This window comes from Lichenostomus cassidix, chromosome 19, assembly GCF_008360975.1.
Source record: "Lichenostomus cassidix isolate B80296 chromosome 19, HeHo_3.0, whole genome shotgun sequence".
NCBI classification, from domain to species: Eukaryota; Metazoa; Chordata; class Aves; order Passeriformes; family Meliphagidae; genus Lichenostomus; species Lichenostomus cassidix.
In genome coordinates this window covers 4,016,134-4,118,737 of record NC_139499.1, presented here as the reverse complement: position 1 = coordinate 4,118,737, position 102,604 = coordinate 4,016,134, and the positions used below count along the sequence as shown (strand labels likewise).

At 44.3% G+C, this 102,604-nt stretch overlaps 8 protein-coding genes and 2 long non-coding RNA genes across 13 annotated transcripts; 4 read left to right on the top strand and 6 right to left on the bottom strand.

Annotated features, from left to right (window-relative positions):
- Positions 1–258: 258 nt before the first annotated feature.
- IFT22 (intraflagellar transport 22) lies at positions 259–9,096 on the top strand. 4 transcript variants are annotated; one of them, XR_014855874.1, is made up of 6 exons: positions 259–385; positions 618–697; positions 784–873; positions 1,492–1,694; positions 7,697–7,871; positions 8,967–9,096. XR_014855874.1 is itself a non-coding variant. In XM_085078866.1 (5 exons), exons 1-5 carry the CDS (start codon positions 347–349, stop codon positions 7,714–7,716), a joined length of 432 nt encoding a protein of 143 aa, XP_084934992.1. In that variant the 5' UTR covers positions 259–346; the 3' UTR covers positions 7,717–8,053. The 4 variants fall into 4 exon arrangements, 2 of the variants coding, with proteins under 2 accessions (XP_084934992.1, XP_084934991.1); XR_014855873.1 differs by having other exon boundaries at positions 8,803–9,096; XM_085078866.1 differs by lacking the exon at positions 8,967–9,096 and having other exon boundaries at positions 7,697–8,053.
- A 6,907-nt stretch (positions 9,097–16,003) lies between these two features.
- On the bottom strand, positions 16,004–20,626 carry LOC146429016 (uncharacterized). Its single transcript, XR_014855875.1, has 2 exons — positions 20,499–20,626; positions 16,004–20,097 (listed from the first exon to the last, which is right to left on the bottom strand). It is a non-coding gene; the product is annotated as an uncharacterized LOC146429016 (long non-coding RNA).
- RABEP1 (rabaptin, RAB GTPase binding effector protein 1) lies at positions 20,548–63,543 on the top strand. Its single transcript, XM_085078857.1, has 18 exons — positions 20,548–20,721; positions 38,429–38,557; positions 40,432–40,635; positions 41,831–41,991; positions 47,388–47,501; positions 48,856–48,991; positions 49,666–49,844; positions 50,781–50,906; positions 53,069–53,536; positions 55,155–55,259; positions 55,979–56,095; positions 56,675–56,773; positions 58,183–58,323; positions 58,963–59,152; positions 59,433–59,488; positions 59,925–60,023; positions 60,830–60,946; positions 62,909–63,543. Exons 1-18 carry the CDS (start codon positions 20,688–20,690, stop codon positions 63,008–63,010), a joined length of 2,577 nt encoding a protein of 858 aa, XP_084934983.1. The 5' UTR covers positions 20,548–20,687; the 3' UTR covers positions 63,011–63,543.
- A 1,001-nt stretch (positions 63,544–64,544) lies between these two features.
- On the bottom strand, positions 64,545–66,877 carry LOC146429014 (uncharacterized). The gene is made up of 2 exons (XR_014855876.1): positions 65,234–66,877; positions 64,545–65,186 (listed from the first exon to the last, which is right to left on the bottom strand). It is a non-coding gene; the product is annotated as an uncharacterized LOC146429014 (long non-coding RNA).
- Positions 66,878–67,005: 128 nt separating this feature from the next.
- NUP88 (nucleoporin 88) lies at positions 67,006–76,413 on the bottom strand. Its single transcript, XM_085078860.1, has 17 exons — positions 76,156–76,413; positions 75,443–75,612; positions 74,695–74,820; positions 74,385–74,471; positions 73,543–73,719; positions 72,967–73,150; positions 72,372–72,522; positions 71,625–71,723; positions 71,425–71,515; positions 70,990–71,091; positions 69,906–70,064; positions 69,340–69,465; positions 68,758–68,823; positions 68,447–68,527; positions 68,016–68,142; positions 67,533–67,651; positions 67,006–67,223 (listed from the first exon to the last, which is right to left on the bottom strand). Exons 1-17 carry the CDS (start codon positions 76,387–76,389, stop codon positions 67,160–67,162), a joined length of 2,163 nt encoding a protein of 720 aa, XP_084934986.1. The 5' UTR covers positions 76,390–76,413; the 3' UTR covers positions 67,006–67,159.
- Positions 76,414–76,457: 44 nt separating this feature from the next.
- On the top strand, positions 76,458–79,896 carry RPAIN (RPA interacting protein). Its single transcript, XM_085078863.1, has 7 exons — positions 76,458–76,579; positions 76,978–77,157; positions 77,666–77,729; positions 78,179–78,293; positions 78,711–78,774; positions 78,878–79,012; positions 79,683–79,896. Exons 1-7 carry the CDS (start codon positions 76,502–76,504, stop codon positions 79,710–79,712), a joined length of 666 nt encoding a protein of 221 aa, XP_084934989.1. The 5' UTR covers positions 76,458–76,501; the 3' UTR covers positions 79,713–79,896.
- Positions 79,897–80,196: 300 nt separating this feature from the next.
- Positions 80,197–84,420, bottom strand: C1QBP (complement C1q binding protein). The gene is made up of 6 exons (XM_085078861.1): positions 84,138–84,420; positions 83,388–83,538; positions 82,951–83,038; positions 82,422–82,517; positions 81,640–81,762; positions 80,197–80,625 (listed from the first exon to the last, which is right to left on the bottom strand). The coding sequence occupies exons 1-6, from the start codon at positions 84,367–84,369 to the stop codon at positions 80,476–80,478; spliced, it is 840 nt and encodes a 279-aa protein (XP_084934987.1). The 5' UTR covers positions 84,370–84,420; the 3' UTR covers positions 80,197–80,475.
- Positions 84,421–85,265: 845 nt separating this feature from the next.
- On the bottom strand, positions 85,266–95,191 carry DHX33 (DEAH-box helicase 33). Its single transcript, XM_085078858.1, has 12 exons — positions 94,043–95,191; positions 93,173–93,333; positions 91,771–91,998; positions 90,934–91,104; positions 90,232–90,417; positions 89,454–89,565; positions 88,916–89,075; positions 88,449–88,537; positions 88,037–88,164; positions 87,290–87,493; positions 86,453–86,539; positions 85,266–85,755 (listed from the first exon to the last, which is right to left on the bottom strand). The coding sequence occupies exons 1-12, from the start codon at positions 94,563–94,565 to the stop codon at positions 85,447–85,449; spliced, it is 2,358 nt and encodes a 785-aa protein (XP_084934984.1). The 5' UTR covers positions 94,566–95,191; the 3' UTR covers positions 85,266–85,446.
- A 140-nt stretch (positions 95,192–95,331) lies between these two features.
- On the bottom strand, positions 95,332–99,711 carry DERL2 (derlin 2). The gene is made up of 7 exons (XM_085078862.1): positions 99,561–99,711; positions 99,057–99,122; positions 98,712–98,785; positions 98,193–98,286; positions 97,555–97,750; positions 96,921–97,011; positions 95,332–96,226 (listed from the first exon to the last, which is right to left on the bottom strand). The coding sequence occupies exons 1-7, from the start codon at positions 99,651–99,653 to the stop codon at positions 96,121–96,123; spliced, it is 720 nt and encodes a 239-aa protein (XP_084934988.1). The 5' UTR covers positions 99,654–99,711; the 3' UTR covers positions 95,332–96,120.
- A 216-nt stretch (positions 99,712–99,927) lies between these two features.
- Positions 99,928–101,809, top strand: MIS12 (MIS12 kinetochore complex component). The gene has a single exon (XM_085078864.1). The coding sequence runs from the start codon at positions 100,163–100,165 to the stop codon at positions 100,793–100,795; it is 633 nt and encodes a 210-aa protein (XP_084934990.1). The 5' UTR covers positions 99,928–100,162; the 3' UTR covers positions 100,796–101,809.
- The last annotated feature ends 795 nt before the right edge of the window (positions 101,810–102,604 follow it).

Genomic DNA, 102,604 nt, shown 5'->3' with positions numbered 1-102,604 from the left:
GGGGACAGAGCGGTAAGAGAGCGCGGAAGGAGCGCGAACAGAGCGAGGACACGAAGTGGACACAGCTGCGACGGAGCGGGGACACAGCAAGGACACAGCAAGGACACAGCAAGGACACAGCAAGGACACAGCAAGGACACAGCAAGGACACAGCGGGCCCAGCCCGGCGACACGAAGGGGACGCAGCACGGACAGCCCTGACACACCGCGCCCGCCACAGCCATCGCCTCACGGCTGGGCGCGCCCCGCCCCTCCCGTCACGTGCCGGCGGCGGCGCCAATGGCCGCGCGCCCCCTTCGCCCCGCGCGTTGCCGGGCAACAGCTGTGAGGGGGCGCCGTTCCCGCCATGCTGAGGGCGAAGGTGCTGCTCGTTGGGCCCCGCGAGGTGAGCCGCGACCCCAACAGCCCCGGCACACCCCGGCACACCCCGGGAGCCTCCCACCGCATTCCCCCGAGCCCCGCGGGGCCCCTGTGGCGGGAGGGAGGGAGCGGGGCCAGGCCTGCACGCACCGGGGCTGAGCGGGAGGGACGGCGCGGGGGCCTTGGGTGAGCACCGCCGTTGGTGGCTTTGGCACATTCAATTCCTACGCGTGTCTTTCACCCCCGCGTTCTGCTAGTCTGGAAAGTCGGTGTTGGCAAACTTCGTGTCGGAGAGCACGGAAGGGATCGGCAGCTACAGCCCGACGCAGGGGGTGAGGTGAGCGAGAGCCCCGAGAGCCCCGTGCCGTGCCATGCCGTGCCCTGGGTGCGATCGTATCCCGCTGAGTGTCCATCGTTCCGCAGGATCCTGGAGTATGAGAAACCAAACCTCAGTGCCAGCAGCAAGGGAGCTGCGTGTCGATTCGAGCTGTGGGATTGCAGTGGTGACCAAAAGTAAGGCAGCATTGTTACTTCGTCCAGATTGCTCAATTAATAATAATTCTGTGTACACGAGATGTTCATACTTAAGGCCCAAACCAATGATCTGTTTGGCGTGAGGAGTATTCCTGACTCTTTGCCCCGATATATTTTCATGGTTTCTGCTGTAGAGCATCCAACACTGGGTATTCTCTGCCATGATCACAGCTGAAATTGTTTTGGATAAGGACTGACTAGAATAGTAAAGTCCACAACTCCTGGAATGAAGTTACAGATGCAGGAGACAGAGGCCCACTCTGTCATTGCCTTCATCTCCTTTAAATTATGTCAGTGGACTTCAAACAATGTACATATATGACTGAAACCTAAATTTCCAAAAGATACAATTGAGAACAGGACAGCTCCATTCTTAGAGAAATGTTTACATAAGCATTTGACCAAATACTGCATTGTCAGCGAATCATGGGACCAACTAATGTAATAAGTAACTCACAATAGTTGGAATATGATAGATAACTGGCAAGATTAGTGATGTTACAATTTTTAAAAAGTACTTAATGTGTCCTTGAGGAAGTTTGAGTACATGCTTCTGTTTTCCTGCTGTCAGTCTTGCCATTTTCTGTGTTTTTCAAGGTTTGAAACATGCTGGCCAGCTCTGATGAAGGACTCTCATGGTGTAATAATAATCTTCAACCCCGAGCTGCCCAGTCACCTGAAAGAAATTGAAATGTGGTACTCATGCTTCGTGCAGCAGCAGCCACTGCTTGACAGTCAGTGTCTCTTGGTGGCACATCACAAGCCAGGCAGTGCAGGGGACACGGAAAATCTGTCCTTAGGTAAGGAGATGAAAAAGTCCATCTGTAGCTCAGAGCTTTTCATTGATCTTTTTGCCTTTAAAATTGTTAATACCTTATGGCTTGCATTTTTCGTTTGAATCTGTTGATTAAAGAACACTAAAGTGCTTTGCAAAAACAAAAATAATGGATTTCAAAGGTCATCTAGAAGGTGAGCAGTATTCCTGTTTCACAAAAATAAAAGAAAAGGAAAGGAAAGGAAAGGCAAGAAAAGTTGGAGTGGTTTCTTTAAGGTCACACAGTGAGTATACAGCTGGAATTAGAACTCCTGCCATATTTCCTCATCAGTAGTAGTTTGGTTCTTACATTGCAATTTTTTTTTATAATTGACATTTTTGAAGGCGTTTAAGTCTGTATTTTGTCAATCAAAAGAACACAAGCCCTTTGAAATAAAAGACTAAGGAGCTGCATCTTAAAATTACCAGTAGGTACCTCAGGTACTGCAAAATTATTTGTGGCTGTTTATGGCTATGAAAACACACACTCCCACTGGGCAACCTGTTCCAGTGCTCAAATAAGCACATGTTTATTACAAGCATTAATATGTTCATACATATTTAATATAACATCATTCCACAATTTTGAAGTAATCAAAGAGTATCATATCACTTCAGTTCAGTGCTTAGTTTGTTTTATTCTGCCTAACTGAATGTGAGACCAAAGCCAGACTTTAAGCTTTAATAATAATAAACTTTGAAGGATTTCATCTGGCAATGAGCTGTATTTGTTTGTGACACTGACAAGCTATGCTGCATTTCTTCTTCACCTGCTCTGTGTTATCTGGGTTGTCAAATACTGGGTAGCACTGAATTCCAGCTGACTTCAGCATGAGCTGTCTCATGACCTTGACAGGGAATATTTCTTTTATGAAAGGAAAATACCTAATTATTTTTATTTACTTCATTTACTTTCAAAGCTTACCCACTGAACAAGCTAAAACTGATACATTCCAACTTGGAGGAAGATCCTGAAGACGTTCGGATGGAATTTATCAAGTATTTCAGAAGCATTATCACCATAATAAATGAGAGCAGAGAGAGGGAAGAAATGTCAATTATCTCATAACGTTAAAAAAATACTGAACCAGGGAAAAAAGTTATTTTCTCTTTGTAAGCTATCCTAGCCTGTGAACAGACCTTCCCAAGGAGACTCTGCCAGCCTATAAACACTTTAGCCTATAAACAAGTGCTCACATCAGGTGAACTGTGGTGCCAGGGAGATGGCTGCACATCCAGGAATTTGAGTAACTTTGTAGCTGCACTTTGGCATCAGAGGCACAGGAAGGTGGTGTTTTTTATGTTATTATGGACCAAAATACAAAGGTATGGGTCATGTCTTCAGAATTCCTTTTTGCAGGGGTGCTTGGAGAAGATAGCCTGGCAGAACAAGATTGTGGAGTTCTTCTGAAGCATGTGGGTAAAGTGCTTATGTTAGCTGGGTTCCTGGAGAAGTTTTGCCTTTGGAAGTCAGCACAAACTGATAGGAATAGACATCTGAGAAGCAGTCATGGTGTGGGATCCACTATTTTATGTTCCAAGTTATCTTTCTCTTGAAGATCATGTTGCATAGCCATTGCCTTGGCAGGACAGAGCAGGTTGCAGTCTTTCTCAGGACTAAGTTTTTCTTCTGTGAGGACAATGTTTAGGTCTCTCTGGGAGGAAGGAATTGAAATCTTTGTTTAGTGCAATATTTTTACTTATGTCAGGAGCTCCAATAAGTTCTGCATTCTCCAGAGGAGGAAAAGCTGTTTTGAAACTTTTACTGTTCCCTGTTGCATTGAAATAAGTGGTTTCATAGATAATTTACTTTCTGATTTGTTTGGTTTGCACTCATCCCTGTTCTTAGTGTGTTTTGCTGTGGAAGACATTTTTTTGTAACATGCATTACTAAGGCAATAAAAACATTTTAAAAATGCATCCTTTTTGTTCTCAAAGGGGAAGTTAATTATGGGTTTGTGGAACTCTTAATTTTTAGTAAAGAAAATATTGATAAAGTTGTAGTACATTTCAGCCTGCAACAAGAGACATTTACAAAAACTTGGACCCAAATACCCTAAGAAATGACACCAACTTGACTGTCTTTTAGTAAACATCCTTTAGAAGAAAGTATGTTATAAACCAGGAAGTACTACATATATTTTAGTTCAAGACAACAGGAGTGAGAGATTCTTGGGCTTTTCGGTCATCCAGGTTAATTAATCTTCTGTTTTTCCTATTTTCATAGTTATTTTCTGAGTAGTGAATAGCCTGTCCTTGTGCAAATAGCATGGGAGGTGAAAGTTAAAAGATGTTTGGACAGTTCCAGTTCCTGCTCTGCCATTAAAGCTAAAAGCAACAGTTGGTTCTGGGAGGCAAAGAAGGGGTGGTACTGAAGGCAAACATCAGTGGGAAGAAGGACACCAGGAAAGAAACAAATAAGCAGAAAAAGATGAAAAGAATAGGTTGGAAGTGAATAGTGGGTTGGAGGTTGGAGGTGAATAGTGGGATGTTGGCATTTCAACATCTACATTTTATTTATATGACTTTTGAGCAATCAGGCTTTCTGTGCTTGCAGTCAGTGTCCTAGGGTGGTCTGTTGGAGACAGTTATTGGAAAATTCACAGTCTAAGTAGAGAGCAGTTTTTTACATGCTGCCTTAGATTACTTTTTCCTTGTTGCCAGCTGTGTGGTGCTGGAGCCAATTTTTAAAATATACTGTCTTAATAAATTCAGTTTTTCCCAACAGCAACATTGTGATATTCACTGGTAAGAGACTGGTGTGAAACCTACCAGATATTTTATTTGGAATGTAAAACAGTGTTTGGGTGATTCCAGGGTTGAAAAGTCAATGAATTTTCCTGTTCACCACCTTGCTTCATATAAAATGTTAATCATGGTCTTACTTTAACTCAAAAAAAAAGGTTGTAAATTAGAGGTATCAATAGACTGCAACACACTGTTCATCAGAGAAGAAAAATAGTGTTAGAACCAAAGACAGATGCCTAGACTTGACTTTGTATCATCCAAAAAGGTCATAATACACAATAAATGTGGAACATCATTCATAAAATTTGGCCAGGAGATGAATTTCTGTCACTGCTGAAGAACAGTAAAGGCATAGACTCATGAAAAATTAATCCTTATCCTGGAGAAGGTAACAGAGAATGTATTTATTGAGAAGTATCTTTTATGAATGATTTATGCAGGTGGCCATCAGGGACTCCCAGTTAGGAGAGAGGTGTGAGAATGCCAAGAACACACATTGAGTCTCTGCCTTTTTGTGCTCTCACAGCCTGCAGAGCCCCAAGTGATGCCACATCCTGGTGTTACTCAAGGGGTTGCAGTTGTGTCTCTGTGCCTGAAGCCAGGTGGTTGGTAAGGGGCTGCTCCATGCTCTGTCCAAATTTCTGCTTGGGAGGCCAAGGAAGTGCGAGGCAAGTGTAAAGGAAACTGGGAGCAGCCTCTTACCACCCCCCTGGCTTCAGGCACAGATGCATCCTGATTTTGTTCTTCCACACTGAGGACCTTACCACCATGCTGGGAAGTTTGTAAAGGCTTTTTGGAATGGCCTTTCCAAGAAGAGGAAGGCAGAGAACCAGTGAAGTCTGACAGCTCCTCCAAAATGTAGGTTTCTCTATGTGTCCTCAGTGTCCTAAAGTGAACAGGTCATGTCTCCTTCTCACCATGTCAGCAGCCACAAACTCCAAACCCTGGCTTTGTATCAGCTGTGCACAAATTAGGAGTCTCCAAGTTCCCTGTCCCTTTCTGTGGATCCCTGTCCATACTGGAATTCAGTGGCTATTTCTTCCAGCAGTTTTTATGTCGTGGCTTGGGGACTTGAAGCTGGAATCAGGAGCACAGAACATTTTAAATATTAATGAATTCAAATAAATTCAGCCTCCACAGTGCAGAATCTGAAGTCTCCAGGATATGCCAACTGTGCAGTGAGAAAACAACCTGTCACTTCAACAGAAGTTATTCAGGTGCAACATTATTTTGTCACTTGGCACTGAGTAACGATAATCCTGACAGCTTACATCATTTTATTTATGATGTGCAGAAATTATTTTCAAAGTTTTACTGCTGTATAGCTACAGAACCCTTTATAGCTGTACATGAGCTGTACCCTAGTTCACACACCTCCCTCCAACAAAAGCAGTTGGTGCATCATTGCTTTGGATAGTTGACCTGTCTGGACAGAGTCAGCATGGAAATTTTATAGGGAGCAGTCAGAGTCAGAGGAACTCTGCAGAGCTAAAATGCAGAATTTCCTGACTTCAGGGTTATATCCATAAAGTTAAAGACTGTGGTACTTTACAGACAGGTCATTGAAGATATTTAATCTCTTCGATTATAAGAGTTTGCTCAGGTTACTTCTTACAAGCTGTTTTCTGCACACACAGAGCATTGTGAAGCCAGTAATTCCCGGTGATGATGAAGACAGTTAAAGGCAGTGCAACCCAGATGTGTGACTTGTTTACAACTAAACTCTGGGAGTAGCAGCAAAGCTGAATGAAATACATTTGGACCTTACCAAAAAAAAATGCAGCCTTCTTTTCAAGTCATATATTTTGAAGGCCAGGCCTTTGGTCTCAGTTGCTCTCAGCAGTATTGTTCTAATGGACACAATAGACATAAGAAATCCCACGTTCCTATTTCTATTATTGTGCTGCCAAGTGACTACCAGGAGTCACGTAGGCCCCACATTGAAGAGTGCCCATCCATGCTGGGGTTTTACAGTTTAAAATATGTAGGGTGCTGACACAGAGATGCTTTAGGAAGCAACTTACAGAAGGTATCCAGGACCTCTTAAATCAGATGTTAAACAACTCAGCTTTTCAACAGGAATACATTGCTCTGGAGGTCACTTGTATTTCCTCTTAGCACTTCTCCAGAATTCTTCTCTGGTGGAATACTTGGAGCAGCAAAGATCTCCAAAATACTGATTTACCTTTTTGAGAAGTTGCCTTCCCCAAGATGCTAGAAACACTGCAGCAGTAATTCCCACAGCTTTAGTCAGTGCTCTTCATGCTCACACGGACACCCTGGCAGGGAGGATCAGACACCATGTGCTGCTACTCTGAGCAGTTCAGGGGTTAATTCCTCTGTACAAAGCAAGCCCTTTGTCACTTCAGGTGTACATTTTTGCATTGATCCATACAGGTTATTTACTTAGGACAAGATTCCCCCTTGGGTGACTGAGCTTTGCATAACTAGATACCTTGGAAAGGCACCTGCTTAGAATTTGCTGAGAATTCACCCCATGAAAATCAGTTCTTCACACACTACAGTGGGAACCTCTCACCTCATGCTGGAATCACCGCTATGATGGAACTGGTTTTTGCAAGTGGTGTTCAGGATTGCCCACCCATGCTCAGAAAGATACACTGAATCAGAAAAGGACATTGAATGAGAGAAGAAAGAAACAATTGTATAAGAAGTGTTGGTTTTTTCACTCTAGCAACATAGCAAGGGGATATGCTTGATTTCTGCAAATACATCACAGAGAATTGACTGCATTTACTTGGACACAAGGTAACAGGAGCAATCGGCAGAGCAGGGATGTTGTTGCTAAAGGGCTGGACCCTTGTAACTAAGGTACATAAACCTAAATATGAAGCACTCACTTACCATTTGCTCCTTTTGCTTTTTCCCCCCCTGCCCTTGAATTGTATGCAGAAATAATTTGACCTTAAACACAAGAGGAATTTATATTTAAGCTTTTTTGCTTTTTGTCTGAAAGACACAAAAAGCAGAGGAAACCTAATACATTCTGTTTGTGTATAATAATCTAAACAAAAAGGCAGCTTTGGCACAATACTATATGTGAACAAACTAGTCAACCAATAAGTCTAGTCTGGAAATTGAAGGTTTCTAACAGAGCAGGAAAAACCTGGTTTTATAACAGTGTTTAATTAGCAGTTTGTGACAGATTGTCACTGGACAGGATTCTTCTAGTCTGTCTTTTATGAAAACAAGAGGCTTATTTCTTTTTTGTTCATGCAGGTATTTTTCTGCAGAGGTGACAGTGAACCAGAACATCAGTTCCAAACTTCTTGAACTTTGAGGAACTTGGATTCCGATTCATACTCCCCAGCTGGAGATCAGCTGAAGACACAGGTTGTATTTATACATATGCAGAGGAAATAAAGCAATTTTATCAACTTGTCCAAGAAGAAAGGTAACACAAAATTTCTCACATGAGTCTCACTTTAGAGAATACTGCCTGAAGATGGGCATTGGGTTTTGCTTGTGTAACCCTCAGACAGAAACAAAAAAATGCCACATGTTTTGCTGAGTTCTATTGTCTCTCCCTCCCTTTGTAAGGAAATTAAAGCGTATTTCTCTCCTAGTTCCATGAAATCTATCTGAATCCTGGTAACATGTCTCTGAGAAATTGCTCAGAGGGAATAACAGACAAGGGTACACCCTCCATTGCTATGTTACTGCTCCATGAGTTCCAGACAAAAGCATTTCTTGTGGTTTGGCAGCAAGCATCTACTTCGAAAACCCTGGGATTGCATTGTTCTTTACATGTCAAAAGTTGATTTAGTACCTAGAGGCAGGGATTGCAGGGTCCATCTTTTTAGGAGGGATCTTCAGGTTTTCTAGCCTGCTGGGGTCACCTCTCACAGCCAGTGACACCATTTGGGGGAGTCACACCCAGGTGGACTCTAAACAGCAAGCCCTCAGGTCTGCCCAGCAATGAATATTCCAGGATTTTTATCCTGACCTAGGTTAAATGGTAACACTCCAGAAACTGAGTAACTGACTGCCAGGCCCATAATAACAACCCTGAATCATTAAATAAAGATACATCTTCAGGATAAATTATTGTTAAGGCTCCAAAATAGTTCTGCTGTGCTTGGAATTCTAATAATGGTAGGCAAGCTTGACTGGAACCTCTAATGATACAAAGATCTTGCAGTCTTGCTTATCTGTAGCAAAGTTAATGAGCCTGGGACCCAAACACAGCTATTATGAGGCCCTTCTGCTCAGAATGGTGTATCTTTACTTTTAAAGCAGATCATTAAAAGTAATATCTAATGAAAATTCCATCTGTTTTCCATTGAGCATACACTTGGCTTTTTTTCTTTTTTTTGTTCTCTAAGGCTCCGTGAAGCTTTGCAGCACACAGGGTTGACATTGTCACAACCTAACAGGACAAGCCAGCCCTTGATGCAATTCCTTTGTCCAGGCAAGTTAAATATTGGGTATATCTGGATCTCTTAACACAGAGGTAACCTTTTGGACCTTTAATTTCTTTCATATCCAGGAACTGGAGAGAGATGCACAAATATTAAGTGGTGTAATAAATCTTAAGTCACACAGACCTGCACAGAACTGAATCTACAGACCATAAATGTTATTTTACAAAGTATTAGAAATAAAAGCTGAGGCTTGCCCCTCTGTTCTCGCTCTCCACTACTCAGCTAAATGGGAATTTCTGAGTCCTGCTAAGACAAGGGGTCTATGATACAAAGTTGGGCAGCTGTGATCCCCACAGACACTCTTACAGTTTTCTATCACATGAACCTACAGAAGCCAATCACATGCACATGCAGTTTCCATTACTGAATAATTCATTTGCCAGTCCCAGAAAAACCTGGTAGTATTAGATACACAAACATTTTACCCTAAGTGCTGTTAAAGCCTAGGTTCCAACAGACTTGAGTCTTAAGGATTTACCCAAGTGTAGATTTTCTGTCCTCTGATAAGGGTTTTCCCCCCTTATTCCCTATACAGACATGGCTACCTGCAGTAATGAATTTTTTACGCATTTCACAGAACAAGAAAAACATGCCTAAACTGACCATGGAAATGAAAAGGTTTTTTTCCCATCAAGAGAAGGAAATTCTGGAACAAACACCAGATAAAGTGGGAAACTGGGAGGATAGGAGAGACAACAAGGAGGAAAGAGCATATTTTTGAATAGCACAAGCTGTTTATAAAAAAGATTGGAAACTTGGCTCACTGCAGAAGCAGAAGACTTGACTCAGCAAACCAAACAATAATTTTTAATTCTGCATTTCCTTCACCAAAACTGGTGATGGCTAATTTGAAAGGAAAAATTATCCGTTCTTTCTCTGCACTTGCCTGTGCAAACATGTAAGTTAAAATGCATGTCACCTCTTCCCCATGCTCCAGCAAGGACAATAAAAAGAGAATGTGATCTCTTGTGTGGCCCATAACAAGTATAAATTAATGATGTCTTAATATGCATTCAATGTGGCAAAAAGTCCCACATTTCACGTCTTTATAAATAAAGCATCTCTTCCGTGATTGACCACAAATAGACCAGAACAGAATCAAGCAGGTAATGTGGAAGGACAAAGTAATAAATATTGACTCTTACCTTTTGCTTTTGTAAGAAAATGAGACTCATGTTTATGTTTGTTTATATGAGTTGGCCCCAAATAACATTGGAACTGGTTCATAATTCCCACTCAGTTTTTAAAAACATGTGATATTTAATTCCTGCAAGTTTTATGAAAGTAGACAGCCAAGTAAAGACAGATGATTCATTTCTCATTGAAGAAACAGGCTAAAATGAACTCAATCCCCATTAAACATCAGAGAATCCATGCCTAAACACAATCCAAGATATAAATCCATAGGAAAAAAATATTTCACTGTTTGCAGAACTACTTGTATTGAATGAGATCACAGAGATATAACATCAGTATGACAGAATCTAATCACCACTCAACAAACATTTTGGAAACAAGTCAGCAACCACATCTGCTCCACCAGAACCAGAGACTCATGTGACAGGAAGCTTATTAAAGACCCTGTCTCTCATTATTTTGTTTTTGCTTATAACTTCTCAGCATGAATATTCAATATTGCAAAATCAAGCAGCTTCCTTTACAGACCATCCAGAAAAGAGAAAGAAATTGTGTCAGACATTCCAGATCCTGAAGAAATTGGTGCCTGTGGAGCTATGGATTTCTACCAGTAAAACATCTGGCACAAAACAACATTAAACATGAATAACTTGCTTCTCTTTCCCCTTACCATTGGTGTGAGGCAATAGTAACTCCTCTGAAGTTTTCTTGATGTATCAAGCCTAAAAACAAGACAAAAGAGAAGAAAATCAGCCCTTTAAACATAGCAAGACATCTTAAAGGAATAGAACTCAAAATACCTTATTTTCTCAATAGCATAAACTGTTACATTGTGAGACATTTTTCTGGATTACTGCACATGAAACTGTTACTTCACAATACTCTGAGTGCAATTTAGGGATTTCCATCTGGTGCTCTTTCATGGCTTTGGTCATGACTCCACGAGTCAGAGCCTCTGAGTGATGCCTTAATAATTTCTGATTTTTCACTCCTTCATGTATCTGTAACTTGGTGTAGTTCTGTGCTTCTTACAAAGTGCTAAAACCCTCTGTTCTCAGCACCTTTAGCCGAAACAAACCTCTCTGAATAGGGATTCAAGAACACATTCGTTGCCCTAGGGCCTGAAAATAGTAAACAATGGTGGAAGGGTGGGAGCTGGCCTGGGGTGGTTAACATCATCATCTGAGGGTGTGATTGGAGAATTAGGGACCAATATGCTAACAGGAGAGAACTTAGAAAAGTTGAAGAGCTCCTGACCCAGCATCCATTGTGGGTGTAGCCCAAGGGGACTTTGCTTGCCCAAATGTACCTCGAAGGCCTTGGATAAATTTGTCCTCTTTTTATACTCCTAATTTGCCTTGGCCTCTGTTTTAGGCAGCCTATTTAGGCATCACTATGACACACCAACAGCTCCCATTTTCCCTTCTCCTCAGCTTTGCTGGAGTTTTTCTTGCACATAGGGCAGGACTGGCAGTGGGATTTGGAAGTGCTGAGCAGTGGGATGGCACTCACTTTCCCTGGCAGGGAGGCGTTGCACAGATATATCCCCACTAGGGCCCTGTGGAGGGCAGACACGTTTTAGACAGTCCAAAGCTCTCAAACAGGGTCCCATGCTGCAGACACATCAGACAATATCTTCCCAAAGCCTCTGGATAACCTTTCTTTCTTCTTTCTCCATCACCTTGAGGACAGATAAAAAGCCTTTCAGGGAGATCTTATGTCGGTATTGCCATTTCAACTCCACAGATGTCAAAGTGATTTTTACACTCTTTCTGCTCAACTAATTGCCAAGCCCCAACAAAGGGACTTTAATGGGTTGCACCAGGCAATAAACCATCATCTACTGGCTCTAACAGCAAGGAAGGAAGAGAGGGAATGTAAAGCTGGAACAAAGCACAGACCCAGAGCAGGTCCAAATATTTGCAAAAACTGATTTATCCAAAGATTTGATACCACATGTTCTATTCAGAATACTTGAACAGATCTCCACAGAACATTAAATGCTTCTCATGCCTTCAGTATTCAACCCACTCCACCTAGGCACTTCTGCCACGGGGCACAAGAAAAATACTGCCTAATATTAATCTAAAAAGTGAGTTTTTCTCTGCAAGTTCAATATAAAAAGAGTAAAAGCAAACACATGCTAAACTGTTCCTGGGAACATTGAACACAACAGAGGAGCTGTCTATGATTACAGCATTTCTCAATTATGCCCAAAGTCTTGTTTTAGGGAGGCTATATTAGTGATATGTTACTACAAATATTGTGCTAAACTGGAGCACCCTGCATCTCTGATTAATAAATATCTAGTTCATAATATACCAAACTCATATTTCCTTGCTTACCTAGAGGTTCCATAGATTATTGCACAGCTACTAGTCCATGGAAATGTTGCATGCTTTTTCTTGGACATCTCTTTGGGTATCACTTCTTTACAGGTAACACTAATTTTTGCCTGTGCCCATTTCTAGCCTCACAGACTCCTTGTTCTCCTATTAGTTCCTTTTCTCTAGCCCATTAATAGCCTGTAGCCATATGTAGTAAGAATTACTCTACTTATCACATATATCTGTGCAAAACCTTTTTCCAAATAATTTTAATTCTTGAAATCCAGGACTACCTACATTTGTCAAACAATACCAGGCTGTTGAGATTCAGTCACTGCTCCCTTACTTGCTCAGCTGCCAGTCCTCCTTCCTAGTCCCCTTCTGCTGATTCAGCTCTACAAAGGGAAAGGATTACAGAATAAGTATCTGGCCCAGATTTCTCTCTCTGCAGTAGCTCCTTTCCATCATGGATTTAATTCAACCACTTTTCTCATCCAGCCCCATCTATTGCCACCTCCACTTCCTCCTTCCTTGTGGCTTTTGCTCCCTCAATCAGTAACTCAAACTCAGAATACAGCTCTTCTTTAAAAGATATGACCTTCTACGTTGTCTCCTGGCTGAAAGGCTGACAACTGTCTTACAAGTTCCTTCTATAACTGACTGTAGCGTCTTTCTGTGAACTTCTCAAGGTGTTTTACCCCACAAGGTGCAGCTGGACCGTGGGATGTGCAGAGCTGCCTCTGTCCCATCGCCACCGAGTCCTTGTGTGTTTACTCAGCTCAGGCACTGGATGGTGCTCTTGGCACTTCCATGCCGCAGAAGCGCTCTCCAAGCAATCCCACTTCTCCTGAGAGCTGTAAAAATTCCCCGGGGTCAGATACAGTTGCATGTCTAAGCCTCTAAATCCCAAGAAGAGCATGTTTTGACTACACAGAATGTAGCTGAGGCTGCAGAGGAAGAAGCTCAGCTAGGTAAGGACAAATGCCAAATGAAATGTCACTGCCTATGACACACAAATCCACCGAGCAGTGGCTTTCACACTCGGCTTCAAATATTTTATTTGCTAATTGGTTCCTTATCAATATTCACCATAGCAACAAGGGAGATGTAAGTGGCATAAAGTGGGCTGAGTGACATTATGTCTGCATGTAAATGTGACTGGGATTGTGCATGGAGGGGATGATCTGAGGGAGGTTAATGACATAATGTGAACCCTCCTGTGGTCTCAGAGCAGAAAGGAGCTTCTTAATGCTGCCTGAGTGAGGCAGGAAAGCTACCTCAGCAGCAAACCTTTTTGAGAGAATCAGACTGGGATTCTATAGAAAATGGGTTTATTTGATCTTTTTGCCTGCTAAGAAATATTAATTTTACACCGGGCATTTGTCTTCAGTTATTTTTCATAGAAGGCCAGAAGATTTTTGGTATTTTTAAAGGTGCGATGAATAAGCAAAGGGAGATAAGAGATAAATATTCAGGGTTTTTCCTTTCTTTTGCTGATTTTTGTGTATCCCCAGGCAAATCAGGCTGTCTCTCTGGGTTTGCTCAGCATTGTAAATTGGAGATAATCTCTTATCTCCCAGCTCTACTAAAAGCCTCTTTCTTCAATGAAAAGTGCCACAGAAATACAAAATATTTTGTGTGTCTGCATCTAAGGGACATAGGTCAGGAAAAGGCACTCTAGCAAAATAAAGAAGCAAATAGAGAGACCACTGTAGCACTTAGGAGAAATCAGGGAAAACAGGGAATAAAATTATTCATAAGGATGGGGTGGCATTGATGAGAAACATCTGGACTAGCTGGATGTACCCACTGACCTAAGATGTGGGATTTAAACTTTTATTGGTAAGTATTTGGATTGGACTACCTCTGGTTATATAGACATCAGCAGAGCGCCAGAAATGGATCAGGAATCACTGAAGAATCCCACCTGGAGGAAGGCCTTGAGTCACTTTGGGAGCTTCCAGCAATCATACCTGGACTAAAGAGTTCAGAAGGTGGGCTTGTTCAGCTGAAGGATTTGCACAGATCTGGTGATCTCCTGAAATCCTATGGCATCTCTTCAGCTGCCTGGGCCACTGTTTACACAAAGGCTGCTCAGTCTTCTTGGGTATCATCCTTCTAAATGTCTCCAAAGACAGTTCTGAAAGGGACAACCTGAGGGTTAACAGTGCTTGGATGAATAAAACACTCCAAAATGAGCACTGCTGTTGAAGCCTTAACATGGAAATCTTTTGGCTACACCATTTAATACGACACACGTGGGACAATGAATTTTACGGTACTTGCAACACTCCCTCCTTCTCTTGGCAAGTGGGCATTGCAAACCATTAGAATTTATGGGATAACTGAGCTGCTTGTGCCTCAGAGGAAGAAGATGGGATAAATGGCCCAGTCCTGCAGATCTGCCATGACTCATCTCATCGAGGTTAATGAAGTGGCTGTCTCAAGATTAGGGAGTTGAGTGCATGAGATGCTACTGCTCACACGGGCTGTTGCTTAGAGAAATACCACTGCATGCAATACTCACACGCAAAACAGCATCAAGTCAAGAAGCAGAAGCCCTGTTTTTATTTTAGCTTTTTGAAAGAAAAGTATAATCTCAAGAACTGAGTGAAAAACAAGAGAGTTCTCTCTGAGGTCCCACTGCCCTTGTTGTCCCCTCAGCTGGACCACATTGGGTTTGTTGGGTGAGGTCTGATAAATGTGTGGTGACTGACAGGCCTTGCTGGTGTCTCTCTCCTCTGCTGTGACATCCTGCTGCAGTAACAGAGCTGGCAGGAGGGAGCATTTGTCCAAATCTGCCTTCAGCAGTGATTCAAGAAAAGATGCTAGACTTGGTATTGCAGTAGCTGCAGTGTGTGCAGATAACTCTGTTAATGCAGGTATAGTCAGCCTGAATGGGGTATGGCATATTTTTAGATTTTCCCAGGAAGGAGTGTATAAGCACAAAGCAGAGTTGTGCCTCCCTGCAATGGCAATTCTAATGTACTGCTGAGCAAGGTTACCCAAAAGAATGCTCTTAATGTGTCCTTTGTTACTCACACAGACCGAATTTCTGATTCCTTGGTTGTTTTGCAGTAAGAAAAATTGTTTCGTTTCATGGTATATCACAACATTCAATGAGCTTGTCCCTTGGGAACACAGAGAGCTTTCAGATCTTAATATAGACATCTTTTAAATGAGATCATTAATGTGTATATATCTGGATTTAGGGCCAATGCAAGCACTTCGATTTTTTGCCTGCCAAATTTTCTTTTTTGGCTCCATTTTCTTCCCATATATTCAAAGAACTGCACCACATGGAATCCTTTAAACAATAGATGGGATAACATAATTTTTCAATTGCTCTTGAAAAGGTTTTTAACCACAGAAACTATTCCAGGGTTCGCTAAGAAGTTACCATTGCAAATAATGTAATTGTTCCAGACTGAATTCCTTGCATTCCAGAATAACTTTTGAAGCAAAGAGCATGACTGATTTGGGATTTTTAACCAGCCTCTTTATGGTAATACTTAGATGAATGTAAATTTTCTCCAAAGGCTTTGCACTAGTCAGAAAGGACCAAAGTCTACACTCACAGCAATACTTAATGCTAATGACCCATCCATCTCAACAGAAGGAAAATAAACATTTAAAAATTAGGAAACTGAACACTTTATTTTAAACAATTTTAAAAAGTGAGAAAAACAGTAGACAAAATCTGGCAAACCTAGAAATATATAAAGTGCGAGCAATAAACTCTGGTTTTCCTCTTCTCTTTTGCAAGCAGGACAAGGCTGTTCCTTGCCTTTGGAATGAAGCCAAGGCTCACTGTCCTGCACCACCAACTCCCTCCTTGAAGAGGTGTGTTACTACTGCTTCCCTGGGTTTCACCTGGAGTTAAGAACAAACTTTTTTTTTCTGGTCACATGTTTACTTTTCACATTTGAAACATTCCTGTTGCATTCCCCTAAAGATGATGTCATTTTGTGGTTTGGCCAATGGAGACTGTTACCCAACTCTCCTCTGTGTAACACCTCCAGGTAGAGTAGGTGGGGAGAGATGAAATCTCCTACTTGCTGAGGCAGAGAGACCCCAGTTCTGCAATTCTCTTCCCCTATGGGTGCAGTGGAGTTTAGCCTTAGCAACACACAAAGCAGTTTCCCAAATCCACCTCCTTACTGAGCTCTCTTGGATTAACTGAATTAAGCAGTGGGTGGTTTAAGAGATGAACCTCACTGGGAGCAGGGCCTGTAATTCACTGCAAACTCCCACCATTCAGGGCACAACAGAATCAAACTTCTTCAGGGCCAGTGAGGCAGCAGACATGAGGAACAGCACTTCAGAGGGTCTTTTGGTTCTCTATTTGGATTCTGTGCTACAGGCCAGCTTCTCATTTCCCACACATCAGCCTGTTTCCACTGGATTCACACCAGATGCAGACTTGGCCTTGCAAGTCCAGAAATTTAGTTAATATTTTTAAAGACTCTGGTTTTAGTAGAATTGGCTTAGCTGACATATGAAACAATAGTATCTTGTAGCATTCAAAATAAAAGGAATTACGTCTATATTTTATTAGCCAAACTTCCTGTGAATGCAAAGTTTTTGGGATCATCCTCTGCCTCAGTCTGATCATAGCCCTGTCCTTTTAATGACCCATACCAAGGGACTTGCTGGAGTGTGCAGGGATTCCCCCCAGTACAATGTATGTAACTGGGTCTTGTCCTGACATGGAGCTGGGACATAGCCAGGGTAACTCAACCAGCCCCAGGATCTGGGACTAGTTTCATAGATAAGGAGAGTGATCATTACATTCTTCACAGCCTCATGAAAATAGATGCCTCAGTTGAGGTTAAAGTGCCCCCAGTAAAGGGGGAAAAAAAGGCAAAAGCAAAGACACAGAAAGAGAAAAATCTTTCTACATGAGCAAAAAAATAAGCAAGAAAAGTTTCATTTGGAACTTGATCACCCACATGCACAGAAGTCAATCAACCATAAGACAGATATATTAGGAAAACAGATTTAATAAGCTCTTTCTCCACTTATTTATTTTCCTCAAGTAAAATGAAAATACTTCTTCTCTCCTAGATATGTGAATTATTTCACTGTGCTCTTTGCAACCAAACATCCCCAGCCCCCCCCAGTTTCCTCCTGGTCTCCAGCAACCACTATGTGTTCACACTCACTGCTTGTCCCTGGATCTTACTGTTCAAACAAAACCTACAAACTTCTCTTTTCCAGTGAGGCTGCAGTATTAAATTTCAGGCAGAGTGCAAGGGGACAGCTACTCCTCCGCCTGTACTGACACAGCACACGCTCTCCAGGAAGATGCGTCTCCCATTCACTTGTGTCTGCTGCTTGTGGTGTTGAGGCTGAAAATGCCCATGTTAGGCTTTCAGGCCAAGTAAATTTGATAAAAATTCATGGGATTTTAGAAGTATTATTTCTAGAGAAGCTTATTCCAGAAATAGTCTCTGCTCACCTGCGTCACTGATTCCTTAATACTGCACTTGTCTAACATTTGCACCATGGGGACTGGAATTCAGGACTTCTCATGTCTGCTGCAAGAAGGTTCTGTGCTGCAAGACCTGCTCCTCTGACTGAAAACTGCTGCTAAACCTTTACCTCTTTTAAGATTAAGCTGAGTCATGTTGGGAAATCCATTGAGATCAAGGCTATAAGAACTACAAGTGAGTAGAATTAAATGGGACATTTTGGGAGGCTCAGAGGAAGTTACTCAATTGTTCCAGGTTAGAAGACATTCTGTTAGATACTATATAGACCTTCAGCTCTGTCAAGTCCAATTATTGTCCAGAAAAGAAAGATTAAGTAAGAACCACACCTATAAAGCTAGTATAGCTCTAAATTGAAGAACAAGAAGGGAAAATAAAAGTACAAGCCCCTTGAGAGTTTTTATATTCTTCAGACTACATATAAAACCCGTTTAGAATGTAACCTCAGAGTTCTGATAGAGACTTGGAAATGTTGCAATTCCAATAGTCAGCATTCTGGAAGTGATGAAAGTGAAATTGTATTCATCCCTTAATAAGTACTTGTAGGTACAACAGATATCAAGCTTAGTATTATCTTACTTCCTTTTTGCAGTAGGAGTGATGCTGCACTGAGTTCAATCCTGGACCAACCTAAATGTGTCAGAGTTTTGCCTCAACATGAACAAGATGAAATTAGCAGCTAATATGGGTGCTCTGGGGTACCCATATGAACACACACCAGGGTGGAGTTTCAAGAGCCCAGTTCCTACAGTCAGAACTAGATTTTCAGGGAGATTTATGCACTGAATGCTTGTAACATCCAGCTACTTATAAAAAAGCTTAAGCAGGAGCTAAGAAATTTGTAAATGTACCTCAAGTGATAGATACTTCATCCTTTGATCACCTGTCACTAAGTCAGCAATTCCATGAGCAGCTGGCACTTCTGGGTTCTCCAAACATCCAAGAAGAAAGCCCTACATGTCTCAGTTTGGGAACACTGAAAAGTTAAATCTTTGGTTTTAGCCTGCTTTATACAATGACAAAGACTGAGAGGATCTACCTCAACTGATCAAAAAGGGCAAAATGGAGTAATTTTCCAAGTCTCCCTATTTCAGGTTTCCATTTGGTTTAACTCAGGAAAAAATTAATAAGAAATGCAGAATCCCATGCCTTGCCATACCATGTATTTTGGCAGCAAGGCTTGAAAGACTGTGGCAACAAGCGAGAGTCAGTTTAGAAGTGACTGATTTTAGGGTATGCAAACCATAAGAAAAGTGAGTTGTAACAGATCCTCCTCTTGAAAGGACTTGGTGTTGTAATTTCCACTCCAACTCTGCCTTCTGTGATTTTACATGTGCTCTAATGATGTAGATCTACCATTTTATTGGTAAAACCTGGAGTTCAGGCATGTCCTTCCAGTTAGGTGGAAGGACTAAAACCCTGCTCCATTAACACAGCCCCAGCCATGAGTGCTGGGGAAGGGACCCCTTAGGAGGACAGGCTCCTTCCACTACTGATTCACCCCAATCGAGCCTGGAGACACTTCAGAGACAAAGTCAGAGAAGTGGTATTTGCTTTATTCAGTGCACTGGGTGTGGGGGAATTCTCTCCACCAAACATACACACCTCAGTACCTCCAAAGACACAGTGTTATAGGTAAAATTCATGAATATTCATCACATTTCCCAGGATAGGAGTGGTTATACAAATTATTTCTCGTAAGCCATTAATATTATTCAGCGATTTCTTGTGCTTGGCTTCAAAAGGAATCTTTTGCCCCCTTTTATCTTGGTAAGATTAAGGGAATCCACAAGGCCAGAACTGTTATCAGCCTTCAGCCCTGGATGGGCACCGTGCTGGTGGAAGGGGCAAAAGATCAAAGAAATGAGGATAGTTGAGGTGTAAATAGATTTGGGTTATCTATTTGACCACTCCTTTCTCACTGCCCACCTGGGTCACAAATGCATTATTAGTGTGACAACACGTGTGACAACTAAAAGGAGGCCAGAAACTAGTATACTAATTTCCATGCCAAGTGTGTTAGTTACTAATAAAACTTTGTGATTGTTCGCAGACCCTCTGACCTTTGAGGTTGCATTTGTCCACGAGGATTTATGAATCTTGGGTGTTTCCATCCCTTCAGGGTCGCTCCCCACATCAGGGAACCACTGGATGTGTCACTCTTTGCCATGGTGACAAGGTGGGGATCAGCCTCAGGTTGGACTCGATGACCTCGGAGGTCTTTTCCAACCTCAGTGACTCTGTGATTATAGGGCAGGATTTGTTAGTGTTGCTCAAAGCAATTTCCTCAATAATAAACATTAATTCTGCCTTCAGGCTGTAGGCCCGGGGATTTCTCCCTTGCCCGGCGCTGAGGGGCCGCTTGGGCCAGGGAGCCGGGAGAAACCACCGCCACCCTCACCCTGTCCCCAGTCCTTGCTCCCAGTCCCTGAATCCGGTTCCTTCCCTATCTCTCCCCGCAGTTCAGTGTCTGTGCCCAGCCCTGCTCCCGTTCTCAGCCCTGCTCCCGTTCCCGTTCCCGCTCCCGTTCCCGTTCCCGTTCCCAGCCCCGCTCCCGTTCCCGTTCGCGGCCCCGGCCCCGTTCCCGGTCCCGGTCCCGGTCCCTCCCAGCTCGGCGGCCGCAGCCGGTCCCGTGTCTCACCGTGGGCGCCTGCGCGGCGCTCCTCCTCCTCCTTCTCCTCCTCCTGCCCGTCCTCCCCTCCCGCCGCCGCCGGCCGCTGTCAGGATGAGGCGGAGGAGGCGGCGGCCCGGCCCGGCCGCTCCCGTCTCCCTGCCCGTGGCGTAGCGGTCCCCGCCCGGAGGAGGCCGCGGCGGCGCCGCCCGCCGAGCCATGGCCCAGCCGGGCCCCAGCGCCCAGACCGAAGGTACCGCGGGGGCGGCGGCGCGGCCTGCGCAGCCCCGGGCTCGCCTGAAAGCTCTACCGGCCGCGGGGCGAGGGCGGCGGCCTGGGCGCGATCCGCCGGGCAGGGTCCGGGGGGAGCGGGGACCCGGCGGCAGGGAGCGGGGAGCGCGGCTGGGGAGGCCTCGGGAGGGGGCGGGAAGCATCGCAGGTGGTTTTTTAGGCTGTGAATGTGGAGCAAGGGCGGCTCCCGGCGCGCACGGAGCGGGGTAACGCCGGGAGGACGCGCTGCTGCCGGGGAAAGGGAGCCAAGCTCGATGGGATGAGGCCTCCCCGCCCTGCCCGGGCTGGAGGGAAGGGTGGCGGTGTCCCCAGGTAGACATTGGGACGCCGTCATTGATCTGGCCACGGCAGGGATGTTTGGCTGTGTTCGAAAGGCACCTCGGAGGGTTCAGGTCGGGATGTGCGGTGTGGACAGTGCTCTCCTTTGCTGGAAAAGACAAAGAAAATGACACCTCTCAAGGTGGTATGTACCTGTGGAGAGGGAAGCTAAGCTTTCCCCGAAGGTTGCTGATGTGGAAAGGTTATTTCTTGCTGGTTTGAGAGGAATTGTGAATGTTTTTTGCCTTGGAATAGGTTGCAGAACTGTGTGCATATAAAAAAGCTGTAGATAGTGCTTAGCTTGGGAGGTGAGGTTGAAGGGACAGTGTTTACTGTATGGGATGTGTGGGAAGACGTGGGAAGCAAGAAATTTAAGTTGAGGCTGGTCATAATGTAGATGTAGGAGAACGGGAGAGATGTGCAGAATCCTGCAGGATTGGTCTCACCCAGCCATTGGACTAGGCCAGGGTTCTCCTCCTTTAGACAGCAGTGGAGTTTCCTTGGGAAAGCACTCTGTTAGAAAAGGGCAATGATGTATTCTTAATTATGCATGTCTAGGGAATTGCGTGGGCTTTTTTTTTTTTTTCTTTTTGTGGAGTTTCACGAGAAAGTGCTTATCCTCAGGGATTTCAGGATTTCAGCCTGCCTTTTAAAAGTTTTAATGATGAAGGTGCTTAGGTTGTGGGGTTTTCCCTACATTAAGGTCAGTCATTGCTGTCTTGTCCTTCGAGAGCACGGAGGGGAAGGTGAGTTTCTCTGCTGTCATGCCTGTAAGGTCAGCATTGGTTGGGGTTGTTCTCCTGTACTTTGTGGTGATATCCATTGTTTATTGTTCTTCAGCCTGTTCTTCTGAGAGCTGCAGAACAAACTTCCAACAAATTTTCTTCTTGGCTCTTGCAGACTGTCTCACTGCAGGTGTGCAGGGGAGCTGTGCAGTGCACAAATGTTGGCTGCCTCTTGACCGGGAAAGGTAGCTGTATGTTTGCAGTGTGTTAGAAGATCCACGTTGGAAATGTTGTTGTTTAAAAGGAAGGGGAAAAGGTGCAAGTAAATTTTGTGGTGTGATAAGTTGGTGAAGTCTATCTTGTAGGAGGTACAGATTGCTGCCTTTTTCCTGTTCCCAGCCTATGGGGAGATGAGGATGCTGTAGATAAGGGGACTGGCTGCAAGTTGGATGGATTTTGAGAATGGTTGCTGTGACCTACACTAAAAATTTGGAGCTCCTAAAATGGCTCCTCTCCCCATCCTCCTTTGGCAGCCATAGGACCAGTTTGGGGTTTTTTATCCACTTTGATTACTATACTATTGTTCTCATCTGTGTTGGTTTTGTTTGTAAGTAGTTTGCCAACAGTGTGCCTTGAAACTGTTCTATGTTAATGTGGAGAAAATTCAAAAAATGAATTATTTAATATTTTTAGTTGTCTGCACTGAATTTATTACTTAAAGGAGTAGCATAACCTCTGATTTAAGATTACATGTGACAAAATAGAGCTGGATTAGTATGTTCCCCTAAGGAAAAATAATGGCTTTTTATAATTACTTGTATTGATTATAAATAACTTATGCATTCTTTACTCATGCAAGACACATCAGCTATGATTTGTTCTGTGGAAAACAAGTATAAACGAACTACTTTTTCTACCGTAGTAATAACATACGGAATAATATGAGAGTAGTATAATGTAGAATTTGTCTTCTATTCTAAAGCCTGTACTGAAATGAAAATGGGCCCAAGAATAGGGGAAGGAATAGTGCAGAGAAATAGGAAAAGAATGGGCGTTGTGTCCTACCCTGGGTTTGCACTTTGGATTAGTGGAGACGTTAATAACCCTCTAATCCGGTGTGTGGGGTAACAGAGTTTCTGTACGATAAGAATCACAGAGTGGCCAAGGGCAGCCCTTGGCTGCTGCAGGAGCTTTGTGCTCTGTGCTGTCAAGTGATGTTGACCTGTGCTGCAAGTAGGTATGTGCTGCCTGCTGATCCTGGTCAAGGGGCTTTTTTTGGAGATTTTAATTTATGTGTTGTCTAGATTGCATTATCGCAGCAGTAATGTCTTATTTCCCAAAATATTTTTACTTTGAATATAATATTCAAAATTAAAATCTGTTGGGCTCCCTGAGTTCAGTTTGTATCTGGGCTCTTGCCATCTCTGAATGTAAGGTTACCAAACAACATGGGTTGGCATAGTTTTTCCCTTCCAGAATGCTCAGGATTTAGTATAATTCCTCTTCTCATTTCTGGAAAATGCTTCAGTGTAGGAACTGCAGTAGCATGAGACACTATTTCTTCAATACTGATGTTAGTTAGAATGATATGCCAATTATTAAATTCTTTTTACTGCTCTAAACTTAAGCCATTAGTACAATCAGAATTATCATATCCATTGATATTGTGCAGTGATAAACTGTTAATGGCGCAGTCTATCAGATATTTTAATAAGAATTTGCTGGCAGAAAGAATTGATCCAGTATTGAAGTAACTTTGGCCAGTAAAAAGTGTCTGTCTGTTTGTGGTGGGAGGCTGTGCCAGCTCTCAGTGGAGAGAACTGCTTGGCTGTAGATGGAAGATTGGAAGATATTGCCATATTGATTTTGGTGCCAGCAGCAGGGCCATGATCCACATTGTGTCCCTGTATCAATAATCCAGGATCCTGACAAGAGCTGGGACTTGCTGTCACATACCCCAGGGGCTGACTGATGCTGGTGGAGAGGTCAGGGATGTCACACAGAAAATTAACTAATAAAACCTTAGATATTTTTACATTTCTAGTTATTTTGCTAGTAAGTAAATCAGTTTTAAACAAAGTTGAAGTGTCTAAAAATGCTATTACTCGTCTTCAAGCTAGTTATGGTTTGTAAGGGACTGGCTTTGAGTGCTGATGTTCAGCTCTGTGTCGTTAATCCAAATGTCAAACTCTTATCTCTTGGGGAGTAACTTCAAAATTGTTGGTACTTTCCAAGAGGCAAAAAATTTCTTCCCTCACTTTCATTTTGCTTGGTCCTTGTTTTGTTATTATTCAGTAGTTACTAATATTATTAGGAAATATATTTTAATTAAAACACAAACATTCACACAGTTCTTATTTTTTTAGTCTGTATGCTTTTCTATGTCATTTCAGTGGACAAATGTGGAATTTGGTTTCAAAAACAAAGCAGACACCTAGAACGTCCATGTTTCCACCTCTTAGAGTTTCTAAAGAAGTTTTGATCTGGTCAGCAGGTCAGTTTGCTCTGAAGTTGGAATATCCACATTCAGGGTGTCTGTTTTCCTGTTGAAGTCAAATTGCAAATCTCCTAATTTTGAACAACACAATGACCACGTTCTTTTGCCAGAAGGCACAATGGGTATGCTTTAACCTGTGGGCTGACTCCCTATTGCATTTTGAACACTGGTACATATAAATTCTCTGCCCATTTTATTGCTTCTTGGCCACTTTACCATTGTCACAGAGAAGATGGACTTAGTAATAATGTGTTTTCTTCCCTTCCTGGCCTGATGCCTTGGGATGCTAAGCTGCTTTCCCGTAGCCCTTAGTGGGTGGACTGGATTCCCACTGTGAAACTAGTTTGTATGCACTCCCTTGAAAGTGATTGAAGAAGGAATTTTGTTTTAAAACTTTCAAGAAGCTAAACCAAACAACTTCTGTCAGCATGGGAGTGGACCAAATCCCATGGGCTTCATTATGGATGATGGTTGACTTGCAGACTTTCTGGGCTTTCACTCTAGGCATTTTATTGAAAAATGCTTCTCAGATGTGAAGTTTTCTATCCTAAATTTAGGTATTTCAACTACATAATTTTCTTCTTAGAAAATACCAAATATGTAGTTTAAAAAAAAAAAAAGCCTGAGGTTGAGATTATGGCTTTACTCTGACTGAAGTCTTTCAAGATAAGAACTGGTAACATTGATAAGCAACACTTACTAACCAGAGTGCAACGAAAGCCATTGTGGGTATGTATTTCAGAGGAACATCTTCACACCAAAGGTCTGGTGCTTCTTAGTGGTTCAGCCTTTACTTGGAGAGTTGGTTTTAGTGTCTGATGTAGTGGTGGCTGATTTAATGGTACTACCCTCTGCAAGTTATTCTATAAATAGGGTAAGCATTGTGTCATTTTAGTCATAGTGTAGTCAGTTAAGCATGATGATGAATTATCTCTGGAAAAATTTAAATCATTTGATATTTTTGTGTAAATTGGCATCAGAAGAACAAGTGAGCAGCATACCCTTGATTAATATTTTGGTGTTTTTCAGAAGGAAGAGGGTTGTTTTTTAGCTGGAAGATAGCTGGTGCTTCAGAAAACTTCTGAGTTGTCCTGTTGATCTATTAGCAATGTCTGTAGCACCTTAAAAATGCAGAACTGCAGCATGACTGCTGATATGATGAGGAATTGTGTGTATTTTTATTTCCCATTCATGTCTGCTTCTGTCAGCCGCAACTCCCCATGGCATTCAGCTGACTTGTGGTGGTGCTTCTCTCCTTCCTGTCTATCCTACGCTTCTCTTCCCAGGCCTGACTCCTTCAAATACAACGAAGGGGGAAAATAAAAGCTTTTGAATCACCTTTTATGTCTGTTTCCATCTCCTCTGGCGATTCCTGCTTCACACAGCAAAGCAGCAGAAACGTGGCCTTGCTTGATCTTTGGTCTCAGGTTTTCCCTCACTCTCTGGTCAAACACCCAGTCACTTGACTGTCTTAGGCAACTGTTGCTCTTCAGCAAGTCCTCTGGTTTCCTCAGCCCTCCTTTCCAGCCACCACCTCAGCTTCTTTAATACTTCTCTCCTTGCCTTTTGCAGTGTCCCGTCTGTGGGTGTCCCCTGGACCTTGTCCTTGTTTTGGCTGCTCCAGGCCTTGCTCTGCTCTGTGGGATCATGCCCATCCCTCCATTCTTCCTCTTCCAGAGAGACTTGCATGGCTGTACAAACTTCTGCAGTGAAAAATGTCTTTTCCAAGCAGTATGGCTCCCTAGCTATGCTTAACTGTAGCTTATTTGCTCTTTTTAAAATATATTTTTCTTTATTTAAGAGCTCTCTGGGTTCTTTTACTAAGGAGTTAAGGTCTTGTACTTTACTCTTGGTATAGAGCAGCTGCTCATCTGCTTTCCAGCCCTGCCCTATACATGTTCTGGTTCTGAATGTTTTCTCAGAACAGATTAGAGAATTTTGAGACAGTGAACTTTAGTTACTCACCTAATCATGAGGTTGGCTGACATCTAATACTTTAATACCTTGGTATCTTTATTTATAAGCTGAAGCAGTTAAGATTGTAAAAAATTAATTGCAGGAAGTTGACTTACACCTCTTGGAAACAGAAGCAGAAAATAGAAGTTTTCCATCTTTTGTCTATCAGAGCAGTTCTGAAAGTTGGTATCAGCAGAGAGCAGGACAGGAAACAGCAGTACTGAGATCTGCTAATTTGTTTCTCTGGGTCGTTAAAGGCCCTGTCTTAATGTGTCTGGCTGTGTTAAGAACTGAGAAATAACCAAGATCATGGAGTAAAAGAAAAAAAAGAAAAAGGCAGTCTGATTTTTAGTTATTTTATAAGCCAAAAGCACCTTGCCTTACTGTGGTGAGTCACACCGAAAAGAAATTTAAGTTTGGGTGGGATTTTATTAATATTTATCTTGTTATATTTTGTGGTTTCTGAAAGTGTTTTTTAGTAAAACTGTGGAACGAAAATGCAGTAACAGGTAGAAGTTATACATGGCAAAGTGAATTGGAATCAATAACTGGAAGGCAATGGTTGCATTGACTTTGTGTGTTCCAGGGGGAATGGCCTGGAGGTGAGAGGGAAGGATTACCTGGGGATCAAACCAAACCAGCTTTGTCAGTTATAATGGTGTTCCCATGCCCTTAAGCCAGTGACCTGAATAGACTGTATGGTTTGTATTGCATCTTTTGTCAATACATGTTTTTAGCTTACAGATAATTGGAACAAGATTTGCAATGCTGTTCAAATGGCAACAAAGGAGAGGAATATGCACAACAAAAGGAGAAACGGCTCTCACTGTTTTTGTCGAGTGTTTCCGTGTATAACTGTTTATCCCCCACACCCGTGCCTTGGTAGGGTAACTTTGTATTTGCATGGCTGGTCACCATTAAAATACTCCCCAACAGAAATTATTTATTTTAATCTATGCTACAGCAGTGCTATGCAAAATGAGGAGGCAGCACCATGGTTGGTTGCTTTAAAAAAAGAACAAAGCAGTAACATGCAAACAGTAACGTAGATAAAACCACAGAGTATAATACAATCCTTACATCTGTGTGCTCAGTGTCGTTGCCTTAATCTACACAGGAAGAAACACAGAGCAGTGCTCAGAATTATTGCTCAAGCAATAAGTATTTTAACCATCCACAATAAATTTTCATGTCCAGTACCCTTTAAGAAAATTGTCTTTCCCAAGGCCTACTCGAGTTCACCTTAGACTCCCATTGACTTCAGACACAAGAGTTGGAACATTCATCTTACATTAACAGTAGCCTGTGCCAAAATCCTTCTGATACATTCTATCTGTGGTGTTTCTTGGTTTATTTTGGTGAACTACAAAGCATAAATTTGGCTCTGTTAGTTCAAGTCATCTGACAGGCTGGCATCTTTATGTCATATGCTGCATCTTTTAAATTTTCTTTCAAAGATTGGTTTCAAGTAAGGTTTTCTTAATTGCCATCTTGCAATGTCTGTTTATATCTTCTCCCATGTGAAATTAATAGGAAAGCAATTAGGCAAACCCTGGATTCTGTGCTTGAGTGACGCTTCTAGCTGTGAAGATATTATAGCTGTCTGTCTGGTCTTCACAGCTTCTGTTGGAGTCTTAGATGAAACTGGAAATAAAGACGTTAAACCTCTAAGCGGTGCGTTAACTCCTGATGTTGCAGAGGTTACATTTGTTGGAGGCACTGAGGATTCCACTTAGCTGATGATCCATCAGGAAGGGTTGCAGTGGCTTGTTACAATGTCTAATCTGACAACCTATTTGCTTTCAAGTAAAAGTAAAAGTGAGCCTAGCCTTATTGTGGAATACAAATGTTTCCTGATACATATTTTATCTACAGCTCTAGGTTTTGTTCCAGTCTGAGCACTTCTGTACTGGAGATACTCTTCCAGTTGCAATTGTTCTAAACCTGAGTGTGTACAAGCACTGGTGGGAAACCTGAGCTTTGGAATTTGCTTTCTGATACCGATTAAGTTTGTCAGCTTCCCTTGAAGAGTCTGAATGGAAATCAGGATTTGAGAAAGGTCATTTATCACTTACAAATGTCAGTCATCCAGTCTTGAAAAATAAGTTTTGTTGCCACAAGGGAGAGTGGGGGACAGAAGGAAGGCCAGACTATTTCTTTTGGCAGGCAGCAAGCACTTAGGTTAAACAGATTATCAGACTGTACCCATAGGCTGTGGTTTCATGTTGCAGCTCAGCCAGTCTAGAAGGTTGCAGCTGCTGAAAGAAGTGCTTCTGCTCTCTTCTTCCTGCTCCCACAGGCGTGTTTCCATCATGTCCTTTGTGCCAGCTCTCCACGCTGAGCTAGTTCAGCTCAGTCACCCGGTTGAGAACTACTCGCTGCTGAATTAATTAGTTTAATTAATTTAGTGAAAGGCCTGTGTTAAAACTGGCATAAAGCAAGGCTGGAGACCTCACAGTAGTAATATGAGTGTCCAAGGGTATAGTTCTGGCTTTTTTTCCCCACTTTACTCCGATCTACGTCTTCATTGTCATGTGTGTGTCAGGTCTGGTCTGTGCTGTGCCACGTACTAGGTGTGATACGGTTTGGACCTGGTTTGAGACTCACTCCCCTCCCACCCCAGCTTTTTCCTGTATCACTTCTGATGCTGTCACTGCACAGCCTCAGAGGTTCTCAGAGCATGGTGGGGATAAAAGGCACGTGTGCTCAGGGTGAGGTGGGAGTGCTGAGTTACCCTCTCAGTTGACCACCAGAACATAAATTGATTTAAAGTGATTGTAACTGCAGGCTTAGTCAAGCTTTCCCGTTGTGTATGGCTTATACCCCTGGAATATTTTAAATGTTTCGAAAATTTTGTGCTGGAGGAGGATTTTCTTCCTTTTTAACTGTTCAGGAATTCATGTAGTTGACAAGTGATAACAAAAAATACAAGTATATAGAATCACAGCAGTATTTTCTGTCAAGAAATAAGTTCTAGAGGCTTGGGGGAGTACTAGTCTGTTGTTCTCAGGGAACCTATTAAATTGCTGTAGAAACCTTTCTTCAAATAGTAGGATCTATATCCTGTTCCTTATCAAATAAAGATGTTAATCATCTTTTATTATTTGTCTTACTATATTTATCATCACAGTGTCTCCATAAATATATCTGGCAACAACATTTTCCATGCCATTTTTTAAGATTTATATCCTTTAAGTGGCTACTCTACTGGCACCATTTTTCCATGCCTAAAACCTGCTTTTCTGGCAACTAAAATTTTAAGATTATTATTCCTTGACAGTAAGTTTTTACCTGTTCCTTTCCCTAGTTTGTTCTCTGTATATCAATTTGGGTGGCAAAATTATGTAGCAAGGGATAGAGAACCACTGCAGGAAAGAAATGTGTTGTTAACTCCCTTTTGCAGTGCTTGTTCACATCCCTAACTCTCGAGCTGTGTATGATTTGCTGCTATTTCTGAAGTTTTCCTGGTGCCTTGCAATGACTGTAGTGCTGTCTGGTAGCTGTGTATGTGGAAGTGAGTTTCCATGCTCTTGATGATTATTTCAGCTTTTGAAAATGTCCACAAAGATGCCAATTTGGTTTAAATGGCAGCATCCTCATACCTGTAGCAATGGTAAATCACAGGAGCCATTGCCTTCTAATTTCACAAACATGAACTTCTTTCTTGTTTCCTCCACACCACTTTCTTGATTGAGCCATATTTCACTTTTGTCACCTTCCTTTGAATTTTGGAGTGCGTTAGATCATCATTAATTCATTCTTTCTGCTCAGAAATTGGGAAGCAGTGTACCTGGGGTGGTGTGTAGCCTGAATGCCCTCAAAGCTACACCTCAATTCTTGGCCCCATGACAAATGGCAAGACAGCACGAGATCTCAGACTAGTGGTGTCTGGGGGAATTTTAGAATTAATGAAATGGTTTTCTTTTATATATTAACTTACTTCATCAAAGAGAACAATGCAGTATGGTTGTTTGTGTTGTTTTGTTGGGTTTTTTTTTCCCTGAGAGTTGAGTCATATTTTATTCCCGTTTTTCTCCCTGAAGAGGACAGCCTTTAATAAATCTGTAGGCGAAGTGATAAACATATAATAAGGAGTCACAGGGAGTTTTTTTCCCTCCCACTGCAAATGAGTCAGCAATTAAATTATCTTGAAAGAAAATCAGTCTGTTGTCTGGGTTTAGCAAATGTTTACATTTAAGAGAATAGTTATATTAGTGGTGCTCAGAGTGCAAATTGTGTAGGGGGTCTCCTGTATAATGAAGTGCATATCCCAATCTCTCCCTAAATGACTCTCAGTCTGAAATATTCATCTTTGATCAGAACAGCAGATTCCTGATGGTTTACTAAAAGAGACAATATCCTTGACTTCAATTTTCTTTTACTGGGAAGACACACTGAAAACCTCACTGTCAAGTGGAATTGCCACGTGCAGGCCAGTTCTGGATTTTCTGGTTATATCATACAAACGATGAGACGTGGTAGTGTGGAAAATCTTGGCAGAAATATTCCTGTGTAAATATGAAGGCTCATTCACATTTTCAGTCTTGCTCTGTTCAGGAAGATTTATGCGACTTGACGTTTTTGGGGACTTGTTTTCAAGTGCTTTGGAAGGAAATAGGTGACTATGCTGGAGGTCTGGTTCCAGGCTGAAGGAGCCTCTGTGTCTGCTTAAAACACCTTCTGTTGGTGTTTATCTTGCAGGTAATGAGGTGGGACAGGCTGGTGAAATGAAAGGGGCAGGGACAGTGTGTGTGACACGTTTGACAGCTGCATTGTTTGAGCTCAGATGTGTGAAATGCTCCAAAGCTTTGCCAAGGGGATCAAGTCAGGCTGTGCCTGCGGAGTGTAGAGATCTACCTAGGCTGGCCTAGAGCTGGCAGTGGTGTAATCCAGCTGTGAACCCTCTTGGAGAAATGTGCCCAGTTCTTGGGGACTTCACCTTCCCCAGTTCTGTGCTGCCATCACCGTGTTTGCTCAAGCGATGACTGCTCTGAGTAAATGCCCACAGCCTGTAGAGTAAATAACTCCCTTCATAAACCCAAGGAGACACTGAGCTTTTTTTCTCTTTTCCTCAAGTTTATCCTCCTGAAAAGAGCAGATACAAAAAAAGAAAAATTGTTAAAGCAAGGGGAACAAGATACAAGCACTTAGGGAGCAGGGAGAATGCTGGTGATTGTGATGAGACTGGTAACTCTGTTCTCTCCATTTTGTGCCACTGTAGATGAATTCAAAGTTCACCAGACTGTAGCTTGCTGTTGACTTTTGGAATGCTACGATATGCATTCAAGCTTAGCAACACTGCATTTCTGAGGAGAGTCACTGGTGGTAGCAGCAGGCTACAGCCAGAATGTTTTCCATAGGATTCCATTAATGGTGTTGTCTGCTTGACTTTCCAAACCCTGTGATTCATCCACTGCTGTCCTATTTAAATTATTCAAAAAATTGATAAAGCACAGAGTGTGGTTGATTTTCTTGGAAAAAAAAATGCTAACCAGTAGTGTTTTCTTGAAATTTCATGAGGGACTGTTCTCCTCACCAAAACAACAATGGCAGAATTGAAACAGAGTGAAAACTAGTGGTGGCAAAACTCCTTATGCATCAAGTTGAGACTTCTGTGGAGAAGACTGTGTGCACAGAACTGAGAGTTCTGATGGCAGGCTAGTTAAAAGGAGAGAACCAGCTACTGTGGTGAGAAGGGATATAGGAAAAATCAGGCTGTAATGATGGAGGTAGGGGACTGTCCTTGGGAAGAAATGATGCTTTTGTCAAATGAAAATAAACTGTTGGAAAAATGTTTAAGTGCATTCCTGTGATACTTGATGTGAGTGAGCACTGTTCCATTGCAGTCCAATGTAAATAATGGTTAACTAAGCATAAATTTAAAACTAGACTGAAGTTAACCTGGGGTCAGAATGACTAAGGGTATAGAAGAGCATTACTTGTCACATGAAGTGGGCTTACTAAAACTGGAAGTCAGGTATGATTCCACATTACTGAGTGAAGTGGAGATTTGGACCCCAGAAAGCACCTGCCTGCTTTTGTGTCCAGGAAAGAAGATGGAGGCAATAACAAAGCAAGGAAGTAGTTTAACACATTGTGAGTGCTGTGAAAAGGGAGAAAAAGTGGGAAGTGGAAGTGGAAAAAAAATAGGGAAGGAGAAACTGTGTGTTGGCCTTTTTTTTTTCTTGTAATTATTCATGAAGATGTTTGCTGTATAAACATATTTTGGGGGAAATTCCTTAGGTTTAATTAAGCCATTTAAAGGACCCTTTTTTTCTCTTCCCTTTTTCTTGCTCTTGTGGCTGCCTCATCCCTGGAAGTGCCCAAAGCCAGGCTGCACAGGGCTTGGAGCAACCTCATCTAATGGAAGGTGTCCTTGCCCACAGCAGGGGTTTGTAATGAGATGACCTTTAAGGTCCCTTCCAGCCCCAAACCATTCTGTGATTCTTGTTTGGACAAATGGAAAGACTCTCTTCTATAATACAATCATCTAAATTTCTTCAGATTTTAATTAATTTAGTGATGGCTTTTAATTTTTTCTCTGAGATCCTTAATGTAGGATGTCATACAGTGTTTAGCATAAAAAAGGAAAATAAAGTGTAGGAATGGGCATTACTGAGATTGCAGGTTATAGTGGAAAGGTCTTTGTCATTCAGCTTCAGTTAAAGATAATGTTACTTTCAAAGTTGATATTACAAACTTCCACTTGATGTTAATAGAGTATTTGTAATGTGGTTGGATGTTGGTAACATGCAATGCTCGGCTGAATATTTTTGATGCTGCACTTGCTGATTTGCTGCAATAAATATAAAACTGCTGTAACAGATATGATGCAGCAAGGCTCAGTCTTGCATGGTGATATCTGCATTTGTCAGCAACACCGAGTTTTTATGGATATGGCCTTAAATTGGTACTGGATTGTTTGCCTGTGAATGTTTAGTCAATAGAGAACAAATTGTGGATGTCAAATAACCTTCAGCTGCACAATCAGCCAGAAATGGCTGGATGAATGCAGCAGTGTCTGAAAGCTGCGCTGCCCAAAATGGGGAACTGCCTGAGTTCCTCGTGCAGAGCAGTTCAGTGCTGGTGGCACTGGGGAGCAAGTTGTGTGCCAAGGCACAGCTGTGGGGCAGAACTGCCTGGATTTCCCCTTGCTGGGGCTGGGTGCTCCTTGCTGCACGCAGTGAAATGCTCTGAAAGGGGAGGTGTGGCAAATGAGGAGTCAGGGGTCATTCTCTGTCCTCAAATAAAACAAGGAAAGTGTGTGACCAGTGAGCTTGAGCCTTTTGGGCCAGGAAGTAAAATGCTTGATGTTTCCAAATGCACATTTGAGTAAAGCAATTATTTTCTTCCTGGTTTTTTTTTTTTTTTCCATCAGTTTGGTCTGCTGCTGCTGAATATCTGTGTGTAAGGGCAAATGTTGTTCCTTGAAAACAAAAGAACCCCCATTTCTTAAATCGGGAATCTGTTCTGTTTAACATGCTAGTTCAAGGAACTGTTCCTTAACTCCTGAGTGCCTCATGCAAACAGCTGGATTGGAGTGTACTGTAAGAGTGGGAGGGTTGGTTGTTCTTTTTGCATCAAATCCCATTTGAATAAAATAAAGAAAAGCTTTTTGCAGTCTATATGCACAGTCTGGTGGCAGACTTAGATTAAAAATTTATATAGTAGCATAATTGTGGCTTCAGTATGATGTCACAGTGGATGAAAATTAATGCTCATAGAAAATAGTAGAAACTCATAGTAGAAAACTCATAGAAATAAATATTTTTCCATACTTCTGTCTCAAGCAATCATGACAGGAAAAGAAAGGTAGAAAATGACAGAAACTATTTTTTTATTTTTGTCTCTGAAAAGTTGATTGTACATGTAGGTTTTTTCTGCTCTGTTCTCATATTTCAGCTATGTTGGACTGAACTCTTGATGTCATATTTGACACTTTAAATATCAAGCAGAAAGCTCTGTGGCATTAATTTTATAAATAGGCCTGGTACTCAAAGGTAGTCTTATTGATAATCAGCTTTGTCTGTCTTAGTTCTGGAATGATCGTTACATGTTTGTGTGACTGGAAACTGTCATACATAAAATTTAATCCTTTGTGGAGCTGATCTGTGCAACAGCATATAAATAACTAGTCAATAAGAAATGTGTGTTTGTTCTTGTGTTTTCCTAGAACTGGAATTTTGCTGTGCAGTGGGTTAAGAGCTGTATGTTTTTTATTTGAGTTTCTCTTCATGTATTGCGGCAGTTTCATGGTTCTCCTGTAAATCAATGACTTCACTCTGAAATGGATTTTGCTGCCCTTCTTTTGAGTTCTACCTGGTTAAGGCGCATGGTGACATTCACTGCTTTGCTGTAATGTCAGTGCTCCACAGGAGATGGGGATCCCTGTGTCTGACCTGGAATATGTCTGCAAAATCTGTGCTGTTAGCTAGAAATAAAGCTAGTGGATTTGATTGGCATCTAACTCTGTAGACTATTTGGCTTAATAATCTGTGAAAAAAATGCTCTTTTAAATTGTTGGCCATAATTATTTCTTGTTTGCTTTTTGGTTTTTTTTAGTTTGGCATATCAATTTTAAGTTTTCTCAGTGCTATTTCAGGAGTTAAAAAATTGGGTCTTCAGGGTTTTCGTTTGTTTCTTGATTACTTCAGGCCCTAAATAGGGAATTAGGTCTTCACATCAATACTGTGAGGAAATACAGAGTGTTCTGTGCCTGTGCCGATGCCATGTGTGACACCAGATCCCATTTCAGTCAGGCACAGCTCCACCAGCCCTGCCCATCTCTCGGCTTTGTTTACTCTCTCCTCATCCCTCGTTAAACATTGATAGCTGGCAGTGGGAGCTTGGGAACAGCGCCTGGCAACTCAGGGAATACTGGCACTGCAAAATGGGCATCTTGCTTTTGGGGCTGCTTTTAAGTTGATAGCTTATGATGGCAAATAAGTTTTCTTTTTCAGCTCTGTTACAGGCCTGGGGTGAGTTAGACCTGAATTCAGAGTGAAAATTAAGTGATAAATGACAAAGGCCTAATTGGAAATCTATGAATGAGTCCATTTCCTGCCATTGAGTCCAGTGCATTTCCAGGTGGACTTTCATCTGTGCCATGTAGCCCGAGGGTACCTGTGCCTGGCAGTCTGGGCTTGGGATCACACTTGCCTTTTGGGAAGTGTCTGTATGGCTTTTGTACAAATTGTACCTCTGAAGAAGAAAATAATCTCTTTGTGAACTTACCATTTGCCAGAAAGGTGGTAGTTGTTAGGGTGTCTCAGAAAATAAACTTTCTTCTGCTTTTACATCTTATGCAGGTGCATTTGACAGGATTGATGTTGACCTATATAGCCTATTGTCCTCAAATTTGTGCCTTGTCTCACTGCACTGGGGATGTGCTGAGATCTGTCCTGAGCTGTATATAGTGGTAAAAAGCTGTATAAAGTGGTAAAACCACTTTAAAATTAGGATAGGATCGAAAGAGCGATGTTAATGCACAGTTGCACTGATGGATGACCTGCAGTTGAGATCTTAAACTGCTTGGTTTTTTGAATGCCTGCAGCTGGCTCTGCCAGCTGCCAGAGCTCAGTGGTGGTGGGGGCTGATTATTTAGTTATTTATTTATTACTTTTTAGACATAACTGCCAGGCTGCAGAGACAGGGGAATACTGTAAATATTTAAATTTCATTTCCTTCTTGGTGACTCTGCCGTCCCTCTTTCTGTTTGGGCTGGAGGATTTAAAAAGGATGAGTCTGTTGTTCACCCAGCTTAAAGCACTTGAACATTCTCCTCTTGTGGTGTCCTCTTGCCCTTCCATCCTCAACAGAAGCAACTCACACCTTCAGAAGAAATACAGCTTGGTTGCTTTGCACTGTCTGATGGGAGCAGCAGCACAGCTGCTGCTGTCTCTCTGCTCAAGGAAGATGGAAAGAGAATCAAGTAAACAGGGAGGGCTCGTGTCATCTTTGGGGGCAGGAGGATTGACTGGTGTCTGCAGTTGATTTAACTTGCAGGATTGCTAACTGTAGAATGAAGCAGTTTATTTGTGCAGTCCACAAAAGAGGTGTGCAAGGTGAGTGATGTCCCAATTCCTCCTTGTTTGGCTGCAAGGTGTGTATGTATGTATGGCTCCAGGGTAGCTGTGGATGCAGAGCTGCCTGGCTGGCCCTGGGCAGTGCAGCCACCTGCCCCTGGCACACAGCTCCCTTAGGCTCTGGTGCCTCCAAGAGTTTCTCTGGAGGAGCTGAAGCTGAGCTCAAACCCACTCTCCTTAGGACAGCACGGCTGTTAATGGGGTGTGGAGCAGGAGGTGCCGGGGTGCCTGCAGGCTCTGCAGTGCCCGGCACAGGGCTGGGGGGGAGTAGAAACACAGGCAAACCCTTTCCCTTTGCAAAGCTTCAGCAAGAGATCAAAGGCAACCCTTTAACCTTGGGAGGTGTTTTTCCTACCCGGACCTGGTTCCATGTGTGCTGTTTCATCCCTGGTTTTGATCCAGACACTCTCTGAACTCACTTGAAGTTTTGCTCTCAGTGTGTCTTTGCCGCATGTTCCTTTCATTTTCTGGAGAACACTCCTGTGCAGTTGGCTTTGAACTATCCACATAGGGGTTGCTGGCCAGAAAAACCAATGTGTTTGTGTTTAAGACAATAAAAAAAAACAAAGTTGAATTTTTTGTAAAAAAGCAGCATAAAAATTTTGTCCGTCCTATATCTGCATATATCTTTTATTCAGTACAGAGCTGAACAGATTAAGTGCTGTATTTTGTAACAACATAAGCCCTCATAACCAGCAATCAGTAAAACATACCTCTGGTCTTAAAAGGTCCTTTTGTTTGTGTCTGCTCTTACTCTACGTCATCTGGTACCAAAAATAACTCTCTCCATCTCAGTGGCATTGCCCATCCAGTGTTTTACCACTGCAAGCTGTAGAGCTGATTCCAGCTGTTTGTGAGTCTAAATGTTTGATGCTGAAGTTGTGTAGCCTTTGTATTGTGTTTTCACTGCTTGCTTGTGGTGGGAAGTGTTGGGTGGGATACACAGACACCTCTGATGGATACAAACACTTCTGATGGATCAATATTTTATGTATCTAGACTGTGCTATATAGAGGCTTTAACTGAAGTGATTCAGCTTTGCACAGCAGAGTTGGAAGATGTCCACAAAATGCTTTTGCAGAACACATAGAGACTCATGTAGAGGAACATTTTTTCCCCAGTGCATTGCAGCAGGGAGATGGGTTTTGTTCTGGCTCATCTGTCTTTTATTTCTGTTTCATGTTTGAGTTCTGAGGTGTGCAAGATGAAACTGCCACCTACAGCAGATCTTGAGGTGCAAAGAGGTTCAAATTGCACATGCAGATAGGTCGGTGATTGTTGGGGTCTTTATAGCATCATACAGTAGGGTCGTATGGGTTTTTTTCAGCAATTAGCATGTTGGAACAATCTTTGTAGTCTTCCTACTCTTCCTTCTTTTGTTGTACCACCAGATGAAAGGCTGACGTGGTAAATTCTGGGAAACAGTGTGATGTGTGCCCTTGAGGATTTTTACCTGCTGGAAATGAGGAGAGTTTGAGCTTACAGTCAGTTATTTCTCTGTAGATTGTGATAATCCTCTGGCAAACATCTCCAGATGTAATCTGGTTCATCTTTTGGTTAACATGCAGCACTGAAGACTGAATTGATAATGGCACCTAATTTTTAGCTTCCAGGGTTTCCTGTGCTTTGCCCTTCCATAGCTGTTGGCTGAGCTGTTGTCACTTTGTTTTCTTTGACCTCAGCCTTTGAGAACTTGGTGGTTTATTGCTCAGCCCTCACATACTTCCTGTGCCTCCTGACTAAATTCCCAGGAATAAAACCCCATAACCAGAATTTCTTCTATTTTTTCCTTCAGTGTATATACCAAATTGTGGTTTTCTTTGGAAGATTGTTTTCTGCAGAATTCCCTGCCACATTCCCTCCAGTTCCTCAGAGATGTTTAATTAAAATTTGGTGCTACAGTCTAAGAAAACTTACCTTCCTTTGTTCCTTAAAGGACTGGCAAGTTTTCCTTGATTATCGTAAGGCAGCAGCAGAGCTATTGAGTAAAGATATTTTAAAAAAGAGTAAGCCCCAAACCTGAGCCTTGCAGAATGGGATGTCTGGATAACTGTTAGTGACGTACCTTATCTTCTGCTTTATTTTTAGATGCTCTTCTACAACGGGTAGCAGAATTGGAAAAGGTCAATGCAGAATTTCTGCGCACAAAGCAGCAACTTGAGCAAGAATTTAATCAAAAGAGAGCAAAATTTAAGGAGTTATACCTGGCTAAGGAAGGTAAGTCCTTAGTTCTCAGAATTATTCTAAAGTTTGTTGAAATTCATCTTCAAATAATACCTGTGCGAAGCATAGTCTTTTAAACAGGTATAGTAAGAATGTGAGAGATTCAAAAGGTGGCTATTGAGCTTCCTGGAATGAACTTTTAGAATTAAATTTAAAGATTTGTCGCATGGACAGGAGCCAGAGCAACTTGATGTCTATGCAGAAACACCACCAGTGAGTTTTAATACTAATTTCCTGAATTCAGGGTGTGCTCTCTGAGCAGGAGCTGATCTGGTAAATGGAAAGGCACAGCCTGGATGCTGTGCTGCTTGTGCTCTGTGGCCTTTTTTTTTTTTTCTTTAATGTAGCATTAATTTGTCTTAAATTTCCATCTGAGGTAGGCTTTAAGCAGGCAAACGTTATAAAAGTTTTAATACTGGCCAAGGGCATCTATTTCAATAACACAGTTTATAGGAAAATTTGAACCATATGAGCTCAAATATCTGATGAAGGATTGGAGAGTAGAGATAGCTGTTCTGAGAGCCAGATTGATTTATTTCTAATTCTGATGATTTTCCTGTCTTTAACATACGAAAGCAGAGCCAAAAAATAATGCATTAAGACTGCAGCTGCTGTATAAGCTTATGAGAGCAGAAATACAACAGGCATAATGAAGATCAGATCATACAGCAAGCCTACTTACTTGTATTTCTAAGGCTGGGTGAAAGGAAATTTAAGATACAAGACACTACTGGTGAGATCAGCAATAATTCTCCTGTTTTGGTACAGTCAAAAAATAGAAAATAAATTGTGATGGGAAAGATGAAACACCCCAACTTCTAGGTGTACTGAAGTGAAAGGACACCAGAGAATATACAAGCAATTACTTTTCTTCTGTTTGACCTCCCAAAACCTTTTTTCCTCCCTGTCTCCCCAACCATTTCCTAAATGTTCATTGGGCTTGTTGTGACCCATCTTTAATACTGTCATTTGAAAACTAAGAATATTAATGCTACCGAGTCTTGGGCTTTTCACACAAGGATTAATGTACCTGATTAACTCTGGATTCCAAATTCTCTATCAGGAGGTGAGAGCAGCAGGATTGATTTGGCTTTTTGGCACTGAGGGAAATACATGGAAGTAGCTTGGTGTTTGTTGTGTACTGAAGTGATTGCCATTGAAACAGGCTATGTGGGCATAAACCAGTATTTTGTGTCAGTGCTTTTGGGATTAAATATATAATTTATGTCCTCCAGAGCTGTTTGTTTCAGATTAGCTGAGAACTCAGGAGGATAATATGAAATTAGCTTAATTTCTGTTTATAGTTGCAACAATTAGAGAAGTAGTGGGTGTTCCATTGAATGCATCATTTTGCTTAGTTGAAGCTCCACTTTAGTATGGTAAAGAGCAAATTAGGCTTGCATAGTTGTCTTATGTGGGCTCTCCAAAGTGGTCACAGAGTATTTCTGTTCAAGAAATTTGAAGTATTCCATCCAAATTGAACACCAACTTGGTGCCAGAAATGGGGGAAAAACTATTTTCCAGTCTGTTCTTACCTTTTCCAGATTCATTTACCAGAATGAGTTAAATAATAAGAACTGATGAAAAGCCCAGTTCACTTTCATCAGGTATATTGATCTCAGTTATATCTAGTGTCTGCTTTGTGGCTGCATCCATGAGAAGATACTCCTTTAATAAAAGGCAAGGGCAAGCAAAGTCAAGAAACAGCATTCCCTGAAGATACCTGCCAACATTTATTCAGTCGTTACGGGTAGATGCTTTAATACCAGTGCTCCCTTCACTCCCTTCTGTTCTTTGCCATAGCAACTAGGGCTACACTTCAGTTTGAACTCATTAATCAAGCTAAATGAATCTAATCCTCCTTTCAGAGGACCTCAAGAGGCAGAATGCAGTGCTGCAGGCAGCCCAGGATGACCTGGGCCAGCTGCGGACCCAGCTGATGGAAGCCCATGCTGAAATGGAGAACATCAAAGCCATAGCCACAGTGTCAGAGACCACCAAGCAGGAGGCCATCGATGAGGTGAAGAGACAGTGGCAAGAAGAAGTGGCTTCACTCCAGGCCATCATGAAAGGTAACAACCAGGCAAGCTGCTGGGATCAGCCACCCTGATGTCTTTAGGGATTTGTGCCTGTTCTTCCACTGAATATGGATAATTGTTGTGGATTGGGATTACTACAGAAGGGCTGGATGAAGTGTAGTTCCCAAGGTTGGGAAAAGAGCTTGGTGAGGTTTTTTGTCAACTTGAGGATAGAATTTAGAATTCACGGCCATGGGAACCTCATGTATATGCAAAGCATTTTTGAGGGACTATGTATGTGATACTTTATCCTTCCATGAAGATAAGATAATTTGACAAGCCTGAAAACAGCTTTAGGCTGCCAGCATGATTCTCTTTTTTCCTTCTGTATGAACACATTTCTGCTCTCACACAGTCAGGTGTCTCTCCAGTACTCACATGGGCGTTCCCCCAGGGTAGTGACTGCACATGCTGCTCTCTCAGGCCTGGGTGGTTTTTTTCTTGATAGTTCTGTGTTTGCATATTGCACAGGTGTTGACATTTCTGAGACAAAGTGAATAGAACAAAAGAATATGAACTGGGAACAGACAATGGCCACAACTGTCTGTTTTCTTAAAGGTTCACAGACAGGATCACACTATCCTGAGCCTACAGCCTGTTGGCTGTGGGCAGTTTTTCCATCACCTGATTTTGCTTTTCACCCAGAAGAGACAAACCTTCTTGTATATTGAGTACACGAATGTCTGTTTATTTATGATCTACACAGATACATGAACCTAGATTAGGGCTCAGCTGTGCCAGCTGCTGTCCCTGTGCAAACACAGACAGCTCCTTACCTGAGGGAGATATGTTAATGATAGGGAAGCAAAAGCTGTGTGAGAAGTTTGAATTTCTTTGCATTTTGGAGTAAATAAGTCAGGTTTTGGTCATTTGTTTGGATGATGTACTTGGAGGTACAAAATGTGCTGCTGAATAGGATGTTAGTCATGTACATTACCTTGGAATTGGGAGTTGCACAGTTTTTGGGGCTTGTTTCTTTGTGTTCTAATGATGGTACTAATTGAAATTCAGTTCCTCTGGATTTTTTACTTATGCATTTGTGTTTTGGGGCAAGAGTCCAAGGGAAGGGAGAGTATCCTGCTGTCCTAGTTTTGATTATAGTAAATCATTGTGTGGTTGGAGATGGAGTTCCTAAAGCTCCGTTCTTTAACTTATATTGAAAATAAGCTTTGAAAATGCTGTTTTCTAGAGACTGTTCGTGACTATGAGCTCCAGTATCACCACAGGTTGGAGCAGGAGAGAGCTCAGTGGAACCAATACCGAGAGAACGTGGAACGGGAAATTGCAGAGCTACGGAGGCGACTGTCGGAAGGCCAGGAGGAGGAAAACCTAGAAAATGAAATGAAAAAGGTACATTGGAATGGAGTTGCTCCGTTTCTGTTTGAAGTTAGGCCTGTGGGGTCATGCATGGGTTCATTGCTATGCCTGCTGTAATTCCTCAGCAATTCACACAGCCTGGGCCTGCCAACTGCCAGCCTTTGTTCGTGGAAGTCATCATGACCTGATCCATTGAAGCCTTAAAGGTTTTGTTCCCAGTTATGTGGATTTAGTGACAGAATTGCACCTGGGAAGATGGTAAAGTTTGGCCTTCAGCTTGTAAAAGCAAGCAGCCTTGTAAGGTCACTTGTCATAATATCAAATGAGCTCAAGTAAAACTACCTTTAGATTTCTCTGAATTGACTGCAGCTTTATAAAGTTTCCTTTACACTTCTGTACCTTTATTTATTTTCTCAGGTCTTAAAAATGTAAAGTGCCCATTGAAAACCTCAATATAGCATATCTAAGATGTCTTTCCTCTGGTTTTAAAGTAAAATCATGTTTGTGCATCACACTACTGCTGCCTTCCCAGGAAGTACAGAACCTTGCTGTCACAAAACAGCAGGCTCTGGATGACGGAAAATAATTGCCCTGGAGTATGGACAGATATTGTTGTAGATGTTCAAAGATCTGTGACTAAGAAAAGTTCAGAGAAGTAGATTGACGTGCCTTGTCTTGAGTTTAGATTTTCCTTTTTTTTTTTTTCTGGAGGTTGGAGATTTGGTGTGTTTCCTTTTAGGCAAGAAGGAAATTGAACCTGTCATAATAGATCAGTGATTTATAATCTTTGTTTACATTACTATAATAACTTGCATTTGCATGAATTTGTAGTCTCAGCAGGCTTACCTTAGTCTTCAAGGTGTTCTGAGCCAATTTGAAAGTAGTGAATGAACCTATATTGAATTCAAGGCATAGGCTAACATCTGATAATCTGCCACATCACTGCATGTCCTTGTTCCTGCTTGCTGTCAGCAGAAGAAATGCAGTGTGGAATATCACAAACATTCCACATGAGAAACATTTTAGCTATTTTAGTCTGTTGTAGCAAGCAATCAGTATTAGTGTTGCAAAATGGAATTCTTTTTCTGAGACTTAGAGATTCATGCCTTTTGCTGGTTGTAGTTACATTATTGCTGTTGGTATTCAGTGGGACTGCTCTTCATGTAGCCCTGATTTGAAAGGTAAGAGTGAGGGCAAAGCCTGTTCTAATCCCACTGAAACTGTAAGACATAAACTATTTTTAAGAAAAGGTTTTAATCTCGTTAAGGAACAAAAGACTTTGGTTGAAGCTGAATGGAGGTTCAAAACTGGATCAGTGTGTGGTGAGTCTTGTAGAAGATGCAGAGTTAATGGTGTGAAAGTCCTGGCATTGCACTCCCAACTTACTGCCAATAAGCACTTCCAGAAAACAATCTCTCTCAACTGATTCATATTTTTAATCAGAATTTACTGATAATGTACGTTGGAGTTACAAGTTGCTGACATGGCAGCACAGCTCACATAAACTCAGTGGCCTTAGTAAGAACTTTAGCATAGCAGATAAATAGCATTTTCAACTATAGGCCTTTAAAAGGGAATTAAATATCCCTGGTGATCCTAAAGGAAAAGGTGATCAGTTTATTAATCCCTGGTTAATAGGAGCTTGGAAAGCTTTCTAGGCCTGTAAAGCAGAGGAACATGTACCTTATGTAATAGGAGGGGGAGGGGGAAATCTGGTTTTCAGAGTGCAGCTTGAAATAATTGCTTAAACTGCTTTGCATGGGGTTTTAATCTTCTTTGTTATTATTAAACCTGTGAGGTTTTTCCTCAAGGAGACTAAGACTTAGATCACAATTAGGAAAAGGACATTCAATTTTACCTAAAAACAAGCAAGCAAATCCCAAACGCATAAAAAGGTGTGCTAGGCCAGCCAAATAATGAATATTCATGTGCCAGCAGTCAGTGTGAAAAGAGGAATTTTCTTGATCACTTGGGATGTGCTATTTGAAGACTTATGATCAATTTCCCATGCAAAATGGCATTTGCAGCCAACAATGCTTATACTCCATCTTTATGTGCTCCTCTGTCAGAAGGAGCATGTCTGCTGGAACACATGGTCTTGTCTGGAAGCAGCTGTCTTGCTTTTCCATGTAAATATATGTCAGGTTACAGATTGCTAATTTCTATAGAGAATTTGTGTGTTCTGTGATCTTCATCACAAAGCAACTAAGAAATCTGTGCTGAAAACTTTGTGTTCTTAATCTCCCTTCCCTACTCCAAAAAGGTGGATACCTTGACCTATTGATTAACATGCTTACCTAGTGATGAATCTTTCCAAAAACTTGCTGGGGATTTATATAAATCTATTTTCCTGTTGGGCTGTAATACCAGGTAGGTCTGGGATTTTTTTTTGTTTGCACAGACGCTAAAAGCAATCTCCCACAGCAGCATGTATTTCCCTGCAAGTTCTCTGCTGTGTGATGACTGAGCTCCCTCTGGACAACGACTGGGTGGGGACAAGTTGTGCCCAGATTTTGGCCACTGGCAAAATTTGACTTGGCTTTTTTTTATTTTTCAGTCAGACCTCATTTTCCAGTCAGGAAAGGATGTGTTTTGCTGTTGGAGCTGTGATGAATATAAATACCCTTCTTAGCACAGTTGTGTCAAACTCTGAGTAGCAGAAGTCTGCAGAGCAGGTATTTTGTGTGCAGAGAGAGCAGGAAAAGGACAAACCTCCTGTTAGGAAGTGTGCTTATTAGTCAGGAGAGGGGAAATTGGAAGGGGAGAGTAATCAGATTTCTGTGACAGAGTTTGCCATAAAATCTGATATACACTAAGCTATTTTTGTCGGTAATGATAAAAAACAGTGGAACAAATTTAGAGGACTTTAAAATGGTTTAGTCCTGCTATAAAGAGAAGTCCTTAAATTGTCTGTGTGTTTTCCGCTTGTCTGATTTTTAAGGAACAAACTCAGGTATAATGTTACTTGGGATTTCTCCAGGCAGGTTTTTGTTCCTCTGAAAATGTCTTGGACTTGTTTTTAGCATTCTCTCTCCATGGAGTAATTTTCTTGCTGTGGTTTGCAGGTCCCTCACGGTGGGTTCTGCAGCCCCTGTGCTGGGGGAAGCAGGTTTTGCTGGGGCAGAAGTGGTTTGGGTGCTTGGTTTAGGTTAAGGGATGACTAAAGATGAGCTGATTATGTGTAAAACCATGGTCGTTGACAGCCCAGTTTGACAAAATGTTAGAAGGAAATAAACGTTTTAAGGATCACACCTCTGGAAGAGTCTGAATAACACCTCCTAGCACAGGAAATTTGATGCTGTGGCACCTCTTGCCACATGTGACAGTATCTTTAAGTAGCATTTTTCAACACAACAGATATTCTCATTTTATTAAAAGGTTGAGTTGAGCTTTAACCTCGAGTCTCAGTAATTCTGCTTTACATCCAAGAGCAGCCCCAGGGCCCAGCACTCCTTTTGTTAGCAGAGAGAGGCTGTTCTAAATGTGTGGCTCAGGATCACACTGACCTTTAACAGGGATCCTTACAATATGTTGTAACCACAGTGTCAAACTTCAGCTCTGTTTACCAAGCAGTAAAAGCTGGAGTAATTTTTCTGTATGTGGAATTTGATACGGTTTTGTCTTTGCAGTTGGTTGCTGTTGGCAGTCTGGTTTTGCTTTCAGAGAACTTCTGACTGTTTCTCTGAACTGCTTAGTTCCAGCACAGGCACATTTGTTACTCTGTATTCTGTGCTGAGCCATGTGAAACCAGACTGGCAGTGAAATATTGCTGCAATTACCATGAATAATTAGAAAAGAATACGTTGGGCTATAATTAGTCCATATAAACCAGTTATAGATAGCAGTAAATGAATGGAACTGATAAGATAAATGAAATATAAAGCAATGTCTGAAGTGGAACTCCTGCTCCCATCTGTTTGAAAAATGTGACTGATGAGTTGCTGGCTGCAAGTGGCAGGGTCTGGGCATGTGTGTGACAGTCACATGTCCCTGGTATTGAATTCACTGCCGGGTGATGTCCCTTGCTTTCCTCACGGCTTTTATTGGTACTCCAGCAGTGGCAAAATGCAGCAGAAGTAAATGAAATGTAAAGAAATTTAATTTTGTTTTGTGTTTAGAATTTACTGTAAAGCCTTAAAATTGTAGTGTTTATATAACTGACAGGTATTGCATTAATACTTTATTTTGTCTATTCATTTTACGTTAGAAAACTTAAATGGCTAAAAATATTTTCTATTTCTCTTCCTGAAAGTCTTGCTCAGAATCCAGTTGTCAATAAGAAACTGAAAGTCAGAGTAACCTCTAGAACCTGCATTCTAGTCTAGCTTTGAAACCAGACATGAGTGTTATGTTTTTCTGTCTGTCTTTGCTGACGGGGTTATGAAAAGTGTCATCTTTTGAAACCTCAGCTTTGGGGCACAGATCTCTGCCCTTCCTCCCCTGCTGAGTTCCTCCAGTAGAAGACAGAGAGCAACTGAGCATTCTGAGCCTCATGCACAAAGCCAGCCCAAATTAGAACTCTGGAATTCTCTGTGCTTGAAGAGTTTTACTGCAGCGAGTGTTTGAGTCTCCTGCTGGCTCTTGGGGAGTCTGAGGGAGCTGCTCCTTTCACTTGGAAAATCTGTGATGCATCCATGAAGGAAAGGCAGAGCACTTAAGAAATGAGGATGTCATGGCCACACATTAACATGTACCATCCTGGATTTGAACCCTGAATGCTATTCTCATTTTAATTCTTTCTATTTTTACCTTGCTCTTTCTCTTTTTTTTTCCCTTTCCTTGAATCAGTCCTCTAATTCTGCTGCTCTTTGATCTTCTCAGAACTACTTTTTGAAGAAAAACATGGGATAAATTGTCTATATATGATTTGAAATATTCAGTACTGTAACACCAAAATCTGATGCTGCATCAGTAGTAATTTAAAGAAGAAAAATTATTTTCTGAAAGAGAACTAAGCTACACTAGGCATTACTGTGCAGCTCCATTTGCTTTTAACTTTTTGAATAAGTAACTGCACAGCCAGTATTTCATAATGCACTTATTTTGGGGTTTTTTCCTGTGTGCTATGTGGCAGCAGGTTGTGGGACAGTTAGGTCTTTAATAACAGAAAAGTGCACACTTTTTAAAATGCGTGATCCGTAAATTTTCTCCCAGGTATCAAGAGTGATGTATTCACCAACATTCTATTTTAAAACAGAAATTTGTGGCCTAACCCATACACAGATTTAAAATTTAGTTGCCTTCTGTAAATGGAGTATTGTCACAGAGATGGCTTCTGGACTAAATAAATAGCAGTAAGATGAGCATTGAAAGTGGAAGTTTAGTCAGCTTTTTTTTGTTGACATAGGGATTTTCTCCAAGTGTCTTCAGTAATGGGAACTGTTGTGCAAATTATGATGATGTGTTACAATTTATTGTCTTAACTTCAGGCTCAGGAAGATGCTGAGAAGCTGCGTTCGGTTGTGATGCCCATGGAGAAGGAGATTGCAGCCCTGAAGGAGAAACTGGCAGAAGCTGAAGAAAAAATAAAAGCAGCATCAGAGGTGAGGTGGAGCTCTAACTGGATCCTGATTTATATCTTGCAGTGTGCTAGTTTGATGCAGACAAGTCAAATTTTTTAAGAGAGAAAAAGGTGTATTGGGAAACTCTTCATGCCCTTCTCGTCTCCTGTTGCTCAAATGCCATGTCTGGCCTGTATACATTTTTGCATCTTTCTGTTTTGAGAGCTGCAGTATGTGTGTGGGATCTGCATTTAGAATAAATTGCACAGCTCCAGGTCTTCTAGTAATAGAAAAAGCTCTAGAAAAATACCTGCTTTGCACCTCTCCCAGCCATCTGGCCTCTGGGTTATTGCCACACTTTGAGCCACAGAGAGTCAGACTTTGCCATTTCAAAGGCTTAAAGGCTATCAGATGGAAGATTTGGTATCCTAGGGCAGAAAAGCTGTCCCCACCATCAGTGGCATCACAGCCCAAGGCTGTCCTGAGCCCTGGGCTGGCATTGGCACATCCTGTCTCGTGCTGTGCTGAGGAAGATGAACAGCAGCTCTGTGGAGCCACTTAGGAATTGCCTGAAGGCTTTGGTTTCCTGTAAGATAAAACCTCCTGTGATTTCTGACTCAGCAAACCATAAAACTCGATAGTGCCATAAAGAAATCTTCCAATTTGTTCCTTGTTCCAAGATGGGATCCATTTCTCCAAGCCTCACGTCTGATAGATATTTATGTAACCCTGTCTTAAAAGGTTCCCACTGGACATTCTGCAGGACACTCGTTTCAGTTCTTTGTTAACTTTGCTATTTAAAAAAAAAAAAGCAAGAAGAAAAAATCCAAATGTATTTCTTCAGAATTTCTTGATATGATTGCTCTTTGTTGACAGATTTTCCTTCCCTTTTGCAACAGTCTCTCAAGAGTTAGAAAGTTTCTTTTCTTGTCTGTCCCCAAGTTTTCTGTCTTCTTAGGCTTAGTTCAAGCTTGCCTTGTAGTCATTTTTTCTGACTACTATGATTACAGTATTTTGAACTAAAGACTTCTTGGTTTATCAACATTTATCAGCTATTTAGTTCCTGGCTATCAGCACTGATTAAAGGATCACTTCACTGTCTGCTTTCCTGAGATACTTGCCTTTTTACCATCTCTGTGCTCAGTGCTGCTGCTGCTGTAATCCAGCTGTTTTAACTGTGATACACTGGTAGGTTTTACTTAGCAGAATTTTAATGAGTAACTTACTCAGAAAAAAATACAAGCACTACTTGCACACTGGTAGTTGAAAAGCTGTGATTTCTGGAAATAAACTTGTCCTATACATTACCTGCACAGGCAGCACTGTGACTTCCAACATGAAAGGAATGTCTGAGAGTGTCCTCCCACTGAGCTGGCAATTCCCTCATTTTTTTCAGGTTAAAGAACTGAACCATTATTTGGAAGCTGAGAAGTCGTGTAGGACAGACTTGGAGATGTACGTGGCTGTCCTCAACACACAAAAATCAGTCCTGCAAGAAGATGCAGAGAAGTTGAGGAAGGAGCTGCATGAAGGTACAAACCTAATAATAATCCTTTGACTCTCTTCCACTGAGGATGCAAAACCCAATAGAACTGTTGGGTTCTATTTCTAATTTCTAATTCTTTTCTTATTTCTTATTTGAATTGGATTAACAGAAATTGGGAGGGGGAAGCAGCACTTTTAAATCTGAAAGGCTTTAAAATATTTGCAGAAGAATTGAATGTGAAGTTCCTTTATGACAGAAAAACAACAGAGCTATTCATTCCCCCAAGGCTTGTTGTTGAATATCTGCTAATTTCTTAAAGTATTGCAAGCTTGATTCTTGCCAGAGTGATTTTAGGTGTGTATTGTGGTTGTACATAATTCTGAGCACAATTTCCATAATGTGTTGACCTTCAGACAGTCTTCTGAAACCAGCACTAAAAAAATAATAAACTATTAGAACTCATGAATGAAGTTGAGGTATTATTCTTCTCACTGGGAAATCTTGAACTGTCAGTAATACATCCCTAATCATGAGCCAAGTTTGGAAATTAGGAAAACAGTATTTGAAATAAGACATTATTATCCTAAATAGTTGTTCAACAAAGCCTGACTGTTCTTGATTAGAAAAATAATTACTTTTATTCCCGAAAATGCTTTTTCTTTTGGAAAAGATATTTAAACAATTGTGCCTCAGAAGGATTTTTTTTCTCTGTTTGCATAGTTTGCCATCTCCTAGAGCAAGAGAGGCAGCAGCACAACCAGCTGAAACACACGTGGCAGAAAGCCAATGACCAATTCCTGGAGTCCCAACGTCTACTGATGAGGGACATGCAGAGGATGGAAATCGTTCTCACCTCGGAGCAGCTCCGCCAGGTGGAAGAGCTGAAAAAAAAGGATCAGGTTACTTGCTGCTTTCCTCTTTTTCCTTTTATTTTTTTAGTAATACTGTAGGTTTACTGTGGTGTAACAGGTATGGAAATCACATGTTGGAGGCAAGTGTGGTAATAGCTCAGAAAATGAGAACTGGCAGTTTAAACAGAAATCTGCCCTGTGAATGACAGCTGGCAGTTACAACAAACTCCATTTGGACAAGTATTTTAATGTTGATGTGTAGGAACTTTAATGTTGCCAAAAGGTAATAATATCCAGAAATTTATCTTGGAGAAAGAAACAGTCATCTATGATGCAAAACATCTGAGTTAAAGATGTCAGCAAGTTTCACTTCTTTCTAGGCTTTTTCAGTCTTCCAGTACATATCCTAAGCAAAAATTAAGATTTTAATTTGAAATTACCTTAAACAAGGGATTGTGTACATACTTAATCACTTAATGATCTACTATGTCTTTTTTTTTTTTTTGATTCCTTATATTCCTTATATTCCATCATTTAGTGATTAGGGCACTTCCTGTATCATGTTTTGTTTTAATGTTCATGCATGTATAAAGGCTGTTAATGGGTCCTTTAGGGATGTAAATGTTATATATATTCTATACAATAGCCAGTGTACCAGCTAGTTTTGTCACCTATTTGGTAATCTCTATAATTGAAATTTTGATCTAGGTTATATGGTTTTTGAATAAAATCATTCTAGAACATGAATCAGCCACTAAACTTGAGAAGTAAGTTCTCACTTAAATCAGTTTGGATGCCTTGTGAAATGAACACTATTTATTAACTAAAAGAATATTTATGTGAGAAACACTGGGCTTTTAATCAAAATAATCTTTTTCAGTGTTGTCTTTGTAGCTTAGTTTATCATGAAAGCTGATGTCATGACCACTGTGGCAAAATAGAATCTCATTTTACATCTATTCTCTACTGACCACTGATTTCCAGGAAGAAGATGATCAGCAGAGGCTTAGCAAGAGAAAAGAAGAGAAGCAAAAGGATTCAGATGATGAAACAAAGGCTTCATGTTCTCTGGCCCCTGAAGAAACCCTTACCCAGCTCTCTAATGAAGAGGTAAAATAATTGGATTTTCACTTGTGCATTCCTCAGGGTGTTCATTGCAAATACAAATGCAGAGTTACAGCCCTTTATTCTCTGTAGCTTCTAATCTTGTTAGGCAGTAAAAAATCCTTGGAGCTGCAGTTGAATCTATAAATTCTAATAAAGATTGGAAGACAATACTGCAGCATCCTGGGAGGTGCCATTAAAAATGGTAATTTACATTTTGAATTCTGGAGGTTAACTGCTGGTAGATTCTCTTGGGGTTTCTAAGCACATTCTAACACACCTAAATTGTCCAGGATTAGGCCAATTATAGCTGAGCATTCAGCATGAGTGTTGTAGCTACTTTGCTAACCAAGTTGTTGAATTCTGTACTTGTAATTTCTCAGGTTCCGTTTTAGTTTTGTGAGTCAAATGAAGGAAAAACTAATAAAAAGCCACTAAGTTTTTGTCCTGTAGGAGCTTATTTAACCTTCAAGAGACTTGAGAATTCGCAGAGTGAGACTGTGATTTGCCTGGTTTATCATTTTTGAAGGGAGAAAAAGGTATATCCTTGATATATGTATTCAAGAGTCTGCCCTTTACTTTTATCAGGGATTTATAACAGTTCAGAATGCAGAAAGATGTTCAGAATCATGAGGTTTAAATGCAGCTGAGATCTAGTTCTACCCTTTAGCCTACAGTCAGAACACAGCTTTCTATTTCATATGATGTTTGTATCTTCAGTGTCCAGATATGCAAATGAGACATATTGGTGGTGAACAAAAATTTATTTTCTGGTGTTCTCCTCAATCTCAGTTCATGGGATGTTCTTTAGTCCATCATTCACGACATTTATTTAATTCTAAGATTTATACGTAATGGAAAAAATTGTATTTTGAGAAGGAGCATAATTTTCAGAGTGTTTAGGGTTTGTATGTGTGTTTGGTTTTATTTATGACCTTTCTAGCTGTACAGAATGTGTTTTATATATTGTAATGAATCATATTATCGACCAGTTCTTACAACTTGTCATCATTTGGCTTCTGAGCTCTTCTCTGCTGAGCAGTTTGCAGTACAAACAGATGATTTATTAATATTTTGTTGTTATCATAGAACAGCTGTAGCCTGGAAATGCAGTTTTATATGTCTGTCTTCTCTTGATTTTTTTATGATGATCTTGTGTATATACATGCAAATATAAATACTACACCTAAAAATGATTAAAACAAGGCATTTACAACAGTCATAAACCAGTAGTACATTATATATCTGTATTATAGGTTATAAGCACCAATATGAAGTGTCAGCAGCCTGCTGATCTCTGGACCTATTTCAGAAATTATAATTTTTCTCAAGAGGCTGGTTTCCAGTGTTACTTCCTTCTGTGCCTAATGGCCAAGCAGAAGTGCACAATATTTTGGAAGGTATTTTGAAAGCAGTCATATGCTTTTTAAGTAAGGCGTTACTGCTTTCTTTTCAGTGCTACAGAAAACAAAAATAGATCAAGAGGCTCCATGTGCCTGATCCACGTCACAGGACAGTTTGTGTGGCTTTTGGTGCTGGCATTCCCCAGGATACCTTTCTGTCTGAGCCCAACCTTTTCTCTTCATTTTGTTTCATGGACAAATAATCTTGCAAAGAAAATATTTCGGTATTTTGTCAGACACTCAAAGGAGAGGAAGGAAACAGAGGAACAACATTAACTTGTCATTATAGAGTAGATTTTAAATGCATTTTTCTCTGTTTATTTTTGTGTTAATTCAAAGCTTTTTGTTTTATGAAAGACTTCTGAATTTACTTTTGGGAGAGGAGTATTTGCCTTTCTTGTATAGATTATAGTTGTAGAAGGGATGTTACAAGTACATCTCTTCAGGGAAAGCATCTTGCCTCAAATATTGGAAGATGGAATTTGGCTGTGTCCTTGCTTGTGTGGCAGGAAGGCAGCCTTACAAAAATGCTCTGTTAACAGAAGACTTTTTTTTCCTTGTTTTATTTGTTTTAAAATTGTAGCTGGTTCATTTCAGCTCTGTGTCCCTTCCTCTGCCATCTTCAGCTTAGTGATCAGATGTTCTTCCCAAAGCAAATTCAAATTTAACTTTACCATGTCTGATAATAAATGTCCAGCATTCCTCTTGTACCATACTTCTAAACTGGAGTAAATAATTGTTTTATTGCTTGTTTTTCAATTCCAGGTGCATGTGAATAGCACCCATGGCTCAGTCCATTCCCTGGATGCAGACTTGCTTCTTTCCTCTGGCGAATCCTTCAATAAACCAGATCCTGATATGTTCAAAGATGGACTGCGGAGAGCACAGTCAACAGACAGTCTGGGCACTTCTGGATCCTTACAGTCCAAAGCTTTAGGGTACAACAACAAAGCAAAATCTGCTGGGAACCTGGATGAGTCAGATTTTGGACCACTTGTTGGAGCAGATTCAGTGTCTGAGAACTTTGATACGGCTTCCCTTGGATCCCTGCAAATGCCAAGCGGGTTCATGTTGACCAAAGATCAGGAAAAAGCAATCAAAGCTATGACACCAGAGCAAGAAGAGACTGCTTCCCTGCTCTCCAGTGTCACCCAGGGCATGGAGAGTGCTTATGTGTCTCCCAGTGGGTATCGCCTGGTCAGCGAGACAGAGTGGAACCTGCTGCAGAAGGAGGTGAGTGCTCCTGCCTTGGCAGTGCTGTGGGCAGGGCTCTGCCTCCTTGGCTCCACACAGAGCCTTGTGGGAAAGGAAAAGATCATTTCCTGTTCACTTTTCCCTCTTGGAATGCTGCTGTAGTAAAACACATCCAGTGTCAGGTGTATGAGCTGGCCCTGCTTGTGAGACAGGCAGCTTTATTAAACACTGGATAATTTGGATTTTGAGGAGGGTCTGGCAGAAGAACTCAGAATTGTGTGAGAGGGTGAAAAAAGGTGGGAGAACTTAAAGAATAGGAGAAAATGGGAAGTTGAGGGAAGGGCATTATAGTGGAGCTGGGGAGGGAAGGCAGAGAGGAGCAGGAGCAGAGCTGGTGCTGCTCTGTGTGCCAGGGGTGTTTACTGAGGGCTCTGCACGAGGTGCAGTTTGGAAATGAGCAGCCAAACTGTGCCCAACGCACAGAGGACCACAGAGAGGCTTCAGGAAATCGTTGGGGACTTGCATCATCAGAAACCCATTTCTGAGAGCAGCAAGCAGCAGATAAGACCATGCCCTGGGCCAGTTGCTGTGTGGATGACAAGGAAATTGTTGCTTCTGGGTGTTCTGCCTGTCAGTTTTTCAGCAGCTTTATATGATGCCAATTCAAAGCTTGCGTTTGCTTTCTTGCTGAAAAGGGGAGTATTTTGGGTTTCCTGTGGTTTCTCTTTCAGAGGAAGAGAGGCCAAAGAGTAACACTTTAGGGGGAAGAAAAGGTGGGGAGAGATAACTATCCATACTGATGAACAGGAGGACAAGATAGGGGTAAAAAAAAAAAATAATAATATAAGAATGGAGTGAAGGAGAAGAGGCCCAATAAAGGACAGATGAAGTGAAGAACTAGTGATGTTTTTTTTCTCAATTTGTTGAAATTTAACTTAATACAAATCGTTGCTTAGGAGGTCTCTCCAAACCTGTTGTAAAGTTGCTTTGTTGTTGTTTTTGTTTTCCTCCTAGTTTGCTATATCTGGACAAATTTCAGCATCTTGAGTTCAAAGCTGAGTTAAATCCCTACTCCTTAGTATTTCCTTGCCCTGTTGGCATTTTGATGAGGCTTTGCTTCAGCCCTTTCTTAGAATCCAGAGCAGAAATGCAGCTTCCCACGTGTTTCTGGAGGCAGGAGCACATGCTGGCTGTGAATGCCATTTGCTGGGGGTGGGACATGGAGCAGCAAATACAGATTAACATTCAGCTCAAGCTTGACCTGCAGCTGGAGCTCTGAGAAAACTTCCTTTTGTCCCCTTGGCCAAAACCACTGCAGTTCCAGAATGGTAGCAGGTTTACTCTCTTTCCCTACTGCCCGCCCAACACTATTATTTTCTTCTCTCCTGTTTGGTTTCTATTTGTCAAAAGGACACAATCAGTGACTTGATGAACTCATTGTGTCATGGCTTTTTGTGCCAGTGGTGGGACTCATGGCAGGAAAAGCTGATTTTGAGTTATCCTTCACTTTTAGAGCAGCTCAATCCTGCCATTGCATGATTCTGTCACTTTCACCTGTAATGTTTTGTGGTGACACAACACACCTGAGTGTGTTTAGCATTCCTGCATCCCCTGGAGACTTCCTGGGCTCATGGCAGGTGCTGACTCTGTTCTGCAGGTGCAGAATGCAGGGAACAAGCTGGGCAGGCGCTGTGATATGTGCTCCAATTACGAGAAGCAGTTGCAAGGGATCCAGATCCAGGAGGCTGAGACCAGAGACCAGGTGGGATTTCTCTACTTGCTCTAGCCAGGCTTTTGCAGCTTTTTGAATTGCTGAGGATGCAACAATGAGCCATCTGCTGTTTTATTCATTGATTTTAATTGAGCAATATCAACATACTGGATAAATTGACATGTTACTGACGTGATTTATTATTCATGTGTGGTCATGAGCACCAACATGTACATATTTCTTAAGGATTCCCCATGCAGAACCACTTTGTTTGGTGCTTTAAGACCATGCAGTAAAGGCACTGTTCTATAAAGAGTGTTATGCCCATGCTGAAGTCAGTATCTTTAATAATTTATATTTTAAAATGCTTGTCATGCATTAAATTCTATTATCTATGATACTGTAAGAACTGGTAACAGAAAAGGACCTCATCCTAGCAGCATAAAATGACTTTTAAGTCTTGGAGGATATTTGTTTCCTGCCATATACTAAAGAACAATTTTCAGATGGGTGTGGAAGGCATGAGTCACATTGTGCTTTGAAATGAGTGATTGAAGTCATTACATGGCCATGGTCCAGTGCAGTTTGATGTCCTGTGTTTCCTTAGAGGGATAATCTGTGCTGGAGGCTCTTTCAACAACAAAGCAGCTTCTGGATTGTGTAGGATTTTTGAGAGATTTTATGTTGTGGTTTGAGGAGTGAAAGGGGTTCAGGAATTAAATTCTCCCCAGGAGAATGGAAAATGAATTAATTTTGTCATGACAACACAGGTGAAAAAGCTGCAGGTGATGCTGAGGCAGGCTAATGACCAGCTGGAAAAGACAATGAAAGATAAACAGGAATTGGAGGATTACATGAAACAAAGTGCTGAAGACTCCTCTAATCAGGTACAAGCATTTGGTAATTGTACTGGAGGAATCATTAAATATTCTTCAAAAATACATTACAAGAACTTGTGTTTTGTTAGAAATGGATGGGCTACTGGCTGTAGAGGCAACACAGATGAGAACTTCAGGGTTAGTTATGCTCCACCTGAGTCTGCCACACTTTCTGGATAAATCAATTATGTCTCTAATACTGTGTTACCCAATTTTGGCCTTAAAATAACATCTCTGTTATTTTAAAGCCCTGCAGTTTCCCTTCAGTGTCTCTGAACTGGCTTACATTTAAATTTTATTAGATTTAAGTGATTCAGAGTTTGGTCAATAGAATATAAATAAATAGTTGGTGCAAAAGCATCATCTCTTCTTACAGTCTGGAGCTTCATTCCTGCTTTACTGAGTGAGGAATTACCTAAACTTCAGTCTATTAGTTTGAAATTTCAAAGTATCTTACTAGATACTTTGTAGATACTTAATAGATACTAGTAATGATAACAGGCTAGAGAACTGATGTGGTTATTTCTTTTTCCAAATCTGTCCCATGCTTTATTTCTTACATGTCTGTGTGGTTTTTCTTTCTTTAAGATCTCCTTGCTCATGGCCAAGTGTCAGAAGTCAGAGAACTTCCTCAGTGAGCTGCAGCAGGCGTTTCTGCAAGCAAAGAGAAGTGTCCAGGAGCAAATGGTAAAGAGAGGTTAATCCCAGAAATCCTTGTTTGTGTGACCTTTGGAGCTCAGTGTGTTTGTGAAAGGCTCTATCTGCCCAGCCAGGGTTGTCTGGAGAGGGTTGAGCATCTTCACTTTTAAAGGGTCTGGTCTAGTCCAGCTCTCATGCTGGAGCTGGAGCAGTTTGTGTCAATCTGTGCTGCTGTTCATGTACATTCAGGAGTATGGAGATCACTGATCAACTTCTTTTCACTTGTTTGTTACCTAATTTCATGCTTCTTTAGTATCTTAATTTCACCTCAAGTCTGAAGACAGTAGATCTTCTCAAGACTGTTTTTTTAGGATTCATCACAAGTACCAACATTAGTGAATATTTTCTCGAGTTTTAGAGATGAATGATCAATGCTGTTGCAGGTCAGACTTAAAATATCAGCCCTAACACCCAGGGAGAGAGATGCATGAGAACTTAATTTTTTTAACTATTTTTGAGCATCTTGTTGGAATTAAGCCAGGGAATGGGAAGAGGACTTCATGTTCTAGAACTAACTTTGACTTCCTTAGAGCAATTCATTCCCTTCTATATTAGAATCAAATTTCTTCTTTTTTCCTCTATGGCACAGCATTTTTGGGGCACCAAGAGAATTCATCCTCATGAACCCCATATTGCATTTTTGGGGTCTGGGGTTGTGTGTAGAACATCAGGACGTTGCTGGCAGAGATGTTCTGTCAAATGCTCTGCATGGGAGCATGTCTGGTGGAGGTGCAGGAGAGTCAGAAAATGTGTTGATCTCAGAGAATGTGAGAATTCTGCAGAGAATTCTCCCTAAAACACAGCTCCTGCCATTGCTCAAGTCCCTGGTTCTCCATTTCCATTCTTCTTGGGAAAGTTCACTCTATTTTTTTTCTTTTGTAATGCAAGCAAAGCCAGTTCCTCTTCATCCTTTTTCTTTCCATGGGATCAGCTATTCTGATGTTTTCCTCAGAGGACAGTGGGAGGCAAACACCCACCAAGGAAAGTTTCAGGGTGAATATTTCAGGTTTTTTGGATAACCTGCTCTTGCAGCTGAGTGCTGAGGCTGTGTTAATAAACATCCCTGCCAGCTCCTGAAAGCACATGTGATTCCCCACTCTCCTTCCCCTCCATGAGCCCAGCTAATGGATAAACACAGGAGGAAAGTGGGAGACTGGACAAAGCTGTATTTACCACTTGCTTCCTCCTCTCTGCCTGGACACTTAAAGTTGACCTTGCCTTTATTTCTGGTGCACAGGCAAGAGGGAGCTAGTTGTGTTGATTCACACCATCATTTTGTTTCCTTCTTTACAAAGAGCATCAATTCACCAGCCTTTTGAAAGCAGTGATAGCAAATGGGGCAGAAGAGATCTGAACATGACCCTAAGTGTGCATTTATGCTTTTCTTTGCTTTGGAGGCTGTCCTGACACAGTCAAGGGAGCAGGTTTCTGAAGAGTTGGTGAGACTGCAAAAAGATAATGAAAGTCTTCAAGGAAAGCACAGCTTGCATGTGTCCTTACAGCAGGCTGAAGATTTCATTCTACCAGAAGCAGCAGAGGTAAAACATTTTTAAATGATTAACACCAACTGTGCTTGTGACTTGATCTCACTGGAATATTATTCTTTATCTAAAAATAATATAGCACAAAGAACAGTAATTGGGATTTTAACCCTGTAAGTCTGTGATGGACAAAGCCAGCAGTGTGATCCCCCTGTGCCATGCCTGCTTCAGGGTGTGGCTGGATTGTAAAACCAGTTAGCTGTGGCCTGACAGCTGCTCTGTGCTCAGTGGTGTGTGGGTTTGGCCCAGTCCAGCCACTTCAAGCTGTGTTTTGCTGCTGGGCACACAAATGTTCACTCACCAGGGCCCCTCTGTATTGATTTAATAATTCAAATGAAGTCAATCACTTCTGTCCACTTAAGACCAACAATAATCCAGAGCCTTGAATAATGATAAGCCTTATCATCCCTTTCATGGCAGTTCCCTGCTTTTAAGCCTAAAAGATTTGGTGGGCTGAAGGGCAGGAGGAGCACCAGAAACCTGTGGGGATGTGAATCTTCCCATGCTTTCATTTCCTGTGGCCAAGCAAACTGTGACTTTAGCACCTTGCTGGAAGCACCTTTGTCCTTGTGCAGATACCCCAGTTCTGGGGCTGTGGGACAGAAAAATACTATTTTTTGCTAATCTTTGGTGCAGGAGCTCCGTGAGCTGATCCTGAAGTACAGGGAAGACATCATCAGTGTGAGGACAGCAGCAGATCACCTGGAGGAGAAGCTGAAGGCAGAGATCCTGTTCTTGAAAGAACAGATCCAGGCTGAACAATATTTGAAAGAAAATATAGAAGAAACTCTACAGCTGGAAATAGAGAATTGCAAAGAGGAAATAGGTGAGCAGGGGGGAATAGTCTCAAAGTAGGAATATTGGAATGTAATAAGATGCACAAAGACTGGATTTAGTAGTAGGCTTATCTGAATTCTAAATACTGTCCACTTCTGATAGCAGAGACACCAAAGCTGTTCAACTGAAAACAAAAGTATGATTGTTTGCTTTTGAGGTGCCTTTGATGTAACACAAGCTTAATTCTCTTTTAAATATTAACAGAAGGAAAGAGGGTGTGAACAGTTTCATGTTTCTTGCATTTAAGCTTTAATATTCTTGTTTTTCAGCTTCCATTTCCAGTTTAAAAGCTGAACTGGAAAGAATAAAAGCGGAAAAGGAACAGGTAAGAAGCCTTTTCACTGTGGGATTTTTGGTTTTGGTGTTTTGGGTTTTTTTTTCTTTCCTGTATTGATGCCAGTGTAGGAGTAGGACACATTCATAGTTCTGTTCCTTAAAACAGAACTGTTTTTAACTGTTTTTTTCTGTTTTGATTATCTGTAAACTTAAGTATTGGATTAACTAATTCCTAACTAATACTAGGCTAACACTGACCTAAATGTCAGGTTTGGACATTTCTCTCCGGCTCCAAAAATAAATAAATGCAGAGAAAGAAATGTTATTTAGGTGTTTTCTCTGCCCCCAGAAGAGATTACTGAGGTGTTTTTTCTGAGTCCCAGAAAGATATATAGACTTCCTTCCGGAGGGACTGTGGCAGATGGAAATGTTAGGAAGTTTAGTTAATATTTCTTATTATTATTGTTATTGTTATTATTTTACAGTTGGAAAGTTCTTCCCAGGAAAACCTGCAGCAGCTGGAGAGTCTGCAGGAGGCAAAGAACACCCTAGAAGAACAGCTGAAGAAGGAGACTGCAGCAAAGGTAGCTATGATGTCTGCATGTGAAGTGTATCTGCAGCTTTTGTGATGATCAGCTGTGTCAGAGAATGTGGCACTACATAATGAAAAAAAGAAGCTTTTGAATGTTGGTAAGAAACTGGCAGGGAAATAATTAATGTCCTCTGGATGTGGTTTAAATCCTCAGCCCTGTTGCTTTTCACTGGTATTTGTGATGTGGTGGGTCTGAATTGCTGCTGACTTGAATATCCCTTGGATTGTCATCCTGAGTTAAGCCTCAGTGACATTCCTGCCTAGGGAAATTGTCCTGATAATCAAACTTTGGGGTGATTTGAAGAAATGTTTTGTGCTTGCTGTAGGAAGGAGCTCTACTTCAGCACTCAGATGAATTAATTGTTAGCTGAGCACTTGCTCTCTGCCCTCTCTTGGTGTGGTTTTGGTTTTTATGCCCTTTCCCCAAATACTTTTCTGACTAAAACTCAGGAGACCAAGACAGTTATATTTCCAGCAGCAGATTACTGCCCTTACTCATGATCTTACTTCACTAAAACTCAGAACTCTGCCTCTGGATTTTGAGATCCCTGGCCATGGTGCTGTTAAAAGACTTTAGGCTTTTTCATGCTGTAACAAGTCTATTGACACCTGTTAATGGGTGTTAAGCCCTGATTTTGCACTTAGGAAAACTGAGGTGTCAAAGGACTGGTTTAGTTTATTGCCAAGACCTTGTGAACACTCTGCTGCTTTGCTCTGCTATCATATTTAATCCATTTATACGAGCTGCTAATTTTTATTCAGTTCAAGCATGGCATAAAAGAATCTTTTCCTCCTCAGGCCAACCTTGAGCAGCTGGTGTTTGAAGAGAAGAACAAAGCTCAGCGGTTGCAGACTGAATTAGATGTCAGTGAGCAAGTGCAGAGAGATTTTGTAAAGCTTTCTCAGACACTTCAGGTAAGAGAGTCCAATCAATGTGTAAGGGGCTACTTTAGTTTCATTATTTCTCCAGAGCTGTGTAAAATAAGAAATAGCACTTGTAAATTTTCTTATGTTGGTATTTATGATCTATTTTAGAATTTGTTAGTGTAATAAACTGATCAGGTATCCCCATTATGATATTATTATTGGGATTTTATTCTGATTACTGGGGTTCAGCCAATTTTCAGCAGCAAAGACACACAGTTATTGTACTAAAAGAAACTGTACAGAGCCATGAATGATGGTGCTTCCAGACCTATGGTTTTTCTTGTCCATCTCCTGATGTTTCTAGTGTGATATTTTCATAGCAGGTCATTCAGGTGCAAATATTTGAGGACAAAGTAAGGAACTGGTACTGTTCTATGTGAATATATGAAATGGTTCTTTGTGTTACAGTTACTGCTTTCTGTTTATACATTCTAAAAGTCTTATCCCTGCTATTGTCACTGTTATCCTTGTATTTCCTCCAAGAAGTGGAACTTGTGGTTGATGTGAGATGCCAAGAGGTGGCTGAAGGGAGGAGTTTTGTTAGGGATGTCCCTGAGGCTGATCCTGGTTTGTCAGGCTGTTCTCTCCTGAAGTGGAGAGCAGTTTGTGTGTGGAGAGTGTCTGTCAGTGTCCTGGGGAAGCCAGGCTGGGCTGGGCTCACCTGCAGGGTTTGTGTTCCCAGAGTTGCACCTCCTTTATGTTCCAACTCAGCTCACAGAGGAGGTGCTGAATTTCAGCCCCATCTCCTTGGAGTCCTTGGCCAGGCTGCTCAGTGACATCCAGCAGAACTAAAACTACACATTTTCTGAGTCAGGCATTCAGGTTTATTTGGAAAATGAAAAGTAAAATATGGGAGATTGTTTACTAGGCACAGTTTAGCTGGATGGACAATAGAGATGTGTTCTCTCTGGCTCTGTCTGTGTCTGGAGGAGTTGGTAGGACAAGGGAGACTATTGAGTTGTCCTGCCTAGGGAAGTTGCTTCCTGTTTGTCATCATCCTCTTGTTGGTTTTTGAAGTTCTCCATGCAGTTTATACAGTTCTTAGAGCAGACATAGCCACCACTTTGAAGATGTGTGGTGGACTCTTCCAAAACTTGCAGGCAGTTTAGTAAACCTTCAGTATGAGCTCAGTAAGAGTTTTGTATTTTGTGTTTTCTTTCTGTCCTAGCAGTTATTGCACATCAGTTTGTGCTCCAGTTTAAGCAATGGTTTGCTCCATCTGCACTGTACACAGTGTGAGATGAGCATCAAAGGAGGATTGTGGTTTCTTGGCAGGGTTATTCCCTTCCCTGGCCTTGTCAGGGAGAGCCTGTGCAGGTACCCTTGTGTGAGGGGTGCACTGGCCAAGTTACTCATCAGCAATTAAGAGGAAGGGCTGAAAATCAATTAAATGCTAGTTGAAAATTGATAACTGAAAGCCCAGATCTTATTGCAAAGAATGTGGAAGTTTGAATGTGATAAAGAAATCAGTTGTGCTCCCTTCATTGATGTCACCACAGTTCTGCTGGGCCTTTTTCAGCATATAGGAAATTGCTTAAACTGGATTATCAGCAAAGCAAGGAGTGAGCTTGGAAATGGGATGTTTCCTTCAAGAGCATTTTTGCTGTGATCTTGAGAAGCTCCAAGGCACATGTTGGGCTGCTCCTTTACATTCTTTCTGGGAAGGTTTCCTTTGCACATCTCCAGTTTCTAGTACAGTGTCAGTGACTGAATATTAGACGAAACAGAGAGTGATGGTGATGGCTTGAGCCCCTCAGAAAGTGGGGGTTACTGTAAAACCACAACTGCCTCATGTCTCCCCTCCTCTCATCCTTGGGCTCATATTAAGCTTGTGCTCCTTCACCTTGCATTTCTTCAGCCCCTGGTGGTGTTTGATGCCTCAGGGGCTCCCTTTGGCTCCGAGCTCTCCCCCCTTTTGCTGACTGCAGTGCCTGTGTTGGTTCCCTGCAGGTGCAGCTGGAGAGGATCCGGCAGGCAGATTCCCTGGAGAGAATCCGTGCAATCCTGAACGACACAAAACTGACGGACATTAATCAGCTCCCTGAAACATGACACCCTGATGGGCTCCGAGGCTGCGTCTGGGGTTTTTAACTCATCTTTATAGCAACATTAATTATTATTTAACTCTAACCGAGAGAGCAGAAGACAACAGAGGGGAGCAATGACTTAAGTTTTGTTTCTAGAGGGGAAAAAAGGTTTCGTACTGGGCAGGAAGAGAGCACAAGGGTGACTTGTAGTGTAGGAAGGAGAACTTTCTAATGGAAACACTAATGAGTGCAGTGTTTCGTGTTCCACTGAGTGGGATCAGTCCTTACATTCTGAAAAACTTCCCTCTTTCAGCCGACTTCGTAACCTAATATAGAGTTTTGGAACATATACCCCTGTCTTTCCCTCTGTCCTTTCCCCCACTACTGTGATCAAAGTAGCTGCTGGAAACTGTATTGTCCCTCCAAAACGTTGAAGAGCAAAGTGGTTGAAGTTTTTCTGTTTGAATAGTCAGTAACAGTATTCAGCTAGCAGAGAGAATGAGGTGTAGAGTATGCTGTATGAATATTTTATATTAAAATATGACTTTATTAGCAGGACACTGGATATTGATCTTATTTCATAAGTCAGTACTTTTTTTTTTTAGAAAACCATTGGCTCTGTGAAGAATCTGAATGCTGCTGAAATGTGGATATGAGTGATCTGTGTATCTCCTGAGCAGATAAATGCTAATCCAAAAAAAAAAAAAAGGAAAACTGTACTGAGAATTTAGCTCCTTGCCATTTTTCTGTTGAATTCAGATACTGAAAGAAAAGCACAAGAAATGCACTGTTTTGTAATCTCTTTTCACAAATGTAATTTATAATATGGAGCTACAACCGGTTGTTTCTCATCTCTGAAGCTGAGCAGTGCCTGGAATCCCTTCTCTGTGGGGAAAAAAACCAAAAAACAAGCAAACAAACAAAAATACCCAAACAGTAAAAAGTTGGTAGAAGTCATGTGCATGTCTGAGCATTGGCCTGAGGTGGTGTAGGTGTGCTCTGCTCTGCTCTAGGGGTGACACCAGGTGATGGCAGGAGCTGTCTGGGGAAGGGTCAAGGGCAGGGGCTGAATGAAGCCTCTGCTGGGTCAGCCTCGTGTCAGAAACAAGGAACCACTCCCAGTCCCTCCCAGGCAGGGCACAGACATGCAGGGTGGTGCTGCTGCAGCTTGGAGGGGACAGTGCAGCCCTTTGGGCTCCTGGCACTGCTCACAGGTGCCTCCTGTGCTGTCCCCTGTGCTGTCCCCAGGTTCTGCTCCCAGACAGTTCAATTACACTGAGTGATGTGGCAGCAGAGGCAGGAAATTCTTGTGATCACTCAGTTGCCAGGTTTGGGTTTCTTGTTCTAGAAATGTCCAGGGGTAACATGAGCATTCCTCCTCCTCCTCCTCCTCCTCCTCCACTGCTGCAGTTGATGCACAGCTGGATGGATTCCTGAAAGGTTGCAGGTGTTGATGATCCTGGTGGTGCAAACCCAATTTGTGAACTTACAACTCACTTAAAAGGAGACTGAGGGAGCAGATCCCACTGTCCAAAATGTCTTAGTTTTTCCTCCATTCCTTGCTGGTTTTTTCTTTACATACTTGGCCAGAGATCTGCTTTTCTTCATCACCTTCAAAAGTGTCAGAAAATGCTCCAAACTGCAATGCACATGACTATGTATTTTAAGTGCTTAGATCCTATTTTAGCAGTGTATATCCTGCTACTGACATAAAGTCAGAACCAGTGGTTTTGAAGAGGAATGCCTTAAAAACAGCCAAAAAACCATCATACAAACTCAATTCCTTGCCACTCATTGCAAGAATTAAAGCATTTTATTCACCCTAGCAATTAATTCCCTTCATAATCCTGACACCCAAAAGTAATTTTTCCCACCTTAGTATTGACTAGACTAACAGTTGGCAGAGCTGTCATCTCTGAAGATGACACTTAATTTCACATAAAGGTGACATTGAAGCATGGCTTGGGTCTTTAGTATTTGGCTATTACCAGATTAGGGATTTTTTTTAACCTTTCTCACTATTTGCTGAGCTGGGGGTGACAGCAGCTGGGTCTCAATGCATAAATCCAGGACCAGATGTTTTTCATTCAGTTTTCCAATGGTTGGGTAGACTTTGGAGACAAAACTACATGCCTTTAGCAGGAGCTGCAGAACAGAAAGGAAAGCTTTTTTTCTTTGTTCCCACCCTCTCTTCCCAAGAACTAAGGTGTAACTGGTTACTGAGTTGATTACTGTAACTGGTCACAACTTCACCTGTGCAGGAGGTGTAAGGAAGCCTCTTGTATGGCAAAACTACACCACATCCTGTACCCTCTTCAGCAAGCTGAGCACTTGAGGAGTTGCACCATGAAGTCTTTCCCAGTAAAATATTTTTTAGTTGTGTTTCTGGCTTGTCCCAGTGCAAGAGAGCAGGGGAAGGGGCTGTGCCTGGCTTTCTAGCATCCCTTACTGGTCCCTGTGTCTGGCCTGGTGTCAGCAGCCCTGTCTGCTCTGAACACCCCTGGCTGGGCTTGGCTCAGAGGGTTTCATGTAGCCCAGGGCTGAGTGGCTTTTCCTTGGTGTGTTTTTCTGGCTCTTTGGCACAGCTTTCCCCAGGTGTGGTGGTGTCAGGGTGATGTTGTGGCTGGTTTGGGCTCCTTTGTAGCCCCAACAACATGGCTCTGCAGGGCTGGGGTGTGCACTGTGTGCTTTTCCCTGTTTGTGAACCAGGCACTACACAAGTCCCTGAAGGAACTTCATTGGTTTGGAGAGGACAGGCAGGCAGTTCTTGCATGGTTGTTTTCCTTTTCACCACCCTGTTCCATCATGCACCCCAACACCTGTGCTCCTGTCTCAGTACCAGCTGTGACCATTGTAGTGTTGGAACACGAGTCACCTTTTTCACCAACTGCTGTAATGTCAGACTTTTCAACAATTTAGTTTGAAATTGGAACCCTGGCTGTTCACAGAAGTGGTGGGAGATGTGCTCCCTACAAACTGCTGTCCCTCCTGGGGAAGGACAGCAAAGCTCCAGCAGCAGCAACTGAGCTTCTGCTGAACTCAACTTAAAGGGGCCTTTAAAGCAAAACAAGACAGTGTGTGCCAAATTTGCAGAGCAAATTTACGACTGTAACTGAAGTGTAGGAAAAACTCTTGGTGTAGATACTCACTGGATGATGGATTTTGGTGTTACTGCTCTTGAACATGAGAAAACAAATGCTCTTCCTTCCAGTTCTGGGTGTTGTGGAGCGTGGCTGGGGCCGGGGTGGCTTCTCCTGGCTCAGTGTCACCTGCTCAGCTGTGACACACGGGCTGAGCTGTTGGTGGAGGCTGTAACAGGGCCCAGAGCGAGTTCTGTCTGCATTCCTGTACCTGTATAGTCTTTACCTGTACAAAGTGTTCTTGCAGCATGTCCAGCACCCTGGCTCCCTCTGCTCCCAGCCCTCCCTCCCAGCAGCACCCCTTGCTGTGCCACGTTTTAGCAGTGCAGTAACTCCTGTCCACCCCGAGCTTCACCGTGGCGCCTTTTCTAAGGGGAGGGGGGAGGGACAGCAATTATTTATTGTCCACTAGAGTTTGTCTACAGCAGAGATTGAATTGGCCTTGTCATGGCAAGAGGGACTCCAGAGCCATCTTTTGCAAAAGGCAAACAGTGTTTGGAAGTCAATACTGCATTCCAGTGAGCCAAGCCATTGGTGTCCTGTGCAATCGTGGGTGTAGAATTCTGCTGTCTCCAGGATTCCAGTGTAACCATTTGTTAACTGTACTGAAGGTGTGTCCTTTATGGAGAAAGTGTTCCAAATTAAAAAAAGCTGCTGAAGTGTGTGTGTGCACTGCTCTGGTCTTTCTCCTCTGCCTCCTGCCACAGACCTCCCCCAGGGAACCCATGGAGCAAGGGTGGGAGACTATGCCAGGAAAAGCCCAGGGAGCTTTCTGAAGCAGCAATCCCCCACTCCTCAGCTAGCTGCAAGTATTACCCTGAAACACCCTGAATATGAAACACCTACACCACAAAAAGCAAAAGCCACAGCACGTGAGGAGTCTTATCAAAAGTATTTTATTTCACAATTCTTTACAAAATAATAAGCAAAAAGGTGTATTGTTCAACATACAAATGGTAAATATACAAGGGGGAGTACCAGGGATAGGTAAAGCTCATCCAGCCTCTCAGTGCAGGGTCCTCACCAGGAACATGTCAGAAGTTCACGTGGCTTCTGATGTCGTTGATCTGTTTCACCATCTCCCGGATGTGTTCTCCCCTTCAAGAAAAAATATGTCAAAAGGCTGCAGGTCATGTCTGCTCAGGATAAAGCAGGAAGGGAAACACTTCAGATGGTAGAATCAGGGACTGGGAGCAGTGCCTGTAATCCCAGGCTGGATAGAGACTGCCCTGGGATCCTGGGGCAAGAAGTACTGCAATACATCTGCTTCAAGTGCTGTCAGTGCTGCACATCCTGTGCTTCAGCCCCCTCTCCCCCAGCTGCAGCACAGTTTAAATGACACCTGGGACATCTAACTGACTGTGAGTGCCAGGGCCTGGGGTCAGGAGGTGCCCAGCTTGCACTTACTCCTCTCTCAGGACAGCTTGGATGCACTTGCTCTGGTAGGCACTGAGGCTGATGCTGGGTTTGCGGGGGCTTCGCCCCTTCTCCATCTGCTTCTGCTGGTATTCCTTTTTCATTTTCACCTGGGAGTTGAGGAGAAAAAGGAAAGCCACAATGAGTGCTGGTCCTGCCAGCCACAGTGAAACCTTGTTAGTTACAGACTGCTGTGTTGTACTGCCATGAGCTGGTTCTTTCAGGGTTCTAACTGCCTGTTTTGCACTTCCCATAAGAAGAAATGTCCTTGCCCAGCTGAGGAAGGGGGAGCTCCCTGAGGGTTTACACTGTGTGCAAAGGTTCTGTCTGTATTACCAACAAGGACCCAAAGCTCCTTTAGTACAGTGCTGCTAACTGACTCAAGTACAGCATCACTCTCTTGGCAGGACTCGTCTGTCAGCACCAAGTGAGGAGCTCCCAGTAACCTCCCAGGCAGGTCCTTCCTCCTCTCACCTGTCTGATAGCATTGCTCAGGTGCTGCAGCTGGTCATGTATTGTCTGCAGTTCCTTCTTCATATCTTTTTCAGTGTCAGACAGAACAGGAAGCTGAGAGTGGAAACTCCGAAGGACTTTCTTCATCCTTGATGCACAAAGGAAGGAGTAGCTCTGAGTTAACTTACCTGCTACCCAGATCTGCTCAAACACCTGCAGCCTGGTGCTTTGGGCAAGTCTCAGGGGCTTCACTTTCCTCTTTCAGCTGGTCTCAGGTGGCATTTCCAAGCACAGGGCCAGCTCAGGCTGGGCCTGCAGACAAATCACACTCAGCCACAGAGGGAATTTTGGAACCCCAGCCCTGTGCAGCACCTTCTGCCCACTTTGGTCTACCACACCTGCAAACTTTACCATCAAGTGGTGTGAGGTGAAAGAGTCTTGTGTGCACTGACCTGTTCATGATGTCTTCTTGCTTCTCCTTGGCTTCCTCGTACTTGTCAGCCAAGCGCTCGGCCATTTCCCGCAAACTTTTCCTTAAGGCAAGGGAGAAACAGTTCCTTACTTCAGATTTACACACAGGATGAGCCAGGGGGTGGGGAGAGGACAAGGAAGCTGAAGAAGGCATGTGGAAGAGGGAGTGAACCTACAGGCTTCATTATGGCTGGCAATGCCTTCACTTGTCACCTGTTTCACACAGGGCCTTATCCACCACAGGTGCATCATTCCTGAGGTTTGATTTGGTAACTGAGAAGGTTTTGCTCACCTCTCCTCTCGACAGTAATTCAGATCCTCCAGTTGTTTCTTCTTCTGTCCCCACAACAGCTTCACTCTGAAGTAAACACAAAAAAAAAAAAATCCCACCTGCAATCAGGTGAATTGGGATTTACACCACACACAAAATGCTGGGAGTGGGAAGAACTAAAGACACTGAAAAAGGGGCAGTGGTGGGAAAAAACTCCCATTTTGTCCTAACTGTATAGTGTAAATAACTATGATTTGAAGCAGCAGAGACTTAAGGCAATTTTGTCAGGATTAGTGCTAAGGTCAGAGTTCTTGCCACCCACAGGCCCAGGCAGGCAGACAACACCAAGAGAAAAGTATTTTATGTGTGTGTTTACCTTTTTTCCTTCCCCTGTGAGCCACTTCGGAGATCAAGTATTACACTCACCCCTGCTTTGCCTGGTAAGTCAGTTTTAAGTTTTGGTATTCAATGCTAGTTTTACATTTTAGTACATTTACTCATTCACCAGGATTAGCCCCACAGAGGGTGGTGAGTGCTCAGTACTTAGTGTTGCTGTGTCATAGAGACATTGCCAAGCACATTTTTATGAGAATTCTGCATTACCTTTGCTGAATTTCCTCTTTTGCCAGGTCCTGTTTCAGTATATATTCCTCTCTGAACACCTGTGTGGCTCTGCTGAGCAGCTGAAGGCATTCTTCAGGGGGAGGAGCAGCATCTTTATCTGCAGATCTTAGGATTAAGAGAGAGCTTTTTGCAATCTTACTCTTAACACGTTCCTTTGAAAGGCTAAACCACTTCCAGTGTTTATGGCAAGGGCTTGGGGGTGTCTTATCAAAGTGAAGGATTACAATGAAATCCCTTTGCTAGAAATAATTTTTCTTCTATGAGATATTCCCAAGGTAGCTTAAGATACTCCAAACCCAGTGGGCCAAGCAAGGAGCACCTCATGAGCTAAAGGCAGCTGTGCTTTGAGCAGGAGCCTGGAGCAAGGTGACCCAAGGACACAGGGATCCCATCCTGCACCATCACCAGACTGGATGCCATTCCCACATGGACAGAGCCCCAGCACTGCCATGCCCAAGGCAATGTGCTGTTCAGCCAGGAGCTGCTGAACACCCACTGTTCCCAAGTGTTCCCTCCTGAAGTGCCCCAGGAAAACATTTGCTCACTTGAGATGCAGGGGGTTGGCAGAGCTGCGCTGCAGGATGCTCTGGATGTGCTTCTCAAAGGAATGCTCCGACTCAGCCACGATGCGCAGAGGGGACACAGTCAGGTCCTTGTCCTCCCTGGTGCACAGCAGGGGAGGGGAGGCAGGATGGACAGTGCTTCTACCACACAACAGCAGGAGGGAGAACACAGTTAGACCAGTCAAACTGAAACCAGGGCAGAGCTTAACTGGTACTGAAAGTGAAGAACTCATCCACTGTGGAATGCCTGTGTTACTGCAGGGGGGTTCTAAAAGAAGCTATTTCAGTTATGTGGTAAATCCAGCCCTGGCAGGGTTGGTAAAGTTCACATCTTCACACCTGTTTGGTCATGGCTCAAACTAGCAAGAATCATGAATATTCTTTGGCTTAAGGAAAAGAAAGTTCCAGAACAAGGCAAGCAGGCACTGGAACAACAGCATGACCTCCTTCACAAAGCACCCTGCCTGGTCACTGCCCACCTGTGTGGAAACAGTGAAATAAATGAAAGGTCTGTAGGAGAACCTAATGTTAACACTGGCTCTGCTGATGGTACCTGTCCTACATTAAACAGTGTCCTGCAAAAAATAAACTGAAAATAATGTCCTCCCCCCAGGGTGTTCATTTCATTGTGCAAATGCACATTTACACTACTCTGTATCTTTGCCACTACCTCCAAAGAAAGTACCTGGAAGCACAAACTAAAATCCTACTTCTTTTTTCCCCTTTCATGCAAACATAACCTCAGTGGCCCACTAAGAATATCCACACCACTGTCTGTAAAACCTCAACAACACCATCAAGAACATTTTGATGCAACTCATGTCCTAATACTCACTAAAAGTGACATGATTAATTATATCCCCTACAAACACTTTATCAGTAATAGGTAACTACGGTAATAAGACTTCAGTGCTCAGCCAGGGAGTGTTCAGAAAGCAAAATTTCACACTGTTTATCTTAAGAAGTGCAGAAGCTTGGGGTGAAACAGTCAAAGAGTAACTGAAAGATAGGACTATCCTGAGGTCCTTTCCATGCATGAACTTCAAACCAGCTGAGAACCACGTACAAGAGTGGTCTTGTAATGCACTCATAGGTGTTGGTGATGCAAATCATTGTGGGCCCCAGGATGTCAGAAACAATCCAAAATCCTCTAATTGGAGCAGGCTGCCTGAAGGGAAGAAAACACAAAAATTACCAAGTCAGGAAAGTTCTTCCTGAAGCTGTGCATGTTCACTCTTTTGTAAAAGCTCCACGCTCAGGTAAATGGAAGAGGAAATTTCTGCAGACAGATGGTTTTCACACAGTAACACAAGAATTTAAGCTACTACCCTAACTGTGCACTAAGAATCCTGATACACAAATTGCTTAGTTGTATTATTTGAATTATTTTGAGCTTAGTTTATCACTTTAATGGCAAGAATGCAGCAGATGACATATCATAAATATTTTTCATACAAACTCCCTGATTTGAAAGCAATTGAGAAAGGGTTTGGTTTTTTACCTGCATGGCAGTGGTTTTGTACAAAGAATATGTTCAACAAAGCACTTCTGTTCTGCTCCCAGCTCTTGTAAGCTGTCTTTGTCTTCCTCATCTGCAAAGAGACATGTCAGGATGCATCAGACCCACTTTGCAAGGTGAGGGATTTGGAACTACCTGCATCCACCAGCCTGTCACAGCTGTTCCTCACTGCCCTCACTCACCTGAACCAAGGAATTTGTGCAGTTTATTGATCCATGTCAAGCCCACACTGTGGACACCAGCTTCGTGTGTGCAGTGGTACCTAGAAGGACATTTGGGATCTGAAATTGAAACAGAAAATGTAAGAGAAGGCACTGAACTGAGAAAAACTCATCCTTGACACCTGCACTGCTGAGCTTGTGTATCAGCTTAGTGTCCAGTCAAGTAAGATCTTGGTCAAGCACCAGCCTGTCCCCATCCAGACACAGAGCTACATGTGTGAGCCACATTACTGGAGTCTGAAATACCTGCTGAATTGTTTTGAACTCTTCCTGTTGCACCACATCTGTATCAATCCCTACGTTTTCAAGGGCACATTTTTAAAGCTAGCAGAGCAGTATTCTGACAAGCTGCTTGTTCCCAAAGACCCAAACACTTCCTCCTGCCCACACTTCCAAGGGATAAGCAGGTTCTTCCCTCAGGATCACCCTCCCCACAGCACTCCCTCATACTCACAGGTCAGCACAGATGCAGCAACTTCTACTTTATAACTCTCAGCTGACAGGATTTAGTACTATGTGACCATGTGTAATCTGCCCTTGAGCAAACACTGCAGCTCCTCCCAGGCTTGCTCCTTCCACAGCTTTATTGAGGCCATCAGACAAATCCTTACTCTAATCCCTCTACATGTCTGACACCAATAAGAACATGCAAATAGCTAGATCCTAAATGCCTGGAATAAAAAGCCACAAGCTGAACAACAACCCTACCTCGGTGCAGCTTGATTGGGCAAGAGAAGTCAGACTCCAGAGGATCTTCTTCATCTCCTGTTGCCAGCTTCAGTGCAAGTTCCAGCTCAACACATTCAAAGACGTACAGGGAAGGAATGAGATCAGATCTTGGGTCCCAGGACTTTTCTGACTGTAAAGAGTATTGAATTCTTTTGTGAGACATCATTTAAATAGGAATGCCAGCATAAATAGCATCAAGAAAGAGTTACAAAGCAAGAATATTAATTGTCAAGGAATGTTGTTCAAGTTCCTTCTTTTGTTTTTGTTTTTTTTTAACCTAAAAAAATTTAATTCAAAATCAAGGTTTCTTCTTACAAGATCCTTTTAAAATTAGTTTATTATAAGTTTGATCAAAAACTGATCTACTGTCAGGGTACACAGGACTGAGATTTAAAATAAAAGCATCAGAGAGCCCCAGGGACTAGCTGGAACAGGGGGAAGACCCACTACTTCATCCCAAAAGAATGCAACTTTGTCACTTGGCGTGCACTTCCAGGCATCCTGCCACCTTGCAGCCAGGAACTTGGATGAAAGAAACAATGCCTATAGAAAAATCCCAAACAAGACAAGGTACCTGCTCATCGTCCTCTTCCCCATCCAGCACCACGCAGTGGTAGAGCATTCCCGACTCGGTGGCAATGACCAGGATGTTTGGGACACAGGGCAGGCACAGCACAGCACAGGCATCATAGCCATAGTTGTCCTCTGCAGCTGGGTGCATGGGCAGGGGGCCCAGCAGCTTCCCGAGGCTGCCAGCGCTGCAAGGAAGATGTGTTAGTTCCCAACACCAGCTGTGCAAGGGGACTTCCCATGGCTGTCAAATAACTCAGGGCCTTGGAGACCTAAATCCCACTAGACCCAATGATCTTTTCACATCCCTGTGTCTTTGTGTCAGAGTTTTCATGGTAAAAAATACCCAGGGGATTCTCAGTGGTAGAAACTGCACCCACATGGCTGCATGAAAAAGGATGACATGCTGGTTTTGGATTTCAGTCTATTAGCACTGCCAGAGAGACAGAAGAGGCTGCAATACAATAGAACCCAGCCCAGCATCCCTCAGAGTCCCAGCCAAGCTGAGAGGTGGCTCTCCCACCCTACCACTGTACAAACACCAAGCACCCCATGAGCCCTGAGGTGAGTGTGCCCCTACCTCTGGAGCAGGCTGATGTAGGTGAGGAAGGTCTCTCCATTCTCATACAGGATGTACAGAGGGTAGCCCAGCACCTCCTCGCTGCCACGCTGGCCCAGGATGTGCTTTGGCACCGGGACCTGCGGCCCGAAGTCGAAGGCCACGGCTGTCTCCCCCAGGGATGCTGTGTAGGCTCTCCTGGCACAGGGGAGAACAGGAGCTGTGGTTAGCAAGGACTGAGAGCACAGTGTTCAACATGATCCTGATGGCTGTGCTGCCAAATTCCTGCCAAACCCCCATCCAGCAGCGCCCTGCCACACGCCACTGCCAGCAACAAAAGGGTGTAAGTGACAGCCTTCTCATGGCACATCAGTTCTGCAGTGCCCCCAAAGCTTCAGAGGATACAAGAGGAGGTGGTACTCATACTTCCTCTGAGGCACATCACTTTGTGGTGCAAGATTTTCCTTCCCAGCTGGGCCAAGAGAGAAATAAAAAGATTATCTATTTTCTACATTCCTCACTTAAAAACCCCTTCTAAACTCCATCTTAAAGGCAACATGTGTTTTTCTGACAAACACTTTATAGTACAGTTTGTCACCACTTTGTTTTAGAAGGATGGGGGAGAGAAGAGAGAGAGGAAAGGAGAAAGGGAAAGGAAAAGAGAAAAAGAAGAGAGAGAAAGAAAGAGAAGGAGAGAGAAGGAGAGAGAAAAGGAAAAGTGCAGATACTGTGCTATCAAGAAGTGCTAGCACTAAAGAATTCATATCAGATTTTCAGGCAGATTTATCACTCATTAAAAACACAACTGCAAATCCTGAGCTTATTCTGCAAAAGCATTTCAAAATACAAGAAGCCACACCAACCCTTTTTTGATTGTCAGAGTCTCCTCCTCGGTGTCTGAAAGCGCAATCACTTTGATGGGTGTCTGAGGCACCTTCAGACTGTAAAACCTGGAGCAAAGAAACAGCAGCCATGTTCACTCATGGGCACTGCTGCACATTCCCCACTGATGAAGGAACATCAGCTGCTCTCAGTCTGAAATTCCTCCCATCCTATTTTTTAATCGCTAACTCTGGTAAGAATGGCAGGATAAAAATATATAGTGACAAATCAAGACTGGACGTGACAAAAAAAAAAATCCACTTAAGATAATCAGCCACAAAGGGGTTTTACCTTATGGTGTTATCTGAGGTCAAGAGCACAATGTGGGGCTCCAAGGTGTCACAGGGATACCAGGCTGCATGCTTTAAAGTCAGGGATGTCGAGCTGGTGAAGAACCGTTCCGCAATAGGAATGGTGCTGGAATACAGAGCAGAAACTTGCACTGTGACCAGGAACACATGAGCTACTTCTAAAGGGAAGTGGGGGCAAGAGGAGCTAGAGACACAGTGAAAAGGTTTAAAAGTCTTTATCTGTACTACTCTGAAAATTGGACAGCCAGCTTCAACTTGAAGGCCTTTGTTATTTCCCCCTGGATATCTGCTTTTAGCTGCCACAGCTGAAAGACTCAGAGAAGCTGCCCCATCCCTGGAAGTGTCCAAGGCCAGGTTGGACAGGGCTTGGAGCAACCTGGGATAGAGAAAGGTGTCCCTGCCCATGGCAGGGGGTTGGAACTTGCTGGCCTTTAAGATCTCTCCCAACCCAAACTATTCCATGACTCTGTGAAACGCCAGAGAATGCTACAGAGGAGCATCTTGCTCCTCAGCAATTGCAACAAGTTTAGAAGGTCATTAATTTGGGTCACTTGACAATCAGCAAGTACTTGAGTGAAAATAACTTCATTTGTGACTACCTCCACAACTCCAATACAACTTGTACCTTCCCCCAGTGTCTCCTGTATCTGTCCAACCCCAAGAAAGGGAAGCTGTGGAGGAACAGTGGCAGGATAAGGATGTCAGTAACCACCTGAGGTCTCACCCACCTACAGTTCACCGTGGATTTCCCACCTTCAAACTCGGAATTCTTGCCCCAGCGCTTGGGCAGCTCCAGCACCATGAGCCCCTTGGTCCCAATGAGCGCCACATGGTGCTGGGCGGGGCTCAGCAGCGTCTGGTGCACCTCGAAAAGGGGCGGGTTTATGCACAGAAGGGTCTGAAAATGCAAATGTTACAGGGAAGCACAAGCCGCTCAAAGCACTCGCGGAAGTACAGCTCATCTTTATTTTGGATGGTGATTTACACGGCACGGAATGAGGCACAGCCCGGCTCCGTGGCACAAAGCAGGGTTCCTTGGGGAAACACCCCGCAGGGCGGGCTGAGGGGCGATGAACCAGCCAGGGGCCTTCAGGGAACAGATCCCCTCAGCGCCGTGCCCACCATGGCCCTCATCCCCTCACATCCCCCCTGCCCTCTCCACACAGCCCCCCATCCCCTCACGGCACCAACCCTCTCACACCCAGCTCCTCCCTACACGACCCCTCATCCCCTCACACCCCCGACGCCCCCACCCCTGTCCCGCTGCTCACAACGCCGCCTCATTCCTACCCCCTCACACCTCCCCATCCCCTCACACCGCCCGCCCAGCCTCTCCTGCCCTCAACTCTCACCCTCCCCGGCCCCCCATCCCCTCACCCCACACCATCCCCTCACACGCCCCCCTCCCCGCCCTCCCGCCGCCCCTCGGCGCGGGCCCCACCTGGTACCGGCCGAGCGCGGCGGGGTCGGTGCCTCCGAGGCGGCGCAGGCCGATGGCGAGCAGGGCGGCGGCGGGCTCGTCCCAGAGCAGCAGGTCAGCGCCCAGCCCGCACAGCAGGTCGCGGAGCCGCGGCGGCCGGGGGGCGGCGGGCGCGCGCTCGCGGAGGCGGCCGAACAGCGCGTGCTGCGGCAGCGCCGCGCGCCACTGCTCCGCCGGGCCGCACTCGGCCGCCATCGCCCCGCGCCGCCGCCCTGACGTCACCGCCCGCGCGGCCAATCCGCGCCGCCTCCCGCGGACTACATTTCCCGGCGTGCCCCGCGGCCCGGCGCGCTGCGGGCCCGGCGCGATGGAGGCGCCGCTGCAGCGGCACCGGGCGCGGTACAAGAGCCCCGGCGGGCCGCCCTGGAGGGAGACGTACCGCAGGGTGAGCGGGGGCGGGACGTGGGCTTTCTCTTCCTTTGGGCCCGCTCCGGCTCCTCCAGGGCCGGCCGATCTGGTCCCGCTGGGCCGGGTGAACCGCGCGTCGACCCAGACTTCTATCCCAACAGCGTCCCTAGCCCCCTTTGCGAGCGCCCAGCGTGCCGCGAACCCCGGTGGGAGCTGTCATCCAACTCCCCTGCAGCCCCTCCGGCACAGGGCTGGCCCCGCTCCATCCCCCACCCCCGTGTCTTTCCCCCGGTGCCTCCCCCGTCCCGCCCTGTCCCCCTCAGGGATGCCCCGTGTCGCCCCGTGACACACTCCCGCCGTGTCTCCCCATTCCCCTCGATCCCCCGTGTCCCTCCCGCCTCTGCGCTGACAGCCCCGGCTCTGCTCTCTCCGCAGCGCTGCCTGGAGCGGCTGAGGAGCAGCCGGGCCAAGCTGCTGGAGCGGTACCGCCAGGCCGGGGATGGGCCGAGCGGGGCTGCGCCGGGAGCGCTGCTGGTGCGGGAGGTGATGGAGCAGGAGTGGCAGCAGCTGCGGGACAGCCTGCCCGGCCTGCGCCCAGAGGAGCCCATGGAGCAGGTCAGTGCCTGGAGCCCTGTGACACAGGAGTGTCAAACACAGCTCCCTGCCGGCCTGATTTCAGCCTCTTGCTAGAGCTGACAGAACTCAAGAGCTTCAGGGTTTCTACAGCTCAGGCAGGGTGTTGAGCTGTGAAAGTGCCCTTAGGCCCAACAGTGGGGAACTTCCTTATTTCCTTCACAAACAGCCTGTGGATCACAGCGAAGGGTTGGTTTCCTCATCTGTGGTTTTTATAGCTGGGCTGTCACTTCCCTCTCCTGAGAATGGGAATGAAAGCTGAATGTCTTAAAAAGCAAGTTCTTGGCTGTGCTTGGATCCATTCTGGCTGGCTTTGAATGTGTGATTAGAGTACAGATTGCTTCCCACAGTGAGTGCTTAGGTTTGCAAATACAGAGATTTACTAGACAGGAGAGTAAGAGTGAATTTATGTTGCAGTGACAGCTCAGTCAGGTGCTGAAAGTGAGAAAATGGCTGGAATGGGAGGATCACTGATTGATTCACCTTTCAGATGCCAGAGGACCCTGATGAATTGGCAGTGCTGGAAGAGATCCAACAAGAATTGATCTTGCAACGTAAGATCTTTACAAATTTTCTCACTTGTATTTGATGTGTAATATTCCTGACTTCCTAGTAATGCAGAATAGCTGAGGCTGCACTCCTTGGTTCTTGCAAACCATATGATACAGGGGAAGAGCCTCCTTAGAAACCTTCAGGCTCTGAGAAAGAGCCAGAGAAACAGGATTGAGGTGACTGGGAGCTATGGGAACCTTTATAAATCAATTCAGAATGTTTCTAAAGTGCTGGCTGCAAAATGGAAAGACTTTGAAAGAAGTTACAAGGCTGGCTGAGCCATAAGAAAAACTGGATTAGCGGGAATGACTTCACCAAGTGTAGAAATCTGGCTCAAAGGAATAAAAGTTCTTAGAAACTCATACCCACCCCAGCCTACATCTGCCCAGCAGCTTGGCCTGTGCTGCCCAGGCAATCCCTGAGGGTGTTTTGCTGTGCTGTGTTGTTGCAGAGCAGTTGGTTATCGAGGAGTACGAGCGGAGCCTGCGCTTCGATGAGGAATGTCTCAACGCCATGCTCGAGGGCCTGGATGCCACTGACAGGGTCATCTGCCCAGTGTGTAGGAAGTAAGAAAGCTCTTGGCATTGGAATCAGATTCCCTGATCCCCTACAGCAGTTTGGGCTTAGAGATGTGCAGAGAGAGGCTGCTGTTCATTGCAACAAAATGAAAACGTCTGAGTAATAATCCAAATCTAAAGGGGGATGGGGGGTTGTTTGTGGTTTTTTGGTTTGGGTTTTTTGGTTGGTTTTCTTTGTTTTTGTTTGGTTTTTTTAGGGTTTGGTTTTTTTTTTTTTGGTTGGTTGGTTTTAGGTTTTGAGGGTGGGTTTTTTTGTTGTTTTTGTTTTGGTGGTTTGTTTTTTTTTTTCTTCTTTTGGTGGTTTGTTTTTTGGATTTTTTTTATTTTTTGTTTGTTTTTTGGGTTTTGTTTGGCTAAAATTTACCCTTGTTCTGGTTGTCATGATGCTCCGTCTGCTCTTCCCAGGAATAACCTGACTGTGAAGGCTCACTTGGTTTGTTGCCAGTGTGGATTATACATCAGCACCCAGGTAAGCTGTGCTGTGGCACCCTATGTGTGGCATCTCTGCTGCTGCAGATGCAGCTTTAAGCTCCAGCCAGGAATGTAGCTGATTCTTCCTCAATTATCCTCAGGATATGACAGAAGGGAAGCTCCGGTCACTTCTGGAGAGCACCTTGACAGAGCACAGCCAGAGGTGTTTGCACAGCCCTGAGTTCACAGTCACCAGTGGCATGGAGGAGGAAACCAGTCTGCTCATGAGCTGCTCGGTGAGTGTAAATGTCACGTTCCTGGAAAGGATCCCTGCTTGGATCCATGTCTCAATTACAGAGGCAGAAACCACAAGCTCATTGACATCAGGGGTTTGTGTGGCTGTTTTTTCCACAAAATTCCTGGGAAATGGCTTTACCTTTGACCACCAGTAACCATAAAAGAGAAGAGCCAAACACCTTTAGCTGCTAGATTAGGGAATTTTCAAGGACCTGTCAAATTTAGTGCCTTACCTTTGTCAGAGACCTTAGCCAACAAGTTCCAAGTCTTGTGTGCAGCATCTGTTCAGATAAGTGGTTCATAAAAAAAAAGTTTTAAAAATAACTCAAAATACGTCTCAGAGAACACACAGCAGCCCTCTGGCTCAAGCTAGAGCTGGCATGTGTTTTGCTCTGCAAAAGCCATGTGAGGGCAGTGATAAGGGCAGAGCATTTCATATAGAGTTTCATTGGAAAAGACGAAGTTCAAGTTTGTTTTTATTTTTTTTGTTTAAGTTGGAAAAGACCCCCTAAGATCAAGTCCAACCATTCCCTCAGCACTGCCAAGGCCATGACTAACCTACATCCCCATGTGCCACATCTACATGTCTGTTAAATCAATAATTTTCCTGTTAAATAGTTTTGAACTTTATACATTAACACAGCTTCTCTGTTCAACTTTTTTGTAAAGGTCTGTGACTCCTGGACGATTCTCCTCTAAGCTGATTCAGCTGCTGCTTTACTTCTGGAAGACTTCAATACTAAACTTCACCCAGAGCTGCTAGGACTCTTGTGTACATATTTCTAACTGGTGTGTCAAAAAGACACTTCAGAAGGCAGTTGTATTGCCTTTACCTGCACTTTTAATCACACAGGACATGTTTTGAAATAAATATATTTAGTTTATTTTGGCCTTGGTGTTGTCTTAGTGCATCAGTGATCTCACAGCTCATGCTGGACTTCAGCTTTCTCTTTGAGCTTAAATATAACTTAAAACCTTAAATAAATTAATTGAATAATAAGTTTAAATAAAATTAAACTTAAGACCACTAGGCAACAATTGGAGGCACCAGTTTAAGTAGAAGTGCTTCTGCCATCAGCAACCATCACTGCCACAACCACTGGCACAGCAGCTCTGGCACAGACAAACACTGGCATCACTACCATGGCAGTTCTGGTTCAGCAGGAAGAAGAGGAAACCACCCTTTTCAGTGATATGTTGAACAGTTTTTATTCTTCACATTCATTCTTAATTGTACAAAACCCCCCAAGCAGGGCAAGGCAATTCTGGCCTGTAATGTTGGAGAACTTGATTGGGGCTGCACCATCACTAGACATCCCCAAATCCAAGTGAGAATCCTCATTCTCCACCTTCCTTCCAAGTTACTTACTCTCTGTATCCATTGTGAAGATATATTTGGGTATTGCTGGATGAAGCAGCACTGTGGAATACCCACACTTGAAGATAAGTTTCCTAGCCTGACCTACTGACATTTAACAAAGCTTTTAAGGTCTTCAAGGAATTTAATGTACTCCTGGTGCTCCAGGGCAGTGCTGAGCTCTATTAACTCATCAGCAAAGGTGTTGTCCACTCCTCTGTCAGCCAGGAAATCCATCAAGTGATCATAGAGAGCCTGGAAGCAAGGAACAGGAAACTTCCTTAGTGGAGCACACCTGGGTAGGGTGCATTAAAATGCCCCCTGGCAACTGGAACTTTTTTCCCAGGAAAATCAGGCAGGCCTGACCTTGGGTGGAACATTGGAAGGGAAAGGGCCATGGAACAGGACATATAAACCCAAACCCAACACTACAAATGAGCTTCACCCTGGAGATGATCCCCAGATTGGGGGAGTCAGCAGGGGAAGTCTGTCAAGGATGACAGAGGTCATGCTCTGCCTGCCCCCTGCACACAGGGGTGAACTGTTAAACACCTTGGAAAAGTGCCATCTGATGTAAATGTTTGTTTGAAAGACTTCAATCTTATAGTCATGAACTTTGTTCTTTCCTTTTCATTCACTTTTTAATTAATTTTCTGCCTTAAGGCAGAGAGGGAAAAAAAAAGCCATGTGAGATATTCTAAGCAATTTTAACATGAGTGCTTCCCAAGGGGATACACTCTAGGACTTTCTTCTACTTTCAGTTTTAAACATATGACAGCCTCAAACTAAAAAACAAGCTTTTGAAATCCTGGCTTTGAGCACATAAAGAAGCCAGACTCTTGGGCATATTTTTAGAGTTACAACTGTAACAACAGACCTGGAAAACCAGGACACAATGTATTTTATCAGATATCACACCCAGATGCCTTTATCTACATATGGTATCTGATAAGCTACATTGTTAAACACACAGATCAAAAAGATGTTTAACAAGCCTCAAAGCATTTCCAGAGGCGATTCCCCACTGGGAAATCAGCCTAGAAAACCTGGAATGGAAGAAATTCCACCTGTCTGTCTCTGACTCCTGGTAATGCACTGCACGATTGTGGGAGCAGGAAACACCCTTGGTCTGCAGCAGAACTACCAGCTCAGGGGCAGAGCAGGGGAATCCCTGTCTCAGACATCCTGACAGGTTTCATTTCCAATCCAGGAGCACAGGGACAGCCAGGTGAGGTGAGCTGAGTGCCCTCTGTGGCCTTTAGCACCTACCCAGTCAAGGGAATCCGTGTTGAGGGTGTAGTTGGTGTCCTTCCAGTCAGCTTCCCCAGTGGGCTGGAAGCTGACCTCCCGGATTGTGAAAATATCACTTTCTTCCTCTCCTTCATGTCCAATCTGAGACAGGAAAAGAGATGCAAGACATGCAATTAGCTGCAATTAGTGGGCATGCTCAGCCAGCTCATCCCCAGGCTGGGAATACCTCAGGAAAAGCCCCAAGGCCAGGGAAACTGTGCCTCTCCCCTCTCAGCATGTGCCTGTGAGGACAAGAACAGATATGCAGACATGCAGAGAACACAGGAAATCCCTTAGTCTTGTGCTGCCAGAAGGGACCTGATGTACATCAGCAGCCTGAATTTTACAAATATATAAAAACCTCTTCTGTGTGGTTCTAAATATGCCTTCCCATGTCTGTCTCACCTTTGTCAGCCAGGACTGGGTGTTAAACATCTCTTAACATTTAGAAAATAAACTACAAATACCAGTGTGAACAAAAGCTCTCAATTTTATTTTCTCCCCTCCTTTTTTTAATCCCTATTTCTCTAATGTAATTCGATAAACAGCCCAACAAGCAGCTGATCAGCAATGCCAGGGCAGGATGTGAGGAATGCCATGGGATATTTCCTCCCCAGAGTTCTTGCAAACATAAAGCCTTTATTTTGTGATTTAAAAAATAAAACTAACAGTAATAACAGGAGACTGGATATTGTGCAGATTGAGAAAAGCAAGAGACTACAAAGAGCAATTAAATCCAATGGGAGCACAGTGATACTCACCTCATCTTCAGGGTAATGGCAGTCAAGGACAAGGGTCTGTTTTGTGTCATCTTTTATTACTTCCACAACAAAGTTTGGAGTTGATGTAAGTTCAGGCTAAATAAGAGAACAGTTGCATCAGCACTGGAATCTGAACAGGAGCCAAAGCAGTCACAGCACAGCCCAGCAAGACAGCCCATCCAGCACTGGGTGTTCCTGACACCTTCTACTATCCCAGGTTTCTCCAAGTCCCATCCAAACCTGGCCTTGAACACTTGCAGGGACCCACAGCTTCTCTGGGCACCCTGTGCCAGGGCCACCCCATCCTCTCAGGGAACAATTTCTTCCCAATATCCAATCTAGCCTCACTCCCTGTCAGTTAAAATCCATTCCCTCTTATCCTGTCACTCCATTCCATTGTCCAAAGTTTCCTCTCCCACTCTCCTGTAGCCCCTTTTGGTAATGAAAGGTGCTAAAAAGTCTCAGAATTCCTCTAATTTCTCCTTCCTCCGTGTCCCCAACACTAAAGTGCACATCAAGGCAAAGTTACCTCCTGCTCATCAGGTTTCTGCTGTTCCTGCGTGTCTTCTTCAGCAGAGGGTGGAATGCTGTTGTTGATGTTGAATGTAACTGTTATCCTGCAAAAGAAACAGAAACAATTCGCTTGAACACACCCCAAAAATGCCCATCAAAACGGGTCTTTGAAGCCTTTGTTCAGAATTAACAGAGTATGAACAAAACCAGGTGCTGTAGTTAAAGACACAGAAGAGAGAAGCTGCTCCCTGAACTGTTATTTTTCAAGCAGGGAGACCACGTGAAACTTTGTAACACAAAATACAGTAACAAACTGATGTGAAAAAAGTGCCTTTAGCCCAAAGTGGTAAAATAGCGAGCCTGTGCACTGCTCAGTTTGGGGCATGAGCACCTGGAGAAGCCCGGTCACTGTGACCCACCCACCCTCGGGGGTCCTTCCCAGACCCCACTTACTTCTCCCCAGCAATCTTCCGCACCAGCTTGGCCTCTGTGCCATGGACCTCCAGCTCCCAGCCTCCGGAGACCTTGGGCAGGGATTTGTGCTTCTGGATCTTCTTCTCCTCCTTGATCTCATCTGTCAGGAACTGCGCAAAGGCTTTGTCTCCTGGCAAGGAAAGAAAAGGGCGTTAGGGAAAGGGGTGGTGAGGGAGAGTGGGGGAATTAAGGTGGGATCAGGGAAAGGAGGGGTGGGGAAAGAAGTGTTGGGAAAAGGAGGGTTGGAAAAAAGGATATTAGGGAAAGAAGGGTTGTGGAAAGAGGGAGTTAGGGAAAGGAGGGATAAGGAAAGAGGGGAGTAAGAAAAAGGGAGGGTTAAGGAAAGGCAGGGTGGGGTGAAAGGAAGGAGGGGTAGGGAAAGTGGGTTTGGGAAAACAGGGGTTGAGAAAAGGAGGTTAGGGAAGGGCGAGTAGGGAAAGAGGAGGTAGAGGAGGGCGAGTAGGGAAACAGGAGTGTAGAGAAAAGGCAGAGTTAGGGGATGAGGGAATTTAGGGAAATGTGGGGTCTAAGGAAAACGGGGATTACAGAAAGGGGGAGTTAGGTTAGGCAAAGTGGGGGTTAGGGAAAGAGGGGGGGATAGGGAAAGCTCCCCCAGCCCCACGTGCCTCCCGGGATGGAGGGGGTGCAGCGCACATGTCCTCCCCGTGCCCTCCCAAGGGCAGCCCCGCTCCGTCCCCTCGCCCCGCGCCCCCGCAGCTCCCCGCTCACCCTCGGTGTGCAGACCGCCGCACCCGCACGACACGCGGCCGGCCGAGCCCCGCCGCGGCCGCAGCAGCGCCGTCCGCCCCGCGCCGCCGCCCAGCTGCCACAGCGAGCGCGCCAGGGCCGGAGCGGCGGCGGGCGGCGGCAGGAGGGCGCGGGGGGCCGCGGAGCTGAGCGGGCGGCGCGGCGCGGGGCGCAGCAGGGCGGCGGCGGCGCGCAGGGAGCGGGCGAGCAGCATGGTGCGGACGGAGCGGCGGCGAGCTCTCCCCTCCCCGGAACCGCGCTCCGCTTCCGGCCCCGGCGGGCCCCGCGCGGAACCGGAGACCGCCGGTTCGAGTCCCGCCTCGGCCGAGCCGCCGGTTCGAGTCCCGCCCCCTCTGACACCACGCCTTCCAGTCCCGGCCCTGGAAGGACTCTGGAGATACAGGTTCGAGTCCCGGTCCGGATGAAACCACGGGTTAATGTTCCGGCCCCGGCAGCAGTGAAAGTGTAGCGGTTGGCTCCTAGGGATCCCTGATAATACAATGGGCAGGGATGGCAAGGACAGAGCACCCGTACAGGCCTCTTCTCCAGTGAAGCACAAAGGGAGCTTTAGGGATGTGGGATGAACAGCTTTATCCCACTCCTAATTAGACCCAGCAGTGGGCAGGCCAGAGGGTGGCAGGGTCCTCAGAAAAACAAAAAAGGAATGGTTGGGGTTTTTTTGCTCTCTGAGCAACGACTATGTTAGAGGGAAGACTGACCAAGGCAATAGTTCCTGGCAGCAAGCATTCCCGTTGTCCAAAGGCTGTCACTAGTGCTTGCTATTGAGAAGCACAGAAGCCCCAACTGCTGCTCACTGCAAGGCTGGAGTAGGAGGGCATCAGTACCACCCCATCAGACTGATAACACCCCATCAAAGGACCAGAATTTAACTCCCAACTCCACCCAGGTATCTGGCATTGCACATGCACAGAGTTCATTCTGCAAACGAAGCACAGATTCCCTGCTCCACCTTCACATCTTAAGCCCACACTGCTGACAGCAAACACACTCTCATGAGAACTGAGAACACCAGGCCTGGTCCTTGACTGTCCCATGGTCATTAGCTCTGTGCCTCACAAAACAACACACAGGATTTGGATTTTCACCATGGCTCCTTTATTCTGGGAAAAAAAATATAAATCCATCCTAAATAAATACCCATCCCCTTCCTTAAACACACTTAAATCATCCTGCCTATATAAAACCTGCTATACATATGTTCATTAAAAAAAAAAATTAAAAAATATGTCTTTTAAGGTGAAGCTGAACCAGCTTGAAGGTGAACCTGGGGTCAGTTCCTGGCTGTCCGGAGCTTCCTGCGGAAATACTCGGGCGCAGCCTCGAGCAGCCACTCTGCATCCACCACGCACAGGTCGCGCATGTAGCACTTGTTGGTGCGCAGCAGCCCGTTGTACACCACACAGGCTGGCTTGCACTGGAACAGCACGGAGGAGGGGTGGATGGCCACCACCTGGTGAGAGTCCACGGTGCTGTAGGTGCCGTCAGGCCGCAGCTCGGCCGCGTTCATGAACAGGCTGTGAGCCAGGCAGCGCCGGACGCTCGCCGTGTCCCCGCGGGAGGAGTCGAGTGGCATCGACAGCTGGGAGACAGGAGATGAGCAATGAGTATGTGCACCCTCATGGGGATACAGCCCTCTTTCAGCAGGCTGTGTCAGAAATCCTGGGGGATTTTCCTGCATCAGAACACCTGGGGACCACTGGGAATTCAGCTCGGGTGGCTGCTAGGCTAATCCAGCCTAAGAGCCAACAAAATGGATCGGCACTCTACTTCTGGAAGTGAGTTTTAGGCTAACCACCATTCACAAATGATACCCCAGAGGGTGGCTCCCATGTCACTACAGACCGCCAGAGGTTGAGCAGCAGCTCCCATGCTATGCCCAGCAGAAAGAGCACTGATGGGAGGCTGCTGTCACAGTGAATTCCTGACTCCATGAAGAAACCAGCCAGCACGGGCTGCCGAGGCTGACAGCACTCTGTGGCACACACAGCACAGTTCCACCTGCACTAGATCATTAGTTCTGGAACAATCCTTAGGAAAACCTGTCCTCCCCCTGAGAAGCCTCCTCAGAGGTTCCCATTTCTCCTTGACTCACTAAGCCCTGCAGCTTTAAGATGCTGGAATGCAACTGCATAGTCAGGAATTTTACCCAGCCTCCATATGGGAGACTGAAAGCAACCCCACAATTTTGTCACTCCTGGGACTTGGGGCACAGTGACATCAGTTTGGGAAAATACCAAACAGGTGAAACAGAGAAATAGAATATGGCAGCAAGTTACCTTTACACAAATGTCCCTGAGCTGAGCTCTGACTTCTGCCATCAGCTTCATGTTCCTGCCGTTGATAAAGTTCTCTCTGCACCATCCCTGCAACAGAGACACCAGGAGTTAGAAGGGGACATTTCTTCATCCCAGGGGCATGACAGCCTTTGGATACCATGAAAAGCAAAATCACCCCTACAATCTGCCTCAGAGAAAAGGTGCTGACCCCCTTCCTGGTCCTATTTTTACCCCCCATTAACTCCCCTCTGTCTAGATTCTCTCCCACAGTGCTAAGAAACATGTGGTGGTTCTCTTCCCACTCAGAGCTGCTCTGCAAGGCCACCAAGTGCTGCAAAACAGCAGGTGCCATCCCACAGGTGGTGAAAACAAATTAGGTAAGAATGACAGATGCTGCAAGGAATGGGATAAACAGATCCACAAATCAATCTAAGGGGTTGATAGGGTAGGATAAATCCAAATCTGCTTTTAAATATGCTCAGTATTTTTGCAATAAATCGTGTCACAGAGCACGTCCAGGTATTTATTATCAAGTCTCAAAATTCTTCTACTCCTTCCTGTTTCCAACTGGAACCAGGGAAAGAAGAGACCTGGCTGTGATTACAGAACTGGCCCCACAAAGTTTTGATGAGCAGCTTTACTAGAGCTTCCTGTAGAAACCTTTGTCAGCTAAACTTCCTCCAATTCCCCAGCTGTAAAGGAGGAGCCCTCTCTTCTCCCTGCTTTGGGGGATGCCTGTGGCACCAGCCATGGAGGATGTAGGTGTCATTCTGCTCTCTGCTAAAAACTCCTCACCCCATGAGCCCAGACAGCACTGGCAGCCTCAGCTCATCCCACCTTGTGCCCATTGACATTCTTGTAGGCTCTGTACACGTTGAGCAGGGTCAGATGGTCCCCCTCACTGGAGATGAATTTTTTCCTGACAGCCTGCACCTCGTCCCTCTGGGCAGGGGGGTTGTGGAGGACACTGTCCACTGATAACAGTGACACGATGGTCAGGATCTCCTCTGCACAGTGGAACTTCGGGGACACGAGGATGGCCTGCAAAGACACAACAAAACTCATCTTTGGTCAACCAAACACACTTCAGCTGGGCAGACCTTTCTGCTCCGTGGCAGCCCAGAAACTTGACCAAACATTGCTTAAGACAGTCTCATAAACATCAGTGCTTAGGGACAGCTGAAAATCCTCCTATGGGCCCACCAAGCACTTGCCAGGCTTCTTCCTGAGACTGGCCAGTGCATAAACAGTACAAATACAGAAACTGAAACCAACTGCAGCACTAGACACTTCATGGACCCGCTAAACAATCCTGAAAATGGCAAGGAAATTTGCCTTGTTCACCTTCAGATGTACCAGAGGAAAGAAATTATCTTTTTAAAAGTCCCTCTGAATTAAACAGCAAATGAAAAGCAATCCAGCACAAGGGCTGTAAATTATGTACACTAATGTACAGCAAATATACCAGTACAGCTGCAAACAACCCAAATTTCACACCTTGTTTAAGGAGTTTGAAAGAGAAACACGAATGATAAAGAGATGAGTACATGAGATAAAAAAAGTTAATTTTTCTGCAGTTTTTACCTTGGAGAATTTTGGATCCAGTGGAAAGGCTGCCATTTTCTTTCCCAGGGGGGTCAGGACAAGCTGACCTTCCTTTTGTGTCACAGCTCCCAGCAGGTCCAGCTGATCAATTGCTGCCTGAATAGCATCTGCCAAAACAAGGATGTTGGGCTCTGAGACCTCCTGCCTCCCACTGAGGGATGTGAAGGATCAGCTGGTTCCATCACTGCCTCCCTCCCCTGGCCAGAGGGACAAGTACTTTGCATTTAGAGAAATCAGGGTCCCAAACTGTGGTTTATCCTCCTCTATCCAGGAGAAAAACCTTTTCCAATATACTCTGGCTTCCCTTGGCAGTCAGGGCACACCTTCATGCACTTTATGACTCAAGACTGCTCCCTGCTCTTTTTCCAAGGTTGCCTTTGGAGCCACTTACCAGGAGATGGTTTGGACATGAAGTCAAAGGTGAGCACGTTGGGAATTTTCAGGGCCAGGAGCTGAAGCACCACGCTGGCCAGGTTACACCTGCATAGGCAAAAAAAACCCAACTGAGATAGTTCTAATTTTTTTTTTTTTTTTAATATAAGCTGAGATAGAGTCTCAGGCTGTGCTGCAACTTGACAGAGAATAGTCTGATGCTGCTGGTGAGGCCTTACTTCCTAGGAAGAGGCAAATCCAAGACCTAGAGGGTAGTCAGGAGAACTATAGCCTTATGTGTTTGGAGACTCAGTGCTCAACTGTTCATCCTGAGCAAACATTTTCCAGTTTTTCTGTTTACTCCCCACACTTCCATTTTTCTTAAGTCACCTCATCAGCCCCTAGATCCAGTTTTGCTGCTCAGCTCTTCCCGCAGCTCCAGCTGCAAAAGAGTTGAGGCAAGGAGTGTGATGGTTCTTTCCTCACCTCTGTATCTCAGGTGTTGTCATTTCATCAAACTTCTCAAAGTCCTCCTCTGTGTAGAGCCGATAGCAGATGCCACTCTCCTGTCTCCCTGCTCTCCCTGTGCGCTGCCAGGCCTGGGCCTTGGACACCTGCTGCACTGCCAGCACTTCCAGGCCAGTTTCTGGAAAAGCATGGAAAAGTATCACCTCAGTCAGTGCCTGTGCAAGCCACAGCTTTGGAAACCATGGAGGATTAACAGTAAGAATTCCCAGGGTTTGCCACCCAAACACTGCTCAGAGCTCAGCTGGTTCAGGCACCCTGAAGCACAGTGAACTATGCTGTGTTCATGAGGAGGAGATTCACTTCTGACAGATTTTTAACCCCTCATGGCTGACACTCAAAAAAACCCCATAAAGATACTGCTCCACACCCCAAACCTGGGACATTAATTCAAACAGCACAGAGGATGTTTGAAACCCTCTTTCAGTGGGGCTCATGGCCTCCAGGAGCTTCTACAAGCCCAAACCCAATCTCTGCCCTGCTGCTCAGAATTCCTCACCAGGGCTGTACTTCTTGGCTTTGACCATGCCTGTGTCCACAACGAATTTTATTCCTGCAATGGTGATGGAGGTTTCTGCGATGTTGGTGGAGAGAATCACTTTGCGACAGCCCTGGGAAGAAGGACAAATCAATCCCAGTCCAAAGCCACCTTAGAACAGCTGCAACTCAGAAATTCTGCTGCTTTTGGCCAGTGTGGGCCAAGCCCTGCATCACATTGTGAGCATACGTTGTGCTTGCTATGCCAGCTCTCATAAACTATGGTAATCTCCACTTTCTAATCAGCTTCTAAAATATGTGCCTCCAGTTGCAACAAAATGCACCACCAGAACAGCTGCTCTCAATATATCTTTTAACAATTTTGGTTTCATTTCTGGCACAACATTTGCATTCTTATTTATCTGCTGAGTAGGTACAAAAGAGCCTGAGGCAGCACAAATTGCTTTTCTTATGGCTCTGACAAACATTTCCAGGTTTTCAGCTTTCTTAGTATTTCCCCCATTAGCTGCTGTAGCTTTTTTGTGATATGGACAAAAAATTCTGATGAAATGGGGAAAATTTCAATTCCTCTGCCCTTTTCACTCCCTCTAGTCCTTCCTTCTTTTTATGATCCCACATGACTTACTGGATGCATCTGTTAAAACCATCACAGCTGCAGTGTCTTACACCACAATGGAACCACTCAGCCTAAAGCCAGTGGAGACTTTTGTTTACTATCAGTACAGACTACTTTAACCTCTTAAACTCCCCATGTTTCTTTCAAATTCACATTCCCTCACCTCAGGGGTAGGTTTAAAGGCACGGAGCTGTTGGGAGTGGGGCAGAGAAGCATAAAGGGGCAGCACTGTCATCCGTGGGCAGCCCTCAGGGAGATGCTGGGCAACGTCTCGACAGGTTTTGGTCATTGCTTCAATTTCTTCCTGACCAGTCAGGAACACCAGGATGTCCTGGCATGCAGGGGCTTCCTGGAACCAGAGGAAAAAGCAAGTTAGGAGGGTTTGGATAGGGAAGAAAAACTGAGATGGTAATGAGATGTGGCCCTGGCTGCAAGTCAGTGAAGCAGGAAAAGAAGGAAGAAAAGACACTCATGTGGTACAAGGTATGCAACAGCCTGAATTCCCAATGGGTGCACCAGAGGTGAAGGGTAAGTCACATTTTGAGTGATTAAGTCTTAAGAGGGTGGAGGAATTGCTGTGTCCTTAAATGACTGTCCAGCAACATCCAGGTAGAGAGAACTCAGGTGAGAGGAACATTCAGGTTTTAGGCCTGAGTTGACACCACAGAGCTTTGCAGAGCAGTCTCCTTTCAGCTCCAGCCTGGATACACAGGTCCAAAATCCCAGCAGCAGCAGCAACTTCACAGCACTAAACGCAGTTTTATTGAAATGACACAACGATCCAGGTGTTTGGCAGTCAAACATCCTGGCACAAAACGCCAATCCCTGGCCCCAGAGGGACACAAACCTGGAGAGACCCCCATACCTGGTGGACCTGGAAGATGGAGACCAGAGCTGCCTGCAGGTAATCACTCTGCCGCTCCTTGGTGTAGAAGATCTCAATGGGATGCTGCCGACCTTCCAGATAGATGACAGGAGCTCCATTGAAATACTGGGAGAACAGGTCAACGTCCATCGTGGCTGACATGATGATCACCTTCAACAGGAGCACAGGATGGGTCAGCACTGCAGCTTCCAGCCAGCTGCACACTGGCAAGTCAGGACCAGCCAGCAGTCAGCTTCTGGATCCTGACAACCATGCTCAGAACAGCTAAAAGCTCACAGAGTTTGGGACAGAAGAGAGGGATCTCCCTTGTTAAAACCATCAGCTTTTTAATGCAAGCAGAATATGTTGATGTGGTAAAATAAGCTGGTGTGTGGAACAAGACCATGCAATGACCCTGCCAGGCCCCTCCAGCAAAGCCAGTGAGCTTTCCCGTAAATTCCTGACATGTCCACCCATCCCACATGCAATGCCCTTCCCAGGAATGAGCATGTCCCACAGCTGTCCCAACAGCCAGAGCTCCTGCACCTGGAATGCTCTCAGCAGCAGTGCCAAAACCTCCCCAGCACCACGGGTCTAGTCTAGAGCTCACACCCAGGGGGCTCTTGTGGAAAGAAGATAACATGGAAGTGACCAGACAACTTGTTCAGAGGCTGTTCAGGCCCACACCCTTAACTATTCAGATTTAAAGGGATCTTTTAGGAACAGAAAATTGGTCCAGGCTGAAATTCCAAACACTTTGGAAGCCCCCAGGAGATGCTCAGAGCACTCAGAGCCCAGCCCCACCCTGCCCTTAGCAGCCATCCTAGATGAACACACTTTCAGTGGCCGCAGGCCCCGTTCCTTTCGCTTCTTCTGTGCAGCTTTGACCACCCCAAAGAGCACATCGGTGTGGATGGTCCTCTCGTGGGCCTCGTCCAGGATGACCACGCTGTACTTGTGCAGCAGGGGGTCCCCGATGGCCTCGCGGAGCAGCATGCCGTCGGTCAGGAAGCGGATCCTGGTCTCGGCAGACGAACAGTCGTCAAAGCGCACGGTGTAGCCAACCTGGGGAAGGGATCACAGAGGGATTACAGGGAGCACAAGCACAAAGCCTGGCATTTCTCACTGCCATCGAGCCACAAGGAAGGACTGCAAAGCCCTCTGGTCACTGCATCAGACACAGCCAACCAGAACTCCATGAAAGTGCTGGAAAGCAGAACAGTTTATCTACTGTCTGTGAACAGTTCATCTCCCAAATCTAACAAGCCATCCAAAGGATGCTCTCAACTGGCTTCTTCCTAAGGAGAAGTTCATCACAAATGCCTCCCAAGTTTCCTTTCCTTCCTCCCCCTGCTAGAAATGATTCCGTGCTCTCCAAAGACTTTATGGAGGGTGTCTTTCTCCTCCACTTTTCTCCCACAGACCTGCAAGATTCAGCACTCCACTCTCCTCGACAATGATTTGTAATACAGGGAGCAATGGAAGAGAGCACAATATTTTTTGTTTTATCCATGAATCAGTATTTTTTCAAATGGAAGAACACAGTTAATAATCAAGAAGTAAAATAGCACAGAGACAGACCACATCATTGAGCAGCTAGATGGACATTTTTCTTCATTCACTTAATTATAGAATCACAGAATATCCTGAGCTGGAAGGGACCCACAGGTATCATCCAGTCCCACCCCTGGCCCTGCACAGACACCCCAACAATTCCATCCTGTGCATCCATGAGAGCATTGTCCAGATGCTCCTGGAGCTCTGGCAGCCTTGGGGCTGTGACCATTCTCTGGGGAGCCTGTTCAGTGCCCCACTACCCTCTGGGGGAACAACCTTTTCCTCATACCCAGCATAAACTTCCCCTGACACAGTTCCAGCCATTCCCTGGGTCCTGTCCCTGATCACAGAGAGCAGAAATTGGAGCTGTCCCTCAGGAGGAAGCTGCAGACCTTGGTGAGGTTTGATCAAACTCTCCACTTCTCCAGTTGAACAGACCAAGTGATCTCAGCCACTCCTATTATGGAAGGGTCAGACCCCTCCTGACCATTCACCATCTTAGTATCACTCCTTTGAACACTCTGTAATAGCCTTACATCCTTCTTATATCGTGGAACCCAAAACTAATTACAAAATTAAATCTATCAGCCCTGTGACTGGTTATTATCCTACCCTTTAAAGCCTGATAGGATGCCATCCCCACTGCAGCACTAAACCAAAGTTAATCTGTAGATCAACCTACCAGCTTGCCCAGCTCTGTCCTCTTCTCCTCGGCGACTCTGGCAGCCAGGGTGACAGCTGCCACCCTGCGGGGCTGGGTCACAGCAATGATGCCAGGGTGGCCAATTCCTACTTCATACAGGTACTGAGGGAGCTGGGTGGTCTTCCCTGAGCCCGTTTCTCCTAAGGAACATAAACAGAATTGTTTCTTCCCCTCCCTTTTATAGCATTGTCAAGCTCTTTTTAAAAATGTTAACTTTTAGCCCTGTTGCAGGATGGGGAGGCTGAAGACAGGGAAAGGAAGTCCCACCACAAAGCAGTGGCAGGTCAGAGACAGAACCCAGTGCCCTCCTCTTGCTGCTGAGCGACTTCTCTGCAGAGTTCCCTCCACCCAGGTGCTCTCCAGCCACACTCTGGTTTAGAAACATATTCCAGCCTTTCTGGAGGTGAAGTGTCTGCAGTGTGACACTAATAGGAGTGAGACAGAAAGCTTTTTTTCTAAATTTAATTCCAACAAATGCTGAGTCTTTAGACTACCAGGTGGGAAGTTGTATGTCTTCAGTTCCTGTAAGTCTGACAAAAAGCTTATTACTTTGGACTCACAGAAAGCATCATAAAGTCAGTCAATTTAGCAAAAAGCATCATAAAGTCAGTGAATAAAGTCAGTAGCTGAGGAGACACTTCTGAATAGGAGAGTTTTGCCATCTGCCTTTGACTGAACTCCATGTGGATGGCGAAAGGAGCAGGAAATACTTTTGCTTTCTCCATAAAACGAAGTTCCCGGCTGTCTTAACCAGCCAAAGCACAAAACTCATTACATCCCTTGCTCACCACATTCCAGATTTACACCCAAGCCGTTACTGAGCAGCCTTTCCCAGCCCGCGGCACTCACCGATGAGCACGGCGCTGTCGAGGCGGCGGAGCCGAGCCAGCAGCGGCCCGCGGGCACCGGAGATGGGCAGCGAGCGGCGCTGCACGTGTGCGGGCGGCGCGGCGCTCCGGGGCTGCGTGCTGGGGGGAGCCGCCTTGAACCGCTTGGCCGGAGGGCCCTCGCTGTCCTGAGCCATCGCCCCTGTCGCGCTGTCCCGGGGCTCTGTCCGGTCCCGGCCCGTCGGGGCCGCGCTTCGCAACTCCCCGGCGCAGTGATGATGGCACCGCGCGGCCGCGAGGCATCCTGGGAGTTGTAGTCCCGAGCCGGCACCATTTGCAGCGCTCACCGCTCTGAACGCCCCTCGGGGTCTCCCAGAAAAATCCCAAATCCAGCCAAAGAGGGCAGACAGCCGGCTGCTGGCAGGGTCGGGACATGTTCTCATTGATGACTTGTCCCAGCAACAAGCTACGAAGGTGATCTCAAAGACCGAACTACAAAAAAAAAAACCCGAAAAAACACGGGTTTGATCTAATTCCTGTCTCATAAGCCATGCTGAAGCCACATAGTCCTAAATACTTTAATTCTCGATCTCTAGGAGTATTAAAAGTCTGTTCTGGAAACAACCAAGACCGCCCCAAAAAACAGACCAAAAAACCTGTAAAACCTCCCAAAGCTTCATGAAGTTTTTATAACCTTTAACAGATACAAATGATCTCACACCTTTTATCAGAACTTAACACACTGCTTGTGGACAAAGCATTTCCCCTGACATCCCCACACATTCCTCTCCTGGACTTATAAATTAAAAAAGTTTAAACCTATAGCCAGTTTTTAAAAACAAAATCTGATTGTTTTAAATGAGATAATCACATATCACAGGTGAGCCCATTCTCTAAAATTTAGAATGAAGATGCAGCTTTAGCTCTCTTTATCTATTATGACACAATCAATAAAAATCACAAAACCTAAAAACATACCCAGTACTTTCTACAGCAATTTAGGAACAACTGATCATCACGAGCTGAATTGAGCTCCAAATTCCAATGTGGCTCTTCAGAGATATTTATAATCAATGTATCTTTAAGCTAAATCCCACTCAGGGTCACTGGCCTGCATTGGACACAGCCCTCCCACAACAAACTTCACCCACAGACCATGGATTTCACACCCTGAGCAGACAATGCTGTTGCCTCATAGCTCTGAGACACTTGTGGAAAAAGCTTCACTTATCCCTGTCTCTTCCAGGATGTGCTTTTTCCAGCCTCTGCTTTTTCACCTGCTGCCTCAAGACTACAGGATGATACAGAGGATTAACCAAAAAGGATCCACAAGACATTTTATTCAACTCGCCATCATTCTGAGTCCTGACTCCAGACAAGTTTCCTTCCCTAGTGCTGCTGGTCATTCAGTGACAGCAGTGGGCACATGGGGATGGATTTTGCAGACACACCTATTTAACCACCAGTCAGACTCAAAACTGGGCAGCTGAACACACAATCCTTGGGGAAAAAAACACCAAAACGTAGCCATGGCCTGCAGAATATTCCAGAAACCCAACTGGCAGAGTGAGAAGCTGCATGATGGTAAACGATGTATTCCTTGCAATTCAAAGACGACTGGAGACAGCAGCACCTCAGATTAAAAAAACCTTTTGCCATTGATATAGTGACACAGCTTTTCAATCATCTTGTAGTTGTTTTAACCAAGAATAAAAAAATGAGTCAAAACCCAAAAAGTTGGGTTTGTCCCCTGTAAAGTTTCCCACAGAGTTTCATGTATCAAATAACTTGAAAAAAATGCTTTAGAAATCACTTGAAACAAGTACTTGTGGCCTTGTTAACTGAAGTTAACAGGAAATGGTTTCCAGTTTTAAATTTTTGGCTCCACTGGATTTAGATTATGTCCAGCACAATGAACTCCCTGATTGGGAAAGATGCTGGGAGTGTCTTGGATGAGACTGCCATTTCATAAAGTGCTTGTATTCCAAACCATAGAGCTGTCAGAGAGTCCTCTCTGCCCTGGGGAAGGAGAGTCCCCACGTGGGACTGGATCCAGGCCAGTCTCTCCCAGGGGTGGGTGGGCTTTGGCACAGGCTCTGATTATCCCCCGAGGCGCTGCCCCTCTCCCCAGGCAAATCCCCCTGGCCGCTCCTCTGGCAAGGGGTTGTAATTGGGGTCATCCTCCGGCGTGTCAAATATTGCCTTCCTGGAAAACACAGAGGATTGTTATCTTTTAGAATACATGTTTCACAAGAAGATCAAAACTGCTTACATGGTGAACGTGGAACAGCCTGCCCAGGGAGTGGGATTTATGCCCAAGTCACTCTTGCTCTCCAGTTCAGAGCTACCAGGAACGAGATCTCAAATCAAGATTGAAGAGGTTCAGCTTCTGCTATTTATGATAAGTATTATTTATGGTAAGTATTCTATGACAAGTATCTTCAGGATATTCTATGATTCCATGAAAAACAATCATCAGAGCTGTTCTGGGAGAGCACCACACAGGATTAGAACCTCCACACAAGAGGGAACTGAGTGGGAGCAGCAGCACTCAATACTATAAACACTGAGGGTATTTTTTCCCCAAATTGTTAAGTGAGGATGACTTACAGAAGAAAAAAACATTAGGTACCTTATACCAAAAAAAGCTGTCAGCAAAGCCTGCCAAATGTTACCAAAAAGACAACAGGTAAAATCCTTTAGCTCTTCTCCCAAATAAATTAGTTCCCACTTACACACATTCTTGTTTACAAACATGATTTCAGTAAAAAACACAAGTACAGGCAGCCCCCAATTCTGTCTCTGCCCAATTCACCAGGAGCTGATGTGACTGGACTACAAACAATTTTCCAAACAAGCACTTTTCCCATGTCTGTTCCAAAGCAGGCACCAATACTCACAGGACAGACGGTGTTCTCAGCAGCCTCCCACCGCCAGGCTGATTGGGAAAGACATCCTCTAAGAAAAAATATATATGCCCAACAGCAATGCCTGGTATGGAAACAAAAGCCAAATGGTGATTTTTTGATACTTTTCCTTTACAACTCTCAAATGCTTTACACTAGAGTTTTCAGGAAAACAACACACATTGGTTCTTTTACAGAAAATACAAAGATACAGAAATAAAAACCCTAAGGAAGCAAGCTAGCAGCAGGTAAAAAGCTTAATTTACATTACTGGACATTAATACAGGGAAAACTGCTCATCATTATTAAAAATACTGATGTTTTGTCTCTATTAGAGTTGATAAAATAGTAATATAAACTATTTTATTTTAGTAGACTGATGCCACAGTCAGATGATCCATCAGGGCAAATTCCAAGCAATAAACAGCCAAAACATCAGAAACTCCTTCCATCCTTATTACAGCACAAAACATTCTACAATGGACAGAAATCAGAAAAGCCTGGTATAAATATACTAGAACAACTAATACCAAGCATTAGGGCATTTAGCCCTTGGATTTGTCCACATTTTCTGTTTCATATCAAACATGAGGAGGAACAGATCCTTGTGATTGTTGCCACTGCTCACCCAGGAGATCCACAATGATGGAGTTCCCCAGGAGCAGTGAAAAGCCCATCAATACCCAGGGCAGAAAAGGGGCTTGGAAGATGAGGAGACCGAAGAAGTTCATGCGGACGTAGGGATTCCTGCGGCTCCAGACGTACACCAGCATGATGGTGAATGCCTGGCCCAGGAACACCAAGTTCACAAACAGCCCAAAAAGCTGGCATGGGTTGTTAAGGAAAGAGCTGTGAGGTCAGGAATTCCACAGTTTAATTTGTAATCCCATGTTTTCCATACAGCTGGTAACTTCATTTTCCCAGGTTCAAGTACACCAAACTACTGTCCATCAAATCCAACAGCTGCAGCACATTTGGGGTACCTACAGCATGAATAATCTTATTAAAGTATAAATTAATTCTTCACAGACAACCTGAGCATGATCCCACACTTGAGCAGCCCCCTGATAACCTCATTTCTATGATCAAGCAGAAAAAACCTGAAAAACCAATAATAATCCCAAAGTATGTAAAACCACCACAACAAATATCAGTACTCCTTGTGCAACAAACTATATTAAGGTAACAGTAACAACACAGTTTCAATAATCATTCACACATCTTTAGCTCTACCGAAGGAGTTTGGAATTAAAACAGAAAGGATACAGTCATTAAAAGTCCTCCAAAAAGGAACATAAATACAAAATCTGCCGTCCGACCCCGGAAAGAGCCTTCCTCGAGCATGCGGCAGTACCGGTATCTGAGGCCACAGGTCAGGAAAATTCCATTGCAAAAGAGTTTGAAGACAGATCCAAGCAGAAAATAACTCAATTCTACTTCAAATCAGCTAAAAAGTTTTTTTTATCAATTTACTGCATCAATTGGGTTTCTCTGGATACTTCAGCAGAGATGACCCAGGAGATAAAAACATTACCTGGAATTTTCTGCACCAGCTCAGCACCAACCTGAAGGATCAAATTTGTACAAATTCTTGACGCCACAAAAGTAACTGGCAAAATTCTTGACTACTTAAGGAGGACCCATTGAAGCCCTTTCATGACACCAGCAAAGTTGGCATTGCTGAATTCCCAGGATCTCAACCTTTTCTGTGTGCAGGTACAGCAACATTCCTGCACTCTGGAGCTCTGCTTGCCAAGGGAACCAACCCAACTTGGTGAAGGATACAAAAAGATCATGTTAAATAAAAAATTAAAGCCAACCGGTCCAAAGAATAAGTAGTTTGTGATTAACCTCCATATCTGGAAATAAGACAAATACAAGGACTTTAAGCACGACAGCTTATTTTTATTGTCTAAACAGATAAGCAAGTAACAGTGAAACCGAAAGCTCATTTACAGAAAACGAAACTAAGGCCTATTTTAAGGTACAGTGGTCTGCACTCTGGCTTCAGTAGCTTTTAAAAAGTATATTTTCAATACAAAAAGTTGTTGCACTAAGTTTTGAGAAGACGAGCACTTACAAACTCTACAGCACACTTCAAAACCTCCCCGTGCTTCAGAAACCACTTACTTGAAAGTGCTTAAATATTAACTCAGGGTTGAAATACAGCTGGAAGGGCGTGATAAGTTCTAATTGCTGAAAAAGAAAGAAAACATTTTGATGGGATCTATACAAGAAGGAAAAAAAAAAAAGAAAAGATACACGCCCAAACCAGTAACCCCTTCCTGTGTGCCAAAGAGAGCCCAACAAGTCCTCAATCAGCACTGCGAGCTTTCTGGCAAGTGGGAGCCTCGACACAACCCGCTGGCGTTGCTGGTATTTATTCGCACTTTGCACCTCCCCGGGCCGGTTTCGGGGATCCCCTCGCTCACGGGGCCCTCAGGGCTCCACACCCGGCTCTGGGCGGTGTCGGTGCCCGAGAGCTCCCCTTCCACGGCTCCCGCGCCCGCCCCGCTCCCAATCCCCCTCACGACTCCCTCCCGGGCAGCCCCCCGGATCACCCTCCCCGCCCCGCGCCCCTCGGCCCCGTCAGGCGGCGCTGGCGCCCGGGCGGGGCGGCGGGCGCGCACTGACCACGGCGGCGGTGGTAAGGACGCAGGCGGTGGTGTAGGCCCGGGTCACGGGCGGCACCTGCAGGTACTCCTGCCGGAACGTCTGGTACGCCATCTTGGCGGCACCGCCCGCCCCGCCCCGCCCGGCGCCGCGCCCGCCTGACGCACCGCGCTCCCATTGGTCAAGCCGCAGCGCCCTCCTACCACTCTGCCCTCTCATTGGCCTAGTGTGCCGCTCGCTGACGCCTCTCCGCGCTCCTATTGGCCGCACTGCAGCGTCCGCCCACCGCTCCGCGCTCTCATTGGCTAAGCCGCCAGCGCGCGGCCGTGCGCTCCCTGCTCTTGGCCCGCCCACAGCGCTCGGTGATTGGGCGGCGCGGGTGCTCTGGCTGGCGCTGATTGGCTGCAGGAGGGGGTGCCCTGAGGCGCTCGAGCGAGGCGGGAAAGCGGCGGTGGCGGCGGCACGGCTGAGCTGTGGCTCTGTCTTTGGGCACCGGCACCGGGCACCGCGCTCGGCCCGCGAACCCCGGCGGGAGGAGCGGCCCTGCTGCCTCGGGTAACGCCGGGCAGCCCTGTGAGACCCGCTTCCCCTCACGGCCCGGCCGCCCCGACCCCCCCGCTGCCATGTCGGTGAATCCCATGGCCTACGAGACGCAGTTCTTCGGGTTCACCCCTCAGACCTGCATGCTGCGCGTCTACATCGCCTTCCAGGACTACCTCTTCGAAATGATGCTGGTGGTGGAGGGCGTGATGCTGAAGAAGCTGGACGGCATTCCCGGCTGCAAAATCAGCCCTTCCCAGATCCGGAAATGCACCGAGAAATTCCTGCTCTTCATGAAGGAGCACTTCGATAAGCTGTTCGCTAAAATGGAAGAAATGCTGCTGCAGCTGGTGCTGAACATCCCTGAGAACGTGCTGCTGCCGGAGGACAGGGTGCAGGAGGAGTATCGCTACAGCAAGGAGGAGTTCCAGGCGCTGCAGGATGAGCTGCAGCAGCTGCAGCAGCAGTGCAGGGCCGAGGCGGCCGCGGAGCAGGCGCTGCGAGCAGAGCTGGAGGAGCAGAAAGTTGTCAGGGCCGAGCTGGAGAAGATTTTGCAGTGCTTTGATGGGCTTGAGAATATCTGCAGGGAGCACGGGGCAGGCAACTTCAAGGAGAGCTTTGCCCTCCTGACGCAGAGCTCTAAGAAACTGCAGGATGTGCTGAAAGATGTTGAGGAGAAGAGCAAAAAGATGAAGCAGCATGATCAGTTAGTGTAATGGAAGTTCTGAAAGGTAACAGAAGTCATACAGAGAGCTTGCTTGAAGTTACAGAGGCTTAGCTTTCCCTTGCTGCCCTCATCCTGTCAGGATCTGGACTAAAAGCTGTTGAACTGTGCTGCATTGCACCTCCCTAGGGCAGGAGGGGGAGAAAAGCCTGTAAAATGTAGCTCAGATTGTTAACTTTGAATAAATTTTGGGTTGGATAACCGTGCTGTGGAGGTCCTTTCCTGGCTGCTGAGTGTTACATTTGAGCACAGCATAACACTTGCCCGTTTTTAAGGTTTTTTAAAACGAAGCCTCATTAAGACTTGTAGAAATGTGTGTTTCCAGCCTGAGGCTGTGCAGGTAATGGGGTCAGCAAGGACATGGGGACTTTGCCAGTTCCCAATGAGCTGCCTGGCCCTGGCTACGGTGCCTTTCACTGTTTGGAAAGCCAACAAGGAGGAAGTGCATGGAGAAGGATGACACAGTGATGCTGTTGACAAGGCTCTGGTGAGACCTGTTGGAATCAAACCCGATTTCAGCCGAATTTCTGGAATCTCAGGGTTCCTCACCACTCCACCTGTGCTTGTGTTTCTCAGCATGGAGCTGCTGCTCCACAGAGCAGAAGCCACTGGAGGAAATGAGCAATTCCATCACTTTGTCCTACTTCACCTTATGTTGCTTTATATATGTATATGTTTGGTTGGTTTTATTTTTGTTGCCCAGTGTGTTTTTTCTACTAAATAGGAAAGTTCCTTTTATTAATGTTTATTCAGATTTTCCTGTAAAAGTGTTACAAAGACTGATAAGCTCTTTTAAGTGTCTTCATTAAACTTATTCTTTCTGTACTTAATTGAAAATCCCTGACAGTCTGTGCATCTTTCCACTGCATTTTTTTTATTTCCTGTTTAGTCCTATCATTAAATATCAATATTAATTTCTACTTTACTAGCATAGAGGTTTAAAAGGCATTAACCCTGTGAATCATGTAGAGGTGACTGCAATAAAAAATGTATTAAAAACATAAAACACAGTTTGGAATTCTTTCTTTCCTGAATAGAAAAGAATAACATGTGAGTAGTGTTAGCAGCAGAGGGCACCAGCAGCCCAGGCTCAGCTCCACAGGAGCTTGGTCTGTTTTTCCTACTCAGTGTAACTTTCCTGGACACCAAAAATTATGGCATCTCCTCAGATGAATCTGTTGTTTTATCCTTAATAAATAGGAGGTATTTGTCCTGGACATTTCAAGCCAGGAGTGACCACACAGAGATTGGCAGAAAGCTAGATCCTGCCAAGTTTATATATCCCAACAATGTATTTTCCCTTTTAAAAGGGATTATTTCCACTTTCACATGTTTCTCCTCTTCCAGCCAGAGAGAAATTTCACCACCAGGCCAGGGTTCTCCCCAGTACATCCTTCCCAGCTGGAGGGGTGAGTGGGAAATGTTGGGCATGACAGCTGTACTGTGCCTGAGCCACTCCCTGACCCTTGGGATTTTGATGTGCTGCTGTGTCACCAGCCAGGGAAATGTGTCCACAGTTAAATCTGAGACTGACCATCCCACCCTCCTGGTGTGGAAATCAACCCACGCTGGCCTCAGGCCCTCCTGTGAAAGTCCCTTCCCACCTGCTCCCAGAAGTGCCATCCTGCCACATGCACTCCTGGCACTCCAGTCACCACAATTAACTATTTCACATTAAATAGTAAATATATCCTGATGCTCCAGAGGGTGGTGCAGAAGCAGTGCCCTCAGGCATCAACCTGAGGCATGTGGCAGCTGATGAAATCATGGAATGCTTTGGGTTGGAAAAACCCTCTAAGCA

What these genes read in the sequence shown, in the direction of transcription:
- NUP88 (XM_085078860.1), bottom strand. Translation starts at nt 76,389, where the DNA reads ATGGCGGCCGAGTGCGGCCCGGCGGAGCAGTGGCGCGCGGCGCTGCCG. An exon ending in AAATCCACGGTGAACTGTAG is followed by an intron (nt 74,821 to 75,442) that starts GTGGGTGAGACC and finishes TCTGTATTCCAG; the next exon opens with CACCATTCCTATTGCGGAAC. An exon ending in ACCTCAGATAACACCATAAG is followed by an intron (nt 74,472 to 74,694) that starts GTAAAACCCCTT and finishes TCTTTGCTCCAG; the next exon opens with GTTTTACAGTCTGAAGGTGC.
- RABEP1 (XM_085078857.1), top strand. Translation starts at nt 20,688, where the DNA reads ATGGCCCAGCCGGGCCCCAGCGCCCAGACCGAAG. An exon ending in CCCAGCTCTCTAATGAAGAG is followed by an intron (nt 50,907 to 53,068) that starts GTAAAATAATTG and finishes TTTCAATTCCAG; the next exon opens with GTGCATGTGAATAGCACCCA. An exon ending in AGCTTTCTCAGACACTTCAG is followed by an intron (nt 60,947 to 62,908) that starts GTAAGAGAGTCC and finishes GGTTCCCTGCAG; the next exon opens with GTGCAGCTGGAGAGGATCCG.
- RPAIN (XM_085078863.1), top strand. Translation starts at nt 76,502, where the DNA reads ATGGAGGCGCCGCTGCAGCGGCACCGGGCGCGGTACAAGAGCCCCGGC. An exon ending in GATTATACATCAGCACCCAG is followed by an intron (nt 78,775 to 78,877) that starts GTAAGCTGTGCT and finishes AATTATCCTCAG; the next exon opens with GATATGACAGAAGGGAAGCT. An exon ending in GTCTGCTCATGAGCTGCTCG is followed by an intron (nt 79,013 to 79,682) that starts GTGAGTGTAAAT and finishes TTTTTTGTAAAG; the next exon opens with GTCTGTGACTCCTGGACGAT.
- IFT22 (XM_085078865.1), top strand. Translation starts at nt 347, where the DNA reads ATGCTGAGGGCGAAGGTGCTGCTCGTTGGGCCCCGCGAG. An exon ending in TGCTCGTTGGGCCCCGCGAG is followed by an intron (nt 386 to 617) that starts GTGAGCCGCGAC and finishes GCGTTCTGCTAG; the next exon opens with TCTGGAAAGTCGGTGTTGGC. An exon ending in GATTGCAGTGGTGACCAAAA is followed by an intron (nt 874 to 1,491) that starts GTAAGGCAGCAT and finishes GTGTTTTTCAAG; the next exon opens with GTTTGAAACATGCTGGCCAG.
- DERL2 (XM_085078862.1), bottom strand. Translation starts at nt 99,653, where the DNA reads ATGGCGTACCAGACGTTCCGGCAGGAGTACCTGCAGGTGCCGCCCGTG. An exon ending in TAATATTTAAGCACTTTCAA is followed by an intron (nt 98,786 to 99,056) that starts GTAAGTGGTTTC and finishes TCTTATTTCCAG; the next exon opens with ATATGGAGGTTAATCACAAA. An exon ending in TTATTTAACATGATCTTTTT is followed by an intron (nt 98,287 to 98,711) that starts GTATCCTTCACC and finishes CTGTGGCCTCAG; the next exon opens with ATACCGGTACTGCCGCATGC.
- C1QBP (XM_085078861.1), bottom strand. Translation starts at nt 84,369, where the DNA reads ATGCTGCTCGCCCGCTCCCTGCGCGCCGCCGCCGCCCTGCTGCGCCCC. An exon ending in CGGAAGATTGCTGGGGAGAA is followed by an intron (nt 83,039 to 83,387) that starts GTAAGTGGGGTC and finishes TTTCTTTTGCAG; the next exon opens with GATAACAGTTACATTCAACA. An exon ending in GCCATTACCCTGAAGATGAG is followed by an intron (nt 81,763 to 82,421) that starts GTGAGTATCACT and finishes TTCCTGTCTCAG; the next exon opens with ATTGGACATGAAGGAGAGGA.
- MIS12 (XM_085078864.1), top strand. Translation starts at nt 100,163, where the DNA reads ATGTCGGTGAATCCCATGGCCTACGAGACGCAGTTCTTCGGGTTCACC.
- DHX33 (XM_085078858.1), bottom strand. Translation starts at nt 94,565, where the DNA reads ATGAGACAGGAATTAGATCAAACCCGTGTTTTTTCGGGTTTTTTTTTT. An exon ending in CATGTCCAAACCATCTCCTG is followed by an intron (nt 88,165 to 88,448) that starts GTAAGTGGCTCC and finishes TTGTTTTGGCAG; the next exon opens with ATGCTATTCAGGCAGCAATT. An exon ending in AGAATGTCAATGGGCACAAG is followed by an intron (nt 86,540 to 87,289) that starts GTGGGATGAGCT and finishes TCTCTGTTGCAG; the next exon opens with GGATGGTGCAGAGAGAACTT.